This window comes from Labeo rohita, chromosome 14, assembly GCF_022985175.1.
Source record: "Labeo rohita strain BAU-BD-2019 chromosome 14, IGBB_LRoh.1.0, whole genome shotgun sequence".
Taxonomy (NCBI): Eukaryota; Metazoa; Chordata; class Actinopteri; order Cypriniformes; family Cyprinidae; genus Labeo; species Labeo rohita.
Genome location: NC_066882.1, coordinates 10,613,987 through 10,758,165, shown reverse-complemented (window position 1 = coordinate 10,758,165; position 144,179 = coordinate 10,613,987). Strand labels below are relative to the sequence as shown.

At 35.6% G+C, this 144,179-nt stretch overlaps 9 protein-coding genes across 11 annotated transcripts; 4 read left to right on the top strand and 5 right to left on the bottom strand.

Annotated features, from left to right (window-relative positions):
- The first annotated feature begins 31,564 nt into the window (after positions 1 to 31,564).
- On the top strand, positions 31,565 to 35,162 carry mrpl18 (mitochondrial ribosomal protein L18). Its single transcript, XM_051127099.1, has 4 exons — positions 31,565 to 31,817; positions 33,957 to 34,125; positions 34,256 to 34,490; positions 35,004 to 35,162. Exons 1-4 carry the CDS (start codon positions 31,721 to 31,723, stop codon positions 35,073 to 35,075), a joined length of 573 nt encoding a protein of 190 aa, XP_050983056.1. The 5' UTR covers positions 31,565 to 31,720; the 3' UTR covers positions 35,076 to 35,162.
- A 3,073-nt stretch (positions 35,163 to 38,235) lies between these two features.
- si:ch211-203d1.3 (protein phosphatase Slingshot homolog 3) lies at positions 38,236 to 56,464 on the bottom strand. Of its 2 annotated transcripts, XM_051127663.1 has the most exons (17): positions 56,299 to 56,464; positions 56,103 to 56,208; positions 53,927 to 54,030; positions 52,878 to 52,915; positions 52,590 to 52,773; positions 52,041 to 52,156; positions 50,574 to 50,642; positions 50,090 to 50,155; positions 49,522 to 49,798; positions 46,512 to 46,640; positions 46,376 to 46,422; positions 46,133 to 46,279; positions 45,392 to 45,592; positions 44,606 to 44,771; positions 44,407 to 44,502; positions 42,407 to 42,502; positions 38,236 to 39,424 (listed from the first exon to the last, which is right to left on the bottom strand). In XM_051127663.1, exons 3-17 carry the CDS (start codon positions 53,972 to 53,974, stop codon positions 39,281 to 39,283), a joined length of 1,824 nt encoding a protein of 607 aa, XP_050983620.1. In that variant the 5' UTR covers positions 53,975 to 54,030; positions 56,103 to 56,208; positions 56,299 to 56,464; the 3' UTR covers positions 38,236 to 39,280. The 2 variants fall into 2 exon arrangements, with proteins under 2 accessions (XP_050983620.1, XP_050983621.1); XM_051127664.1 differs by lacking the exon at positions 56,103 to 56,208 and having other exon boundaries at positions 56,299 to 56,463.
- A 2,528-nt stretch (positions 56,465 to 58,992) lies between these two features.
- srpx2 (sushi-repeat containing protein X-linked 2) lies at positions 58,993 to 66,196 on the top strand. The gene is made up of 10 exons (XM_051128020.1): positions 58,993 to 59,262; positions 62,291 to 62,371; positions 62,450 to 62,641; positions 62,761 to 62,937; positions 63,044 to 63,167; positions 63,257 to 63,378; positions 64,455 to 64,634; positions 64,727 to 64,860; positions 64,943 to 65,064; positions 65,842 to 66,196. Exons 1-10 carry the CDS (start codon positions 59,193 to 59,195, stop codon positions 66,020 to 66,022), a joined length of 1,383 nt encoding a protein of 460 aa, XP_050983977.1. The 5' UTR covers positions 58,993 to 59,192; the 3' UTR covers positions 66,023 to 66,196.
- sytl4 (synaptotagmin-like 4) lies at positions 66,152 to 78,207 on the bottom strand. The gene is made up of 17 exons (XM_051128019.1): positions 78,049 to 78,207; positions 76,428 to 76,565; positions 75,279 to 75,494; positions 75,009 to 75,118; positions 74,674 to 74,788; positions 74,047 to 74,184; positions 73,872 to 73,968; positions 73,675 to 73,771; positions 71,689 to 71,789; positions 71,492 to 71,584; positions 71,230 to 71,408; positions 70,958 to 71,048; positions 70,447 to 70,608; positions 68,119 to 68,221; positions 67,942 to 68,047; positions 67,641 to 67,852; positions 66,152 to 66,863 (listed from the first exon to the last, which is right to left on the bottom strand). The coding sequence occupies exons 2-17, from the start codon at positions 76,541 to 76,543 to the stop codon at positions 66,721 to 66,723; spliced, it is 2,079 nt and encodes a 692-aa protein (XP_050983976.1). The 5' UTR covers positions 76,544 to 76,565; positions 78,049 to 78,207; the 3' UTR covers positions 66,152 to 66,720.
- A 1,465-nt stretch (positions 78,208 to 79,672) lies between these two features.
- On the bottom strand, positions 79,673 to 83,102 carry trmt12 (tRNA methyltransferase 12 homolog). The gene is made up of 8 exons (XM_051127983.1): positions 83,051 to 83,102; positions 82,904 to 82,962; positions 82,028 to 82,196; positions 81,331 to 81,529; positions 80,995 to 81,145; positions 80,795 to 80,904; positions 80,537 to 80,694; positions 79,673 to 80,144 (listed from the first exon to the last, which is right to left on the bottom strand). Exons 1-8 carry the CDS (start codon positions 83,063 to 83,065, stop codon positions 79,746 to 79,748), a joined length of 1,260 nt encoding a protein of 419 aa, XP_050983940.1. The 5' UTR covers positions 83,066 to 83,102; the 3' UTR covers positions 79,673 to 79,745.
- A 219-nt stretch (positions 83,103 to 83,321) lies between these two features.
- rnaseh2c (ribonuclease H2, subunit C) lies at positions 83,322 to 85,008 on the top strand. Of its 2 annotated transcripts, none has more exons than XM_051127984.1 (5): positions 83,322 to 83,457; positions 84,125 to 84,278; positions 84,361 to 84,473; positions 84,551 to 84,670; positions 84,789 to 85,008. In XM_051127984.1, the coding sequence occupies exons 2-5, from the start codon at positions 84,125 to 84,127 to the stop codon at positions 84,810 to 84,812; spliced, it is 411 nt and encodes a 136-aa protein (XP_050983941.1). In that variant the 5' UTR covers positions 83,322 to 83,457; the 3' UTR covers positions 84,813 to 85,008. The 2 variants fall into 2 exon arrangements, with proteins under 2 accessions (XP_050983941.1, XP_050983942.1); XM_051127985.1 differs by lacking the exon at positions 83,322 to 83,457 and adding an exon at positions 83,472 to 83,632.
- Positions 84,981 to 89,123, bottom strand: zbtb3 (zinc finger and BTB domain containing 3). Its single transcript, XM_051127982.1, has 2 exons — positions 88,672 to 89,123; positions 84,981 to 88,558 (listed from the first exon to the last, which is right to left on the bottom strand). The coding sequence occupies exon 2, from the start codon at positions 88,543 to 88,545 to the stop codon at positions 86,887 to 86,889; it is 1,659 nt and encodes a 552-aa protein (XP_050983939.1). The 5' UTR covers positions 88,546 to 88,558; positions 88,672 to 89,123; the 3' UTR covers positions 84,981 to 86,886.
- Positions 89,124 to 91,273: 2,150 nt separating this feature from the next.
- On the top strand, positions 91,274 to 94,738 carry lsm11 (LSM11, U7 small nuclear RNA associated). The gene is made up of 4 exons (XM_051127635.1): positions 91,274 to 91,757; positions 91,878 to 92,017; positions 92,103 to 92,186; positions 93,239 to 94,738. The coding sequence occupies exons 1-4, from the start codon at positions 91,310 to 91,312 to the stop codon at positions 93,512 to 93,514; spliced, it is 948 nt and encodes a 315-aa protein (XP_050983592.1). The 5' UTR covers positions 91,274 to 91,309; the 3' UTR covers positions 93,515 to 94,738.
- A 977-nt stretch (positions 94,739 to 95,715) lies between these two features.
- Positions 95,716 to 115,367, bottom strand: clint1a (clathrin interactor 1a). The gene is made up of 12 exons (XM_051127634.1): positions 115,157 to 115,367; positions 110,208 to 110,312; positions 109,973 to 110,069; positions 109,778 to 109,886; positions 109,503 to 109,667; positions 107,172 to 107,358; positions 106,738 to 106,957; positions 106,273 to 106,357; positions 104,740 to 104,817; positions 102,871 to 103,148; positions 100,758 to 100,938; positions 95,716 to 97,428 (listed from the first exon to the last, which is right to left on the bottom strand). The coding sequence occupies exons 1-12, from the start codon at positions 115,195 to 115,197 to the stop codon at positions 97,079 to 97,081; spliced, it is 1,896 nt and encodes a 631-aa protein (XP_050983591.1). The 5' UTR covers positions 115,198 to 115,367; the 3' UTR covers positions 95,716 to 97,078.
- Between the last annotated feature and the right edge of the window lie 28,812 nt (positions 115,368 to 144,179).

Genomic DNA, 144,179 nt, shown 5'->3' with positions numbered 1-144,179 from the left:
CAATCTTTTTACGCCGTTTTAACGAGACTGGAACATGAGAGTGCCCAAACGGAAGTCAGAATCCTTCATGGCGGCACTCATCGGTTGCTCAGGAAAAAGGTGGATATTTACAAAAAAATGAATTTATATAGTGAAATCTGTTTTCACTGTGAAATGTTCTTATTGTATTTTTCCTTAGTAACTCACTTTCTGTTCGTGTTAAGCTTTGAAATCTTTCTGACAACATTTTAGGGAGTGACGAGTCTTTTCAATTTGCATTGTTCAAAAACACAAGTAGGCAAATGTGGCCGAAATCTGATTTTTTGTTTTTTTCCTCATCAGTGAATCTGTTTTCTCATGACAGTGTGAACAGCACAAACCACATGGAATCTGGTCTTTTCAGTTCCGATTTGTGCAACTTCCAAATGTGGCACTAAAATCCCATACAGGTCAGATATTTTGCAAAGCGAATTGTGAACAGTCATATCGGAATTCATGGGTCTTTTATGTCACTCTACATCAACATTCGTCATGATTTTGCGCTCATGAGAGATTTTACATACCCAAAGTTATCAAGACAGTTGCGAAAGTGGAGTCAGTGGAAGTACAGTGATGTATCAAAAGTCCAGTGACAACTCTATATAAAAGCAAAATAAACCCCATATCATAAAAGTTTCAAACTTCTGCTCTCTTCTGTCACATTCCTCCCTTTAAATTAACCATGGTTTTACTACAAATAAAACCAAAAACCATGGTAACCACAAATTAACCATGGTCTTGCTACACTAACCATAGTTTAACCATGGTGTTTGTTGTAAAACCATGGTTATACAAACGGTAATCAATGCGCCAAAAACCATGGTTACTACACTTTTACCATGGTTAATTTAATAAAGGCTGTCTTTATTTTTCATATTGCCTGTGCATAATTTTTCTGGGTTCTGTGGCAGATCACACGATAAATAAATACATAACTGCTTATTTTATGTCCTCCTTGTTTACTTCCGTATGACAGTGCACTGCACAGGTGTTGCCAAATCCACAGTTTTCCCGTGTGATTAGGCTACTTTTTCAATGTTGTCACAGGTTGTTTTTTTAACTCTGTGGGTTGAAATGACCCCACTAACACGACATTGACCACCCGGAATGCGATTGGGCTAGTTTTGAGAAGCAGATATTGTTGTGAAAACCTGGAAACCTGGTTCGTATTGTTCTTTTGCGCATACGGGCCAGGTCAGAACCATGATCTGTTTACATTTATATTGGCCATATTTAAAACAACAATGTGAACATCTAATAAAAAAAAAAATTAGATCTGAGCAAAAAACAGAATTGAGGACTAATCCTTATGGTAACACTTATATTGGCCGATCAAAATCAATATTTTAGCTCCGTTTTTACAGTTTTGTGCAGATTTTATTTCTTGGCATAAAATAATGTGAATAATGTGGTATGATGTGCCTGTATTACTTTTTTTTAAATTAATAAAAAGTGTTTTATTACAAGGCATACCTAAAAGTGATAGTACTGGAATTTACTCAATTTATTCCAAGTCAATTTATAAGCAGTAATTTTTCAAATGTAATGATTCTGAATTATTCATGCACAAATTAATACGCACAAGTATTTTTGCCAAAAATTTTGTTGATCTTTAAAAATATCATAACGCTGCTTATCAGTAAAAACTACTTACCTCCCACTTTATGTCTGGCAAGGTGATACTCTGAAAAAAAGCGGATGTGAGGGTGCCTGGTGCCTGATCTCACACATTCACACATTCTCTTCTCCATATGGCCCTCAGGCTCAGAGAGGTCAGCCTCACTCAATCCCCAAGATTCATGGGTAATCAGTCTAGAGGAAGTCCCTGTTGAGCTGAGCCCACTGGACGCTTACAACCCTCTGACACTGACAGATGCTGTTTCACACTTTACACCAATATGCATAATGCTGACCAGAGAGTATGTACTCTGCTTACCCTGCTGCTGTTTAATAAAAGTAACTTTCAGAAATAAATCGAAGAACTTGTGTGGTGAAGACACAAATCCTCAAAATGTATTCACTATACTTTATAGATCATGAAATTTTAAAGTTAGGAGACTCAGTAAATCTTGAAGAGTTTTGTCTTGAGGCTTGATTTAAATTTGAAGTCAGCATTTCTGACAGTTATTGAGACTCAGTGAAACCTTACAGCTAAATATACTTTCCTATTCATTCTTCACCTGTGATATATATACCGTTTGATCTATGCCCAGTCTATACAGGGATATTTGCCGTAAGTATTCATGGTCTAAAATACACATATAAACAAATGTTATGCCTTTCATCTAATGCTGTGAATAAGTAGCCTTAAAATAATATCACAAAAACACACACATAAATAAAAAGAGACCCTATGTGAACGTGTTAGACTGAGATGAATGAGATCTAATCATATTTATTATTCTTTCCAAGGAGGGACCTCCACTCAACCGCAACTTCCTCGATGGTGTTTTCACTCCAGGCCATCATTTAGATGGGATTGCCTCTGTCGTCTGTCCCATTGACACGACTGGTAAGGATTTTTTATTTACATGTGGTTCTAACTGTGATGGGAAAACAAGAGGTGGACAAAAAGTCTCTTAATTGCAAAAGGGAAGTAGGTTAAATCTGTCTCCACCTAACAAAGTATATAAACATTTGTGGCCAGTCAAAAATTATTTATTGGTACAATCCATGTCTTTCAATGGCCAAAAACACTGTATATTATTATTATTATTATTATTTGTAACGAAATAAACATATTTATTTTCCTATTTGATTTAGAAACAATTTTCACACAGAAATGATTAGTATTATTGTTGTTGTTGCTGTTGTATTAATAATAACAAATAAATAAACAAATGTATTTCTTTTCTTTTTCTATATACAGAAAAAAATTTGATTTTCACACAGAAATGGATTATTATTATTATATTAATGATGATGAATATTATTATTATAACTAAATAAATATATTTATTTCCTATTTGATGTAGAACCAATTTTCACACAGAAATTGGTTGTTATTATTATTATTATTAATATTATTATTATTATTATTATATTAATAATATCATTATTAATAATAATAATCAATAACTAACCAAATATATTTCTTTTCCTATTTGATGTAGAAACAATTTTCACACAGAAACTGATTATTATATTAATGATGATGATGATGATGACTATTATTATTATATAAATAACTAAATAAATATATTTATTATTTTACCTATATACTGAAAAGAACTTAATGTAGAAACAATTGTTCACACAAATTATATAATAAATAATAATGAATAACTAAAAATATTTATTTTCCTATATACTATATACTATTCCTATATATATATAATTTATGTAGAAACAATTTTCACATAGAAATTGATTATTATTATTATGATATAATAAATAACTAAAAGATTATATTTATTTTCCTATATATGGAAAAGAATTTGATGCAGAAACAATTTTCACACAGAAACTGATTATTATTATTATTATTATTATTATTATTATTATTATTATTATTACTGCAAGTAGAATTAAACATGAAATCTACAATGTTTAACCCAACCTTCTGAGTAGTTTAATTTAACTTATTTAACTTTAATTGCTATATTTCTTGCTTAAAATGAACCCAAAATAGGCTGGAAATTAGTCATATGTTCAATAAATAAACATTTATTAATATGTTGAAAAATAATAATTAATAATAAACATGTTTTAATTGCTTATTAATAAATGTTCACCTTATGATTATTGCTGATGCCTCCAGTAATTATGTGTCTGATTTAAAATTTACAACCTATTTCGGGTTCATTTTAAGCCATATAGTAATTTTTAAACAATAGTTGAGTTAAACAAAACTGCCCAGAAGTGTTGGGTTAAACATTTAACCCAACCGCTGGGTCAAAACCACCCATTTATATTTAACCCCGCATTTTTAGTGTAGAAGAAGAACACTGAAATAGGTTTTTCTTGTAAAACATACTAGACAGACAGATAGATGCGCTTAATGCTAAGCACTTACTGTTGACATGCATTATGATGTTAATCATATTTTGAGCTATTCCAGCTGCATACAAAGAACCCTACACAAGACATTTTATTGAACGCTTTTACTGACCTTGGACTGCGCTGTGAATCAGGTCTTTGTAACAACCGAGAAACATACAGGAAAGTATAGCTAAAGAAATCATGAGAAGGTGGAGCTGAAGCAGTATGTGCCTGGAAAATGTTCACTTTACAAAAAAAGCCTTCGTTATTGAGTTCGACTGCACACTTTTGGACATCGCTGTCAAATGAGTCAGTTTTGCAATTACTCATACTTGTATAAAGAACAATGTTTTCACCAGACCACCCAAATCCACAGAGGTCATTTTAGAAGCAGCCCAAATGATGAGAACATAGTCCCAGCCCTTCAGTTCTCCTTCCCTAAAAAACAATCAGTGAACACCTGAGAGAGAGAAACGGCGCTAGACGCCGAGTGACCTTGCGTCTTAACGTTCTGCAGTTTGACCCGAGCCGTCTTGCTTTCATGTATTAGTCTGCCGGTACCAGGCATTACAAACAGACCATCTCTTTGTTAGTCACACAGACCTAATGGCGCTGGAGAATGGTGCAGGCTTCCTCCATTTTCCCCTCGTTCCTTTTTGACCTTAGTGAAGAGAGGGTCACAAACCACATGTAAAGACTTCCATATTACAAGTCAGCAGTCCACAAAATGTGCCATTCACATCTAAACACCACTTTCCAGGCCCTATAATCCACATCAGTGATGTGGTTGTTCAGAGAAGCGAGAAAAAAGGGGAAGAGAGGAGAAGAAAAAACAACAGCTGGGGTCAGTTTACTCTTTAATGGTTGAAGGTTTACAAATTTAGGAAACCGCTGATGCCTAACACAGTGGAAGGATCTCATTTTGAAAAGGAGTAGTTTCCGCCCTTCTCCAAGCCAGCTCCTGGAAAGTTTTAACTAGACGTCCCTCTTCATTAGAAGACTTCCCTATGAATACACCATGTGCATTCAGCACCCATTGCCCCAGCTGGAGACTAATGTGAGGTAAATGTCTGTTTGTCTTGGCTTGGGGACCACGCAGCACATGGCATACATAGGGTGCCGCTCTGCTTTTATAACTCCCGTTGCTCTTTGTAAACTGCCGAAAAGGAAGCAAGGCTCTTGGTAAATCCCTTCGATCCTTCAGTGTTAAATAACACTATCAAAAATATTGTGAATATGACAGACAAATTATTGAAATTAGTTTGGTGTACAAGGCATATATTACGGCAAGATCAATTAACTCTTCATGCGTGTAATGAAGGACACTCAGGACATGGTCGTGCTCTGACAGAATCTGCTGACACGTTTTCTGTGCTGATTTTTGGTTATAAAAATCTGAGGGTAGCTACTGTACTCTGTAATAATCAAAAGCATCATTCAGTAGTATCTTATTACAAAAATATTTAATAAGAAAATAGAGTGAGGTGAATGTGTAGAACTTTGTGAATTACAGTAATCTGTGTAATCCGAGTCGAAAAACTCGCATCTCATTTTCTCCTCCAACTTCAAAATCTTCTGCATCGCTGCAGAAGTACCAACACAGTGTTTACAACCTGAACGTGCAAAGAAGATCAAATGTGCTTTACAAACAAAAAAAGGTAAAACAGCAATAGGACAATTTTGAAGTTGACCCGGATTTCACAAAATACGCATGTGCAAGGCAGAGCTAGACAAGGCAAGCATTTGAGGTTAAAAAGTATATAAATGTTTATTTTTTGTTTGAAAATGACCCATCGTTTCTTATTCCTCAGCTGGGATGGTTTAGAGCCCTTTGAAGCTGCATTTAAACTGCATTTTGGAAGTTCAAACTCACGGGCACCATAGAAGTCCACTATATGGAGAACATTCCTGAAATGTTTTCCTCAAAAAACACATTTTTGAAAGAAAGACATGAACATCAATGACATGAACATCTATTTGGTTCAGTATTCTGAATTGAAAAGAAAGAAAACACCTTAATATTGACTAAAGCGACTGTAAGCTTTTGAGATTTTTTTGTAAGGTTTTGGAGAGTATTGACTCTGCATTCTTCTAAAGGAATTATTAATTATTTGGATCAGAATTCTAAGTGAAGATCATAATAACGCTCTAGTAATGACTCCAAGATTACCAAACCCATCAGAAGGCATTACTATCCAGACCCTTAGAAAAACCTCAAAGGTTTACAATGACTTCTGTGCTTTTAGGGAGTTATCATGATCTTCACTTTAGAAAACTGATCCAAATAATTAGTAATTGGTAATTACTCATTTAGAAGATGTAGTAACACTTGAGCCATTACTATCCAATACTTTACAAATCCTTAAAAGCTTGCAGTAATTTCAGTCATTACTAGAGTTACAATTTTTTTCCCCTTTAGAATAATGATTCAATTAATTAGTGGTTCCTTCAGAAGGATTTGGTAATAGTTGAGTCATTACTAGTGGGACACCATGATCATCATTTTTTAAATAATTATACCTTTTTCATTATTCTTATTAATTAAAAACCTGTATATACACTGATCAGGCATAACATTATGACCACTGATGTGTGAAGTGAATAACACTAGTTATCTCTTAATCACAGCACGTGTTAGTGGATGGGATATATTAGGCAGCAAGTGCACATTTTGTCCTCAAAGTTGATGTGTTAGAAGCAGGAAAAATGGGCAAGCGGAAGGATTTGAGCGAGTTTGACAAAGGCCAAACTGTGATGGCTAGATGACTGGGTCTGAGCATCTCAAAACTGGAGCTCTTGTGAGCTGTTCCTGGTCTGCAGTGGCCAGTATCTATCAAAAGTGGTCCAAGAAAGGAATAGTGGAGAACCGGGGACAGAGTCATGGGGGTCTGAGGCTCACTGATGCATGTGGGGAGTGAAGGCTGGCCCGTGTGGTCCGATCCAACAGACAAGCTACTGTAGCTTAAATTGCTCAAGTTAATGCTGGTTCTTATGGAAAGGTGTCAGAATACACAGTGCATCGCACATCGCATTTGTTACTTATGGGGCTGCATAGCTGCAGACCAGTCAGTGTGCCCATGCTGACCCCTGTCCACTGACAAAAACGCCAACAGTGGGCATGTGAGAAATATAAGAAGAAGGTGGCCTGGTGTGATGAATCACATTTTCTTTTACGTCACCTCTGGATGGCCGGGTGTGTGTGTTGCTTACCCGGAGAACCAAGAGACCTTATGGAAAAAAGGCAAGCCAGGGGAGGTAGTGTGATGTTTTGGGCACTGTTCTGCTGAAAAACCTTGGGTCCTGCAATCCATGTGGATGTTACTTTGACACGTACCACCTATCTAAGCATTGTTGCAGACCATGAACACCCTTTCATGGAAATGGTATTCCCCTCTTTTAGGATAATGTGCCTGCTAAGTTTGAGGTGTTGACTTGGCCTCCAAATTCCCCAGATCTCAATCTAATTGAGCATCTGTAGGATGTGCTGAACCAACAAGTCCATGGAGGCCCCACCTCGCAACTTACAGGACTTAAAGGATCAGCTGCTAACATCTTGGTGCCAGATACTACAGCACACCTTCAGGGGTCTAGTGGAGTCCATGCCTTGACAGGTCAGGGCTGTTTTGGCAGCAAAAGGGGGACCAACACAATATAAGGAACGTGGTTATAATGTTATGCCTGATCGGTGTAGTAGTTCTTAGTAGTTCTCTGATCTACCACATTCGACTAAGCAATATTACTTACTAATTCAATAATTAGAGTTTCTTGTTAGTTAATACTAGGGATGTAACAATATTATCAATATCATGATATCGCCATAGCAAAACTGTCTTGATATTATCATGGTCACATGAAGGTATTTTGCTGTGCGTTTCAAAGCAAAGTGCGTACTTCGTTCAGGCGATCAGCTCGTGATCCGGTGTTTTCCGTGCCTCACAACAGATTGGTGATCCGGTGTTTTCCTTCAAAATAAAAGCTCTACTGCTGTTTCTGTCAAAATAAAAGCTTAAAAGTGCAGTATGCATTGCTGACAGCGAGCAGTTTAAAGGAGAAGTCCACTTCCAGAACAAAAATTCACAAATAATTTACTCACCCCCTTGTCATCCAAGATGTTCATGTCTTTCTGTCTTCAGTCGTGAAGAAATTATGTTTTTTGAGGAAAGCATTTCAGGATTTTTTTTTCCATATAATGGACTTCATTGGTGCCCTGATTTTGAACTTCTAAAATGTAGTTTAAATGCAGCTTCAAAGGGCTCTAAACGATCTGTCATTTTTTTTTTGGAAAATAAAAATGTGTATATTTTTTAAGCACAAAAGCTCATGTAGCACAGGCTCTGGAATTCGCGTTCACGTACTACTGAATCACGTCGAAAGGTCATGCGGAATATTGGTGGAACCACAGACCCAGTGTTTACAAAGCGAACGTGCAAAGACTAAGAAAGTGCAAGTAAGTCAAACGCTGTTTACAAACAAAAAGGTACAACGATGTCGGACGATTCTGTTTTCGATGAGTTTTTCAACATACTCATCCTTTCTGAGCCGGTGTACACAGACGATGAACTTAGACCTGATTCGTAGTAACATTAGTGATGGGAAGTTCAGATCATTTTACCGACTCGGACCTTTGAGTCTCGTTCAGCAAAACGAACAAATCTTTTTTCGAGTCATTTCATTCATTTTAGCAAAATTAGCATCATGTGACAGTCCCATGAGATGAATAAATGACTCAATGACTCAAAAAACCAGAAGACTTGAAATCTTCAATTAGGCTTTTTTCTGACTTAAGTTTTCTTAGTTGGGAACATGGATTAGAGCTCGTAATTTTGAACTCCCAAAGTGCATTCGATTGAATAATTTTATTTTAAAATGTATAAAATTTTATTTAATTTATTTTCTTTTTTTTTCAAAAATTTTTGATATTGTTACATCCCTAATAAATTAGAAATTCGGAGCTGTAAAAACAATTATACAAATTACATGAATTTTAAGGGCATTTAGGTGGCAAAAAGTACCATAAAAGAAAACCTAAGCAGCACAAAATTAAAATAGCCTCTCTTCTGTATTTAATATGTAATGTTCACAATGGACAAACTTTTCAATATGCAACATATAGCATACTGTCTGTCAGTTTATTTTATTTTATTTTATTTTTTATAATTTATTTATTTTGTTTATTTTCTGCACACTTAATTCTGTTACACATACTTTTTTTAAGCATCTGTTAAGACAAATTTTTCCTAGTGAAAGCTTTAAGATGTAATTCAAATTTCATGTTCACGTATTTGTTTATTTGTTGAGTGGCCATCTGGATAATGTACAATAAGCCGGTCAATATGGCAAATGAAGCCCCTACAGTACTGAGCGGTTTTATGTATCATTCCTTATTAAATCTTAATTTTTTCAGGTTATTCCTGAGAAAATTGGCCACATTAGCCATTCATTGTGATCTCAGTCATGGTTTTAGGTCAATGTACACCCAAAGCCCTCTCCCATCCTTCTCTCCCACTTTCTCTGTGGGAGTCTGAACAGGGTGGAACTTGCTTGACTTCACTCGGATGGCCTCTGTCCAAGGCAAACGGTCTAGATTCTCCAAGGCAGGGTGCTGCTCTGGGATGCCATTGACCTAAATCACTGGTCCGCTCCATGGTAAGAGGTTACAAAGCCTCACAATGCCTCTTTGAATTAGTTTGAACACTAGCGGAGTCTTTAGCTGATGTATACCTCCAAGCATTTGACAACCTCGCCTTCTTATAGTGCGTATTGAGGTTGTGTCCAATTTCACCGAGAACAAAAAGTATCTACATATAAACACAGTGTCTCAGAATTTCAAAGCATCTGTTAAGAGTATTTCTGAGTTCTTTGATGATAAATTGTAAGGCTTTGTAGTGAAAACTTTGATGGTTTCTAAAGATTGGATATTTGGAATAGTTTTTAAAAGTTCTTTGTAACATCAGATGCCTCTTTTCTCTGTGCTGTCTCACATAATACCTCTCAGCACACTTGATTCCACGCTCTTTTATTGCAAATCAAACTTCTTAGTCTACTCTCAACAGGCCTTTGAAGTCTGCCTTCCATTTGTAAGATCAAACAGCTCAATATAAAAGCATCACTGAATTACCATGTGGTAATGTTAAAAAAGTTATCTATGTGCATTACCTAACTTCCAGCAACACACACTGCGGTTATGGTATAATGGTCGCAGACATTCGAACGTGGTTTCTGCTGTAGGTTTAGTCCATGTTCAGCATTTCTGGCACGTATTAAAGCTGTCGGTCCAGCAGGGAGTTTGTAATCAATGCTAATAGGCTCTCTTTTGCCCATCTTGAGCTTCCCTTACCTAAATTCTTTCACTTTGTTTTAAAGAAGCCTCAGGTCGCCAGTATTATGACACAGCTCATAACTACTCAGCTAGAAACCCCATAACAGTATGGTATAAATAGTACCTTTGTTGGCTTTGAAACACGTGGTCCAGCAATACCTGGAGATCTGAAAAAGGACTTTTAGAAAAGAAATGGATTGCAAGCTCTACTCCACAGCAGGCCGACTCTCCACGCTGACCTTTCTTAAGATACCGAGAGTCATGTGGAAGTTAACAAAGTCCCCCAAGTCATGAAAAAGGTAATATCTCATGTCAGCTGCAGCCAGTCGGACAGCCTAATGGCAGACATTTATTCTGGGTGGGAAAATGGTCTCATTTCTGCCGGATTTATGTTGACTGCTGGGAGCAAGGCAAACTGTGCTGTTTTAATGCAAAGTCATATTGCATGAGTCTCAAGAATAAATAAGACAAATGGACTTGGGTGCGCAGTACACAATTGCTGGTCATTATGCGCCAAATTACATCATTTCATATGACACGGTCATAATGCAAATGAAAAATATGGATGTAGCAGCAGTGCAACACAAGCAGCATCAAAAAGATGACCTTGAGGATTGTGTTTTCCTTTTATGGTTTTCCATTTGGGAACCATGGGGGAAACAAAACATTTCCGCCCTCGTTCAAAAAAAAAAGGGAGTTTTGAAATGAATAGTTTGCAAAGACGTCAAATTTCCCCTGAATTCCCCAGACAAGCAAACAACACAAAATGGATGGTTTCTTTTTATCCTAGAATAATCAGCCACCTTAATTGTGCTCTTACAACCCAGCCTAAGATTTCCCCTTAGAAGAAGATGGAAAGCAGGGATATGGCAGGGATTGTGTGAGATCAGGCTGTTTCATGCTGTCAGTGTGAGACAAATGTGTCATTCCGGTGCTTATTCATGTTGATGTGAAATGGAGGTTTGATGATAGAGCTGATGGGGGAACTCTCAGAGGAGAGGTATAGTGTGCTGTGAAGACCCTGGTTTCCCCATAAAATGTAAGCTGAAAGCCAGATCAGATCCACGTGTGTCACTTTGATTCAGTTCTCATGACAATCAAAGCAGTATATCTTGTACAGGTCAGCCTGGTGCCTGTTGGCTCTGACGTTTAGCTGAAACAGTAAAGCAGCGCTCAGGAAATGTTACGAAGTTGTTAAGTCAATTAATTAAAATATGCATGCAAAAAAGATGATTTATTTAATATATTTGTTATGCATTTAATCTTTCTAATATATTTATAAGCATTTATTCCAAATAGAACATTTGTAACATTATAAATGTCTTTACTGTCATCTTTGATCAATTGAATGCGTCCTTAATGAATAAAAGTATTAATTTATTTCAAGGCAAAAAATCTTACCCCAAACTTTTAAATGTTAGTGTAAATAAAAATACAGAAAGCTTTATTTATTTAAACCTTTTAGCAGGGAAATGTTTGCTACAGGATGAATACAAAAGATTTTTACTTTAAAGGAGAAGTCCACTTCTAGAACAAAAATGTACAGATAATGTACTCACCCCCATTGTCATCCAAGATGTTCATGTCTTTCTTTCTTCAGTTCTAAAGAAATTATGTTTTTCGAGGAAAACATTTAAGCATTTTTCTCCATATAGTGGACTTCTATGGTGCCCAGAGTTTGAACTTCCAAAATGCAGTTTAAATGCGGCTTCAAACTATCCCAAATGCTGAGGAAGAAAGGTCTTATCTAGTGAAATGATTATTTTCATAAAATACAGATTATATACTTTTTAATGTCAAATGCTCGTCTAGTCTTGCTCTGCCTGAACTGTTTTTTTCCGGTTCATGACAGTTAGGGTCAAAAAATTCCCATCCCATGTTCTCCCTCAACTTCAAAATCATCCTATATTGTTGTTTTACCTTTTTTGTTAAGGGTGTTTGAGCTTCTTTGCATGTTCACTTTGCAAAGATGGTACTTCTGCAGCGTTGTAGGATGATTTTGAAATGATTTTTGAAGTTGAGGGGGAAAATACGATTGGAGTTTTTCGACATACCCTAACTGTCTTGAGTCAGAATACACAGAGTTCAGGCAGAGCAAGACAAGACAAGCGTTTGAGATTTAAATTATTTAAGTATTTAAATTGTATTTTTTAATGAAAATAACCGATCATTTCTCTAGATAAGACCCTTCTTTCTCAGCATTTGGGATCATTTGAAGCCGCATTTAAACTGCATTTTGGAAGTTCAAACTCTGGGCACTATAGCAGTCCATTATATAAAAAAACGTAATTTCTTTACGACTGAAAAATGAAAGACATTCACATCTTGGACGACAAGTAAATTATTTGTAAATTTTTGTTCTGGAAGTGGACTTCTCCTTCAACAATGTTATTGAGAATTATCACAACATAGCATGACTCTGCCCTTTGCTTGCAGCAATTAAAAAATAATCATACTCATTATCACTTTTTGATGGAATATGTTAATGTTTCACTTTGTATTAAAAATGATTCTGATGGCATTACTCCAGGGAGAAACACTGTGGTTTAATATAACACTTTTCTTCTTTTGTTTGGTCTGTATCATGGGGGAAAATGAGTGTGACCACATGCTAATGCTGTTCTTTTCTGACTGTAAAATGAATACACCACAAAAGCACAGTAGCCTTTATAACAAGTGCAGGCCAACCCCCAGGAGAAGAGTGAAGTGGAAGGCAAATATAAATTAGAGGATAGAGTTAAATAGCATGCAATGGGCTAAAAGAACATCTGCATCTCTGGCTAGCCACAGCATGCAGTGAGCTCAGATGGACCTTTTTATTCTTTGTTTGTTGCCCAACTGCAGAACTTGCTTTCAGGCTAACAGGTTTTCTACAGGTCTTGAGGTCATTTTCTTTTCCAGATGTTTACTTGTGATCATTTTCTGATTTTCATTCTTTTCTTCTCTCCTCAAACAGAGCGCACTTTTAAGACGCCCACAGCTGGCACGGATGGCCTATTTCCATTAGAGGTGCCAACCAGTCATGAGCGATGCCAGTGCTGAGGAAGATCAAAGTGGTGGCACTCCTAGGGCACGGGTCACCAGAGGAACAGACTGCTCACACTACAACAAGATGGGTGTGGGAATACTCTTGTGTGTGTGTGAGTGTGTGTTCATTCTCTTTGATTTTGATACAACCAGTTAACACTGTTCCCTGGTGATTTTCATTTAGATCAAAAGAATCTAGCCCAAACAAAACATCTGCTACAACATAGCAAAATAATTTTCCTTTCCCTCCTCTCAAGCTGGACATCCTAGGAGATCCACACACCCCACACCCAGCTAATCAGAGCTGCACTCTTTGTATTACTGCTGATTATTGTTTAAATAGCATACCCTTATAATTTGTCCTTTCTAAACAAAGTACAGTCAAAGAGAGACAGGAAACAATTGGACACACTAGCTGCATTTCTTTTACCCTTTAAATTACGCAAATTGAAAATATGCCTAATGGAAAAGCGTCAACTTTGCAAAAAAACTCCAGTATATCACAAAAATTGTTTACGCTTGCATGAGGTGGTTTTTTCATGCAATTCAAAAAGGAATATTTTGCAAAATGGCAATGGAAACTTCCATTGAAAGTGTTTTCCATGACAAAGATGGTATCAGTAACTCAGTATGTGTAGTTTTAATAATGTTAAAAATGTTTAATATTTATGAAGTAGGTTATGAACTTGTCCATTTTGTTGGGAGTGCAGTGTACTTCCGTGCTTCTGAATGCCTGTGATATTTCAGTGATTTGGTCATGTCGCACTATCAGTGTATTGGCGGTTTGTTTTGAATGTGCTGTAAAATGGGGACATTTCCAGGGACAGCTCCAGCTGGGGACAGGACACCAAAAACCGGGACTGTCCCTGGAAAACAGGAATGTCTGGTCACCCTAATATACACACACAAACAAAACTCTTTACGGCAACTCGTCAAAATAAAAGTCTTGTTAAACTTGAAGAAATTGTGACAGAAATACTACCTGATCTCATGACGAAAATGTACCTGTGAGCACTTTTTCACAAGATGCGAAATACATACCAGTAAATACATATCACTGCAGTTTCCAATAAAAATTAACACTAGAGGTGGTAAAACAGCAAGCACTTGTAATAATTTTCGTACACAGTATGATTACAGCTTCATATGTTTCTTGCGATTGCTTTTTTCCGTCACATTCGCTTTTGTTCATACTATCGGGTAGGTTTAGGTGTAGTGCAGATGGTACGTTATTTTAAAATGCATTTCTTCAGAGCCACTTCAGAGCTGTAACACGCTGCAGACGTGAGCAGTACAGGGGGTCGAAACACATGCTGAAGCCACGATCTACTCCGGCTGCCACGTCGGAGCTGTAACGCGCCGCAGACGTGTGCAGTGTGTGGTAAGAGATTTATTCATCGTACAATGTAGATAGCTTCACTTATAACGCAAGTGTTTTTTAAAATGCATAAACTTGCACTAATATAGGCTAGGCCGATCAGTGATGATGTTCTTTAATAATGTTAGGCTGCTTTTAACCTTATGCTGGAGCTGGTTTCGGGCAATGAAACTAAGTATGTAAAATAATTAAACAAATTAGCACGATTATATCATGTATTGGCGATCTCGCAGGCTGAGGATGGGACTCAACACTACTGTAGCATATTATTTACTCACCCTCCATACATCCTAGGTGTATATGACTTCCTTCTTTCAGACGAATGCAATCGGAGTTATACTAAAATTTATCCTGGCACTCCCAAGCTTTAGCATGGCATAGACAGGTGTTTCTCTTCATCAGTCTAAAACAAGTCCAATAATGTGCATCCATCTCACATGGCTCCGGGGGGTTAATAAAGGCCTCCTGTAGCGAATCGATGCATTTTTGTAAGAAAAATATCCATATTTAAAACATAAGAATCACTTTAATCTAGCTTGTGCTAACAGTTGTACACGGATCTTGCTTTTTTGACAAGGGCAGTATTGAAATATCATCTAAGCTGTTCGCCAATCGCAACACAGTGGGAGAGCTAACAAATCACAACACATTTTGTTTTCAGAAGGCGGGCCTTTATTAAACACGGAACTAATCAAGCCATATGTGCCAGGCTGGGAGAAATGTATTGTAATAATGTAAATTATGTAAAAATAATGCGTTTTTCGAACCACCAAACATGAAAGCATGTTCTAGTACACCCCCAAAACAAAATCAAGACTTTGTAAAAGAACATAATAGGACCCCTTTAACCATTAAAATGGAGTCTAGAAAAATAAAAACTGAAAAAATGTAATCTGGAAAAAACTTGATTTCATAGGGCCCTCATCTTGTATGTGAGTGCCATGCTTTTAAGAGTGTTCCATTTTCTGCACTGCATTTCACGTTTTTACAAGCCAAAATGCATTCTGTGTGAACAGTGCACTTATTAGCAGATTTTCTTAAACAGCAACGGTCTTGGTTTGTTGTTTTGGGCCTTTGCTCACCCCTGAAGCCATTTCATTTATTATTTTTCCATGGTGTATTTCTTTTCACAAACACGATCCAAAGCCATGTTCTATAGCTTTCCTCTGTGTTTAGTGTTTATGTTATGTTTCAGTCCACTGATGGCAGTAATGTTCCAGTACATGCATTCCCTGGAAAACAAACCCGTGACCTCGGCCATGCTTTGCCAACGGAGTTACAGAACTGCCCTTGTGTTATGTTAGCCTGCCCTTATGATATGATTAGTAACCCATTTACACACTTTATAAAGTAAGACAGATGACTTGCATGTTGTGTATAGCAGCAGGAAAATCTGACCACCCACTCATCACACTGCCTAGACAGGAGATTTGATCAAAGCTGTCATAACATTTGAGCTATGAGGGTGTGGCTGCCAAAACAGAGCAAATAAGACAGAAATGAAACTAATGGGATATAAAAAGGAAAGACAAAAAGGAGGAGAGTCGAAAAATAAGCAACCAAGCATGACAGAATCTCAGCTACGAGATGACGATATTGTTGCACTCCCATATGTTAGGCATTCGGTATAATGATTTGTGGTTACAAATGCTTATGTAGAGTGTCAGGTTCTATTTCAGTGCTCTTTTAAATGTTAACTGATTAAATCTGTGTTGCTCCGTCTATCGGCATATTAAAATTCTCTGTGTTCTGTTGATCTAACAATGCTGTGTTCTCAGAGTAGCCTAGAAAGGCACACCCACCCTCTTTTCTTTTCATGCCAACCTTCTACACAAGTCTGCTCCAAGATAGCGTTGCTGTGGAAATAAGGCATCCCTTGCAACATAGAGCCAAGGGCTTGCCATGAAAGAAGTTAGTTCTAGGCATGCAATGACATGACACACTCATTGCAACATAAGATGCGGCCAATATTGCAAGCTATCCGTGTGTTTGATTCTGTAATCTATCTAAATTATTCAGTAGCTCTGTTATATAATATTAGGCCTATGCTGTGTTTATGATCAAGCTGACTGAATAATGTAGCCTGCGGTAAGAGAATGAAACTGGAAAATGCAACATCTAATAATTTGCAGTCAAATAAATTGCAACACACAATGCTTACTTTTAATCATTTATAAGAAGGTTATTTGACAGCAATTATTTTGCTTTTCTCTTCAGTTTACCATGTCAGTGAGGAAGGAATAACTTGGCTGTTAAATCTTGATTACCCATAATTACCAACCCTGTATCATTAAATCCTCCTAATTATTTCTTTTCTTTTAAAAGGAACGTCCAAGGTACGATTAGAGTTTTGAGAAGGGAGTTATTCGCCTGTGGCTCTTGGCCGCTTTCCCTCTCTTCAACGCGAGATGAACGTTTCTGCTTCAAAGGCAGTGGTGAACCCAGTTTAAGCAAGGGGATGATTTCTTTTCAGCATTTTATGAGCTTCCATGGCTGACTCATTTTGAATGGCATTCTTGTCTTGTCCTTTAATACATGCATTAGTGCTCATAACTCAATACTAAAGGCTCAGAGTCTGTGCATCTATTAGCATGAATATTAGCTATCAGAGGGATAGATTTTTTATTTTGAAATGCATTCTTTTCACAGCGGCTTATGTTTTTATGGATTTATGGGACTTAATGTTGCCATCTGTTTTACTGTATTATGGATATGCCTTTTAATTCTGATGGATTGTTTGTGGTACCAATAGAAAATATAACAGTTTCCATAAACTGACTCACTATGAGTACATTAACTTTACAAATACAATTAGCTTACAATTAGCATTTAATGAGACTCGATGATGGAAGCTTAATTCGTAATTTGTCAGCTTTATAATTCTCTCTAGTCTTCTTGACCCCTCATTGGATCAACATTAGTAACCTCATCTGTCACAACTTAATCTAGTCTGGGCAGTTTGTCAAGTATGCACAGCCAAATTAATCTCTGTGAGAGAATAATCTGTCATCTTTTTTATAGTGCTGGTCAATTTGTGTGCGTATTTGGTCACGGATACTGTGGCTGGAACCCATTAGTTCCTGCAGGATTAGTTGCATATTTGAAATGAACTGCATAATTGAGTTAACTACAACCGTATATTATGTTAAAGTATCCACTGAGGAAAAAAGAAAATTACAATGAACGAAACAATCAGGCAAACAACAAGACAAGCACCACAACAACAGTCAAACAAATATGTAATTTTCAGTCTTGGGGGTAATGCATTACAAGCAATGTAATCTGATTACTTTTTTAAGTAGTTAGTAAAGAAATGCATTACATTTTAATTTACAAGAAAATTTCTGAGGTACTTTTGCAAGTAATGCAAGTTAGTTTTCCCATTTCTTGACTGATTGCTTTCCTGTCCTCATGTTGAGATCAACCTGACCTTGTGACAACAACGTACCTGTGGAAACTTTTTCACAAGACACGGAATACGTACTGCCATGTATGTTTCATAAAGTATTTGATGTGAAATGTCCACTGACCTGACAGTATGACCTACCTGACAGTATGAAAAAAGTGAATGTGACGTAAACATGCAATTGCATCCCATTTCGGCTTGTTTTTCAATTTCTCATCTTTCAGCTCTTGGTTTTTCACAGGATTCGTACACAAGGATTCCTCATCCTAAATCGAATTTCGTGCTGGATGAGCTACCGAGCAACCTTGTTACATCCGGCAAGTGAAACATATGGAGGTGTAATCATAACTGTTTATGAAAATGATTATAAGTGCTCACTGTTTTACAGCCTCTAGTGTTCATTTCAGTTGGAAACTGCAGTGATATGCACTTACTGGTACGTATTTTGCGTCTTGCGAAAAAGTTCCCATAGGTACGTTTTCGTCATAAGATCAGATACACTGTCTTGTCCTGTAAAAAAAAATGTCCAAATGACTGGCAGCTACGGCTTCCAAACAAAAAACATAAAATTAAAGTAAAATGATGTAACTTAACAACTTTGCAAGGAAAAATCTGTAAAATATCAAGGGGTTTTTTTTCAGTAAAACCTTTAATGAAAATTTCTGTGAAATTGTTTTACACTTTATTGATTAAGATATTTTAGTGTAATTTTACTGTTTTTGTTGGGCAGTTGTAGCTGCCAGTCATTTGACCGTTTTTTCACTTTTTTTTTTTTTTTTTTTTTTTACAGTGTTGGAGAAATTGTGTAATACAATATTGTAATAATTACTTTTAAAAGTAACTTTTTCCAACACTGGTAACTTTCAAAGGCTATGTTCATCTGTATGCATATTCAAAGCATTTGTGTCAAAACCTAAATGACTTGACATAATGCTGTGGGACAGTGGAGAACATTAGGAAATATCTGACTTCTGGATGTTGCAGAATCAGAATCTAGTATTCCATAACACCATAATGATGTGCAGCCAATCCTAAAAATCATTAGGCAATATCTGTAAATATCCTATCACAGCACAGGTGCAAATCATCCTGAAGATCAGGTAAAGTCATTTTGTGATGTATGTGTAATTTTATCCAGGGGCACCTAGACGGAGAGATGCTGCATATCTCTGCGTTGGCAATTATGGTGCACATTAATGAACCCTGGAATGGCAGACACAGAATGTCAGATAAGTCTCAGTCCAAGGTCAGTAATGAAAGCTGCTCTTCCCATTATTTTTGTCTTATTTCTTGAATAAGAGCCAGATGTCACAAGAGACTATGCTCTGAAAATAGTTCAGCATAGCACATTTTTATATTGGTATGATACAGGTTTTGACCTTGTTATTAGGCTTGGTGAATACGGAGCCTCTTAGAGGGAAATATTTTGAGGCGGGAGGAAAAAATGTTTAAATGCTTTCACATTTGCTCGCAAAACTTTTACGTCCCCCCGAGAAAAATACTTATCATAGATCTAAACCTGCTTTTAACCACGGGAAAAGGTGTGGTTGACACTTGTAATTTAGAAGCAGGGCTAGCAGCGCTTTTGCATTGTTAACCCTGCATTGAATTGTCAAACTTGTGCAGTGTGAAATGGTTCTTGACTAAATTCTTAGCAACCAACGGACAATCGAGTGCTACTGAGCCAATTCTAAAGTTTTCACTGGTCATGTAGATCACAGTGATGATTACCTACACAAACCACCCAAAAATGAAAATTCTGTCATTAAATACTTACCCTCATGTCGTTCTGGACCTGTAAGACCTTCACTCACCTTTGGAACACAAAAGATATTTTTGATGAAATCCGAGAGCTTTCTGACCCTGCATAGACAGCAACAGAACTAACATGTTCAAAGCCCAGAAAGGTAGTAAGAACATTATTACAATAGTCCATGTGACATCAGTGGTTCGCCGTACATTAAACAGTCTTCATAAACACGTCTTAGGGCTTCGACAGAGAGGATGACTTGCAATATTTGCCCAATTTTTTAAACCAGAATATACAAACGATGAACTAAGAGAGATGGATGTTCTATGTCAGAACGTGGGTCCTGTGGGTCCTGTATTCTCGTAGCTGCATAACATTACGGTTGAATTAACCACTGATGTCACATGGACTATTTTATCGATGTTCTTACTACCATTCTGGGCCTTGAATGTGCCAGTTGCATTGCTGTGTATGCAGGGTCATAAAGTTCTCGGATTTCATCAAAAATATCTTAATTTGTGTTCTGAAGATGAACAAAGGTCTTACAGGTTTGGTATTACATGATGGTAAGTAATTAATGACAGAATTTTCATTTTTGGGTGAACTATCTCTTTAATATCAGTAAAACTGGCTGCAGGGTGGATTTGTGCTGAAGGGGTTTTGAAAAAATACTCTGCACAATCGTTTCACCATTTGAGTGGAAAAATGTCAAATGGTGATGGAAAACAGGTGAACTGGAGTGAAGAAGAGACTGTTTTATTCTTACCTTTATAGTCCACTGAAAAGTCCATTCAGGAAAAAACACAGCTCAATTGCAGTATATAATTTGTGACCCTGGACACAAAACCAGTTGTAAGTGGCACAGGTATACAGTATTTGTAGTAATAGCCAACAATACATTGTATACATTGTATACATGTACAATTTGGACAACTTTAAAGATGATTTTCTCAGTATTTAGATTTTTTTTTTTTTTGCACCCTTAAATTCCAGATTTTCAAATCGTTGTATCCCGGCCAAATATTGTCCTATCCCAACAAACCATACATCAATGGAAAGCTTATGTATTCATATCTCAATTTCAAAAAATTGATCCTTATGACTGGTTTTATGGTCCAGGGCCACATATGAGATGTGCAGTTCTTGAGCCATTATGTAAGCAGATCGCATACTGTGCTTATCCAATCAGTGACTCGATATGCAAATAAGAACATTAACCTAGGGTTTAGGAATGCACAGTGTGAAACATCAGTTTATGAATACCCAGGATTAATTTTTAACCCAGGGTAAATTATGAGCAGTGTGAAACCTGAAGCAAGATAACCCAGGATTCCATTTACTCAGATTTAGAATAACTCAGCATTATCTATTTAATTGTGAAAACCCCTATACACTCCTAAAAATAAAAGTGCTTCATGATGGCACAGAAGAACCTTTTTTTGTCTAAATGGTTCCATAAAGAACCTTTAAAGGGGTCATTGGATGCAAAGTTCACTTTTACATGTTGTTTGAACATTAATGTGTGTTGGCAGCGTATGTACAAATCTACCCTATAATAATAAAAATCCATGTTTTTAATTAATCTGTAAAAATAATATCCCCTTTTTCAAATTGAGCCATTCTCAGATGCGGTATGGCCGCTCCCACGATAGTTGATTGACATGAGCGTCTGACCTCAGATCAGCTGTAACAGTCCGACCTCCATTGTTTCGATGCTGGAGCAGGGATGTAAGTTAGACAAGAATATCTCCACTTGAGCGATTGAGGTGTTGTGTTGCTGGATGTAATAATGAACATAGTGATCATCATTTACTCCCGACATCTGAGCCGCTGAGGATGCAGTGGATTAAGTTTGTTTGTGAAGGGAATGCGCTTCCCGATCTACATAAATGCGTCTATGTTCACGCAAATAATTTGTGATACAGCTTCACCTTTTTATTGAATCTCTGCAATCACCTTTCCTAATAACGTGCTAGTTAGCAAGTTTAGCGGCTAAACACGGCTAAATGCGGTTAAAGTAAACAGGCTCGTCACTCCACAGAGAGAAGAGAGGGGCGGGGCGAGCAGAGCTCATTAACATTTAAAGCAGCCTCAACCAGAACAGGGTGATTTTTGCAGAGCTGATTTTGACAAGGTAAAAAGGGTGTTGTTTTACACTACCATTGAGAATTTTTAACCAAAGTATATTATAGACTTTTCATTAAGACCCTAAAGAATCATATCAACTTGTGGAAAATGGGCATCCGATGACCCCTTTAACATCTGAAAGAACCTTTATAGTATAAAAAGGTAAGAAATAGATGGTTCTTTGACTAAAAGGTTCTTTGTGGAACCAAAAATGGTTCTTCTATTGCATCGCTGTGAAAAACCTTTTAAAAGCACCTTTATTTTCAAGAGTTGTGTGAACACAAGTTTCAACTGGTTTCAGAGTGGAGTTTGGAAAGCAGTGTTGAAAATCTGTCCAAATCTACCAATGCTTGTAAATTAATACAAATATAATCAGATTATGGAGAGAGTGACTTTGTATTTCATGACCATGTTAGCCGTGATCTTTTCTTCTTCAAAATCCTATTTAAATGCAAGTGCTTCCCTCGCACATTAATCAACCCGTGTTTAGTAACTGGAAAAAAGGATTTCAGAATGGATTGAATATATCTTTTGTTTGCCTGTGCCACTTCTGAATGGATTGACACTCCTGTCTATATTCCCCGGGCCCAGGAGAGATTGATCGGGCAGTCTGGATAATAGAGTTCTAAAATGAAAGGCTTTATTTCACTCTTCCTGCCAAAGGCATTTCTCAGTCTGGCAGGGCATCAGCTGTGCTTTACAGCCACTGGCTATTTCAGTAGCAGTATTGTTACACAACCTTAACCAGAGATACGCCTGCCCCCTTTATTTCAGAGGATATGGAGCCTAAGTAAGGCACCAGGCACAACACCATTTCTGGAAGCTACATTTTTTCGACTTTGTCGTTCATATCTGCAATATCCCTCTACGAATCTCTATGAACGTTTTGATCCAGTGACATCTAAAGAGCTGGTCTCTGTGCTAAATTTAGATTCTTTGTTTTAGGGAACATTGAGCTCTAAATGTTTTAATTTCACAAGCACTATTTTTGGCAGTGGATGCAGATGGTTTGCTGTTGGCTGGACCTCAGTAAAGGACGGTTAAGTGCAAAGATATTTACTAGGCCTCTCGGCACACTGTCAGATCTTACATTAACTCAGCTAAGATGCAATATACTCCTGGCAAGAACAACTTTTGATATGTTTGAAATGCCTTTAAATGGCCTCTTCTGACTTGTTTTTGAATTTTGCATTCTAAAGAACATTCAGCAACACTAACAACTATGTTTTGTATCCTAAACAGTTAATGCACTTTATCTGGTGAAATATGGTACAACATCTACATTCCTGGAAAGTATAAATTGATTTTTTCTTGTATTTAAATAACTTTTCATTCCCATTCTTTTCAACTTCAGTAGTTCACATTAAAGTAATAGTACAGCTATTTGAGTATGGCTATGTAGTCATCTCTACCCAGATGCATTATGAGGTAATTTTTCTCATTCATGTATATAATATATCACAGAAATCATTTTGGAGTCATTGTGCAGCCCTGTCTGTGAGAGCAATGTGCAGCCTTTATCAGTGACTGTTGGTAATAGTGGTAATAGTGGTTATTGGGAGGTAAATGTATTCTCTGTGCAGAGGCATGACAGTGATGAAGTATTGCTCTCCTCCCAGCTGGCTTGGCAGCATAGCTAACACCTGGATGATCAAACTCTTAACTGGGTCATCTCCACGGGGAGCAGCACAAGTGGCCACTTACCTCATTACAGCTCCCGCTCATTTTTAAGCCTTCATGTTCGTCTCTCTTTTCCCCCTCCACAACACTCGCAAATAACGGTTATGTTATGTTATGTTATGCCACTTTATATACCTTGAAAATAAAGATAAATATGTTTGACAGTCAGAGGCAGGTTGTAAAATAAAGGGGAAAAGATAAATGATAAGTTGTAAAAATGCTGAAATCAGCCTCATAAGAAACTACTTGAATGTTAGGTAACATTTGTAATGAACATAACAGATTCCAGCTTGTATTTGTTATGTAAGGTCAAAGTAATCTGTCTTGGAAAGTTTTTACCATGCTTTTAGTTTTGCTGCTTATCTAATGCCTCTTATGTGTAGATATGAAAAATATTAAAATCCATCATAAAAGTATTAATTTTTACAAATATGATAATCTAAACACAAACAATTGCAGTATTTAGTTTGGAAAATTTTATGTAAATTTATGTAAAGTGGATTACCATTTCCACAACAAACAGTTCTACCACTAAATTTTTTTTTTTTTGTTAGTATGTATTGACAGCTTAATTAACATGGAAACAACTGTTAAAGCAGTGTATATCATTTCCAGTCAAATGAATAATTTAATGATAATTTTGAGAAATTATGCAAAATGTGTTTTTTTTATATAAACTTATTTTATTGTTTATACACTACCAGTCAAAAGTTTTTGAATTGTAAGATTGTTTTTTTTAACATCACCAAGCCTGCATTTATTTGAAGTACAGCGAAAACAGCAATATTATGAAATATTTTTACTATTTAAAATGACTGCTTTTTATTTGAATATATTTTAAAATGTAATTTATTCCTGTGATTAAAGCTAAATTTTCATCATTACTCCAGTCTTCAGTGTCACATGATCCTTTTAATTATTTTAATATGCTGGTTTGCTGTTCAAGAAACATTTATTATTAGTAGTAGTAGTATTAGTATTAGTATTAGTATTATTAGTATTTAAAACATTATTATGTTTTAAACAATAATAATCATCATCATCATCATAATAATAATAATAATAATAATAATAAATGTTTTTGAGCAGCAAATCAGAATATTAGAATGATTTCTGAAGGATCATGTGACTGGAGTAATGATGCTAAAAAATTCAGCTTTGAAATCAAAGGAATAAATAATATTTTAAAATACATTCAAATAGAAAACAGTTATTTTAAATAGTAAAAATATTTCTGTTCAAAAACTTTTGACTGTTATTACACCTTATTAAAAATGTATTTTATATCAGTTAGTCACCAAGGCAACACTTCTCAATTTCATATAGTATAACTTGTAGTACTAAAAATAACTAAAACTTAAAATTGAATTAAAACGATATATCTCCTTTATAAAACAAATTACCAAAACACAACAAAATGACTAAAACTTTAGCTAAAATTAAAATGAAAAACAAAAATGAAAATATGACAAAAATAACATTGGAAAAGGCATTTGTTGGTTCTGAAGAATTAAATCATTAGAGAAATGCAAAGAAAACTGACAATATATGAAGACACATTCCTAAAATCCAAGCTTCAAATACAACATTTTTTAAATCTGTTTGTGATTATATAAAATTAATAAAATGCCCTCTAAAATGCTGGTGTGATGTTGTGTTTTATGCAAGCTGTGATGGTGGAAAATATGAAATCCCCATACTCTTCATACTATTATATACTATTGAGCTACCATACCTCAAACCAGAGTTAGTATGGGACATGCAAACAGAATCCGTTCCCTCTTTTAAAACTTGAGTTCTGGAGGTGGATCAAAGGCTCGCAGAGATGACGAGCGATGTGGAGCTTTTCTTTGTCCTCTCTTTTTCTCTCTCACTCTCTCTGCCTCTCCTTCTCTCAGGGGCTTTTGACAGTGGATGATAAATAATGGAAGTCATATGTAGCCTAGGGCTACACAGCACACAGCATCTGTGAAATCAAAACTCCCAGATCAAAAGATTAAAATGTGGAAACTAGTCATGGAAAACACACAAACATTCATGACAGAGTGAGCATATGTCTTCTCATGCTTCTTCACATGCGATTATCATAATCAGTCTGTGTATGCATTGACTATATTGTTGATTTACACTGTGCATTTTAATAGCCTATCCACTAAGACTGCAAATGTGATTGGCTAAGGCAATCTTATGCTTCAAAAGACAATTCTATTATCTTTAGATGCCATGAAAAACCGTTCATTCTTCCTTTCAGTGGCTTCTGAACTCCATAACAATAATGCAAAGCCAGTCTCCAATTTTTTTCTTGACCCCTGTGGCCATCCTATGTACTGCAACAGGAAGCAGTCTTTATCTTTATAAACACTATAGAGTGTTTTTATGATGTGTCATCAATCAGCCATATTGGTGGCACTGAACATAAACAATGCCACTGAACTGAACAAAATTTGCATATTTTGCAGATTATTGCTGCTGAAAATTGTAAATTATTGTCATGTTTTGGGCTGTACTAATCGGTCATACCGGGAAAAACATTTGGAGTACTACAGACTGCATAAGTTACAACAAACGAAGAAGAGTGCAAAAAACTGTCTGAGGAGCAAAATAATCTTGACAACATTCATGTTTGTTCTTATCATTTCCAGTCAGGTAGGTGAAAAATTAGTCTAATATCTTAATTAATACTGCTTGTGCGTATCTTTACCACCTATTAACTTTAGTTTATCAAAATATTGCCCCCTTTTCCTGCTTACTAAAGCCCAAAGTATATTTCACTGTTTACGTGTACACGAGGGACAGCGTACAGTACATTGACAAGCGGTTGTGAGCGAGAGGGAATGAGACTTGGTTTAAAAGATTTAAAAAATATTTTTTTATCAGTCCTAACTTAACTGGACATGGATGAAGCTTTCTAGAGAGTATTCGTCAACCGCCCACATTCCCGCACAACATCAAATGGAGTATACTTTGAATGGCTACGCCTTAAACTATACGCATATGCTAGCGTAAGCGTACAAAAACGAATATACTTTGGGCTTTAGTACTTCTCCATATGATTTAGCAGCTTCCACAATTTTTGTCGGTAGTTTACACAGCATAAATTAGCAGAACAACGTATTCAGTAGTACACCCTGGTGAAAAAAACAGCATATGCTGGTAGGTATGTTTTTATGCTGGGATGCTGGTTAGGTAGGTTTTGATGCTGGTTTAAGCTGGTCCTTTGCTGGTTCATGCTGGTCCTTGACCAGCAAAATGACCAGCAAAAACCAGCAAAGGACCAGCTTAAACCAGCATCAAAACCTACCTAACCAGCATCAAAACATACCTACCAGCATATGCTGGTTTTTTCACCAGGGCATTAACCATGCAATCCATGCTGTTGTTTACATCCTAGTATCACCAGTACGGCCACACATTCTGGTAGCCTAACTGACCAAATCGTGACACAAGTGCAAACCCTCTATTTGTAGGTTACACACAAAAACAAAAAAGTACCCAAGCTGTCACTGTCCCTACCTTTGTACCATATTTACCCCTAAAAGAGTGCATATTAGTACCTTAAAAGCTTAAGGACTTACACTGAAGTTTTGCCTACCAGCAAATCTGTCTGTGTCCAGTGCTGTACGGCTTGCATAAACGATGACAAAAGAAAATGAGCATGGCTAAAGTGCTTAAGTTGACATACTGTGTGTGAAATAATAAAATAATGTGTTAAAGTAATTGTGTGCTCCTATCATTATGTGGACAAAATCCCGTGAACTAGCTGTGGATGGCACCATGGCAAACTATGGCACCATGTCCTTTTTAAAACCATGTTCATAGGTTTAACGTTATACTATAGGCGCTAAAAATATGTTAGTTTGACTAGAAACACCAGAGATGGGAATGTATAGCACTGGTCCAGTCAGGCGAGACGTTCGCATTTAGGAAAAAATGGATTAGTATGTAAGTGGTACATTTTAGTACCTTTTGAAAAGGTACTGCTATAATGACAGCTTCTGTACATTTTTTTTTCTGAGAGTGTTATAAACTTATGACTTCCCAAAAAAACAGCATATGGTGGTTTTGATGCTGGGATGCTGGTTACGTAGGTTATGGTGCTGGTTTAAGCTGGTCCTTTGCTGGTTTATGCTGGTCCTTGACCAGCAACATGTCCAGCTAAGGACCAGCTTAAACCAGCATCAAAACCTAACCAGCATCCCAGCATCAAAACATACCTACCAGCATATGCTGTTTATGCTGTTATTTTTTTCACCAGGGTTTTTTAAAAGAACTTTAATACTTGGCTATAATAATAAAACTAATATTATCAAGCTTTGTCGAGTTAACAGTATCAATTTGACATGCGAAATATTAGTGAGAATTTTTATTTATTTAAAGTGGAGCAGTTAAGAGTATCGTATTTGATACAGGCTTATGGCTCATATGGCACTCACTTGAGGAAGTATGGAAAGAAAAAACACCTCAAGTTTATTCAGAGGCCCAAACTGAGCAAAACATACAGTTTTGTGCAGTTGCTGATATTTATAAATCATAAAATGATCAAAAGGTAAAATTAATTCTGCTAGTTTGTAATGTAAATCAATGAAATCTTCATAACAGTATAGCAGACTACTTATAATAGATAAACGTCAGCTGGCAGTCCCAGTAATATGTCCTAATCAGATATTTAAATATATGAATATACTATATTTAACTGATTAGTGTTTATGATCAAAGCTCTGCAGCCTTTTTTGGGGGCAAAACATAATCCAATGCAACACAATGATGATTAAGAGATATCTCAAAAGCCTGATGTGTCATATTTGTTACATATAAACATTAAGATGTATGTATATTCAAGTACACTCCCTATTTTTGAAAACACTTTTATTTTGAAGCAGCTTTCTCTTCTTAAGAGCTGAAATAGTGTGTGGGAAAATCACAGCCCTTTTCAAAAAGAATGAGAAAGAAATCCTTAAACAGGTGGTCAAACTCGAAGATACTCAGTGAGACATACTGCCACTCAGAGGACACTGGCAAAACTGTGCTTTGTTCATTTATTGATCGAGGGGCGTTGCTGGAATGTTCACAAGATTCAGCTGAATGGGATCTTTTTAAGGTTGTTATTGATCATTAAACACCTCTAGATTTCAAATCCACACTTTTGTGATAGAGCTTTATGATTACATTGAATGAACTGTTGCTGTGTATGTGTGCATGTGCATGCTAATGGATGAATATGCAGAAGTTAACCTCCATTTTTGAAAACATCATGTTGTTGAGGTGTAAGGAGAATATGAATCAGATTTTTCCTGAAGTGACACTGTGTTTTGTGTGTGTGTGTGTGTAGGTGTGTGCTCTGACATTTCAAACAGAGCTGAAGTGTGTGTGTGGTGATGTGGGAGGCTGTGTCACTTTTTTTTCCTCACCCACACCATCATCTACACAGTCAAACCATGTCTGGGTAACCATTGTGGAATCCCTGTTGCATAGCAACACATCTCCAACACATTCCAGACAAGTGTTACTTCTGTTTTGCAGCCAGCCTCATTCAAGTCTCTCCACAGTATTGCTCTTTCCTTCACCGTGAGCATGATGAAATGCTGAGCACTTTAACTAGAAAAAATTAACCTTGGTTCACCACAAAGTTCATTATAATGAACTATATTTTAAGCACACTGTTTGCATTTTCTGCAACTGTCAAGGTTTTAAATGACCTTCTTGTGAACAATAGTGTGCTATTTATCTCATTCTTCCATGTTACACTGACTGAAGTTGATTATGGTATGTAGAATATCAGTGTGAGAGAGCCAGCAAAGGCTCATCAAATGCAGTCACGATGAAGAAGAAAGTTGTTGAAGATGAGTGCTGAAATGTTTGAAACAATCAGAAGTTAATGTTTTTTTTTTTTTTTTTTTTTTTTTTCTGTTGCATCTTTGTGTAGAGACAGGGATGTGAGGGCGTTGTGAAAGTTAAAGTGTTGTTTCAAAGTAAACTAAGTTTGGAGTCAATATGATTTTAAAAGAAATGCAATAAATTCATCAAATATAACAGTAACAACTTTTACAATAATACAAAAAATCAATTTGAAATAAATGCTGTTTTTTAACATTCTATTGATCAAAGCATGTTATCAGGGTTTTAATTACAATATTAAAAAAACACTAGTTTTCACCATTTATAATAATAATAAATGTTACTTGAGCAGAAAATTGATGTCTGAAGATGCCGAAAATTCAGTTTTGCATCACAGGAATAAATTGCATTTCAAAATATATTTAAATAGAAAACTGATATTTTAAATTGTAATAATATTTAACAATGTTGTGTTTTTACAGCATGTTTTATTAAATAAATGCAGACTTCGTCAGCAAAAGAAACTATTCTAATCAACCCTAACTTTTGAATGACAGTGTTAAAGCACTTTTTAAGATTTATTTTGGACATTTTTGCCTTTTTACAGGACAAAGAGGGGGTTGGATCGGGAAAGGTCCTCAAGCTGGGATTCAAACTCGGGACGCCCATATTTGTCGGCATGCTATCGGCGCCGACTATAGCAATTTTAATATTTTAAATAACATAAATAATTTGTTTTGTGTCGCACTGCATTGTGTTTTGCTCAAAGGAACTTGAAAGAAAGGTTTTTCCTTAGTTCTGCACCAGCCTTGACATTTTTGTTTCTAATGAGTCCATTGATTTTCAGTTTTAGTTCTGTCAATATGAAGCAGTGGAGCAGGTAGCAGACAAGGTTTGTGCTTGTGTGAATGAGTAGCCTTCTGGATATGGATACGTATACACACATCACGTCCAAGTTATTGACCTGCAATGCTAGAATGTTTCATTCTATTATTTTATTTCCACTTGAGGCTCTTAACATTATTGGAGCAGTGAGAGTTATATATTATTTTGCTGTGAATGTACAGTCGTAAAGTAATTTGTCTTTGGTGGAGTCTGAAGGAGCTTGGATATTCCACCAGGTGGAATTTATGTAGGACAGGGAAATATCCTTTCATTAAAAAGAGGAGAGTGTCGGGTCATGATTTGCACACCTGCATGCCCCTCCCCAAAAGTAAGTTTTCTAATGGTCTGAAGGAGCATGTGGGTAAAGTGTTCAGTGTTAGTAGGTTTTAGCTCTTGCTGCGAGCAAGGATTTGGGTTACAGGAGCATGCTTGTTCAAATGGCAAGAGAACCATTTATTTTATCTAGGGGCACAGCCTCTTCACAGCATGCTAAAAGTGCAGCACAAACAAATTGGCCAAATTAAAATGGCAAGCCATGCAGAAAATCCCTTAATGTCCAGAGGTGAGCCCACCGCTGCCTGAAAATGTAGGAGTGTGCTATAATAAACTGTAGAGATTGAGAGAAAAATAGTTTCATTTGAACTATTGGATATGTTTTAAACAAACCTCACCAGCAGATGTAAAAGTATGCTTATTCTGACAGTTCACCACAAGTTATTTGTAATCGAAACTGAGTAAGCTATTTTGTCTTATTAAACGAGCATGTAAATGTAGGCCTGCTAAACCTTAATTTCAATTTCATACTATTATGTCAAAGACAAGCTTATTTAGCGTGCATATTTAATACTCGAAGCCAGTGTATACCATGTTATAACCATAATTCATGGCCAAAAATCCATAATGGCACTGTGACTAAGATTTCTTTTCTATAATGAAGTGTACTAGTGCCATCTTGTGTACAGCATGATAATATCCGATTACCCTACCATTTATTAATTGTGGTTTAAGGATCTTAAAGAATGTTTAATTAAATACTCTAAGTTTAAGTCAAGTATACATTAAGTTTTAGTTATTACAAATGTTATAAAACGTTATGTTTTTATTCTCCTTAAGCATTTCTAAGCGGAACCTATGTGAGCTCCAAACTTGTTCTCGGAAACACGGAACCGTTTTTGTGTGACATCAAAATGGCTGCGCACTAGAAAGCGGTCAAGTCGTTTTAATATTAAACGAAGGGTCATGCTGTCTTCGTTTGTACAGAAACAACAACTATAATTTGTTACTAGAATTAAAGGTATTTTGTAGAGTTGTCAAATGGCTTTGTTCAGCGATGTCTGCCGTAGCGTTCGCACGTTGTTCGGTCAATGTCAGAGATCCACGGCTGCAGCGGCGTGGATTCACATTCAGTCTTGTAAGTAACACAACTAGACCCTTCAACTATTTTCATTGTCTCTCTGCTGTATGTGTGTGTTAAATAAATTAATACGGACGACAAAAAGATTTTATGGCAGAAAATTTGTAGATACACAATCTGCTGTCTGAAAATGAGAGAAAAAATGTCGTTTTTTTCGTTCTTGACATACTGAATACAAACCTTTTTGGACCTCAAATAAAATAGCATCAAAATAAATCTACTGATTTAGTAAATCTGGAGGCAGATGGGGATTTTGATTCATCCCTGTGCCTCGAATCTCGAGTAAGTTAACCAAAAACTGATACTGGGACCGTGTTTCGTTTATTATATTTTTATTTGATAGAGTTTCACTAGCAAAACTGATCTATCATGAAAATTTAAAATTTTAAAATTGTCTTGTTTTCCTCAGTTTTATCAGCTGGATGACTTATGAATAGTTCATTTAATTAAAAGATTCGTTCGTTCATAGGTATTAGGAAATTTGACCTTTGTGCAAAGGAGTTTCAGTGGTCATCATTATCATTTATTTGATTGACATCGATATACACTACCAGTCAAAATATATATATCATTTTTATTCTTCTGCTCACCAATCCTGCATTTATTTGATACAAAATATAGCAAAAGCAGTAATGTTGTGAAATATTTTTGCCATTTGAAATAACTTTCTATTTGAACATTTTATAATGTAATTTATTTTTGTGATCAAAGCTAAATTTTCAGCATCATTACTTCAGTCTTCAGTGTCACATGATCCTTCAGAAATCATTCTAATATGTGACCATGGACCACAAAACCAGTCATAAGGGTCAATTTTTCAAAATTGAGATTTATCCATCATCTGAAAGCTGAACAAATAAGTTTTCCATTGATGTATGATTTGTTAGGATAGGACAATATTTGGTCGAGATACAACTATTTGAATATGGAATCTGAAGGTGCAAAAAAATCTAAATATTGAGAAAATTGCCTTTAAAGTTCTCCAAATGAAGTTTCTAATAATGCAAATTACTAATCAAAAATTAAGTTTTGATATAGACCATTTCGTCAGATGTAAACATACTGGTCCCGATACACTTCCTATTTCTTTTTTTTCTAACTTTACACAAACATCACAAAAAAATACAACCAACATAACATTTGACTGGATGAAAATGTTACATTAGCACCTTTAAGATGTATTTGTATATGTGAAATAAAATAAAAAATAAAAAACAAAAAAACAGGAAGTGCTTCTGAACCAGTGTTGTTTACATCTAACGAAATGGTCTATATTTACAGTAGGAATTTAGCAAAATATCTTCATGGAACATGATCTTTACTTAATTTCCTAATGATTTTTGGCATAAAAGTAAAATCAATCATTTTGACCCATACAATGTATTTTTGGCTATTGCTACAAATATACCCCAGCGATTTAAGACTGGTTTTGTGGTCCAGGGTCACATATGGTGATATGCATTTTTAGTATTATCAATATTTTTAAAAAAAAATTCAGGATTTTTTGATGAATAGAAAGATCCAAAGATCAGCATTTATCTGAAATTAAAAAAAAACATTATACACTGTACATCTATTTCAGATAAATTTCTAAATTTTCTATTCGTCAAGGAAACCTGAAAAAATTATACTCAGTTTTCAGCATAAAAAATTAATGTTTTTAAGCAGCAAATCAGAATATTAGAATGATTTCTGAAGGATCTTGTGACTAGAGTAATGATGCTAAAAAATCACAGAAATAAATTACATTTTAAAATATATTAAAATAGAAAACTGTTATTTTAAATAGTAAAAGTGTTTAAAATGTTACAGTTTTTGCTGTACTTTGGATCAAATAAATGCAGGCTTGGTAAGCAGAAGAGACTTCTTTAAAAAAAAAAAAAAAACATTAAAAATCTTACTGTTCAAGAACTGTGTATATATGTTTTTATTTTGCATTGAACAGCTCTTTTACAATTTTTCCCCCCACACATTCTCCACATAAGAGTATGTGTAAAATTAAACAGTCTGCACTTGAAATTAGAGACGTTCACAGATGTGGTAAGCAAATACAGCAGCGTTGCGTGGTTGAAACCTCTTAAGGGATCTGTAGATTAATTTCAAACACAGTGTTTATGATGTGTCTCTCCCCACCAGCTCGGAAATACAGTCAGACGGCACCTGAGCCAGAACCAGTGATTAGTGATAATGAAGCTATCAATAAAACATTTGTTAACCGAAACCCAAGAAACCTGGAACAGATGGCCCTGGCAGTGAAGGATCGAGGCTGGGCTACAGTGTGGCCCTCTAGACAATATTATCACAGGTTTGTGTGCATTTCAAGACCACAACTAGATGTGAATAATAAAACACATACAACGTTTTGCTGAACACAGCTCTAATATCAGCATCCAGCAGACAAACACTAAACTGCTTTTATACTGTTCCATCCTCAGGTTGGTGTTCAGGCGCACACAGCATCACATCACAGCTGAGGTGTACTCAAGTGATTCGATAGATCCTGTGCTGACCTGCTCCACGAAGGAGTGGGCTTTGAAGCGTGAGCTGGGCTCCACACGGTCTGTAGCAGCTTGCCGTGCCGTAGGTGAGGTGCTTGCTCAGAGGTGTCGTGAAGCAGGCATCACACGGATTGTTTATCGAGAGGTGCCATGGAAGTTTCGCTCGGAGTCTGTGAGTTTTTTTTTGTTTGTTTTTTATAAATTCTTTAAGTATTATACATTAAAGGGGTAGTTCACTCAAAAATGAAAATTGTCATTAATTACTCACCCTCATGTCATTCCAAAGTGTGAGACCTTCATTCATCTTCGGAACACAAATTAAAATATTTTTTTGTTAAGATCCAAAAGCTTTCTGACCCTGCAATGCAATTGACATGTTAAAGGCCCAGAAAGGTATGTTGTGAAGCTACGAGAATACTTTTTGTGCACAAAGAAAACGTATTCTTGTCACTTCATAACATTACGGTTGAACCATGGACTATTTTAATGATTTCCTTACCACCTTTCTGAGCTTTGAACGTGGTAGTTGCGTTGCTGTCTATGCAGGGTCAGAAAGTTTTCGGATTTCATCAAAAATATCTTGTGTTCGGAGGATGATTTTTGGGTGAACTATTCCTTTAATGGCCAGTTACTGGTGTAAATGTATAGACTAATTCTGTACTTTTTTTGTTTATCCCCACTGCAGAATCAGACATTCTGGACAGCCATGAAAGAGGGCGGCATCATGCTTAGTGAACCAAGGCGAAAATTCATTTAAGTTGCAGCAATTTTTTTTTTTTTTTATTAATAATACTGTTCTGAAATGTGGCTTTTGTCTGTAAATATAAATATTCTCACATTCAAATTGTGTATTCTTTGAGTCGGTAACAGAAGGATCCTCAACACATTACAGCAGTTTGATTATTGGGATATACATTTTTGGGTTGACGGGGACGAAATAATTCAGACTGAACTTCACTTTTATGTTGTTTGAACATTAATGTGTGTTGGCAGTGTATGTACAATCTACCCTATAATGATAAAAATCCATGCAGTGGTTTTTAATGAATCTGTAAAAACAATATCCCTTTTTTCAAATCGAGTCATTCTCAGATGCCTGTTGGTGCGCTCCCACAATAGTTGATTGACCTCAGACCCGCCTTACATCAGCTGTAACAGTCCGACCTCCATTGTTTAGATGCTGGAGCAGGGATGTAAATTAGACAATAGTATCTCAGATTGAGGGATTGAGGTGTTGTGTTGCTGGATGTAATAATGAACATAGTGGTCGTCATTTGCTCCCGACATCTGAGCCACTGAAGATGCAGTGGATTACGTTTGTTTGTGAAGGGAATGCACCTCCTGAACTACATAAATGCGTCTATGTTTGCGCAAATCATTCGTGATCCAGCTTCACCTACAGCAGAAGTGAGTATAAGGGGTTTTTTTATGAATCTCTGCAATCACCTTTACTAATAACGTGCTAGTTAGTAAGTTTCACAGCTAAAGTAAACAATCTCTCAGAGCAGCTCCTCACTGCACAGAGAGTAGAGAGGGCTGGGGCGAGCAGAGCTTACTAGCATTTAAAGGAACAATCCCTCAGAATGGGATGATTTTTGCAGAGCTCATTTTGACAAGGTAAAAAGGGTCTTGTTTTACACTACCATTGAGATTTTTAACCAAAGTTCATTACAGACTTTTCATTAAGACCCTAAGGAATAACATCAACTTGTGGAAAATGGGCATCCGATGACCCCTTTAAAAAAACATTTCCAATAATATGGCACTAGTTCATGTTAGTGGTTTACGCACAAGTTTGTATATATATACAGTCAAATAAAAAATTATTTAGACACCTGATATAATTTCTGATATATATATATATATATATATATTTTTTTTTTTTTTTACTAGTAGGTATGGAACACTAAAGTTCATTTATGTAACTGAGGATATCAAAATAAAACAAACTGATACATTATACCCAAAAATACCTCATACAGTGGACTACCAACGTTGTTTTGCTAAAATGTTTTGCTTAAGTGTTCTTTATTTAATTGTTAATGCGACCAGAGGTTTAGCTAGACTTTAACATTGTCCTCATTTTGACGGACAGGGTCGTAAAAATTCCGTCATAACCTATTACCCATCATTTTAATTTTCATATTTTAATTATAACAACATAATTATAATCTCATTTTAATGAATCAATATCAATTCTTGACTCTCGATTCTGTACTTAATCGATATGTTGTCTATGCTGAACATAGTGCGCCTTCCTTACTAAATAGCGATAGGCTAGGCTTTGTTACTTTTGATATGAAACAAAGTCAGATTTCAAATTCTGTCTATTTCATTAGGAAATTCAAGCAATAAATACCGTTTTGGTGCTCTTTAATGTGGCGTGATAGATCGTTGTAGCTTCTGTTTACTCGTTACGCGTCGCCTAGGAAACATTCATGACAGTTTGGTTTTTGTTCTGTATTCTGTGCTCTGCTGCTACACTGGAGCGCACTGGCCACCAACTGGACAGAGGCGGAATTACAGCTACAATCTGTCAAAGTGACGGACGGCTTTCAGATTTTTCCATTTGTGAAAAAAAAAAAAAAACAATTCCGTCAATGACGGAGAATTTTAGGTTAACGCGACCTCTTCTACAGACTGAACAAAATAAAACATTGCTTGGTAATTGGTTAACCTAAGTATTATCTAATTGTGTATTTAAAGTTAACAGCTGACTGCTGACAGCTATTCAACACAATTCATTTAAGAGACAGAAGGATGGCATTATCAAGATGAATTTGTTCTGATGCCATTTAACTGAGTTCCTGTCATTTTATTACCATTTTCTAAACTATAGCGAATAAACTTATAATGTGAGAAATGTTGAAGGTGTCTGAATAAATTTTGGTTTGACTATTATCTATAGTTTAACAGTAGCATTATTAAGAATAGGAATCTTACAACCTGAAACACTCAAAGTGATGCAAAACCAGTCAATGAGAGAGTTTCCACTAGATATTTCTCAAGCCCCCATTATAAATTCATTTTAATTTTTATAGCACAGACAACTTTGTATATCAAATTAAAAAGATACATGTTCAGATCAGTCATAAATAGAAAAAGCAACAGCAATCTTGACTTGATATTTAACGCCACCTGATACCAACATTAAAAATTCGAGTCACATCAGAAATGTTTCACTGTTGAAGTTGATAAGGCATGGCACATCATACATTAGGTGAGGAAAACTAGCCGTTTCAAAGGCTGTAGGTCATCATCTATCGCTAATACACATAATTTAAGACATTCTCGTGGAAAAACAAACTGCAAAACCAGTGGTGCCTCAATACTAGGAACATTCTACAACATAACTTTGGTTTCACAACATTGGCACTTTGTGCAATGACAGTATACACATTTCAACAAATGTTTTACAGCAGATTGTATATACTTTATACATACAGGACTCATGCTTCACAAGGACAGGCTTACATACAGTACAAACAGCATGCATACAGTCTGATACTTGAGACATCATGCAAAGACACATATCAACCACCCCTATAGCTAAGGACACACGTAATATGTAGGAGTTAGCCGTGTTAGTTTCAATTGCACGAACAGAAAACTAACAAATGTAGTTATTTTGGTCCACCTCTATTAACTAAAGGCACTGAACCATCATGCAGAATGATTGAAACAGCAGAGACGGTTAAATAACTGGCACATTTTTTTAGGAAAATACTCTGGTTTCTTCTCAGGGTTTGATTCCTGCATACTGTACAGATTAAAAACAAATATTAAACATCTGCTTAATTTAAAAAGACATGAAAATAGCTCCAAGTGTTAAAAACATATGATATAGCGAAGTAGCTACATCACTGTCTAAAAACTACACTACCATTCAAAAATTTGGAGTTAGTAAGATTGTGTCCTTGAATGGTCAGCAAGGCTGCATTTATTTGCTTAAAAACATATTTTTGCTAGAATCAAAGCTGAATTTTCAGCAGCTATTAATCCTAGTGTCACATTCTGATTTGGTGCTCAAAAATAACTCAAACAGTTGTGTTTACGGTAACTGTAAAACATTTTTCATAATAGAAAGTTTAAAAACAGCACTTATTTAAACTATAGATATTCTTAATGTTATAAATGCCACTTTTGATCACTTTAATGCATCCCTGCTGAATAAAAAGCACTCATTTCTTACTGACCCCAAAGTTTTTAATGTTAGTATACATGAAATAATAAAAAGTTGAAATCCTTGATTGCTTTCTCTACACTTTTTCACCTACTGATCTTCACTGAGGCAGCATAAAGCTTCACATTCATGGAGAGAAAACAGCTATAAAGTAGATTATTGCATAGGACTCCTAAAATGAGTGAATCACACTCTTATTTATTAGGAACGACATGAAACAATGCTATAGAGAGGAATCATCATGTTTATGTATAATGACATGAGAGATAGAGGAATACTCCACTCGCACTATAATACCATATTAAAATCTGTGAATGTAATTTTATGGCTCAGTATGACGGTGCAAAGCATACAGAGATTTCAAAAGGCACAACGTGACATTTTGAATGATAATGCTCTCAGGAAAACGGTTTCTTTATCAGTACTTGACAAGGGGTGGCTGAAAGAAACCAGCCATTTTAATTTTTTATTAAACAATCCACCTGAAACTTATCACAGTTTTTGAGTTTTGGGCTAGATGGATAGGTGAGGGGAAAATTAGTAAAATCTCCATTTATAGGTAACCTTGTGCTAAATATTTAATATAATGAAATCACCTAAATGAGTATTGATACAGCATCTATATGAATAAATTCCCTCATTCTGCAATGAACTTGGAATGATACAATCAGAAGGATAAGACTTGTGCAAGAGTGTCCTTTATATTATCATCACTACCTGTGTTCTTGCTCCTCACCTTTTCACGCATTTCTTAACACGGCCCGTTTTTTTAAAGTGCTTCAGAGACCAGCTCCATCCTGGTTTGGGTTCTGTGACTGTCTGCTGCTTGGTTCAGGAGAAACATCAACATGCGCTCTCTGATGAGTCAAGCCTCTTCTTCCGTGACTCCGCCTCCGTTGCGCAGGAGAAAGTCTCTGACTGATCTAAACAACAGGAATTCTTCAGTTAATGGCTTTGCCTCCTTTTCAGAGAAGATCATTAATATCAGAAAGGTGATTAGCACATCCTCAAGTTATGCAGAGGTTAGACAGATACGACCGCAATTTCAAAAAGAAGTCACTTTGTCTGTTTTTGAAGCAAAACTTTGGAAGAAATAGTATAGCACCTTAAATCCTCAACCTGCAACCTGCAAATCTTTTTTCAAAAGTGTGTTTAACTGTTTAGAAGCAGATCTCTTAGAAGTGGTGAACACCTCACTTCTTTCTGGGACTTTTCCAAACTCCCTGAAAACTGCAGTTGTTAAGCCCCTTCTGAAAAAGAGCAATCTTGATAACACCATTTTGAGCAACTATAGACCAATATCTAATCTTCCTTTTATAGGCAAGATTATTGAAAAGGTAGTTTTCAATCAGTTGAACAACTACTTAAACTCATATGGATACCTGGACAATTTTCAATCTGGTTTCCGACCGCATCACAGTACAGAGACGGCGCTCGTTAAGATAATAAATGATATTCGCCTAAATTCTGATTCAGTGCTGGTACTACTAGATCTTAGTGCTGCATTTGACACTGTCGATCATAACATTCTTCTAGAGAGACTGGAAAACTGGGTCGGGCTTTCTGGGATGGCTCTCAATTGGTTCAGGTCATACTTAGAAGGGAGAGGTTATTATGTGAGTATAGGAGAGCATAAGTCTAAGTGGACGTCCATGACATGTGGAGTCCCTCAAGGCTCAATTCTTGCGCCGCTCTTGTTTAACCTGTATATGCTCCCACTAAGTCAAATAATGAGAAAGAACCAAATTGACTATCACAGCTATGCTGATGATACCCAGATTTACCTAGCCTTAATCGCCAAATGACTACAGCCCCATTGATTCCCTCTGCCAATGCGTTGATGAAATTAACAGTTGGATGTGCCAGAACTTCCTTCAGTTAAACAAGGAGAAAACTGAAGTCATTGCATTCGGAAGCAAAGAGGAAGTTCTTAAGGTGAATGCATACCTTGATGCTAGGGGTCAAACAACTAAAAACCAAGTCAGGAATCTTGGTGTGATTCTGGAATCAGACCTTAGTTTCAGTAGTCATGTCAAAGCAGTAACTAAATCAGCATACTATCACCTCAAAAACATTGTAAAAATTAGATGTTTTGTTTCCAGTCAAGACTTGGAGAAACTTATTCATGCCTTTATCACAAGCAGGGTGGATTATTGTAATGGTCTCCTCACTGGCCTTCCCAAGAAAACCATTAGACAGCTGCAGCTCGTCCAGAACGCTGCTGCCAGGATTCTGACTAGAACCAGAAAATCTGAGCATATCACACCAGTCTTCAGGTCCCTACACTGGCTTGCTTTTAAAGTACTTTTACTCATTTATAAATCACTCAATGGCCTAGGACCTAAATACATTGCAGATATGCTCACTGAATATAAACCTAACAGACCACTCAGATCATTAGGATCGAGTCAGTTAGAAATACCAAGGGTTCACACAAAACAAGGGGAATCCGCTTTTAGCTATTATGCTGCCCACAGTTGGAACCAGCTTCCAGAAGAGATCAAATGTGCTAAAACATTAGCTACATTTAAATTTAGACTCAAAACTCATCTGTTTAGCTGTGCATTTACTGAATGAGCACTGTGCTTCGTCCGAACTGACTGCATTATGTATAATCATTTTCTGTTTTTAACTGTCTTAAATTTATTTTAAATCAATTTTTAAATCATTTTTAAATCATTATATCAATCAGTTTCTACATTCTACATTTTTTGTTTTATTGTTGTGATCATTGTTTTTATGATTCTTCTACTTCCTTTTTTGTGATTATTGTTTTTATTATTGTTTTTATGATTATTCTACTTCCTTTTATGTTAAAGCACTTTGAATTACCTCTGTGTATGAAATGTGCTATATAAATAAACTTGCCTTGCCTTGCCTAATGCTAGTTTGCATGTGTTTTGACTCGAGTTTTCATACATCTTTGTTAAAGGAGAAGTCCACTTCCAGAACAACAATTTACAAATAATTTACTCACCCCCTTGTCATCCACAATGTTCATGTCTTTCTTTCTTCAGTCGTAAAGAAATTATGTTTTTTGAGGAAAACATTTCAGCATATTTCTCCATATAATGGACTGCTATGGTGCTCCGATTTTGGACTTCCAAAGGGCAGTTTAAATGCGGCTTCAAACGATCCCAAATGCGGTTGCAAACAATCCCGGCCAAGGAAGAAGGGTCTTATCTAGCGAAACGATTGGTTATTTACATTTAAAAAAAAAAAATACAATTTAAATAACTTTTATTCTTAAACGCTCGTCTTGCCTTGCAGTCCTTGAACTCTGTGTATTCTGGCTTAAGACAGTTCGGGCATGTCGAAAAAATAAGACCGTATTTTCTCCCTCAACTTTAAAAATCATTTTAAAATCATCCTACATCATTGCAGAAGTTCTGACCCAGTCTTTGCAAAGGGAACATGCAAAAAAAGATCAAACACCCTTAACAAAAAAGGAAAAACAGCGATATAGGATGATATTGAAGTTGAGGGAGAACATGAGATGGGAGTTTTGTCATGAACAGGAACAAAAACAGTCCAGGCAGAGTAAGACAAGACGAGTGTTTGGCATTAAAAAGTATATAAATTGTATTATTTTTATTAAAATAACTGATCGTTATGCTAAATAAGACCCTTCTTCCTTGACTGGGATCGTTTATAACTGCATTTGGGATCGTTTGAAGCTGCATTTAAACTTCATTTTGGAAGTTCAAAATCGGGGCACCATATTACATGGAGAAAAATGCTGAAATGTTTTCCTCAAAAAACAATTTCTTTACGACTGAAGAAAGAAAGGCATGAACATCGTGGATGACAAGGGGGTGAGTACATTATTTGTAAATTGTTGTTCTGGAAGTGGACTTCTCCTTTAATCAGTTTTGTATTCCAACCAAGACTTTCTTTTTCCTCACCTCTTTATCCATCCCTCTGTCCTCGTCGTCAAGCTGAATAGACTGCATAAGAGAAAACAAATCCATCCTGCCACTTCTGCTGGGGCTAGATGACACCTAGGATTAAGTGTTGCAAACATTAAAAAAAGTGCTTCATGAAAACACAAACCATTATTTAAAAGGGAACCTGGGGTATTAAGACTTGTGTGGCTCAATATAACATCAATTATGACTCTTACCAAAATATGTAGTAGGAAACCCATTAAAAATGTACGTTCTTTAAAAAAAAAAAAAAAAAAAAAACACATGAATTTATATACATTTTGGACTACGGGTAGCGCCATTATTTTAATGACATGTAATGGTTGCACTCTGTGCGCTACTGGCTCTACCTGTTACCATTTTTAATGCAACACAACTCGAAAAATAAAATACTGATGACCACAGCTACTGAAAGAGCTCACAGGATGGCGATGGATGTAAGTGTAGGCTTAAGCCAAATGGTGTACTATCGATTTTTCCCAAGAGAAGTCTAAACACCCTAGGATTCTGAGTGAAATTCACGCTGAGAAACTCCTTCAGTGTCCGCGGTGTCACGACGAGCGTCAGCATGTCTACATCCTGCCAGGATGGCACATAGCATTTCTTGTCTCTGTAAGCTCTCTCAGTAGCTGTGGTCTACTAAAAGTCTCAAAAGCATCAGGGCTAAAGTGGGGAGAACAAAGACGCCCACAGGCTTCCTTCCTTTTTTCCCCTCGTCTTATCGCTAGGAAAGCAGTGAAGACTTGCATCGATTCTGTTGTTGCCCTATGACTGAAAAGTACAACCAAATGCCGCATAATGTGGCATCTTATCAGTATTTTATTTTCCGAGTTGTGTTGCGGTAAAAAAAGCAACAGGCAGTGCCAGTAGCCAGTAGCCCAATGTGGATTTTTAAAAATAATGTAAATCTTTCATGGTTTTTCTACTACATATTTCAGTAAGAGACAGAATTTACATTATATTAAGCCATACAAGTCTTAATACTCAGGGTTCTCTTTAAAACACAACCCTCAATCCTGAAAAAAAAAAAAAATTTGCTAATTATAATCACATAAGATCTTTCTCTCCATCCCTCTTTATATATATTATATATATATATATATATATATATATATATATACACACACACACACACACACACATATATATATATGTATTTTTACAGAAAACATCTGGGTTATGTTTGCATTTTCTTCTGCCACTAGCCATAATTCCAACCATGAAATAAAGACTAGGTATAAAATAATGCTTTCAAAATCATTCATACATGTGGAAATGGGCTGAGAACTGAACAAATAGTTGTAAAGTGGCATGTCCTTGTGGCAGTTAAAGGGATAGTTCACCCAAAAATGAAAAAGAAAGAAATTCATGTTGTTCCAAAACTGCAAGAGCTTTGTTCATCTTTGGAACACAAATTTAAGATATTTTTGATTAAATCTGAGAGCTTTCAGACCCTGCATAGACAGCAACGCAACTGAAACGTTTATGGCCCAGAAAGGTAGTAAAAACATTGATAAAATAGTCACTGATGTCACATGGACTGTTTTAAAGATGTCCTTACTACCTTTCTGGGCCTTGAATGTGATAGTTGCGTTGCTGTCTATGCAGTTTCAGAAAGCTCTCAAAATTTATCAGACATATCTTAATTTGTGTTCCGAAGATGAATGGTCTTACAGGTTTGGAACAACATGAAGGGGAATACTTAATGACAGAATTTTCATTTTTAGATGTACCATCTCTTTAATTCCAGACTTCTTCACCTTGTAAATGGTTGTCAAAAGCAAAAAAGTCACGATATACTGTGAGAAAGTGTATTTTTGGATCCAGCATCCTAGAAGTAGTGAGAAATGAGTACTGGATTTCATTCAGCATATATGATGCAGGGTGGTGTGATAGTAAAGAAAACCACAAACATCTGGAAGGCATTTTAAATAGTCCAGTGTAATGAATTTAACTTGTCGGCCTCTGAGTGCTCTAACCTTATCACTTTCTTGTACAGTAATAAGTGGGTTGGATGTGGCTATATCTGCCCCAGATGTGTCGGGAAAGCTCTCATCCAACCGTTCATCAAAAACCTGAGAATGACAGGGGCATAGAAATAAACACACTTTCTGTTACTTACTAATTTGGAAACTAAAGATAAGCATCAAAATCGAACGTTAAATGACACTGCCTTACATCGGTTTCCTCATCCTCATTACTGCTTCCCTCTCCTGGGCTCTCTGAGTCTTCCTCTTCTTCTTTCTGTTCTTGTTCACTCCCTGTAGCTGATTCGTTGTGGACAGATGGCTGACGGACTTCTGGCTTGGACTTCCTCCTCCAGAGGGCACTGTGGCGCTGTTTACTGCAATGTATGAAATGAAATTCAATACTGATTCAATCACTGTATCCTCACGTATTCTCACATAACCTAATACAATGAATGGTTTCAATTTATCAGATTTAAAACAGGTTATATAGCATTGATCCAATGTTGTGTAAAGATGTTTTAACTTTTGACAGCCTAAATAAACAATGAGTCAAGAAAAAGACTGCAGCTGACATTACTTCAATACATTTTGGCAAACGCACAAAATATGCTAAAGAAACCTCTGCATATTCAAATTTGTGTCTATCTTTGGCATCAGAGGAATAAATAATATATTTCTCAACATTACCGTTTTACTGTATTTTTGATCAAATAAATGCAGCCTTACTGAGCATAAAACTTCTTTTAAGATCCCTAACTTACAAAGCTGTGACTGTTTGAGATGAGAGCGAGTTTGTGTATCTGCACTATTCAGTTCCCTCATGTACACACACGGTTGAACAACAATAAACCAGGCTTGACTTGACTTGCCTGTACCTGAACATCTATTGAGATTCTACACAAGTGTGAAAAATGTCAGTATTTCTGTGCGAATGCTTGTTTGTGCGAGTATGATGACCGATTTCAGTACGGCACCATTATGAGAGTGCAGTCACCTGGCACTGAGAATGCCGCTGTACGTATGCAGTTGTTTGAGGAAACCTTCATTGGGCTGCACTATAGGCCGTCTTTCTCTCACGTGGTTGAGGGCATGGTCTAACGTCCAGCCCTGCTGCTTCATCAGGTAAGCAATTACTGTGGAGGCAGAGCGAGAGACGCCCATCTTACAATGCACCAGTATGGCCTGTCCACTCTTCCTGTATCATCATTAACACGAAACAACACATAATATATTAGAATGAGATAGAGCACAAAGATATACTCTAGTATTTTTCATTTTTAAAGGGATAGTTCACCCAAAAACGGAAATTCTGAAATTCTATCATTAATTACTCATCCTCATGTCGTTCCAAACCCATAAAACCTTTGTTCATCTTCGGAACACAAATTAAGATATTTTTGATAAAATCCAAAAGCTTTCTGACCCTGCGTAAACAGCAATGCAACTGACACATTCAAGGCCCAGAAAGGTAGTAAATACATTGATTAAATAGTTGTTTTGCTGTCTATTCAGGGTCAGAAAGCTCTTGGTTTTCATCAAAAATACGTTAATTTGTGTTCTGAAGATGAACAAAGGTCTTACGGGTTTGGAACGACATGAGGGTGAGAAATGAATGACAGAATTTTACAGTCTTTAACAGTCAGGGTAGGCAGACTGCAAACAAAAAATAAATACATGTCATCCATAAACCAAAATGAGGAAGATGAGTGTGTGTTTGTGTTGTTGTGTTGAGCACCTTGCTTCACTGATGAACATGTACGTGTTGTTCCAGTGTGAGAGTAGGTCGGTCGCCTCCACGTCGTACACTCTAATATTCATGTAGGTGAAGGATTCTGGGAAAAAGTTGTCAATCTCCATCGTAACATTCAGGATGTAGCCCACACTACCAAAAACAAAAATCATAATTTTTATCATTAATTAAAATATTAAAGTATTAAATTATCTTCATTTTAATCATAATTAAATTTAATCTGTATACTTGTTCTTCTGTAGTTCTTCAAAGTTGGCAGCATTCCATTCGGAACCCTTTGGGGGAAAAAAGGACAAATAAATAACCTGTTTTTCAACAGTATAGCAGACAAGACAAAAAAAACAAAACAAATGTCAACACTCACCAAGAAAAGGTAGTCCAAGATTCTGGAAGGTTTGTCCATCTGTGCCATTGTGACCATCATCTCATTGTCAATATACTCCTTGTAGTCCTTCATGTCTATGCCTATTCTGGTCTCCAGGGATGTTCGCACCTACAAACACACAAAAAGATTGACTTTAGCTCACATGTTTGGTGCTAGAAACTCCAAAATCATGGGGTTGAGATACAAATCACATTAAATGCAAGTCACATGATATATAATGCTTACAAACATCAAATCAAGCTTTTCACTAAATGATTGCCTGAATGCTGGTGATGTTCATACCACAAAGATTCCCTGGATAAGACAACAAGCCCAGGCACATTAACCTTGAGGAAGTTCTAGAGAAAGAGAATCTTTAAAAGGTGTGTCTTCAGGCTTGTACTACCGTTCAAAGATCAATCAATTTTGCTGATTGTTTGTTTGAAAGAAATTAAAACTTTCACTCAGCAAGGACATGGTTTATTATATAAATGTTATTATTTTATTAGAGTGACAGTAAAGACATTTAGATTTTTGCAAAAGATTTCCATTTCAAACAAATGTTGTTCTTTGGAATTTCCTAGAATACTGAAAAATGCTTCCAAATCAGCATATTAAAATCATTTCTAAATTATAATTGTGACACTGAAGACTAGAGTAATGGCTGCTAAAAATTCAGCCCGGAATAAAATTACCTTTTAATATTTTTCATTATATTTTACAATAAAAAAAAAAAATTAAAACATAATACCAGTCCCATGAACAGTAGTGTGCTTTGAACAACTTTCACACAGATCACTTTATGAAAATAAGCTGCAAAAAAATGCAATTCAGAATGTTTATAACGTCACTATTTTACCAAGGTCTCTCTTCATTTATTACAGTTGACTGTGTGCCACATTTCATTGTGAAAGGTTTTACAACCTGTTGCAATGCAATACTGACTTTGCAAAGTGGCTGTTATGGAAGGATGGACAGCAAAACCACAACTGTTGCATACATATGCAAAAAGATTACCCAATCACACTATATTGTAAAAAAAAAAAAAAAATACAGTTAAAAACTTGGCACAATGTACAGTATTAATGAAGGAGTTTTCCGTATCGATTTTTACAGGGTTTTTTACCTGTAATTTGAAATTTGGACTCCATTGCATTGTGTAATACAGTTAAAATGTCAGTAAAATGTCAGTAAAATTAATGGACAATCTCCTGGGAAAAAACGATCCGTTTTAATTTTTTTATTTTATTATTAACTTTTTATGTTATTTAGTAGGCTGTCAGTTTCACGTTAACTTAATTAGTTATGAAAACACAATGCAATTAAAATATTTTAACGCACTGGCCCCACCCCCTCTACATCATCTTACAGTATATTTCATACAGTTGACTGCTGACAAATATGATGCAGGACAACAACTCCATAAATGCAGGTATGCCCTAAAATTCAAGATATTGGGGCAAAAATGCCACTGTATGTGTCTTGTTTCATAGTCAAATTTATATATATTACATATCACACAGGCAGCAAGAGCAATACTATATGACACAAGTGCTGATTTTGTCCTGATCTATCACAAGCTTAAATGTGATTTTATACAACAGTGCAGTAAATAAGAAGTTGACATTGTGTTATATTTTAAACACAATATGTGTTTTTGCTCAATTTTGCAGAAAACATATTACCTTTAAAACCACAGCAGAATTGTTGCGTGTCTCCGACCAAAACACACAGCGGTGTTTAGTTTCTAAATGAATTTGTGTTTTGAATGAATTCGTTGAATCAATGATTCAAAGGCACATTCATAAGAAGTGCCTGAATTCCTGAATGAATCTGCCATTTGAACAAATCAATGATAAATGACTCAAAAAGACATTTACCGCCACCTGCTGGCAGATTTAGTTTCTAGTTTCTTTTAGTTTCTGGGTTATCAATGACTTTCATTGTATGAACTAAAAAAAATACTGGGATGTTTCTCAAATTATCTTCTTTCATGTTCCATAGTTTATGTTACGCCGTTGCAGCCTCAATGTTTATGTGCAATAAATTCAATGTTGAATCAAACAAAATATTTCTTTCTAAAGCTACAATTTGTAATGTCTACATGATATTTTCTCATTTAACACAAAAATCTCTTTAAATAATCTTTTGTGGGTTTTTCCAGTCAAATTTAATTTGCAATTAATTTGATTAACTAATCGAAACATGAAGTAATTAATAAGATTAAAATTTTAAATCAACTGACAGCCCTTTTACATCATCAACTGATATGATTCTTGAAAAGCCGCATTTAGCACGTTTAGCCACGAAACTTGCTAACTAGCACGTTATTAGGAAAAGTGATTGCAGAGATTCATAAAAAAAAACCTTATACTCACTTCTGCTGTAGGTGAAGCTGGATCACAAATGATTTGCGTGAACATAGACACATTTATGTAGATCAGGAGGTGCATTCCCTTCACAAACAAACGTAATCCACTGCATCTTCAGCGGCTCAGAAGTCGGGAGTAAATGACAACCACTATGTTCATTATTACATCCAGCAACACAACGCCTCAATCAGAGATATTCTTGTCTAACTTGCATCCCTGATTCGGCATCGAAACAATGGAGGTCGGACTGTTACAGCTGATCTGAGGTAAGACGCTCATGCCAATCAACTATCGTGGGTGCAGCCTCTGTCGGTGTGACAGGCATCTGAGAATGGCTTGACTTGAAAAAGGGGATATTATTTTTACAGATTAATTAAAAACCACTGCATGGATTTTTATCATTATAGGGTAGATTTGTACATACACTGCCAACACACATTAATGTTCAAACAACATGTAAAAGTGAACTTTGCATCCGATGACCCCTTTAAGTAATAATGAAATTGTGTTTTCAAACATATGCCTTTTGTTATATTACCTACACTCAAAAATTTCATGTGGAACTTCCATGTTATCCATCAGGAACTGAGTGGTCTATAAGTGAGCAGAGGGGAGAGCTTGGTGACATTTCATTTTACCTGTTTTGAGGTAATGTTTTCCAAGTCCTCAGTCGTCATGATGTCTCGTAGCTGGGCTTTGATCTCCCTCTCCACTGACTCCCGATTCGAGGATGAACGTCCTGCGGTGTATTTTCTGACTGACTCCAGACCAGTCATGGCCGCCCATTCATTAAGGCAGTGCTGGTCAGATTCCACATTCTCTCTGTAATGTTGTGCCCACTCCAGCCCACAACCAGGTATGACAGCCCCACGTACAGCCCGTTCACAGCAGCCATGCAGCGCCTGCAGCACTGACCTTGTGCAAAGTAAGAGTGACAATCAAAAGAGTGCTGTGAACAAGCAATCAGCAATCAGCAAACCACAAACACATTTACAAGTCACAGGCTTCATACAAATGTCTAACAGTGTACATATGATGACTGACTAGAAGGATGTGAAAAAAGTCAGTTCTAAGCAATGTCAGAAATAGCTTTATAACTGAAAACATAGATTTGAGTGTGTGTTGGCTGCAAGAACAAAGTCACAAAGTCGTTGAAGGTTGAGGAAACTCGTTGTTTCCTCAGCATTTCCTGCTTTAAAAGCTTACCACATCGTCTGAATGGACACAGGCTTAAAGATTCGTGTCACTTCTGCAGATGTCACACTGAAACCTCTGTAAGAGAACGAGCGAAAACAAAATGTCAGAAAAGCAGAACTGTGGGGTTGAGGCTTTAACAGTGTATAAAGTTTTGCAGAGCTGTGCAGATAAACTATAAAGTGCAAGCTTTTCCATTCAAACCGAGCACAGTTCTATTTTAGGTTAAACGTTATTTACATTTTTCACATCAGTTTAGTAATATTTAGTTGAGTGCTGACTGTTTTCTAACTTTCTAAACAAGCAAAGCCTTCATACTTGAGTTCCCTTCAATCTAGAAACTGCATTAAAAGCTCATGCGAAAGCTGACTTTTATGATAAGATAATGATATCAAGATAAACACACACTTTTGCCATTTTTTGCTTTCCCTGCTATTATTATCATATGTTTGCACCTTATTAGTTGACTTCTGGTCAGAATGACTCATGTTCTTACCCATCTCCATCTAGGTAAACCTGTGTGTCACTCCATACCGGCAAGACTAGTCCAATAGTACACTCATCACTGAGAAAGAAAAAAAACAAAAAAAAAAAAAAAAAAAAAGAGACAGAAAATGAGTGAGAGATGTTTCTAGACAAGCTTACTGAAGTACAATGCAATTTTATATAAAAATCTGCTAAAAGCTTATATTTCAAGAGATGGGAAGTTCACCCCAAATTAAGACAAAAAAGTAAATTCGTGTGTAAAATAAATCTCCAGTCTCCACACACAACTCAATGGCTACCAACATTATTCAAAATAAGTTCTTTTATGTTTCACGGAAGAAATTAAGTAATGCAGGTTTAGAATGACATGAGAGTAGGTATGAGGACAGAAATGTCATTTTTGGTTGAACTATTCTTTAAAACTGCAACTAAACATGATCACCATGTTTGTAAAATATCTGCACATTCCATTTCCAAAACAGTAGAACGTTAAAAATAAAAACGGTCTCCTTGACTCGGTTGTTTGTGAACTTATGTTATCAAATATGCAAAAGAATTTAGGCTGTAAAACTATTGGCAAACAAATATTTTCCAGGTACAGTCAAACCAAAAATGATTCAGACACCAGATTTTAAATTATAATATGTGACCCTGGACCACAAAACCAGTCATAAGGGTCAACTTTTCCAAATATCAAAATATTGACCTTTAAAGTTATCCAATTAAAAGTTCTTAACATTGCATATTACTAATCAAAAATTAAGTTTTGATATATTTACAGTAGGAATTTTACAAAATATCTTCATGGAACATGATCTTTACTTTATATCCTAATGATTTTTGGCATAAAACAAAAATCAATAATTTTGACCCAAATAATGTATTTTTGGCTATTGCTACCAATATACCCCAGCGACTTAAGACTGGTTTTATGGTCCAGGGTCACATATCTCACATATTAAGTAAACTGTGACATATTATACCCAAAAATCCTTCATACAGTGGACTACCAATAAAATTGATCAATTTTTGGGACCAAAAACTTGATCTGACACTTTGACCTGACCATGTTTTGTTACATACCTTTTTATTACAGTTATCTGGCATTATCATTTGTTCTGATACAATTTAACTCTTGAGTTCTTGTCATGGTCTTTAATACCATTTTCTAAACTATAGCAAATAAACTGTGATAATGTCACACATTTTGAAGGTGTCTGATTTTGGTTTGACTAATTCATTTGTAATTATCAAGATGATTTGTCCTGACTCAGTTAACTCTGAGATCCTGTCATATTTTACTACCATTTTCTAAACTATAGCAAATAAACTGTAACAAGTGAGAAATGTTGAAGGTGTTTAAATAAACTTTGGTTTGACTGTGTCACACATACAACTGAACATTTCTGGATTTATCTTTAATGAAATAAAAGCTGCTTATGATGACTTAATAATCTAGTTTATAAAGACATGCTACCTGTTTGAGCCTGGGAAGTCCATGCCAAGTAGCAGACTCTCATGTTTTTCGTTAAGCGTGCTGACTATAAGCAAATATCTGACTCTGACTGGGCTCACAGACTCCAAACGCACAGCCTGAGACAGGGAGAAAGAGAAATTCAGGTACAATGTAAATGAATCAGACACAGAGACCTTTTCCGTTATTATAATTCAAGCACAGCAACCATGCATGTTGTTCCACAATCTTAGCAAACTGTATTGTGTGCAACTGTATTCTTAAAGTCAAAGCAAAGCTACTCATTTCTGCATAGCAGAAGATGGAACAAACTAAAGTGCCTTCAGAAACCACATTGCAGAACATGTGACGTTGCATATGCATAACACGGTGTCTAACATACACAGGCAGTATTAAGTACAAACACTTCCATAAATCAGTCTCAAACAGACAATAAATAATGTAAATGCATGGGGTGCTTTCACATCCTTTAATTTCCACATGCATCCTTTCTACGCACATCCGAGCATAGAAAGGCAGCGTAGCAAAACGAGTGCGTTGAGAAATCCTAACCAGTTTGACGGTGTCCTCCGGTCGCAGTAAAGAAATCATTGCATGCAAATGTCTGCGCTGAGTGTCAGAGGGTCGGCCTCCTTGCCTAGGACCTGGCAGAGAGGGTATGGTTTCTTCATGTAATCCCACCCTCTCTTCCTCTTCCACCAGGAGCACTGCCCCCTTAACCAGGGCGAAACTTTCTCTGGCAAGCGGAAATAAAAAATTAATCAGTTACGCATTTCTGGAGGAAACACTATATACACTAAAATACGCACGCATGATTAAAGTTGTATCACAAGCAATCACCTTTTCTGAAGTCGTCCTCTTCTTGGAATAGGCTCATCCTTGAAAATAAAATTAAGTTGATTATAATAGATTGAATAGACGTTATAATTCCAGAATGGCGATGTTAAAAATGGGTGATGCACACCAGTATATTCTGCTTGACTCCTCTGGATCATCTGACTAAGTAAGTGCTATTTGCCAAAAACTTGCACCTGGAGAGGGTTTTTAGCTTTTTTCCCCTTACTCATAACTCACTCTGAGATGAGTGACTGGGTTAAAAAAAGCTGAAAAATTGAAACCCAGAAAAACAATGACAAGGCGTTTTGGCAAAATTGCCAACTGTACTGCGGTCACAGTATGATAAGACACTGAGGAAGCTCATACTGAGGATGATAGAGAAGTGAGAAACAAATAGAGTGAGAGACTAAGACATAGAGAAGGACACCAAAGAGGCTGTTATCAGTGCTTCTATGGAATGAAAGAGGAGACAGTAACATTACCTGTTATGTGACTGACGTGTCCAGACAGAGACGAGAAGAAAAAGAAGAGAGGGGGTGGAGAGGAGGGGTAATGAGGTTTTAGGTTAAAGCTCTGGTGAGACTTTACTCAAAAAAGTCTGAACATAATGCTTTATTGAAGATACATACGGGATACGGGTGAAAAAGGAATCTTGTGTTATATAATAAATATAAAGCCTGCCAAACAACCGATAGAGACAGAGAACGATTACTTGACGTTCTCCAATACCTCTTGAGAACAGCAATAAAAGTTATCAGGCATTTTGGCGCTTTCCTCACATAATCCTGAGGCTTTTTTTGGAACAGCTAAAAATGGATTCTCATATTCAGATTCACAGCAAAAGCATTTGGAGCACTACCAAGAAGACATTCCTACTAATTATACATAAACTTGTGTACAGAAAAAGGTGTAGAGTAACTGGACACACATAGAGGGAGTGGGAGTAGGGTGAAAAGAATGTGTGGAGAACTGCAACTGACACACAAAACGTTCAGAGTTTCTTCTGTGGCATTTTAGAAATGGATATTTTCAGCAGGCGCAATAAAACTCACCGGTGTCGTGGAAATAGATGGCGTTCTGTGCAAGGTCAGCAAAGCCATTCCACAGCCGGTTATCCTGCTTTCACACCGGCAGACGAGTCAGAGCAGCTCAACAGCTAGAAAAGTCGAGCAGAAAAGAAAAACACATATGACACAAACTGATGAATGGTAATACATCTGAAAACGCAGTACTAAAGAAAGATATTTATAGTGAAACTAGACTGAATTACTACAGAGCAGCCTCTGAAACTGTTAGCAACATCCACACATACATTTCAGCCACTTGTACGCCCTTTGCACAAAAAAACCACGTCATAAGCAGCACGGGTATATTTGTAGCAATAGCTAAAAATGCACTGTATGGGTCAAAATTATTTATTTTTCTTAATGCCAAAAATAATGAGGATATCACGTAAAGATCATGTTCCATGAAGATATATTATACATTTTCTACTGTAAATATATCAAAAACAATATGCATTGCTAATAACTTATTATGGACAACTTTAAAGGCGATTTTCTCAATATTTTGATTTTTTTGCACCCTCAGTTTCCTGATTTTCAAAAAGTTGTATTTTTCATCAAAGCTTATTTTTCAGCTTTCCGATAATATACAAACTGACGCTTATGACTGATTGTGTGTTCCAGAGTCAAAAATAGGGTACAAAACAGGGCCTGAAATGTATTTATTTTTCAAAAATGAAGCAATTTTATTTTAAAGAGGTAAGAGAAAGAAGATGCTTAACATTCAGAAAGTGTTTATCATCAGCCTCAAGAGGTCAAATAAAATTTTATGTGAGATGTTTTATTTTCCATTCATTCTCTGCCACAAAAAGAAACTACACTACAACTACTGTGCATGTTCTGAAAATTTTGACTTTTCTTGGAAGAAAATGTAGAACACAATGTGGGACACAGCTAAATATATGTGGTATTATATATATATATATATATATATATATATATATATATATATATATATATATATATATATATAATATATATATATATATATATATATAACTTAAAAACAGTATTTAATCATGTGCTAAACATATATATATATATATATATATATATATATATATATATGTGTGTGTGCGTGTATGTGTGTATATGTGTGTGTACTTGTTTTTGCTGCATTGTGGGGACCAAATGTCCCCACAAGGATAGTAAAACCTGAAATTTTTGACATTGTCCCCACAATGTTAAAAAATTATTAAAAATAGTAAATTATGTTTATGTGAGAGTGTAACGATGCAAACATGTTTTCTGTGAGGGCTAGGTTTAGGGTTAGGGTTGGGTTAGGGGATAGACAATATTGTTTGGTATAAAATCTATAGAAGTCTATGGAAAGTCCCCACAAGTCACAAAAACAAATGTGTGTGTGTGTGTGTGTATATATACATATAAATAATATTTATATATATATATATATATATATATATATATATCTCATGTCAATATCAACACATATTTTTCAACATTTTAATACTAATAAATCAATACTAATTTAAATTTAAGGTTTGTAATGTTTACTAAAAATGAATTCAATGCCATTATTACGACACTGTAGTATGATTTTATTTAATCATTTCAGATCTAAGGTCAGAAGCTCAGGACCTCTGAAGTGGGAACTAAATATCATTTTAAGAAAGGATACAAATATTTAAAAACAAAACAAACAAAAAGCAGAATAGTGCATCAAGTATCCATTAGGTGGCAAAACAAGAGAAACAAATTCAATTGGTGCTTTTAATGATTTAAAAGTTAAGTAACGCCAGTGTGTATCGTACTATTGTAACGTGCCATAAATTCCCAGCACATAACTAAATCACGTAACGCAGCAGATAACCGAAATTAAACAGTCAAATGGTTCTGCGGTCTAAGATGGAGACATGCCGTGCATTTCTTCGCCATATCCATGACACACCATAATAAAACGCGCAAACGATCCCACATTCTTCGAAATGTCACCAGATATCAATATATGTGCTCGACGTGTTAAAAATGTGGATGAGGCTGTAATTGTGGCATAGTAAGGCGGCTGCGCACGTCATGTTGATACAGTACAACATCTCAGCTCAAGCATTTGCTGTTTTACACCACAAACTTGCAATCTATGCATGTTACATCTTTCAGTTTCATTGTTGGCTTGAAAAATGTCTCGATTAAATTTGCCACATACCTTATATCCTGCTAATATATCTGTAGGGTGATGTTTTACGCTTATGTAGCTCCAACACAGCTGTGTTTTAACCAACAACAGAGTCGAGGCTTGTCATTTCCAGTTCCTTAAGAAAAGCAAAGGAGGGCGGACTGAACATGGAGAGAGAGATAGAGAGATAGAGAGAGAGAGAGAGAGAGAGAGAGAGAGAGTTTACCTGATGCGCTGAAACGCTGTGAAATTAAAAGGATTCCCTCCTAACTGAGTCTTCCTCGAAAAATCGCGTTAGTTATTTTGATCCTATGACCACAACTTTTGCACTGGTCCAAAATACATTTAAAGGGGAAGGCAGACTACTATATCATGAAACCAGGAAGACTTATTCTCGGCCGAGAAAAGTAAATGTGCCCTTAAATGGAAGAGGCGGATCGGGAGTAATTCGTCTATTAAAGCGACAGAGACATGCTATTTAGTTCATCGAAGGAGAAGTAACGTAATGCCTTATATAAAAAGCCAGTGCACTTTTTATAAACGTATCAACTGCTTCAGCCTTCATTTACTAAATAAAAACAAATCAAATTTAAACAATGCTTAAGTCAAACAGAACAGGACCAATTCAATAAACAGCAATTAAAATCTGTCAATCTGAAATACAAAAATGTTAATCTGAAGAACAAAGCTAAAGATAGGAAATTGAAGTTCAGATAATTATTGTCCTACCAACAAAAGAAAGTTACTTTTTTATTTTTGTTGTGCTATCTAGAAAATTTGTCACATTGTACAGGAATGTAGCATTCCTGCAATGAAATTGCAACGTTGTGGAATGTAAATGCTGGAACAGCAACATTAAGTGTTTACATAATAATTTTGTGTTCACACTTCACACAACTATAATTTCTGATGTGGCAAAGTAATTCACAGCTTCATAGTGGGGAAGTCTTTAATATTTTGTACAACAGTTACATCCAGTCCTTAAACTTGTTTTCTGCCTTATTGGACTTATTTTTTATAGGTTGCATAGTTACACCAGTGACTACACCACCTAGTGTACAAATATTCAAAGTGTACTCTTATCAAATTGAACATCAGCCTTTACAAACAGTGACACATTTCTCACAACGAATGACGATTAAGCACTGAACTCACTTTTGTAAGGCACATTTGTAATATATATTGTATATATACACTACCAGTCAAAAGTTTTTGAACAGTAAGATTTTTTTTTAAAGTTCATCAAGCCTGAATTTATTTGATCCAAAGAACAGTAAAAAACAGTAAAATTCTGAATTATTTTTACTATTTAAAATCATTTTTTCTATTCAAATATATTTTAAAATGTAATTTATTCCTGTGATTTCAAAGCTGTATTTTTAGCATCATTATTCCAATCATATGATCCTTCAGAAATCATTCTAATATTCTGATTTGTTACTCAAAAAATATGTATTATTATTATTATGCTATAAGCAGCTATAAAATAGCTAAAACTATAATTTTGTCATGTTTATTTGATGAATAGAAAGTTCAGAAGAACAGTATGTATCTGCAATAGAAATCTTTTGTAACATAAATGTCTTCATCATCACTTTTAAACTATTTAAAGCATCATTGCTAAATAAAAGTATTAATTTCTATAATTTCTCCTTTTATTTCAGATAAAAGAATCCTGAAAAAATGTACTCAGCTGTTTTAAATATTAATAATAATAATAATAATAATAAATGTTTCTTGAACAGCAAATCAGCATATTAGAATGATTTTTTGAAGGATCATGTGACACTGAAGACTGGAGTAATGATGCTGAAAATTTAGCTTTGATCACAGGAATAAATTACTTTTTAAAATATATTCAAATAGAAAACAGTTATTTTAAATAGTAAAAATATTTCATAATTTTACTGTTTTTGCTGTACGTTGAATCAAATAAATGCAGGCTTGGTGAGCAGAAGAAACTTGTTAAAAAACAAAAAAACCAAACAAACAAACAAACAAAAAAAAAACATTAAAAATCATATTGTCCAAAAATGACTTATGACTGGTTTTGTGTTCCACAGTCACAAAAAGGGTACAAAACAGGGCCTGAAATGTATTTATCTTTTAAAAATGAAGCAATTTTATTTTAAAAAGGTAAGAGAAAGGAGATGCTTAATTCAGAAAGTGTTTATCATCAACCTCAAGAGGTCAAATAAAATTTTATGCGAGAGGTTTTATTTTCCATTCATTCTCTGTCACAAAAAGAAACTACACTACAACTACTGTGCATCTTCTGAAAATAAAAATACAATTATTTGCCATTTTGACTTTTCTTGGAAAAAAATGTAGAACACAATGTGGGACACAGCTAAATATATGTGGTATTATATATATATATATATACACACACACACACACACACACACACACACACATATATATATATATATATATATATATATATATATATATATATATATCATGAAAACATGAAAATTTAGCTTTGATCACAGGAATAAATTACTTTTTAAAATATATTCAAATAGAAAACAGTTATTTTAAATAGTAAAAATATTTCATAATTTTACTGTTTTTGCTGTACGTTGAATCAAATAAATGCAAGCTTGGTGAGCAGAAGAAACTTGTTAAAAAAAAAAAAAAAAAAAAAAAAAAAAAAATCATATTGTCCAAAAAAAAAAAATTCAAATAATTTATTCATTCTGGATTTATCAAATGAGTGATTAGGTGGTTGCTGCCAGTTAGACTGCAGTAATAAATATGTTTTGAAATGTATTCAGTTCATTAAACTTAAAAATTGAAACTTTAAAAGTTCATTTATGGACTATTGACCTCATACCTTTAGTCAGCTTCAAGAAAACGATCATGGAATAGCAGTGCCACCATCCGTCCAAGCGCTTATTACACATAATAGCTTCAAGACCGACTAGTGGAAGAAATTTGTGCTGAGATACTGTAGAGACGCCAGTCGTTTGAAGGCTGCGTGGGATTCACTGCTTGGGACTGAACTCTGTCAGGAATTAGTTATCCGAAAGACTACTTTGGAAATAGCAGAATATATCTTTAATAAACATCTGCTTTTAACATTTATAGTCACATTTCCGCCTGACATCCAATGCAATGATCAGATTTATTATTCTTTTTGTTGAGCTGTGCATCATTTATCAGACTCTGGGTGAAAACACTGAGGGTAAGAAATTTTTTACATTCTCTTTCTTTATGCAACTGTAATCTTCACTGGACTGAACTGTAAAGTACATTATGTCTACCGCTCAGCTGTGATTTTGTTTACCTTTGCACTTAAGTTACGGACTATGAAATGGAGATTTTATTGTACATTTTAGGAACGAATTGAATATAAAGACAGTAGTATACAGGCTGACAAACTGACAGACTAAGTAACTTTTAAACATTATTTGTTAATTTTGTGTTTTAGTCGTGCTCATTTTCCCTCCACCTACTGTTTCTCAAAGCCCCTTTGTCATTCAGTTGCGCACTGGTTTGTCTAAATGATTCAGACTCCAGGGGAACAAACCCACGTACATTTGGCCAATGAGCAGTTTTTACAGACATAAACAGTTTGTTTCATCCATTAAGCATTTAATGTAGCTGGAAACATACTATTAACAAGTTCACTATTTGATGTATAATGTCCAAACTGTCTAAACAGTTATTATAACCCAGTGACCCAGTAATGACTAAGTGTGAGCTCACCATCTGTGTCAGAGCCCTAATTTGAACTATTAAGTGGAAAACTTTACCTGTGTCATCTTTGGAGCAATTCTTCCGCCGTGGGAGCCAAACAAGCAAACAAGAAAGAAGTATCTTGTCATGCATATGCTATGCAAGTGAATTGAATATCTGAAACAAATGGCTGTTCATAGGAGCTTGCATATTTACAAATTTTATTAAATTAAAAAAAATGTGGCTTGGCTTTCTGCACAGTTCCAAGTAGTTTGTGAAAATAAGAACCAAACAGTTTCTGAAAATGAGAACATTTTCCCCCACACAAATTGGAAAGTTTTCCTGTTGAGGAGAGCTACATAATGTTTTCCAGGTAGTGTAAAGCAATGTGGGTATTGACAAATGTTGAGTCACTGTCTTGGTATGTTACAACTCTTTAGACTGTAGACAGCTGCAGTCAGTCTCTGTGAGAATGAATTCTACTTATATATTTAAATCAGTGTATTTAAAATCTAGCCATCTGTCCATGGCGTTTCCTTGCCTAAAACCAAGACTCTGGGATGAGCTCCAGCATCCCCCGACCCTACATAGGACAAACGGTTTGTATATTGGATGGTTTTTTAAAATGAGATCCCTCTAGGCCTGGCAACAACTTCTTTCCGTATCATTGGTGAAGATTCTGGTTTTCTTTTGCTCAGACATGTCTCAGTTTTATACAGCTTGGAATAGTGAGTTTTGTTGTTTAAACCCAACTATAAACACAAAGTTACTAAAACTTAAACTGCACTTAAAATGAAAACTCAGAATATACAGTTGAAGTCAAAAGTTTACATACGCCTTGCAGAATCTGCAAAATGTTAATTATTTTACCGAAATAAGGGGAATCGTACAAAATGCATGTTATTTTTTTGTTTAGTACTAACCTGAATAAGATATTAAACATAAAATATGTCTACATATCATCCAAAAGAAAATAATAGTTGAATTTATAAAAATTACCCTGTTCAAAGATTCTTAATACTGTGTTGTTCCCTAAATGATTAACAGCTGTTTGTTTTTTTTCATGAGTTCTTGAGTCCCTGGCAGCTATTCTTCAGAAAAATCAATTTTTGTATTTGAACCCTTTCCAACAATGACTGTATGATTTTGAGATCCATCTTTTCACAATGAGGACAACTGAGGGACTCATATGCAACTATTACAGAATGTTAAAACACTCACTGATGTTTCAGAAGGAAACACGATGCATTAAGAGCCGGGGGTGAAAACTTTTGCATAGAATGAAAATGTGTACAGATTTCTTATTTTGTCTACCTATCACACTTTGCCCTTCAGAAGCTACAGAAGATGCTTACATGTTTCCCAGAAGACAAAGCAAGTTAAATTGACCCTGATCCTCAAATTCAAAAAAATTTCACCTTTCTCTTAATGCATCGTTTCCTTCTGAAACATTAGTGAGTGTTTCAACGTTCTGTAGTTGTTGCACATAAGTCCTTCCGTTGTCCTCACTATGAAAAGATGGATCTCAAAATCATATAGTCATTGTTGGAAAGGGTTCAAATACACAAAAATGCTGAAAAACCTATTTGTGGGACCTGAAGGATTGTTTTGAAGAACAGTGGTCAGTTTACTCATGAACAACTATGACTAAACCAAAAAAAAAACCAAAAAAAAAACCAAAAAAACACAGCTGTGGATCATTCAAGTAACAACAGTATTAACTCAAGTGTATGTAAACTTTTGAACAGGGTCGTTTTTATAAATTCAACTATTATTTTCTTTTGGACTATCTGTAAATGTCTTTTATGTGAAATATCTTATTCAGCTCAGGTAAATGAAAAAATAATGTGCATTTTATATGATCCCTCTTATTTTGGTAAAATAATTAACATTTTGCAGATTCTGGTGTATGAAAACTTTTGACTTAAACTGTATTAAGAGATTCTAGTATATGAATAGTACTCAACACTGAGCTGCTCCATTGAATTTCTTTCATAGAAACTCCTCCTGATGAGACAGTCTTAAAAATATTTTCAAAGATCCTAATCCAGTAAACATGGACTTTGAAACCCTGACTTGGCTGGATCTTCAGTTTTCTGTGTGCAGAGAGCAACACCTTCTGCCAAATGTGATTCTGGCACTGTTTAAAACAAAACTGTCCTAGATTTCGTCTGACATTGATGCATACAGTACAGTATTAAAGTTTTGATGTGTCCCTTTAGCAATCTTCTAAGTACATGGAAAAGCTGATGTTATAAACTGAAAAGTTCCCCCAATGAGAAAAGATATTTATGTATGTGAAACCGGAAAAACGTGTGTGAAAGGAAAGAATGATGATGATGGTGGTTGTGCTGCTTGGAAACAAAAACAGGGGTGGTTGGGGATATTTTTCTCTCCTGCCGAGGCTGCAGGATACTAATGATGCAGCTGATTTGCTGCTATGATGTGTCCGCCAATATTTTGACTCCGCCAAGATGACTATTTAAAAATAAAAAAAATCAAAGCTTCAGATTTCGTTTTGTTTGCTCTTTTAGGCTCAGCGTCTTCTTACCATGACACCAATGAAGTCGTGCATGAGGAAGAGACTTACTACACCCCTCAGTTGGACTACAAACGTAAATATGCTCACAAATTATACAATATGACTAACTGCGAAATGCAACAGTTACTAACAGTTAACATTTTGCCATCAGATCCACAGTGGTGCCATGCACTTAAGTTGACCAATGGGGAAGTGTCCTGTACTTCTCCTCGAGGCGGGTACCACCGGGGCTCTCTTGGAACTCGCTGTTTGCTTTCCTGTGATCGTGGATATAAACGGCTGGGGCAGTCATCTGTGCAGTGCATGCCCAACCGCCGCTGGTCTGGATCTGCTGTCTGTCGAAGTAAGTGTACTTAAAAGGTGTTATAGTAATTATGTCATAGACATTACCTCTTTGATTCAGAAAGAGTACAGCATCCGTCCTTACTTGAACCATGTGTTTTTATTTTGTCTGAATCTCAGAGATACGTTGCCGTGTTCTGCCTCTGATTGACAACGGTATGTACAGTTGCACCCGTGGTTTTGTGGTAGACTCCAGGTGTGACTACACCTGCTATGAAGGCTATCAGATTGAGGGAGATCGCTATCGGATGTGCCAGGAAGAGGGAACATGGAGTGGCACAGAACCAACGTGTACAGGTACATTTGAAAACCCATCCAGTCTAATGCATTAATTGATAGATTGCAGTTTTTACAAATCAGAGAGAAGATGTTGTAACATTTAATAAAAATTGCATTGTTTCAGATTATGACCCCCCCAAACTGAAATGTCCTTTGTCCAGAGTGAAGATAGCAGAACCAGGAAAACTAACTGTCATGGTTTCATGGGAGCGTCCTGTTGCTAAAGATACTGCTGACAGAGCACTACGGTACGTTCAGCACATTTTATTAAAGCCATCCAACTTCTTTGGTGTCAAAGAGGCAACCTGAAAACTGGATTTGTGTCATCTTTTTTTAGGGTCTTACGAAGTGGACCAGAGTCTGGATCCGATTTTCCTGAAGGAATACATACAATTCGATATAAAGTCTCTGATCAGGCTCGCAACACAGCCACATGCAAATTTACAGTGCAAGTTGAAGGTAAAGCCAATTTAAAATTTTGATTTGGTTCTAAAATGACGAGAATAAAGTCGAAATGTTTCGAGAATAATGTCTGAACGTTTTGAGAATAAAGTTGAAATTACGAGAATAAAGTCGAAATGCTTTGAGAATAAAGTCAAAATGTTTCGAGAATAAAGTCAAAATGTTTCAATAATAAAGTCGAAATGTTTTGAGGATAAAGTCAGAATGTTTTGAGAATAAAGTTGAAATGTTTCAATAATAAAGTCGAAATGTTTCGAAAATAAAGTCGAAGGCCCAGGTCAGTGGGCCAATCAATTTCAACTTTATTTTCATAATTTCAACTTTTTTGTCCAAATATTTTGACTTTATTCTCTAAATATTTTGACTTTTTTTTAATCAAAATATCTTCCTTTGTGTTCCAGAGAAGAAATAAAGCCAATAATAATTACAGAATTGTAATTTTTGGGTGAACTATCCCTTTAATTATAAATAATAATATTATTAGAATATGACTTAAATACATAGTTCACCCCAAAAATTCTGTCATTAATTATTACCCTCATGTTGTTCCAAACCTGTAAGATCTTTCATCTTTGGCGCACAAATTAAGATATTTTTGATGAAATTCTAGACCTTTCTGACCCTGCATAGACAGCAATGCAACTGACACGTTCAAGGCCCAGAACGTAGTGAGGACATTGTTAAAATAGTCCATGTGACATCAGTGGTTCAACCTTAATTTTTTATTAAACTACGAAAATACTTTTTGTGCGCAACTGATGTCACATTGACTATTTTAACAATGTATCCTTACTACCTTTCTGGACCTTGAACGTGTCAGTTGCGTTGATGTCTATGCAGGGTCAGAAAGCTCTAGGATTTCATCAAAAATATCTTAATTTGTGTTCTGAAGATGAGCGAAGGTCTTACGGCTTTGGAACGACATGAGGGTAAGTAATTGACAGGGTTTTTTATTTTTGGGTGAACTATCCATTTACAGTTTTAATTTACATCTCTGGATCCAGTCAGCTGCACTTCCGTTTTACTATACATTGGCATAAATGCCTTAAACTAATGTGTTTTTTTTTCCTCAGTGAGACGATGTCCAAAGCTAAAGCCGCCTGTGCATGGCTATCTGATATGCTCATCAGATGGCAATAATTTTGGGGCTGTATGTGAATATCATTGTGATTCTGGCTTTGAAAGGTCAGGTTTTGCAACACGCGTTTGTCAGCTCAACCGCCACTGGTCTGATGAAGCCGCTCAGTGTGTATGTAAGTATGTGGTTATGTGTATTTTTAATTTAAACACATAAATTCTAATGTTTTCTCAAATTGTTGTGTAAAACATTTGCCTTTTCTTTTAGCAATGGCCATTAAAACAGACGTCAGGTCAGCTGGTGCTCTGCTTGACCAGTTTTATGAAAAGAGAAGGCTTCTTGTTGTGTCTACTCCAGATAACGCTAACCAGAAGTACAGGCTTCAGAATATCATGCTACAGGTAATAGATACTTCTTTGACTTAATGCAAACATAATCTTAAGAAAGGAGTGTCTATATGACTGTTTGAATGTTCTGACACAGAAAGCGGAGTGTGGTCTGGATCTGCGGCATGTGACAGTGATCGAGCTCTTAGGAACTCCACCTCGTGCAGTGGGCCGGATCAAAGAACAGCGACTAGAGCCTGAAGTCATAGAGGGTCTTAGGTAACATACTAATTACCTACAGTAGTGTTTACATGTTAAATACAGTGTGTTTAACTGTTGTATTTAAAGGCTTACTTGGAAGTCATATTACAAACAAACACTCAAAGTCAACATGAAATTAACCGTATTTACTTTTTTAACATCCTGCAAGTTCCCAATTAATAAATTCAAGTCTTATTCTAAGCTTTCTCATTAAATATCAAGTAACATGGAATGAAACTAGATTCAGTGCTGACTTTAAAGGGATAGTTCACCCAAATGAAAATGTTGTCATTAATTGCTCTCATATCGTTCCAAATCCGTAAGACCTTCGCTCATCTTTGCAACACAAATTGCTTTTTGACCCTGGATAGACAACAATGCAACCACCACGTTCAAGGCCCAGAAAGGTAACTTCAGTAACAGAAAGGACATCAGATTTCATCAAAAATATCTTAATTTGTGTTCTGAAGATGAACAAAAGTCTTACGGATTTGGAACAGTATGAATGTGAGTGACAAATGACGAAACAATTCAATTCAGTGACAAATTTTCATTTTTGGGTGAACTACCCCTTTAAGTTCCAGAAGAGACACACTGACCAGTCTATTTTCTATTCAAGACCAGGCCTTATTTTAATAAAAGCCACATGACATACTTGGACAAAACGCTTTTGCAACAACAGGGACTCTACATTGAAGGAAAATGTTTTGCCGATTCTCTCCACAATGCATGTTTGTTTCTAATCTAAATGTGGTTAATTATTGATTGCATGTGTTTTTTGTTTGTATGTAACAGACAGGCACTGCATATATCTACAGCGTATTTCACTATGGTGCTGCTGGATGAGTATGGTGTGGATCGGGAGCGCTTTGTTAACCCCACCACCTCTGATGAGCTCTACACATATGCAGAGGAGTATCTCCTCACAGAGGAGGAGTTAGAAAGACTGGAGATGAACAGGAATTTCTGTGACTGATCAACTCAAGATATGTTATAGGTGGGATTTTTCTTTACAGCGACAGAGTGTGTCAATTATTTTAAACGACTTATTGCAGGTATTATTCAGAGAGAATCACAGCTGGAAATGTGATTTAGTCTGGAACGGGTTTTAATCTGCAAGTAAAAAAAAAAAGCCAGGTGGGGGTTCCCAAGATAAACATATTCTGAAGAAAAATAATTTTAACTATCTATAACTGAGTGCACAGCACACATTGTGGATTCTTAAAAATATTTAATATTTATTAAAAGCTGGTATTTTCATGTAGCTCCTAAAAAGAAGGTGCTCACAATGAAGTAAATCAGCAGTATGACATTAAAATACATTGTTTAAACCAAATATCAAGTTTACATTTAAAACCAAAGTGTTATTCAAGCTAAAATATTTACTGTCTCCAATTTTAAGAACAATCAAATAATGTTGTATTTGAAAAAAATCTGTTTAGCTGCAACATTTATAGAAAATAAATAAAATTAACACATACATGCTGCACATTTCCACGTCATTATTTGTGAACTGCCTTAAATGTTTAAAAATATAAAAGATGCTTTAACCTAAAAAGTCTTTAAAATATTACTGCACATATTCCACAGCTGCAACAGCAACACAACACAAATGTTGTGGAATGTGTAACCCCTTGTCCTCATAATAGCTTTGGGGGGTGTTGCACAATGTCCTTACTTGCCCTTTCCCATGGATGAGCGCAGTGGAAGAGTGCCCTCTGCCCAAGAGTCGGGGTACTGCATCATCTTCTTCCACAGCAAGATCTCCTCCCCCGTGGAGTCTGCCACCCACTCTTCCTTGCCGTCCTTGATAGTCACTGTGCAAACATCAGTTCAGACATTTATTCCTTTAAGTTCCAAAAGATTTCAATTTCAAATGCTGTTTTTTCATATTTCTATTCATGAAAAATGTATCATGGTTTCCACAAAAAAATAATAAAGGGATAGTTCACCCAAAAATGAAAATTCTGTTATTAATTACTCAACCTCATGTCGTTCCAAACCAGTAAGACCTTTGTTCATCTTCAGAACACAAGTTAAGATATTTTTGATGAAATCCGAGAGCTTTATGACCCTACATAGACAGCAACAAAACTGACACGTTCGAGACCCAAAACGGTAGTAAGGACATTGTTAAAACAGTCTTTGTGACATTCATGGCTCCTGCGTTAGCAGCACCACATGCATGCATCATGGTACTCTCCTGAACATGCATCAAAAACTGACAGAGGAAAAGAAATTGTTGAATAAAGTAGTTATTTTTGTATTCTTCATGCACAAAAATTGATCTTGTAGCTTCATAACATTACAGTTGAACCACTGATGTCACAGGGACTATTTTATCAATGTCCTTACTACCTTTCTGGCCCTTGAATATGTCACTTGCGTTGCTGTCTATGCAGGGTCAGAAAGCTCTTAGGTTTAATAAATAATACTTAAGTTGTGTTTCGAAGATGAACGAAGGTCTTACAGGTTTGGAACGACATGAAGGTGAGTAATTAATGACAGAATTTTCATTTTTGGGTGAACGGTCCCTTTAAAGGCTTCTGAATTGATTTCAACTCAAAGGAATATGTAGCAGACGATGCTCTTGCCTCCTCCCAAGCTGAGGCGAATTCCTCCCAGAAAGTCGTTGCTAGACAGGGTCTCTCTGTCCCAGACAGTGAGCTCTAGACATACATCCTTCAGCTGCTGCAGACTAAGATCGTTGTACACAAATGTATGGTTGTAGTTTGGGTTCTTCGTCTTTTTCACTACTGGAGTCTTCTTCTTTGAGGAAGACTTGTTCTTTGATGGCAGCAGATAACTGAAGGAAAGAGTTATTAGTAGAAATAAACACAACACAACACTGGCTTTTAAAACAAAACAGATGTAATGAAACCGATGTTTACAAACCCTTTCACAAAGGAATCACATGCACCTCCAGCTTTCATGGCGGTCAGATTTTTGGCCTCTTTGATTAACACGTGCAGCTCAGCACCATTGGGTTTGGTCTTTTTTCCTTCAGTAGAGAAGAGAGACATAATTTACTATGTAAATATGTTACAGGTATGTTAGCTGTTTTCCCCTCACCTTTTCCATTAAAGTCCTCTGTTTTATTTGCTGTGACATACTTCAGTGAAATCACCAGCTCTCCTTTGTACTGATCGAATGGAGATGCTGGCTGGACAGCTCCCTAGGGGAAGAAAAAAAACTGTAAAGGTTGTACTAAACAAAACTACAACTTGGTTACAGTGATTGATTGTGATGCTGTAGCAAACAACAGGGTTCGTACAGATACTGTAAAATGAGATTCCAGGACTCTGCAAGCACCTTTTTTTTTCAAGGACAGCGATCTTACTTATCAAACTTTCTCTTTTAAATTCTTAATGAGATAAATAGATAAATAAAAATATACTAACAAAAAAAAATGGCAAGTCCATGCAAAGTAGGCTATGCAATGTCAACTTAAGAACAAAAAGAAAATAGATCTGCAAACCCCCTCCGAAGTCCTGTCTGAAACAATTGATTCATGCTCTGAAGTTCTGATCTGATTAGCAAATCCGCTCCAAAGTTTCGATCTGAATCAAATGATTCGCCAAATGATTCAAAAACCCGCTCCAAAGTTCCAATCTAAATCAAATGACTCACAATCTGTGAAGTTCCGATCTAAATTAATGATTTGCAACACGCAAAGTTCTGATCTAAGTCATATGATTTGCGAACCTGCTCCGAAGTCTTGATCTAAATCAAATGATTCATAAAACACGATTTGATGTCCTGATCTGAATCAAATGATTCGCGAAATGATTCATGAAACCACTCCAAAGTTCTGATCTAAATCAATGCTTTGCTATACACAAAGTTCTAATCTAAGTCATATGATTCACTATCTTGCTCTGAAGTCTCAATCTAAAGCAAATGATTCATGATACACGATTTGAAGTCCTGATCTGAATTAAATGATTCACGTTCTGTGCTCCGATGTTCCGATCTGAATCAAAAGATTTGCGAATTGATTCACGAACCCACTCCAAAGTTTTGATCTAAATCAAATGACTCACAATCTGCGAAGTTCCGAACTAAACCAATGATTCGTGATACATAAAGTTCTAATCTAAGTCATATGATTTGCAAATCTACTCCGAAGTCTCGATCTAAATCAAATGATTCATGATACACGATTTGAAGTCCTGATCTGAATCAAAAGAGTTGCGAACCCACTCCGAAGTTTCGATCTGAATCAAATGATTTGTGAAATGATTCACGAACCCGCTCCAAAGTTCTGATCTAAATCAAATGACTCACAATCTGCGAAGTTCCGATCTAAATCATGATACACAAACTTATAATCTAAGTCATATCATTCGCAAACCCAACTCCTAAGTCTCAATCTAAATTTAATGATTCATGATACACGATTTGAAGCCCTGATCTGAATCAAATGATTCGCAATCCGTGCTCTTAAGTTCCCATCTGAATCAAAAGATTCATGTTCCACACTCCAAAGTTTAGATCTGAATCAAATAATTTGTGAAATGATTCACGAACCTGCTACAAAGCTCAGATCTAAATCAAATTACTTGCGATCTGCAAAGTTTCGATCTAAATCAGTGATTCGCAATACACAAAGTTCTAATCTAAGTTATATGATTTGCGAATCCACTCCAAAGTCTCGATCTACATGATTCATGATACACGATTTGAAGTCCTGATCTGAATCAAATGATTTGCGAACCCAATCCGAAGTTCCGATCTAAATCATATAATTCGCAAAACGTGAATTTCTGATCTAAGTCATACAATTTGCGAACCCGTTCCGATGTCCCGATCTAAATCAAATGATTCGTGATTCACAATTTGAAGTCCTGATCTGAATCAAATGATTCGCAATCTAATTGGAGTGCTTCAAAACAGTGAATCAATTTGCGACACAGTGGTTAAACAGATTCTGAGATTCAAAAAGCTCTGTTTCACCAATCACTTTACATGCTTTTTAAAATCATTACCAGCGATGTCGAAAATGAATGGCTCTTTTAATTTGATCAGGTTTTTGCTAGTGAATCGCTTGAAATGAATGTTTAACGTCACAAGTTTGAATCAATTACAGCGGTTCCAGCGTAAATGACTCACTCAGTTGACTCGGTTCATCGGTTCCTCTATCCGCATCTTCAGCCATGTTTACACGACACTGCCAGTACTACTACCGGTTTAGCTCGTTTTATGACATTAACTGATATAAGCGAAAAAGTATGATGTTTTTTGAATTGTTGAATTTTGCATGAAAATAAATATGCTTATTGAAAAGATAAACACTTATTTTATAGATACATCATCTTTCAATAAATACTTTTCAAGTAACTCTTCTACTTCAAGCACTTTAAGCACCTTGTATGAACCTTGATCAAAACAAGCATATACCTTTCCTCTAAGAGCCATACACTCTTGATGTGCAGAGTCGATATCATGGCTATCCATTGGTACCTCCACTTCACCGAGAAATGCATTGCGGCCAAAACGGTCGTAGTGCCAAACTGAGAGTTGTAGTGTTCGAGTCATCAGCTGGGTGCGGCTGATGGAATACTAAAGCAAGCAAGCACAAGACAGGTTGTCACTATGAAACAGAGTTTGGCCAGTTTATTTACTCTGTTTGTGTGCACTCTGCATGGTGTTTGCTCTAGATTAAAATGGGGCAGGTATATGAACTAATATTTGTCTGACTGTGACTCGGTGATAACAGTGTACTTATCTTCTCCGTCAATACCAAGCCCATTCGAAACCTGATGTTAGTGTGCAGTATTTTAATTACCTGCCATTAAAGCACAGCATATAGACTCAGGTGTTGCTGCTATTACTGGCTGGTATCAGTTTCTGATAGTATATGTTGTTCTAAACCATGAAAAATTTGGGAATCATTTTATTGAAACTATACCTTCAGTGTTTCCTTAAAACTAGGGTTGATGCTATGTTTGATTGAGGTTTTCTTCTTGCTCTTGTCTGGGAGGAGGTAGGCCTTGACATATCTGTGGAAAGGAATCAACCAATGGGGTTAGTTTAGCAGTGATTTTCTCTCTGTAATGGGGAAACCCAGTGGTATGATTCATGGTGGAAAATTATTATTCTTGGAAGACATTCAAGAACTAAGACCCTCTCAGGAAATTGCATGGAAATCACATAGCATATGCTGTGTGGAGGCCTACTTACGGGTTGCACTTCTTTTTTGCTGCATCAGCATAAGCCAGCCCTCTACACTCCTGGACCACAATATACAGGCTCTGGCTGGGCTCATCATAGCTGAGAGAGAAGTAAATATCTCCACTCACTTCCACACGGTCATAGTCTCCTGCTTCACTGTACACACTCATGGTACTACCAAGAGTGGCCTGTGGAATAAAAAAAAAAGCTGTCTAGCATATTCAAGTGTCTAGTATTTGATTTTATTTAGTTTGTGAATAAAATGGGTTACCCTCGAGCCTCCCAGACTTCCCAAGCTATCACCAAATTTCTGCCTGTGTATATTCACCAAGTTATCAATATCTTCCTCCTCCTCATCATCATCCTGATGAAACAAGTCAGACATGCCAATCAGGTCACTTCAGATTGCAGATGTGAATTATACAGTGCAAATGTATTTAAAACAGAATTTGCTTGAAATTAACTCACAGCATTAAGGCCAGGAACTGACTGGCTTCTATCTCCCATAGAGGGTGCAGCACTTTCTGTTCCTTCTTCACGCAAATCAAGCGTGGAGGCTGGTTTAATATCTATGACAAAACAGTGTCTGCATATTTAAAACCCAGAGTAAAATAAACAAATAAAATACAGCTGCAAGCAGCGATTAAGCACATATGAAAAAAACATTAGAATGTTATTTAGCAAGCCTGTAACTACCTAAACCAACAATTAAAAAAACATTTTTTGGCAAATCCTGGTAATTCACCATAGAAAAAATGTTTTTTAACATTTATGACTGTTATAGCGCCACCTGTGGTCTGATCTCCCTAAAACTTTGCATGCTCATTTAGAATCACTTGTCGTATGTGCTCATCAGGTTTCGTGAAGTTTTGAGTTTTATTTAGGCTTTAGCGTATATTTGGACAGACCCCTGTTCTAAATGACCCCGTTATGGCTTCCCAAAACGGGAAAATTTCAACAATTATTGACCTAGAGAGTCCAGAGAATTGTACTACAGTGTTTTTTTTTCCCAGATTGAGCGAAAAGTGGGCAAAAGTTCACAAAAATAAGCTTTTTACATTTTCTCAATCATTTAACAAACGGTTTGATTGACAGTAGTGGTTCTAGAGGCAAAGTTGTTCAGAAAGAGGAGGTCTATCGTATGATACAAATATCATGTGTATGTGTGAAAAACGACGCAATATACAATCGTTTACGGCTTTGAAAAATGCGATGTTGCTCCCCAGTGGCCAATTTCTTTCAAATTTCTCATAGAACTTTAGAGTTTCGTTACGATCAACCTCTGGTAACCTTGTCTAATAGGTGCTCAAAGTTCATCAGCCTATGCGCCCATGTTTTTTGAGATACGCAAATATCCTAATAGCAACTTGTGGCACTTTGGACCAGGACAGTGTGCACCGTGCATGTATTTGTGGTCATTTTTATGTTTTTCCCCCTCTTATGGTGCCACCAAGTGGCCAAGCTCTGTGACTTTTTTTCCATGTGACTTCAAATTTAGCTTTTACATACACGTTGAGTTTGGCAAAGATATCTCATTACGATCAAAAGTTATAGCTGTTTTAGTAAAGGCAGTCCTTTCCCTTTCAAACGTTTTGGCATCCTTTCGCAACGGAGAGTCGAAAGGTTTTTTTTTTTGATAATTATTGATATTCACTCTCCAGAGAATCTTCCTGCACTGGTATGGTTCCAATTGGGCGAAAAACCTAGGGCCAATTCATAAAAGTAGGTTTTTCAAAAAATGCAGAATATCCAAAAAGTTGTCAGCGATTTTGTACTTTTGATTGCTGTAGTGCCCCAATAAGGCCAATTGGGGCGAGCCTTGGTGACGTTGTAGACGGTGTGAGTACTACCATCCTTCCAAATTACAGATCTCTACGACTTACGGTTTGGTCTACCCGATCACTTTTACATGGAGATTGCTGATCCTTGGCCATTCTAACAATTACACGCTTGAACCCCTAATAAATAAATAAATAAAATAAATTTACACTTGTGTTTGGGGTCAAAAGATTTTGTCATGTTTTTATTAAAGAGTGTCTTAGGCTCACCAAGAATGCATTAATCAAATGATAATATTACATTTAAACTAACCATTTTCTATTTGAATACATTTTAAGATGTAATTTATTCCTGTGATGGCAAAGCTAAATTTTTCCTCAGTGTCCAATCCTCAGTGTCACCTTCAGAAATCATTCAAACATGCTGATTTGGTATTTAGAAAGATGTATTATTATTAGCAATTGTGAAAAAGGTTTTGCTCCTTATTATTTTTGTAGAAAACCATTATAAATTTTCTGAGAATGATTTGAAAAATAGAAAGAACAGCATAATTTTTACTTCAAATTACTTCACTGTCAGTTCGTATCAACTTAATGTTTCTTTGCTGGATAAAAGTATTAAATACTTTTAAAACATGCTGATCACAGACTTTTAAGCAGTAGCATATACTAATACCTGATAGTTTGTGCACTCTTCTGACACTTTTCTTGAAAAGTCCATCCACGTCACGCAAGGAGTCAGAGCAGGCATTCATGTGGTGAATTAATGAGGCCTTAATTTAGTGGAAATTCAAGATAATAGGTGACACATGAACAGAACTGGGACAGGGAAAGCATATGGCCAAACAGGGTAAGCTATAAATAAACACTTACTGTCTCAGTGGTAGATGGACTGTCACTATTAGTGGGGACCATTAGGGTGGACATCGCAGAGCCTGCTGGACTACTCTTGTCTGTCGGTTCGTCTTTTCTAGATGCAAATCAGAGGCTTACATTACACTGCTACATCACAAGTCATGGATTTCTGCATCTCAGACTCAGATCTTACCTTTGCGTTATGGGGGTACTGTGGGATGATTCAGTCTCAGCACGACTGCTGCCGCTCAGACTGGCTTTTTCTATTGATTCTGTGTCGCTACGTTGTTGCTCTTGCACATTAAATGCCTCATAAGTCTCAAGAGATGAGCTGAAAGAATTGGACAGGATAAAGTATAGAATGCTAGATAAATATGCCATCCTAATAAATCATTAAAACATCTAAACCATACTGGCATTGCATAGCTGGAGAAATAGTACACTCAAAAATGCAAATTTACTTTTACCCATCCTAACATCATTATAAACCTACATGCTTTTTTCCTGTGGAACACAACAATGATAAGATCTCAAACAAACAGGTTGGACATTATGTACATTATGAAATGTATTTGTTTTTGTGTCTCGTAACCAAATGTCATTAAGTCAAAAATGCATGCAAAAAGGCTGTGGAGACTGTGAATAATCTCTAAAATGTGTGGGTGGTTTGCAGTCAAAATGACAGTATATAGGTTACAATAATACAAGGGGTTAATACAGTAAATATTTAAATTAAATAGTAAATATTAAAATGATAAAGAACATCACAATATTTGCTCAGTAGAAACATAAGACTACATAAGTGCTAATGATGACACACCTCTTATTTGCTAGTGCGATGTCTTTTAGTCTTGGCCTGGGGATAGGTACGGTTTGGCTGGAATTCAGCTCCGCTCTGTTTAACAGCATTTCCCCAGTTGTCTCATGCTTTTTACCTACAACAGAAAGATGTCATTTTTAAAATGGGGAAGTGAGTTTGTATAATGATTAATCTCAAAACACTACCAGCCATTTTAGCAAACAGGAGGATTATTCCTATGTCCTCTCCTCGTTGTGTACACACAAAGAAAATCTACATTCCACCCTTTATAAAAACAAAACGTTCAAGTTCACACTGCAGTATCAGACTGTCTGGCATCTGTTTCCTGTACTCACCCAAAGGCCTTTTCCTGAGGGAAACTCGGACTAAGTCATGTCCAGGAACTGTGGAGTAGCGGTTAACCCTCTCGTCAAAGAACCAGTCTCCGGTGCTCATCTTCAGATCTCTGAGAGAAAAAAAAACAAAGTTGAGTTTCTGTTGAACATTAACCTTTTCCATTAAGCAAGGGCCTCATTTTCCAGTCTAATGTGTCTCTTAATAATAAGGGTTCTAAGTGTACTGAGGCCAACGAGAGGGATGCTGGGAGTCATGGGGTGCACACTCACATCTCTTTGGCGCATACTGTGCACATCCAAGATCCATTGGGTCGAGCAGATTGACAATTTCTGCAAACCTGATGTTTGCATACTCTGCACTGGCTACCGTTGCGGGTCAGAAGGCCCATAGGCTCTTGGCAGCGGCCACAGCTGCGCTCACTGTATTTCCCACTGCTACGTTTCGCACCCTTTCTTCTGATATCCAGCAACTCAGCTTTCAGCTTCCTAAGAGTACAAAAAATAGCATTTATTTATTCTCCATAATTTTTGCAGGGTACAAAATAGAGTATAAAGGCTTTTTTGCACAAAGGACGATAACTATAAGGATAACTTAATCGTTCTAATTTTTTGAGAATGGGGAAGTCCACACCACAGCTATAACGATAACGACACAGAAGAGTCATTTTTATAACTAGTTGTTCCAGCTGATAAACAATAAAAACATTGATGGCCAATCAGAATCTAATAATATAGTTCTTGTTATAGGTACACTACCAGTCAACAGTTTTTAATTTTTTTTTTAAAGAAGTCTCTTCTGATCACAGCAAAAACAGTAAAATTTTGAAATATTTTTACTATTTAAATAAATGGTTTTCTATTTGAATGTATTTTCAAATGTATTTTATTCTTATGCTTTCAAAGCTAAATTTTTTAGCATCATTACTCCAGTCACATGATCCTTCAGAAATCATTCTAGTATTCTGATTTGCTGCTCAAAAACATTTAGCATTATTATTATTATGTTGAAAACAGCTGAGCAGAATTTACGCAGGTTTCTTTGATGAATAGAAAGTTCAGAAGAACAGCATTTATAACATTATAAATGTCTTTATCATCACTTTTGATCAATTTAAAGCATCCTTGCTAATTAAAAGTATTCATTTCTATCATTCCTTTCCCCCCCAAAAACAAAAATTATACTGACTCCAAGCTTTTGAATGGCATAATAGTATAATGTTACAAAAGCTTTTATTTCAGATAAATACTGATCTTTGGATCTTCCTATTCATCAAAGAATCCTGAAAAAAATATATACTTAACTATTTTAAATATTGATAATAATAATAAAAAAAATGTTTCTTGAACAGCAAATCAGCATATTAAAATGATTTCTGAAGAATCATGCGACACTAAAGACTGGTGTAATGTGACACTCACTTCACGCGGAGGTCCTCCAAGCGCCGCAGCTCCTCATCCCGCCGAAGGACTTCTAGAATGAATTCTTGCTCAGACTCAGTCAGGAAGGACACGTTTATCTCCATGTTCTGCACCATCCTTGAGAGTCAAGCCCTGCTTCTAAGGAATAAAAAAACAAATGTCTCTGGATGCATTAAGTCAACAAATTATATTCAGTGTTAACACAAATGCGAATTACAGAAACGTGTAGAACCACATACAACCGCTTACCGAGTAACATACCAGTGACAATACAGAAGCTTACTCAACCAAAAAGAGGTCATTTGCCTTTCAGAGATGAGACTAATGTATAATGAGAGTGTTACACAAATAAAGGAAGTCCTGCTGTTTGTAAAAAGGGTAGAGACCTGGAGACAGGGCAGAACTGACAAATACAGGGAGTGACCTTTCACAGTTCCTCCATGTAGTGTCTGTCAGTGTCAGTATGTCACAGGCTCCTCAACACCTCCCTGCAGGAGCTGAGTAATTAGACAACACAAGGACACCCTGTGACATGCAGCTCCACATGCAAATTAGTTGGTTACCAATAGCTCGCAATGTCAATATCGCTGCAGGGAAGTAGAGCTATTCACATCCAGGCATCTACCACATAAATCAAGTATATTAGCATTAGTAAATCATTTAATAAATCAAGCCAAGCAAAGACAGACAGTTTGCAAAAATATAGGTGACGGCTTCTCATCATGTTCTTACTGAAAGGACAAAAATAATGTTCTGACCGGAGAGCATGAGAACCTTGTTTTGATTTGTCGCTGGTAAAATTATGGACAGCAAATCAATAAAATTTATGTTGTTTGAGAATAACTAAAGGCCAACAGAGCCTGGGAAAAGGGGCCAAGCACCGGAATGTCATTAAGAAAAGAGGAAAACAACATGCAGTCAGCATATCACAAGAGTTACCGCCCTTTATGGACACACAACCATGGGTGGAGGTCTTTAGCAAACCTTTGAAAACCTTTTTTATTTTTTTAAATTAACCATTTATGATTATTATTTCTTGGTAGCAACCAAGAGCCTTGTAAAAGTCCCTTGAGTCCAACTGGTAGCAAATGTGTGAGAAAAGAAAAAAGAACATACATATCCAATAACCTTCAATTAAGACTGGTTTGGTCTATCCAAAACAAATGGACCTTCATAACAAAAGTGTTCCTCATTCTTTGAATGTTTGAGGAAAATAGAAAGGATTAAAGTGAGAAGCACAATGAATGGACTTTCTGATATAGATATGAAGAATTTGGACAACAAACAATGACATTAAATTCACTTCATTAAATTATCCAACATTATCTATAAAAAGAGTCTATTTAACAGTAAAGTAATAGTTAACGCAGAGGAAATAACAGTTAGCGTACAGGAAAATAAAGCACGAATGTAAGCAGACTTTAAGATCTTAAAATAAAAGTGACTATATCGAGGCATAATAACAACAAGTGGGAAACTCTCTACTCGTTGTGTCTCATAACGAAGCATTGTTCAACATAGACATAAACAGTGTTAGTACAGTTTGTCGTTTACAAAATAACGTTAGATCCCTAACATGTCAAACAAAATCTCTTCAAATGTGCTTCAAATGTTCGCTTACCAATAGCGCAGGATTTTCCCACACTCTTTCTCTCGTTCCCTTCTCTCTGCGAGCTCACTGACTTCCAGCCCTGCCAAATAAACGTCGTCCCGGAACAAACGGAAACTTTTCAGTCACCGCAGCTCTGCGCGTCAGAGACGCTGGATCACCGTGCAACAGGTGCGCGTCCACGATGCGCGCAGACGTCAGCGTTTCCTCCTTCGAATGGAGGTCATTGGGCAGAAATCACATATTGCTTTTGGTCCAGTATTTTAAGATTTAAACTGATGTGAAGCTTGGAGAACATCTTAAAATTTTGCCAATAACAAAATAAAAGACGTTTATAATGTGTAGAATTTCTTTTTTGAAACGTACTGGAACCTTTTAAGCGCTGTAGTAATGACAAAGAAACTTTTATATATATGCAAAGCTGTTTTGGGTTTTAAAAATGAAGAAAAACGAATAGTTCCGGCAAAATGCATGTTACTGTTTATTTAGTACTGACTTGAATAATATATTTCACATAAAATAATAGCTGAATTTATAAAAATAACCCCGTTCAAGTTTACATACGCTTGATTCTTAACACAGTGTTGTTACCTGAATGATCCACAGATTTTTTTTCTTTTCTTTCTTTTTTTTTTTTTTTAGTGACAGTTCTTCATGAGTCCCTTGTTTGTCCTGAACAGTTAAACTGCCTGGTGTTCTTCATAAAAATCCTTCAGGTCACACAGTTTTTTTTTTTGTTTTTTCAGGATTTTTGTGTATTTGAACCCCTTGATTTGGACAACTGGGGGACTCATATGCAACTATTACAGAAGGTTCAAACGCTGAGTGATGCTTTAGAACAAAAATTATGCATTAAGAGCCAGGGGTGTAACTTTTGAACAGAATGAGGATGTATACATTTTTTCTTATTTTTGCCTTCTTATTTTGCCTTTTATTTAGTACTACCCTTCAGAAGCTACAGAAGATGCTTACATGTTTCCCAGAAGTCAAGGCAAGATAAACTTACCCTGATCTTCAAATTAAAAAAGCTCTTAATGCATCATGTTTCCTTCTGAAGCATCAGTGAGTGTTTGAACCTTCTGTAATAGCTGCATATGAGTCCTTCAGTTGTCCTCTGTGTGAAAAGATGGATCTCAAAATCATGCAGTCATTGTTGGAAAGGGTTAAAAATGCACAAAAATGCTGAAAAACCAAAGAATTTGTGATACCTGAAGGATTTTTTTTTTCTGAAGAACAGCAGTTTAACTGTTCAGGACAAACAAGGGACTCATAAACAACTATAACCAAAAAAAAAAAAAAAAAAACATTGTGGATCATTCAAGTAACCACAGATTATTAAGAATCAAGTGTACGTAAACTTGAACTGGGTTATTTTTATAAATTCAACTATTATATTTACTTGTGGACTATATGTAAACATCTTTTATGTTAAATATCTTATTCAGGTCAGTACTAAATTAAAAAACAACATGCATTTTGTATGATCCCTATTATTGCAAGGTGTATATTAACTTTTGACCTTAACTGTATATGTGTTCAGTGTTCATAAGTGAACAGTAACCAACACCACAGACAGATTTTTAAAAACAAACCACTATTATAATTTTGCATCTCAAACACACACACAAAGCAAAAATTCAGCAATTAAAGCTTTAATCATAGACTCAAATTAAAATTAAAACAACTTTATACATGACTGAATGTGTTTATCAGAGAGGTTTACACTCCAAGTCTAGAACTATATGACTGATATGTGGTGCGTATGTCTTCACATGCTCTATGTGCTTGATATTTGTCCTCCATTTGCTTCCAGTGATATCTGACAAGAGTGTACAGATGCGTCTGGCTGTGTCTGAAGCCCAGGCAGTCCATACTTGCATATCTCTCTGGATCCTTGGAGAAGATTCTTCCATAGAAGAGCCTTTTTCAACATCTATTGCAGATGAATGTTCAGGTGGTTCATGGTGCAAAGGTGTGGTGACATTTTGATGAATATGCAGCATTCCACCAGTGTCTCTCTTTAGCAGATGACATGCCACTGGCCATCCCTCCTCCGAACTTGGTATCAGGCCCAAATTCACTCGATCGGCAAGATCACGTAATGGAAGCTAAAAAGGATGTCCAAAAGTATATTAATTCAACTGACCAGATGTGCAAAAAGCCAAAATGACATAAGTGTTCATGATTAAAACAAGAACCTTACTTAAATACATAACTTCAATTTTGTTAAATTTCTCAGAAAACAAGACTTGATATCTTCATTTTGCATCTCAAGTAAATGCTTCTTGATTTGAAGATATTTAGATATTTGAATTGGTAAAAAAAAAAAAAAAATCTAAGGACTTAACAAATGTAAGATTTTCTACTCTGATTTATGGCTATTTTTTAAGGTCTTAACTCACAACAATTTTTTTTTTTTCTGAAATTTTAGTAAGTAACGTGATGTGAATATATGTTAATCAGCACTTTTGTATTTCAGTGTACAAGCTGTTATCCTGACCTGTCTGTTGTCTCCTTGATGGACAGTGCAGCGGTCTGACACACCGTTGATCTGCAGGTTTCTCTGTAGAGCTTTTACAGCATCTGGGTTCCATTCACATGCATGCACATGAGAAGCCTTAGCATGTACCAGATATGGAAGAGTGAAGTAACCAATCCCTGGACAATGGGGCAAAATTCGATCAAACATCTTGAGTGATTAAAAATTAATCATTCACATTCCAACCCATTCCAATAGTACACACTGCATTGCTTTTACCTGCGTATAAATCAACCACAGTCTCTCCACTGCAGTCAAAGGAGGCTATTCTGAGCTTCTCTGTGATATTCCCAGAAGAGAACATGCACTTGGTGACATCAAACTCATACCTGAAATTTCAGTCAGACAGATTAATTCATTTAATATTTGTTTAATATATTAAGTTCTTTATTTCCCAAATAACATGATATATAAATTACCTAATGTGGTTATCAATGTGTGTTACATAGCTGCTGTCTCCTAAAAGCATTGTCACTATAGGTGTGCGATAACCATCCTGGGAGATTTTTTTAATTTGTGCTAAACGTTTCACTCCCAGTGTCTGGGCAACTGCAGTCCAGAACTCAGATCCTAAAACACATAAAAAGTAAGAACATGCTTGAAAATGTTTATCAAGTAAGCAATGTAAAATATTATGAGATATGAGTTACTATGAGATGTTATTCTAGGATAAATTAAACGTTGAGGATATACAATTGAATTATTTTACATACAAAATCTGACCTAGTCAGGGTCTCAGATTCATTATTACCCACCTATTTCTTTCCATATAGCATTAGAGAAGCAGCCTTCGCTAAACAGGACAAGATCTCCATGGCACTGCCATCGGCTAGGAATGTCTCTCTCCAGATCCTCATTCCATTTCTCTCGTTTAGAAATCAACAAGGACTGTGCAGTCTCTATAAGCCTCTTATGAAAAGACTGAACTTTTTCCTTCTTTGATAATGAGGGAGCCTAAAATAAAAGCAGATCTACTGATGTTCATATGTAGAGTGAATTGGGTGCAAAGCATATACAGTATGTGACCCTGGACCACAAAACCAGTCGTAAGTAGCATGGGTATATTTGTAGCAATAGCCAACAACACATTGTATAGGTCAAAATTATCGATTTTTATTTTATGCCAAAAATAATTAGGATATTAAGTAAAGATCATGTTCCATGAAGATATTTTGTAAATTTCCTACGGTAAATATATAAAAACTTGATTTTTGATTAGTAATATGCATTGCTAAGAACTTAATTTGGACAACTTTAAAGACGATTTTCTCAGTACTTTTTTTTTTTTTTACACCCTCAGATTCCAGATTTTCAAATAGTTGTATCTCGGCCAAATATTGCCCTATCCTAACAAACCAAACATCAATGGAAAGCTTATGTATTCAGATGATACATTAACCATATGACTAGTTTTGTGGTCCAGGGTCACATATCTTTAATAATTGTGCTCACCTGGATATCAACAATTTCACAAAAGCTGTCTTGTGCGACATGTTTTGTTAGTGCCACTAGATCAAGTTGTGCCAAAACAGATGCTATGACTGGAAGGGTCACAGTCCCATCTGAGTGTTTCTGTGCAGTGTACTTGCGGTCCAGAACGCCTTGTGACTGTAGGTATTTTCTAAAAAACACACCAGCACGTTTTTAAATACAAAACATGCGAACCATTCAAGTTAACTAGTTTCAACATGACAGCAACTCACTTTCTTACTCTTATTCTTTCTATTATTCTTACACTTATTTACCCACATCCTTGCTGGAAAAAACAGCTTAACCTAGCCTAAGCTGATTAGCTGGTCTTAGCTGGTTTAAAGTTTAAGTAGCTGGTCTCCCAGCCTGGCTATGCTGATCAAGCTGGTTTAAGTTGGTTTTAGCTGGTTGTTCCAGCTGGCCTGCTGACCAGCTATGACCAGTTGGTCAGTTATTAAATAAGTTTTTATTGATTGTTAATGATTTATAATTAGTATCTCTTTATGTTAATACTGAGATGTTCCATGAAACATCCCTGCTGAAAAAAACAGCTAAAACCAGCCTAAGCTGATTGGCTTTTTTTTGTTTTTGTTTGTTTTTTTCAGCAGGGGTGTTTCACGGAACATCATTAACACTCAAACTCTATTTACAGTATTAACTGACCAACTAACACTTTTTAAGAAATGAATTTGGTGTGATATATTTTTGATAGCAAATGCAAAAGGAATATTTGTTTAGATTTTCAAACAATGAGAACCTGATATCAACAGATTTCTTATTTAAATTAAACTTATTAAATTTACACAAAGGAAATTATGCCACAGAGATTCAGAGAGCAACTATTTGTAGTTATCCTACCTGTACAGCTGTGCGTGACGCTGCGGCACTTTTAAACACGGAATTACAACCATTTTCCACTGGAGACGTTTTAAAAATAGTGTAAATATATTAATTATATAAACAAACTAATATGGGGGGTCCATCAAAACCTTATTTGAACCTTACAGGAATAATGGACATAAACCAGACACCATCGCTTGCGAGTAATATCGTTCCTAGAGAGTTTCGAGTTCCTAGTAGGAATATTATCAGTGTTACACTTGTAGAGCGAGTGGAAATAGGAAATAATGCGTTGTGAGCTTATAAAAAATATAACAGACGTTATTATAAAGCCCTGTCATCTGTTAATTGTTGTAATTATAAAAAATACCGCTAATAATAACAATAAATTAAAAATACAGTCTTTTTTCGAGTCATCATCCGACGACACCATCGAAACAGTAGATGGCAGAATGTTTTGGATTTTACCGCGAAAAACATCCACGTGGCAGCGAAGAAATACAGAGCGTCCAATCACAGTAAACGCGGCTGACCCACGTGACACTTTATAAACAGTACTGAAAACAAGCAAGGTAAGATATCTGCACATTGCTCATTCTCTAAGTCTTTTTGGTCAAGAGTTACCACATTAATATCTTTCTGTTGTAACAAAATGATAGAAATGACAGAACCTTTAATTTTTTTGGTCTGACTTTCATTCTAAAGACAGTAATCTTGTCCATACTGTATTATTGCTTTGTCTTCTGGGTAAATTTCACCTTCATAAAGCCATTGTAAACTTAACTTTAGATTGTTTTCATCTGATTTAAAGTCTATTGAACTCAAAGGCTTCTAAAACTTTTTAAATCCTTGAGTCAGTTGTACAACATCTTTGATTTTTTTTTTTTTTTTTTTTTTTTTTTTTTTTTGATGTCCGTATGCCCCGTGTTACATCTTCATTATTGTAATATTTGAATTTGCAATAAAAAAAAAAAAAAAAAAAAAAAAAGATATCTGCACAAGTTATAGATATAAATAGCTTTTTCTACGATCTTATAGCGTTATATAAACTGGAAAATATTCTGAGTAACGTTAGTTTATTGTAGGAGGCATATCTAAGCTCACAACTCTATTATTATATGGTCAAAATAGTAATTGTAACCTTATAGTGGGGCATGTTGTCACAATAGCTGGTTATGTATTAATGAAATAACAATGCTGGCAATTGTCACATGTGCTTTGCACTCTTTGTTTTACTAGATGTCAGAAAACAGTTGTGTGACAGCTATCCGGCTTGATTCCCTCAAGCAAGCTGACAAACCACAGATCCACTTGTTACCTTGTGAAATCGAGCATGATGGACCTGCTGGAGTCTTCAAGTTCTTTAATCCCACTGTAAAGGAACGCAAACACGGTTAGTCAAATATAAGTACACACCTTTACAATGAAACAAGCTGAAAGGCTCCACCCGATAAAGATAAGACTGTGTTCTGCAGAAACGTCAGTGTCATTCAGAGGTCGGGGGCTGAAGGGTCAGGAATTGCATTGCCCAAAAGGATACACAGGAGTAGTGCTAAAAGAGGTCCAGAAGCCTGCATCTGATCAAGAGGTACCTGCACTTATCCACTTGTATGAATTTCTACATGTACTTTTTAGCACACTAATTCTTAAACGTCTTGTTTTTAGGACAGAGTAGTTAAAGTTTCTTCAGTGTTCCATCATTTCACATACTGGAATTTGGAGACGCCTCCCACATCTGATGATGGAGTTGTGATGGCGATGACATGGCCTCAGATAGCAGAGGCAGTGAGCATCTTTTGATACGCATTTATCACTTTCCATCTTTATAATCTGCTTTACTAAAAACGTTTCTCTCAATACACTTGAAGTATTAATTAACTTGTATATCAACCTCTTTCTGCAGATGCATGGACCAGTGGATGACTGAGAATGGACATTGTTTTATTGTGGAGATCTGCTTCTCAAGTACATTGTTACAGTTAAACAAATGTGAAAATAACTCTTTGTCGGAAGACAGAATAAGTAACTTAAAGTGTTGTGGTAACAACCACCATTTTTATCAAACACATGTTCAAGAATCACAATGCAATATGACTAACTATTAAAAGTCTTGTTTTATTGTTCTCCCTTGTGCAGACTTTTAATTCAGACATATATTTGGCCATTATTTAACAGTATATTAGGTTTTGATCTGACGTACATTACCATTCAAACATCTGGGGTGTGTACATTTTTGAAAGAAGGCTCTTATGTTCACTGAGGCTGCATTTTTTTAATTAAAAATACAGTAAGACAAAATGTAAAATAACTGTTTATTTGAATATATTTTAAAATGTAATTATTTCTGTGATGGCAAACCTAAATTCAGGAGTCATTACTCCAGTCTTCAGTGTCACATGATTCTTCAGATATCAGGATGTTAAAATATCTTTAATATAATGCTGATATGCTCAAGAAACTATTATCAAAAATATTAAAAACAGCTGTGCTCTTTAATATTTTTTTGGAAACCGTGATATGTTTTTTCAGAATTCTTTGATGAATAGAAAGCTTTTATTTGCAACATAATCTTTTGTTATTTTCTAAATGTTTTTACTTTGACTTTTGATCAATTTATTGCGTCCTTTCTGAATAAAAGTACTAATTTAAAATTTTAAAAAATCTTACTGACCCCAAACTTTTGAACAATAGTGTAGTTCTCTAAATATTTCACAACAAATAATTGAACCGATCTCAAAAGCACTGAAAGCTGGTGTGTAATTTATAGCACCTACACTACCAGTCATAAGTTTTTGAACAGTAAGATTTTTAATTTTTTAATAAGTCTCTTTTGCTCACCAAGCCTGCATTTACTTGATCCAAAGTGCAGTAAAAGCAGTAAAACTGTAAAATATTTTTACTATTTAAAATAGCTGCTTTCTATTTAAATATATTTAAAAATGTAATTTATTCCTGTGATCAAAGCTAAATTTTCAGCATCATTACTCCAGTCTTCAGTGTCACATGATCCTTCAAAAAAGTCATTCTAATATGCTGATTTGCTGTTCAAAAAATATTTATTATTTCTATTAATATTTAAAAAAGTTAAGTACATTTTTTCAGCATTCTTTGATGAATAGGACAATTTTTGGGATGAAACTATAGAACTATAGTATTTTTTAGAATACTTTTATTTAGCAAGGATGCTTTAAATAGATTAAAAATGATGCTTAATGTTTTTTGAGCAGCAAATCATAATATTAGAATGATTTCTGGAGGACCATGTGACTGAAGTAATGATGCTAAAAATTAAGCTTTGAAATCACATGAATAAATTACATTTTTAAATATACTGAAATAGAAAATTATTTTAAAGCGCAACGATATTACTGTACTTTGGATCAAATAAAGGCAGGCTTAGTGAGCAGAAGAAACGTCTTAAAAAAACTTAAAAAATGTTCAAAAACTTTTGACTGGTAGTATATTTAAAAGTCTCAACATCTTTCACGCTCACAAAAATGCACAAACACAAACACAGCAAAATTCGTCATTGTAGTGATATAGTCATTTATCTGCTCTAATGGATCTTAATGCTCATTTCTTGATATAACAGCTACAATATTCCATAAGAGACATAAACATGACATTTTAAACTGTAAAACGCCAGCATGAATGTGATTAGGTACCTATTAAATGGTTGTTGTAATATACCAGGCTGGCGTGCTCGAACCACACCAATTCAAATTGACTTACACTGCCTATCTTTATATAAAAACAATATCTTTTAGCAATGAATATTAAAACCGGGTTGTGCAACATTACAAATATGAATCAACACCAAAAACCTTTTTTCAATACCATTGGTTCTGTTTGTAAATGGCACAGCAGCAGTCACATTTGCCATTTTGAGGCATGAGCCACAAAATATAGATGTGGCAAGATTTTGTGATATTTGTAAAAGCCTTCTGCAGTATTTCATACTTTTAAAGGACCTGTATAAAGGATTAAGCCATAAATGAGGGCTACGTCTGGGGAGGTTGAGGAGGTGGTGGTGACGGTGGAGGGTCTGACTCAACTCTGCTGCGTTTAACTGGTAAGCCGTGATCGTGTGCCTTTCTGATGTGCCTGTACAAGTCTCCCGACTGCGTGTAACTGCGGTAACAGTAGCTGCACTCATAAGGTCGCTCCCTAGTATGCACAATGGCATGTCTCCTCAGGGTATAAGCACAGGAAAAAGTCTTCCCGCAAGTGTTACAAGTTGGCACGTCCTCGACGTAACTCCCAAGTGAGTCATGAAATTCCTCAAGGTACATGGCCTGCTGCTCCGGCTGCGAATTGGCTGGAAAAAGTGCTGAAGAAAAGCTGGTGGTTTCTGCTGTGGAAGTATTAGGACCTTGCGGTGAGGGAGGGAAAGAAAGAGGTTCTTGATGTGGAAGATGAATTAGCGGGTGTGCAGGTATAAACTGAGTATCAGTCAGCTCCTCAACATCATGGTTACTATCATCATAATCATCGGCGTGATCTAAATCTGCATTTCTACTCGGGTCGTCGTCCATTACCACCGTCTCATCTACATCATCAGACTCCTCATCCGAAATCACAATAGCCTCCACTTTAACTTTAAAGCGGTCTTCGTTTTCCTCCCTTGATTTTGTTTTTTTACGCTTATTTTGCGTGCTTCTTGCATTGTGCAATGCATTCTCATGTCTGCTTTCATTCTGGATCTGATTGTTTTGTGAAGCGTTTTGTGAAGTTCCTGGATTTCCAGTACCTTTATTCTGGAATTGAGGTTTAAGTGTTTGTGCCTGTATGAAAACGCTAGGTTCATGTTCTTGAGCAGCACTAGCGTTGTCCACACTGCTCAAAGCAACTGTGGTGGCTACAACAGGTTCTGTCGTACTACATGGACTTGAAAGTGCAGACTCGAGGCTAGCAGACCGTACCGATACTCTTGTCTTGTCAAGCCTAGGTGAAGAACGATGCGTGGACGGACCTGAACAAGAATTACTTATTGCTGGTTGCGAGTCCATTCCTGGTTGCGTCGTATCCGCCATTTCTGAACTCTCCACACTGTGTGTGAGAAGATTAGCCATCCCTGCTTGTGTTTCACTCTTTGTATCGATATAAACCGACATCTGTTGGCTCGACTGTGGACAATGTGCTACTCCTCCATCTCTTTCTGTTTCTACACCAGGTGCATCTTCTCCACCCAAGCCATCAAGCTCTCCAGGTTTAGCTGAGTCGTTTGCTCCAACTTCTACTCTTGTACTATCCGCCTCAGCCAGTCCTCGACCCTGCAGACGTCTTTTGCAAACTCGTACCACGTCGTTCATATGTAGGAAGCTGGCTGCGGCAAGGACGTCCTCTGGAGGAGGGTGAGGCGCTAATCGCAAAACCCCTTCGTACATGAAATCAAGGAGGAGTCCGAAGGCTTGAGGGGTCACGATATCTCCATTAATTGTAACTGTGTCTCTTTGTGGTCCTCCGTTGATTGTGCTGGTGTTCCCCATTGACTGATCAGAGTAAAACATATGGAAGAATGGGGAGAAAGAGGCCAATACGGCACGGTGGGCTCCGAAACGAGTCGGGCCGACCTGCACCGTGCAGTCACATAGGAAACCTTGAAGACGCTGAGAGCGCAAGCTGGACAGGAGCTGCTGACTGTGTCCTGGAAACTCCATTTCTAATGAAAACCTAGTAAAACAAAACAGTGGTGTACTGTTAATAAATATAGTGTATATATTAATAAATGATCTTTAATTCATAATACTAGAACGTAGCTCTTGTTAAGATGATATGTTTCTTACAGGAATGTCCAGAGTGCTGACAAAGTCTCCACGTCCACTTTAAGATCAGCTGTTTTGTCGTAGCATCATGTTTGTTTTATATCCACAGACATTCTCTTCACATCAACAGTTGTTCACGTATCCACACCAGTAATTTATATACTTGACTCTTGAAGGAATACTAACGGATCCCTCATTTTCTGGTATTCTTCACACAGCATTTTCCTATTATGGGTTATTGCAACACAGCACCGTAACTTAAATCGAAAGCTGAGCCACACATCTTTAAAACATCCTTCTAGCCTAGAGGACAGCATTTGGTATACTGATTCTCTATTGTGTGATTTTATAAAAACAACGTGTACGCGATACGGTAATGTTTTCTTTTAGAACAATACATCGCGAACACATACTTCTACGTGTAGTACGTTCAGTTTGTATGTGTGAGTGTGCTCTGCCACCTACTGACGGGGAGGAGAACGAATGCGGAAGCGGTAACAGACCAGCTTTATTCGCCAACAAGTGTGCACAAACACACAAAAAGTGCGTTACTGTGAAAATATAATTTTTGGATATTTAAAGTATGATCATCATGTTTGAAATTAAGGCTGATTATTTTATTAGTCAGATATCATATTCATAGGTGTAAGTTTTCAAATAAAAACCTCTTTTCATAATCTTTCAAGAAATTGTATTTGAATAGTAACTATTGTACTATTGTGGCTGTTTTTTGGTTATTTTATTTATTTTCTTTTAGTTGATGTATTTTTATCTGTTTTTTTTTTTCTTGCTTCCCTTTCATTGTATATGTTGTTGTCAAAGCATAATAAAAAAAGAAAAGAAAAAAGAAAAGAAATTTGTTGTAGTTTCCAAAAGCTTTGGGTACACACATACATAGACTAGAAATAAGATTTAAATAAGTAGAATTAAAAATATTATTCAGAAATTAAAAATACACAATAATAATACAAATAATTAAATCATAATATTTATAACAATATTTTTATTTATAATTATATTGTTTATAATTTATCTATTCAGCAATCTGTTTATTTAAGAGATAATAAAGAAAAATAATGTATGTGGATAATATTCGTCCTTGACAAAAACAATACAACAGGAGGGTAAAAATCACAAATAGTTACTTACAAATCAGTGTTATTTTGGTATAATTGAGTTTAGTTTTTGTTTTTATGTTTTTTTTTTGTGTGTTTATGTTTTTATTATTTTTATTTGTAGTAATTTTGTTATTTTTTTATTTTTAATAATTTTTAATAAACTTAAATTTCTTTTTAATTAATGCCAAAGTACCAAATATATAAGTACAGAACATATCAAAATTACGCACAAAGAAGTGACATTACAAGCTAATCACTATTTATATAATTTATAACCAAAAATTATTCAGACACCAGATATAATTTTTGATATATCTGTGGATATATACTAGTGGGTGCAGGTCACCATAGTTCATTTATGTAAGTGAGGATAGCAAAATAAAGTAAAATGTGATGTATATGCAAAAAATTCTTCATACAGTGGACTAACAGTAAAATTGAGAAAAAAAATTGGGACCAAAAATTATTTAGACACTTGACCCAACCTTGTTTTGCTTAAGTGTTTTTTGCTAATGTGACCTTTTTACACCACTGACAGGACAAAATTAAGCATTTCTTGTATTAATAGTCGTGTAAATATTGTCATACTAACAGTTTTTAGTTGATTGAAATCCATTACATACCTTTTTATCAAAGTGTTCTGACACTGTCAAGATGAATTTGTTCAACACAGTTTTCTTGTCATATTTTATTACCATTTTCAAACAATAGCGAATAAACTGTGATAATGTGAGAAATGTTGAAGGTGTCTAATAAATTTTGGTTTGACTATATATAATAAATAAATAACAAAATAATAATAATAATGATAATAATAATAATCATATTATTAATAATAATAAAGATTAAATAAAAGATTAAATTTTGGTTTGACTATATATAATAAATAACAAAATAATAATAATAATAATAATAATAATAAAGATTAAATAAAAGATAAAATTTTGGTTTGACTATATATAATAAATAAATAACATAATAATAATAATAATAATAATAATAATAAAATAAAGATTAAATAAAAGATTACATTTTGGTTTGACTATATATATAATAAATAAATAACAAAATAACAATAATAATAATAATAATAATAATAAAGATTAAATAAAAGATTACATTTTGGTTTGACTATATATAATAAATAAATAACATAATAATAATAATAATAATAATAATAATAATAATAAAGATTAAATAAAAGATTAAATTTTGGTTTGACTATATATAATAAATAAATAACAAAATAATAATAATAATAATAACAATAATAATAAAGATTAAATAAAAGATTAAATTTTGGTTTGACTATATATAATAAATAAATAACAAAATAATAATAATAATAATAATAATAATAATAATAATAATAATAATAATAATAATAAAGATTAAATAAATAAACTGTTTTAAAAGCTATAAGAGTAATAATGTACTAGTATATTTGACAGGAAAACTTTACGTCATCGATGGTTTTCATCGTCGGCTTCACACAGAAAAGTTACCCATGATTCCCCGCACAGTCTGCGGCTCATTCAAAAATGGAGGAGGGTGAGAGACAGTCAGAAAGTGAGCGCTGTTCAGCACCTTCCCAAACTTCTGACCAACAAACCACAACCGAGACCTCCAGTCAAAAAAGAGAAACTGACGAAGATGATATCGAAACTAAGCTGGACATCAGTTCGGATAAGTTTGACCCTCTGCTCGTTTTGTATTCCCCACAGGTGCAACTGCCTTACCCCAATATCAAGTGCTTTAATAACATCGCCGAATATGAGAGCTTCCTGAAAGGCGGCCGAGGTCGAGCGAAACCCGAAAATGTCGAGAAAAGACTCAGAAAAGCACAGAAGGGTAAAGCAGACCCGGAGAGGATAGAAAGGCTGAAGAGACTCATGGTGAACAACCCGGTTGAGGAGGGAGAGGGAAGCGGAGTCAAACGGCCCCCTCGACAGCGAAAAACGGCTAAAAATGTGCTTACCAGAATGCCACGTATGTTTCTCTCTTTACTGTCTAGGTCACAAGACGATGATAAACACATACCTGTTGATTCACAACAAAAAAAATGCTTTCTATGTAGTTAGCTCACCAGGCTCTGTCTCTTTTTTGCAGTGCACACGGGCAGTCCATTAGGACAGCTAAACAGATGTGTTCAGGAGAAAATCAGAGTCAAAGTTCACATCCGGACCTTTAAAGGACTCCGGGGAGTGTGTTCTGGCTTTGTGGTGGCATTTGATAAGTTTTGGAACCTGGTAAGTATTAAATAATATTATTTTAACTACTAATAATCATTAATAAATTAAACATTTTTCTCTTTTTTCCTGCTTTTCCTGACAGGCAATGGTGGATGTAGACGAAACCTACAGGGAGCCACTTTTGGGACAAGCGCTCTATCACGAGAAAGCGCTTACTGTCACAAGGGTGATGCATTTGAAATATTTGAACATACACTACCAGTCAAAAGTTTTTGAACAGTGAGATTTTTAATGTTTTTACGGAAGTCTCTTCTGCTCATAGAGCCTGCATTTATTTTTTTTATCCAAAGTACAGCAAAAAACTTAAAATTTAGAAATATTTTATTTGAATATATTTTAAAATGTATGTATTTAATGTATTTATTTCTATGATTTCAAAGCTGATTTTTTTAGGATAATTTCATAGTCACATGATCCTTCAGAAATCATTCTAATATTCTGATTTGCTGCTTATTATTATTATTATTATTATTATTATTATGTTGAAAACAGCTGAGTAGGAATTTTTGATGAATAGAAGGTTTAGAAGAACAGCATTTATCTAAAATAAAAATCTTTTGTAACATTATAAATGTCTTTATCATTACGTTTGATCAATTTGAAGCATCTTTGCTAAATAAAAGTATTAATTTCTATCATCAAAAAAATTATACTGACTCCAAGCTTTTTAATGGTATAGTGTATAATGTTACAAAAGCTTTTTATTTCAGATAAATGCTGATATTTGGATCTTTTTATTCATCAAAGAATCCTGAAACAATTTACTCAACTGTTTTAAATATTGATAACAATAATAATAAAAAAAATGTTTCTTGAACAGCAAATCAGCATATTAGAATGATTTCTGAAGAATCGTGTGACACTGAAGACTGGAGTAATGATGCTGAAAATATAGTTTTGATCACAGGAATAAATTACTTAAAAAAAAATATTCAAATAGAAAATAGTTATTTTAAATAGTAAAAATATTTTATAATTCTGTATTTTGCATCAAATAAATGCAGGCTTGGTGAGCAGAAGAGAATTCTTTAAAAAACTTTAAAAATCTTACTGTTCAAAAACTTTTGACTGGTAGTGTACATCTAAATATTCAGAACAACTAGTAGTTATTAATCCTTAATCGCATCTAGTATTGATTAAGACATATTAAATAGGAAAATATTAAAAAAATTTGTGCTTTATACTAAAAAACCTAATTTAATTAATTTTCTATTACAGCTATTCGAAAAACTAAAAGTTCAAGAGACTGTGGCCCTCAGTGAGGTTGAGAGGAAGTCAGAGCTACAAAGTAGTTCATCTCATCTCAGGAGAACCGATCCCAAACATACCCAGGAGAGATCTGAATCTTCCGAGAAAGAGAAGACTACATTAAAAGTGACACAAAAATCTGAAACCAAGCCTAAAGTGGAGTATGGAAGAGTGCACACACGTCATGTCAATCAGCTTTTTATACGAGGAGAAAACATTCTTCTTGTGAACATACAGCAGGACTAAATCCCAAGATAACTACCCAGATGAAATATTAACTTACTTTCTATGGAGATCAACCAGAAAGGTTTTGTTAAATGAGTGTATCATATTGATATGTATATCAACAGCTAAAAAAAAAATATGTTAAAAGCTGAGTAAACTTAACTATTTTTTTGTGGTTGGTCGTTGTGTTTAAGTTAAAGGGATAGTTCACCCAAAAATGATAATTCTGTTATTATTTACTTAACCTCATGTCATTCCAAATCCGTAGGACCTTTGTTCTTCTTCAGAACACAAATTAAGATATTTTTAAATTTCGTAGCTGCTTAACTTTATGATTGAACCACTAATTCACAAGGACTATTTTGTTGAGGTTCTTGGGAACTTTCTGGGCTATGAACGTGATGGTACCTTTGCTGCAGGGTCAGCTTTTGGATTTCATTAAAACTATCTTAATTTGTTTTCCAAAGATGAGCAAAGGTCTAATGAGTTTGGAAAGACATGAGGGTGAGTAATTAATGACACAATTTTCATTTTTGGGTGAACTATCCCTTTAAGGTCACGTACTCTGTTTGTGTTTGCTTTGTATGACCACTAGGGGGAAGTAAGACACTGATACACTGTAAGCATTAAACAATGCACATTTAGTCTTATTTTGTTACATTTTATAAACTATCAAGGGAAAAATAGCAATATATTTACCAAGTTTTTGCCGATATTCCCTTCAACTGTCAACCCCACTAAAACGGCCAGCCAATACATACTCTTATTTTCCTGTCAAACTGAATTTTCTATTAGACGTTTACCTCTTTCAGTGCAAAAAAAAAAATGCAGTTGGGTCTCCATGGATTTCAAAAAACAGCATAAATGGGTTAATTGAGCTTTTTGAGGCTGGAAATTGCATGTAGCACTCAAGGCTTTTTGTCTTGACGTGTTTGAGTGTTATTTTTCCCTCACTGCATATATTAGCCATATACACATTACTTTCGTGATGAAGAATATTTATATAAAAACACTTTCTCTTCAGAGAAGTGTCTTCCATGTGATTTACTCAATCGTATGTCCATAACCACCTTATTTTTCCGTAAGAGTGGACGCAGCCATTTGTAAACTTCATGGGACTGGCTTCCGGTCTCATCCTCGTCCAGCAGGGTTGCCAAGTCCGGTTTTCCCGCGGAATTGAACTACTTTAACACTGTTGCCGCGGGTTTAAGCGACCCTAAAACGTGATATTTATCCCCTGGAATCCCTGCCAAAAAACGTGTATTTACCCGCGGAACGTGATTTTTAACAGGGGAAACGCTAGTTTTGGGGTAGTTTTGAGTATCAGTTGGGTGGGTTTTGTTGTTAAACCTGGCAACCCTGTCATCCAGCTGTTTTTAGCTGTACAAAACAGCTGGTTTTGCTCCTTGATATTGCAAAATGGTGTCCATATTATTTGAATCTATTATCTTAATTATGAACACACTGGTTTGTAATGCGAACAGTTTTACCGTTTACTGCACGTTGTTATTCTTCTAGTTAACTCCTTATAACAGCTACTGAACCGGAAGTCTCGCTCATAAGCTTACTTCAGCGTTTAAAATTAAGGTGAATACAATACTATTAACCCATTCCTACTATTGTTGTATGAAGATGTTCTGTCATGGTTACAGATATTTATGGTTTAAACAAAAATTACATAACCTAGTAAAGAATTAATTAAACGACGAATCTTAACCTAGTAAAGAATTAGTTTGTTTTCCCAGCATAATAATATAGACTACCTATTAGAAAACTTGAACTGTAAATAGTCTTTCACAGCTTTGCCTAGTAATGAAAATCTCAGCATCCTACCACTATTTATTTATGAGGGAAGGTTGTACATTTTGTTGCATATTCATAAAATCATTATTTGGCATCGGCTACGGACACGTTAGGATATAGCATCATGTACTGAATTTATTTAAAAAATTATACAAAATAGACATCAGAACCGTGGCCAGTTCCCTTCTATTTTATTAAGCTCAAGTTTCCCAAGATGACTTATTAATTTTACGCCAATTAAAAAGTTCACTGGCAAAGGATCCAGTGAAAATGGGACATGTGGCTGTACTGCTTTCATCCTATTAATGCATGCAAAGTTAACGTTTGGAGTCAGGTCCTTAGAGAGCCCTAAGAACAGACTATTTTTAAGACACGAGATTGATTAGAGAAGATAAAAACAACAAGCTTCACAATGAAAATGGAAATCAAATTTTTATTGTCATTCATAAAAGATCATAAGTACAATCAAGTCATTGTATGAAACAGAAAACATTAAACATTCTCAGTGGAAGATTTTGCTTTTTTGTTGCTTGCTGCAGATTTGCATAAACATATAGTGTTTCCTGTAACACTCCCCAACCCCTAACCACTCAATAGTTGAGATCCTACAGAACTTAACAGACCTGACTACATAAACCTAAACCAACCCTTCGGGAAAAAAAAGAAACAAGGAAGAATTTGGTCATTTTGCTTGTAAAAAGCCTCAGAATGGAAGAGAGGGGCTTGGTTAGCTTTAGCGGACACTGTGGACAGAAACAGATGATCTTGACAATACAGTGATGGTCCTTTTGGATACAGCATCCAGCTCTTTGCTACCAGATCTTACAAACACACAGCCTCAACTTACACTCAGCATAAGCAGAACTGCATAAAATATGAACCCATTTCAGGTTCAATTATATATAAAATCCTTTTAGTCACCCAAACTCTTCCTTATAATTTAACCACGCAAAAACATAAATGTGCACATATGTACTAGATATATATCTTCTTTAACAGTACCTTTAATAAATACTGTACTTTTCATTTCATCCTAAGAGTTTTAGTTTTTTATTTATTTTTTTTTTTAGAAAAAAAGGCAAGGGACTGATAGGCACCATGTGTTTTAAAGACAGATTCTGCATTTTCATAAAGATGCAAAAAAGATCAGGTCTTCATTGAAAAAGTACACTTTAACTATTTAAGGCCACAAGGGTTATGATTTGGAATTGATGTCTGAGTACTTCATTTCTCTTCAGAAAATGGTTATTTGACTAAAAATCAAATACAAAATGGCAAGTGATCAGAAACGTTACTCCATACAAAAATCCTCACCATCATAATTCATTAATCTTGCAACTCAATAACTTATTGTCTGCGCGCAAAAATATTTACAGGTTATCATCTTAAGGCGGAGTGAAGAAAAGGTCAGAACTGATCATTAGGATTTTTCTACAGCATTAGGAACCCAATACTTCCTGGGTTTAATTAAGAAGTTAAGAAGTCAACCGGAGTCATTCGCGATCATCACATTCCTTAAAGCGATATCCCGACGCAATGTAAACGTGGGACGTGCGTGTGCAATGACTGAAATGATTCTGAGCACAAACCAGCCACCCTCCATAGGGCTCCTTGGTACAGCTGATCAGAAGAACATTGAAAATAATATAATCATCCAGTTTGAAAAAAACATTTCCTGCGTGGCTTTATTTGACATCTTTCAAGTAGTCTTTGTCTTCTAGCTCTTCATAGCGTCTTCATGGTCATATCTAAAGAAGGACTGTTCACTTAATACTCTGCAGTTCATTTCCCAAAGTTGGCAAAATCTGCAAAGGCATCTTGTTTAGGCTGTCCCATGGCAGGGTTCATGCCCATGACCGGCATTCCCGTACCCATGCCCATGTTTCCTGGCATCCCCATTTGAGCTGTAGACATGCCCATGTTCATATTCATTCCCATCATGCCTTGATTGACTGGCATCCCTCCCATGTTTGGCATGGGCATGGTGCTACCTGTCATGCCAGGCTGCATGCCCATGTTCATTCCTCCCATCATGGTGTTGGTGGGCGGTCTGACCATTGCAGGAGCCGCCTGCATGCCCAGGTTCATTCCAGCAAAGCCCTGAGTCATCATATTCACAGGAGTCTGACCTCCTATTGCAAGATAAACAGACAGGGAAAAAATGAAAATAAAGGCTCAATTCTTTTGTTTTTGCTGTATAAAATGTCAAACTGATTAAATGTGTTATACTGCTAATAATAAATATATATACACACACTTTTGAACAGTAGTGTAACGATTTTAAAAGTATTAATTATTTGAGAAAATAATATAAATTAAATGAAAAGGCACTAAAAAGGTTTCAAACTCTAATAGTAATAATCTTGATTTTAGTCAAATTTCATAAACATAGAGTCACAAAGTGTAATAAGAACATTGTCATGTTTTTTCTGAATCTAGTTTTCATTTACGTCATCATACTTTTGTGTTATATTATTATACCTCTGCATTTATATTTTCATTTGTCATATATATTTTTTAATTTGTTAGTTGAGTTAGTTACTCATTTTCTCTGTTTCTCATACAGGGTTCATACAGATACTGTAAAATAAAATTTCAGGACTTTAAGGACTTTTCAAGCACTCCTTTTTTGATTTTTAAGGACTTCAATCAAGGATCCCAGTTATATATATGATATTTTCTACTGTTTAAGAAAAAAAAAAAAAGAAGAAAAAAAAGAAAAAAAGATGCATGAAACCGCTCCGAAGTCCTGATCTGAATCAAATGATTTGCAATCCATGTTGCGAAGTCTCGTTCTGAATAATGAATCACAAACCATCATTTCAGATCAGGACTCGGAGCGTGAATCTCGAATTTAATGATTCAAGAACCCGCTCCCGATCTGAAACAAATGATTCAAAGTACACAAAGTTCCGATTTAAATTAATTGATTTGCGAACCCGCTCTGAAGTCCTGATCTAAATCAAATGATTTGCAATCTGTGCTTCGAATAATGAATCGCAAACCATCATTTCAGATCAGGACTCAGAGCGTGAATCACGAATCATTAAATTCGCTGAATAATTTAAGAACCTGCTCCAAAGTCCTGATCTGAAACAAATGATTCACGATACACAAAGTTCCGATTTAAATGAATTGATTCACAAACCCGCTCTGAAGTCCTGATCTAAATCAAATGATTTGCGATACGCGACTTGAGGTTCCGATCTAAATCAATTATTTGAGATACACAAAGTGCCAATCTAAATCAAATGATTTGTGAACCTGGTCTGAAGTCTTGATCTAAATCAAATGATTCACGATACGCAACTTGAGGTTCCGATCTAAATCAATTGATTCGTGATGCACAAAATTCCAATCTGAATCAATACGTGAAGCACAAAGTTCCAATGTAAAGCAAATGATTCACGATACACAATTAGAAGTCCCAATCTAAGTCAACCTGCTCTAAATCAGACGATTCGCGATACGCGATTTGAAAGCCCGATCTGAATCAAATGATTTGTGATCATTCACTCCAAAACCGTAACTCATGTTGCAATGGTTTTTAAATGGTTGATAAAATCATTACAAGCAATGTCGAAATTCGAAAATGAATGGCTCTTTTAATTTAATCTGGTTTTTACTAGTGAATAGCTTGAAATGAAAAGAAGTCACGAGTCAATCGGAGCAGTTCCAGCTTAAATGACTCACTCAACTGATTTGGTTCATATGTTCCTCTTTTTGCATCTTCAGCCATGTTTACACAACACTGTCAGTACTACTGCTGGTTTAGCTCAATAGTTTTATGACATGGGATAAAACTAAAAGTATGATTTTTTTAAAATTGCGCGAAAGGATGTGTGCTTAATAAAACAAATTAAACACTTACTTCATAGACATAGTGTCTTTCAATAATTCAAGCACCTTTTAAGTACCTCTGTAGGAATACTGCTATTTTCATTTGTTTTTATAACTGTACTATGGTTTGATGTTTTCTACTATTTGATGTTTTCTACTATTTATTTCTACTATTAAGCTCTGTTTCACCCATCACTATGTGCTTTTTAAAATCATTACAAGCAATGGTGAAAATCAAAAATGAATGGCTCTTTCAATTTTATCTGGTTTCTGTTACTGAATCACTTGAAATGAACAACTGAAGTCATGAGTTTGAATCAATTGGAGCGGCTCCAGCGTAAATTACTCAATTAGTTTGGTTCATCTGTAGCTCGTTTTGTGTCTTCAGCCATGTTTACACAACATTGTTAGTACTTCTACTGTCTTAGCTCGCTAGTTTTCTGACATTAACTAAAATAAGCGAAAAATGTATGATGTTTTTTACATTTTTTTGTATGATGTATTGTGAATTTTGCGTGAATAGATATGTGACCCTGGACCACAAAACCAAAGTAGCATGGGTACATTTGTAGCAATAGCCAAAAATACATTGTATGGGTCAAAATCATCGATTTTCCTTTTATGCCAAAAAATATTTGGATATTAAGATAAAGTCCATGCCCCATGAAAATATTTAGTACATTTCTTATCTTAAATATATCAAAACATAATTTTTGATTAGTAATTTGCATTGCTAAGAACTTCATTTAGACAACTTTAAAGGCAATTTTCTAAATAATTGGGGGGGTTTTGCACCCAGATTTTCAAACAGTTGTATCTCAGCCAAATATTGTCTTATCCTAACAAACCATGCATCAATGAAAAGCTTATTTATTTATATATATATTTATTGTGCTAATTGAAAAAGAATTAAACACTTATTTCAAAAAGTCAAATTCAAGTATTTCAAGCATTTTAAGCACATTGTACGAACCCTGCTCATACAGATTTGTTTTAATTCTTTTGAGCTCATTTCATTTTTTGAACTTCAGGTTCAGTCATGTCCCAGACACTCTTTAGGGGCTTTCACACCAGACGAACCTTTTCATAGTTCCTAGAACTACTGGCAGAACTACCTGCTTTTTAGCGTGTTCAGGAACTTGTTTGGGGAAACTAAATTAGCTCCTATTTCAAAGTAGGGTCTAAAAAAGTTCTACAGGAACTACCAGTGACTTAAGTGTATGCTGATTGGTCAAACGAATGCGAAACACCGGCGACCTGGCATTTTTAAAAAGCCATGTTAAAATATTTACGATAACAGCATCTTTTCTCAGCCTTGATGTTATGTAAATTGTCATAAGAGATTTAGTCAGATTTTCACGCTTTTTGAATCATGTAAATTGCGCGTTTACATTCCATCTCCGTTATCACGAAATCTATGACACACAACAAAACGGTTGTTGACATTTGTAAATGCAGCGCACAAAAACTTTGCTGTTGGCCACTTCAGCGTTCCAGCTGCTGGTGCAAATGCAACCAGGAAAATGGCCTGAGGGGGAAATTGGTTCTGTATGAACCACCATGCTAGCTAGTTCTATAACTACGCGCTGCGAAAGCCCCTTTTATCAGCATCTATGCTTACCTTGCTGCATCATGTTGAGTGTGGGCTGAGAAGGTTTGGGTGGGTGCATGCCAGGGCCAAGGTAGTCCAGGCTTATGTTTACATTAGAGTTGGACCAGGTGGAAGGCAAAGCGGCTTTGGGATTGGGCTTCTGGGCCATCGGTTGCTGGGGCATCAGTGGGTTCCCCATTGACTGAAGTGGCTGCAAAGACAAAGAAAATCAAATCAGTTTAGGAACAAAATCTAATCAACAAAATCTTAGTACCCATCTAATCAAAAACAATGTTTTCTCTGATTATGTTAAGATGATACTGCTCTGCTGCAGTTCAAGCATGATAATTAAAATTCTCCAATGACCATGAATGTTTGCCAATGGCAGAATGACACAAGTCAGAGAAGATGAAAGACAGTATTAATACTCCAGAACATTACGCTGCGGTCTTTCAGGGTTATCAAGACTCTTAAGTTAAACAAGACAGAAATGCTGGTTGAGAGGCATTGTCTTCTCCTAAAATTATTTCAGCATGCGAAAATGCATCTCGAGTCCCTCTAATTATACCATCGGGGGGGCTGCTTTTTTCTTTAGCCAAACAAAACTTGCCATTTTAAAGTAGGTCAGGCTTTTAGCATGCAAATATTATCTTTGTGCAAGGCTTTTGTTTCAATTTAATGGTTTTCTGACTTAAACTTGTTCCTCCTCATTCTGCCATTCTCTGTGATGGGCGTCCCAAGGGGACCGGGGTTGATGGGTAATGAGGAGGGGGTGGGTGGAAATTGTGCCGATGCTGCGTGTTAACCCTCGCTCGTTTCGCTTTCATGTTGCCTGCTCTCTAAACCGCTGGCTCTGAACCTCGGCCAGAATTGTCTTTTCTTGCGTAAATAGTGTTTAGTGTGCAGTTCCACTTAGATGAGCTGCATTAAGTACTCCACAGATGGGGGATCTGAATGAAAACCACATTATCTATGTGCAACTCTACATGACTTGGTTTCATCTTTATTCTTTATTGTGCTGTAAACAGAATGTTGAGGGACGCCAATACACAAAAGTCTATTATAGGTGTAGTACCTAATGAAATGCATAGGCACTCGTTTGAATGTATTTATGTAGCTAAAACTACGTAAATACAATGGCACAGTAAAAAAAATTTCATAATCAAAAGTTTTGTGGCATTTATTTGTCACGATTGTGGGTCTTTGTTGTAAGTGCTGCCATTTTTGTACTCTTATGTCTCTTATGTTCAACAAGGCTGCATTTATTTAAACAAAAATTGTGAAAACAGTAACAATTTTGGTATATGAAGGCGAGACACTTCCAAGTGTCAAAACCAAGTTTTCTAAAATGTTAGGTTTAAATATGCAAATGATACATTATTTTATGATATATGCGCTAATTCGCATACATGTACAGACTAGAACAAAAATCTAAACACTGGATGAAGTCAGTTTCTTGTTAATTAAATTTTTTTGACATATTAGAGTCAAATGTTCTCACAGAGGGAATTCTGGGTATCTCATTTTGTCACGGCATATTTCAGAAAATACTGAACTGACAAAACAATATATTTTTGCACTGTTTTTGGGGGAATAAAATTCATAAAATCATTCTATTATGTTGATTTGGTGCTTAACAAACATTAATATCAGTGTTGAAACAGCTGTGCTGCTTAATATTTAAGAAGAGTCCTTTTTTTCAGGATTCTTTGATAAAGTTCAAAAGAATATTATTTATTTGAAACATTTTTTAGATTATAAAAGTTTACGATCACTTTTAATCAATTTAATGCATCCTTGCAAAATAAATTAATTAAATATTAACTATTAATTTCTTTCAAAAAAGGGAATGACAGTGTATAATTTTTCTCTTCTCAGAAAATGAACAAAAATACTGATGACTCATCCCTAATGCAAGGGTAAAATATAATGTTGTATCCAATAAAATTCTCCAAGGATGAGAACATAACACCTGCGAGCCAATGGCAAGTAGAAAAACAGCTATTAAAAGGTAAGTATTTTTTAATAGGTAATCAGAATGGGAAGGAAAACACCATTTCATGGGGCCTTGATCGATAAAAACATGACAATATAATATCATAGATATTAGAAATATATAGGAGATACATTGAGCAGCAGGCACCTGTGATTTGGATGCTGACATGCCAATGGTCTGAGAGGTGGTCATGGAGAAGTTCATGCTTTGGGAGGTGTTGAAGTTAGCGGTCTGAGAGGAACCCATTAGGTCAAAGAGGTCGGAAGAGGGTGCTGTGGATGCAGGGGCAGGAGCAGGGGCCGCCTGCAGACCTGAAAAAAGGTCTATTCCTGCAGGGTTAACTGGCTGAGCTGCAGGGACGGCTGGCTGGGCTGTAGGAAAAGCATTCCAATCACCAAAGTCTCCATTCCCACTAGACACTGGGGCTGAGGAAAGACAAATGGCACATGGAGAAGCACAAACATTATAGAGCGCACAGGGAACACAGGAGGAAGTTGTAATAGTTATGAAGCTTTTGATCAAAAGGCATATTTGTGCTTTTACTACACAAATCATGCTTCATGTCAGGCTTTATCATCTAGCAGAAGATGTGCATTTGCATGCAAATGAGCAATACAAAAATCTAAAGAAACGCAAGAGAACCAGCGATGAAACTATCAGGGCACTGAAGATGCATGAACATCAAAAAGAATCTCAGACTCTCCGTCACTTCAGCTCAGTCCCAGAAATGCAGAGGGTGACGTGTCACACCCAACAAGAGCTGAAATGTGTCTGTGCTCATTAGCTTTTAGCACAGCAGCCCACCATATGGCTGCCCCCTCCTCTCACTATTTAAGAGCTTTCTGCTTGGAGTATTTCATAAACAGCCAGCTGAGGATGGCAAACTCCAGTCCAGCAGAAAAAACAAACAGCCTTCTGTTATATTCCCAGAACTATATTTAAATAACCATATAAAAACACACACATATCACCACTTTGTGTCTTTCAAGTTGCACTCCCTTAAGGCTTTTATTTTAACATGTGAGTTTAATTAGAAAAAAAATACACAGACTTTTGGCCAAAGCAAACAAGGCTTTTTATTCTTGGAGTTGCATATCTTTAAAAGAACATAAGTTACAGTATATTAGGGATAATAATAGGGTAGTGATGGTTGACTAATCGATTATTACAACAAATGTATCTAGATTTTTTGGTTGCTAGTTCTGATATTATTGGTGGTGGTGATTTCAATATTGTACTAACAGCATGCGGTTCTAACAGATTGCACAGTAAAACCTTCTCAGAGTAATTGTGTGTTTAAATTCTTCCCATTTAAAGCACTTACATTTTTTTCCCTTTTTCCTAAGTGCTAACTGCCTTGAGAAACATGTCTGATTGGAGTCATATGAACTCAAAACCTACCTAATTATATAGGGCTTTCTTAATACCAATTAACTGAGTCAGTTTTGAAAACACACAACTGTTCAGAACTTTGGGGTAGTTAAGGTTTTATAAATGGTTTTGAAAGAAGTCTCTTTTGCTCACCAATGATTCATTTATTTGATCAAAAACACAGTAAAGTGTCATTACTTATTTAAAATACTTATTTAACCTATTTTCTATTTAAAATTTCTTTTTTTTTTAATTTCTTTTTTTTAATGTAATTTATTCCAGCAAAGCTGAATTTTCAGCATCTTTACTCCAGTCTTCAGTGTCACATGATCCTTTAGAAAATATTCTAATATGCTAATTTGGTGCTAAAGAGAGATTTATTAATGTGAATGTTGAAAACAGTTGTGGTGCTTAATATTTTTGTGGAAACCATGATGTATTTATTTAAAATAAAAATGTTTTGTAACAATGTAAAAGTCTTCAATGTGTCCTTGCTAAATTAAAGTAAAATTTCTTTTTAAAAAATTTACTGACTCCAAACTTTTGAACAGAAGTATGTATTGTAGAAAGTAGAAGTAAAAATAATCAAGAGTTTCATGGTGTATTTTTGACTTCATGGTGTGTTAGGAGGTTATATAAACATACCAGCTGATGATGGAAGACTGGCTGCAGCTGCAGCAGAAGAGAAATCAGCAAAACCTCCAATCAGGTCAGAGCCTGAGCCTAGAACAAAAGAGAGAGATTCAATTATGACATTCTAGATTTGTGAAACATATCAGTCTCCTTCTAATTGTCCTACGGAAAAGACAAAAATGGCGAACACAGAAATAAGAAACATCTGTTGGAGTCTGTAAGGGGCACACACACAACACAGACTCCGGTCACGTTACATTCCAGCAGCCTGTGGCTGGAGCTATCTGGAGGAGGACAGATGCAGCTGTTTGCCTGGTGGAGGAGGGAGCAGGACAGTGAGGAGAAGGATCTATGCATCTGCTCAGCACTACACACCCACCAGGGACCGCTTTGACATCTGGCCCCGGTGACTAAATGCTTCAGCAGGCAGCAGGAGCGCAGGAGTGTGCATATGCTAAACTTCACTGTGTGCCCTCCCATTTAGTAGGATACGTCCACACCACCAAACTAATGGCATAGTGCTTCCTTTTTGTTTGTCCTGAACAGTTAAACTACAGGTCCCACAAATTCTTTGGTTTTTCAGCATTTTTGTGTATTTGAACCCTTTCCAACAATGAATGTATGATTTTGAGATCCATCTTTTCACACTGAGAACAACCGAGGGACTCATATGCAACTATTACAGAAGGTTCAAACGCTCACTGATGCTCCAGAAGGAAAAACGATGCATTACGAGCCAGGAGGTGTAAACTTTGAACAGAATAAAGATGTGTACCTAAATATCATATTTTTTCATTTAGTATTGCCTTTCAGAAGCTAGAGAAGATACTTACACTGTTCCCAGAAGACAAAATAAGTTAAATTTACCCTGATCTTCAAATGAATTTTTTTTTTACCCTCTGGCTTTTAATGCATTGTGTTTCCTTCTGAAGCATCAGTGAGCATTTGAACCACCTGTAATAGTTGCATATGAGTCCCTCAGTTGTCCTCAGTGTGAAAAGATTGATCTCAAAATCAAACAGTCGTTGTTGGAAAGGGTTCAAATACACAAAAATGCTGACAAACCAAAGAATTTGTGGGACCTGTAGTTTAACAAGTGAACTAATCGACTAGACCAGGGGCGCCCAATCTCGGTCCTAGAGAGCTGGTGTACTGCAGAGTTTAGCTCCAACCCCAGTCAGACACACCTGAACCAGCTAATCAAGCTCTTACTAGGCATACTAGAAACTTCCCGGCAGGTGTGTTGAGGCAAATTGGAGCTAAACTCTGCAGGACACCAGCCCTCCAGGACCAGCTTTGGGCACCCCTGGACTAGACAGTGCTACCCTCCTTCCTTCGGGACGAACCCTTCAATATTATTTCTCCTAAGCATCCTAATGTGAACTGTTCTTGCATGTTCAGTTGTTTAAGTAGTGCTGAACCACAAATCAAATACATACACATTTTAAAAAAGGCATTCTATAATATCTTGAATATTTTCCTCTGCCAAAACTGAAGATCCACCATGATATTCTTCACTTAGAGGATGCATGTTACTACTGTTACCTTGGGAAGCTGGTTGAGCAGGTGCAGGTTCTGCTGAGAACAAGTCCACCAGACCAGAACTGGGCTGGCTCACTGCTGGTTTGGCCTATGGCAAAAAGAACAAACTGAAAACACTCTTACCAGCTACCACAAGATGTCAGTGTAGAGTCTATGTTATGTTATTTGAATACCTTTGTGACCCTGGACCACAAAACCAGTCATAAGGGTCTATTTTACTACATTGAGACTTCTGAATAAATAAGCTTTCCATTGATGTATGGTGTGTTAGGATAGGACAATATTTGGCCTACAACTGGCCTTACAACTGGTTTTGTGGTCCAGGGTCACAATAAAGATTTAATTTCACACTATTTATTAGTAAATCTCTTCTTAAAGTTGCATTATCAATGAGTCCAAATGCTAGAGAGGTTCAATTAAACAGGAAAACAGGAACTAGTGCTGGTAGCTACATTTTCTTTTATCTACCTGGCTTGTGTTTGCGTTGGTGGCTTTATCGCCAGTGTAATGCGCAGCTGCTCCCAGGTCTATCGTTTTGGAGGGAACGCCTCCTCTCTTACGAGTGGCAGTGGTCTCTGTGGCCTGGACGATCTGGACGCTTTTGGTTGTCACTGTCTCTTCATCATCTTTAAATTCTGATCTCCCCGACTGCCCATTTCGTGCTCCCCGACGGTCCTCATCTCCTTCACTATACAGAGAAGACAAAGCATAAGCTTGAGCAAGATCACAACAAATCAAAATGCTTGCTTTGAGAATAAAACACCATCAGCGCATGACACAACTGTCAACAATTTGTTCATATAATTAGTTATAACATTTATGCATTTATGCTATACGATGTGCAGAATATGAGTTTCCAGGTGATCTGAGACGGGAGAGTAAGATGGCCTGGGGGTCCTGACCTGAATCTGTCAGGCGAGTCGTCCCGGTCGTCTTTTTTGCGGAACATGTTGATGGTGTCGTCAATGGTGCTTCCGATCTTATCGCTGATCTCTCCCAGTTTCTCACTGAAAGGGAAAGCCCCCTTGCTTTTGTCCCAGTCTTCATCCCATTTCGACCGCGACTCTTTAAAATCAAACCTGTCCTCCGCTGCAGAATGCATAAACAGTACAGGAAATGTGTTATGATATATACACATACAATCCACCTTATTTTTCCCGTAAGAGCATGTGTAGACATTCATAAATATTATGTGTCTGGCTTCCAGTCTCATTCGCGTTCAGTTATTTTTTGCTGTACAAAACAGCTTGTTTTGCTGTTTGATATTGCAAACTGGTGTGTCTTACTATATTATTTTAATGTATTATCTTAATTATGAACACAATGGTTTGTAGTGCAAACCAGATTTACCGTTTACTGCACTTGAACCAGAAGTCTAACACATTACCAGACAACAGCTTACTTCCACATTGAAGTATAAGGTGAATACAGTCAAACTTCATTTAGAACTTAAGTATGGGAATATAAGGAATAATAGGGTGAATCCCACAAATATGTGGGTAATCAAAATCAGAGAAAAAAAATAAACACTACCAGTCAAAAGTTTATGAACAGTAAGATTTTTTAATGCTTTTGTGAAGAAGTTTCTCTGCACACGAAGTCTGCATTTATTTGATCCAAAGTACAACGAAAACAGTATAATTTTTAAAATATTTACTTTAAAAAAAAAAACTGTCTTCTGTTGAATACATTTTAAAATGTAATTTATTACTGTGATTTTAAAGCTGAATTTTTTATCATCATTACTCCAGTCACATGATCCTTCAGAAATCATTCTAATATTCTGATTTGCAGTTAAAAAAAAAAAAAATTTATTATTATTATGATGTTGAAAACAGTTGAGTAGACTTTTATCAGGTGTCTTTAATGAAAGAAAAGTTCAAAAGAAATTTTTGTAACATTATTAATATCTTTATCATCACTTTCAATCAATTTAAAGCATCCTTGCTAAAAAAGTATTAATTTCTACAATTTCTTCCCCCGCCAAAAAAACCTCCAAGCTTTTGGATCTTTCTATTTATCAAAGAATCCTGAAAAAAAAGTACTCAAATGTTTTAAATATTGATAATAATAAAAAATGTTTCTTTAACTGCTAGCTTTGATCACAAGAATAAATTACATTAAATTACAATTACATTTTAAAATATATTCAAATAGAAAGCGGTTATTTTAAACATTAAAAAATATCTCACAATATTAGTGCTTTTGCAGTACTTTGGATCAAATAAATGCAGCTTGGTGACCAGAAGAGACTTCTTTAAAAATCATTAAAAAAAACTTTTGACTGGTTATTTTGACTGGTTTTGCATGAAGAAAATGAAGCTCATTGATATATTTTCAATACACATCTTTAACCCAATTTTAAATACTGTCATGCAGTTGGATGTTTTTCTTCTAAAATTGTTCGTAATTTTCATTATTCTTAATGGTTACTCTCATTAGAATTTAATTACTTAATTATCATAAATTAAAGGCAGTACAATAAATATTACCATAAAGTAATAATAAACACTACATTTAATTAATATACCAGTTTCTTTCTTTGTTGATTATATTTTTTATAATGGTGTGCTTAATTGTGGAGAAAATAATTCAAAAACTGGTACTAGAAAGAGGCTTAATGTTTTTATGCAAAATATAATTTCTTCTTTCGGGGGGTGGGGTGAAATATGACCCAGGGTGAGATTCACCCACTAATTTGATGTCAATGCAAAGGGAAGTGAAATAAGACTATGATGCTTCCTTTCGGGTATATTCCTAAGAACTGTGATTGGGCTGTGGTTACATTACTGAATACATTTACAAGCCACCATCTCAAAAACACAACAAAAGACATATATATCAAGTTTCATTAAACTTAAGAGCTAAACGACTGTCAAACAAAACATGATACAAGTTAAATCAGAAACAGCCATTATAAATAACACACTGCATTTTTCCTTCCCAATCAAGGACATTGAAAACATAATTTATGCTGTCATGTGAAAGAGCAGCTATGCTGGGTATCAAAATAAATCTACAATACAGTTCACTCATCTGGCAATGCAAACCCTCCAGGGACAACAACAACAGGGGAGAAGAGACAGAGGACCTCCTTGTTTTCAGAGAGTCCCGATTAGATATATTCCTTATGATAAATGTGTTTTTTGTGTGATGTAAAAAAAGCCTTGCAAACCTTGATAAATATGACAGTGAGAAAGGTGTGTGTGTGTGTGTGCAAGTTAGCGACTTACAGTATCTGAAGCCCGACATGCTGTCAGAGGACACGCCTATATACTTGTCCCTGTTTTTCTTGGCCTTCTTCCTCTCCTCTCTCAATCTGTCATCATCCTGAACAAACTCTATCAGCTCCTTCACCTTCTGACGCACATTGACACCCTGGTCCTTGCCATTCTCATCTGAAACAAAGCACGTTCATCCATCACTGATCAATATCTAAAAGACATCAAATAGTGTACATGACAAATGGATAATTACATAAGCTTTTGCTTTTGTGCAGTTCACTCACCTACATGATGATAGCTCTCAATTGAACGCAAGTCATACAGGTGTTCTCTTGCACTTGTGACAACCCGTTCAGATCCATTTCTGATCAGGTACGCCAGCAGCAGTAAAGACTGTGGTAGAGATGACAGTCAAGTTCATGACAGATTACACCAAAACAAGTCCATTTCAGCCCTGTACAGTCATCAGTGAAACACACCTTGTAAACTCTCCTCCAGTTTTTCTTATTGTCTTTCAGCATTCTAGTCCACAGCATGTTCATTACCTCTGGAAACTGCTCGTACATGAACGTGGCCCTGAAACGAAACAGAAAATAAGCTAATCTTAAGAGACTCTCCACAGTGGAAGTAAGTGTGACTCGACAAATACAGACATAAGATAAGGTTCAGAGAAAGGAAAGACACAAATCAAACATCAAAATCCCCTCCACTTGCCTGGCGATCTCGCCCATTAACTGTCCAGACGGTCCCCATGGGTCGTCATTGGTGGCTTCTCGAACTTTAGACTCAGTTTCTGTGTAGTTCATCACTACATTGGTTCTGTAAGAATGAGATTAGGCACAACATTAAGTCAAACATCCTTTATTTAGAAAGATTATAAGATAAAAACATATCAACAGGAAAAAGAGACCTTTAGCAAAGATTAAACACATAAAAGATAAAACATGTAAATTACTAATAAAAACATAATTCATATTATTTAGTTGTAAAATTAATTGAAATAAGAGACAGAGCAGACAGTAGTAAATCCTTTGTGCTTCATGGGGTGATACTTGTTATGAGCACTGTAAACAGAGGTCCATAATGACCATATTAATTAAAATAAGGCAACTGGTCAACATGTTTGCATAAGTGACATTTTTAGGAAGTGACACGGTTGTTCAAAAGTTTGGGATCAGTAAGACTGGTAATGTTTTTTAAAGAATTCTCTTATGCTCATTAAGGCTGCATTCACTTGATCAAAAATGCAGAAAAAAACAGTAATATTGTAAAATATTATTACAGTTTAAAATAGTGGTTTTCTATTTTAATATGTTTTAAAAATATAATTTATTCCTGTGATGTAAAGCTAAATTTTCATCAGCCATTACTCCAGTCTTCAGTGTCACATGATCCTTCAGAAATCATTCTAATATGTTGATTTGTTACTTTTATTATTAATGTTGGAAACAGTTGTGATGCTTAATATGTTTTTGAAACCTGTGATTCTTTTTTCAGGATTCTTTCATAAATAACAAGTTAAAAAGAACAGCATGTATTCAAAATAGGAATCTTTTCCAACAATAAAAGTCTTTGCTATCATTGTTTTATCAATTCAACACATCCTTGGTGAATAAAAGTATTAATTTCTTAAAAAGAAAAAAAAAAATAAATAAATAAAAATCTACTGACCACAAACTTTTAAATGGTAGTTTATAATGTTTAAAAAGATATCTATTTTAAATAAATGCTGTTCATTTTCACTTATTTATTTATTAAGGAACCACGACAAAAAATATCACAGGTTCCTACATATAAATCAGCATATTAGAATGATTTCTGAAAGATCACGTGACACTAAAGACTGGAGTAACGACGCTGAAAATTCAGCATGGCATAACAGGAATAAATTGAATCTTAAAATATATTCACCTAGAAATAAGTTATTTTACATTGAAATAATATTTCACAATATTACATTTTTTCTGCATTTTTGATCATATAAATGCAGCCTTGAAGAGCGTAAGAAACTTAAAAAAAAATATTAATTATCTTACAGATCCCAGATTAAATAGCAGAATATGTTGATGTGAAGTTTGTTTGTCTGTGAAACTGAACTAAAGACCATTTGTAAAATAAAATTCCTTATAGGCCCCAATTTTTCACATTATTTTTGACAGTGATCCTGCGCTATTTCATTCATCAAAAGCATACAGGGAGCAAAAAAAGCATAATAACAGTATCAAAAATGTAATCCATATGACTTCATTCCACATGCTACATTCCAAATCATCTGAAGCCATATGAAATTAGATATAGTCATACAAATTTTGGCCTGTTTCAAGTCTCAATTATTCTCGTGCTTATTTAAACTTTGTGTATGACAACTGTTCGCAAAACACACAAGAGCATGAACATTATGCAAATTATCTCCTTTGGTATTTCAAGGCGGAAAATCATATGAGTTTCAAACATAATAAAGGTGAGTAAATAATGAGAGAACAGAAGAGAATCTGACTATGCTGTGTGGGTTATTTATTAACAGTGTTTATAAATATATTAAAAAAAATCACTTCCTATTTAAACTATATATTAAGCATTTATTTGTGCATCATGAGTGAGTAAGTAACCATTTTAAAAATCCCCCAAGGTTGCATCACTGGTGCCAGTGAAATCTCTATTTTTATTCCCTATTAAAATGATAAATGCTAGAACAGTCATTCAATTAATGACTAAAATGGTCATAAATCTTAGACCCCACCTTCATTTGAATACCGGACGGAGATAAGCAGCAAAGCAGGGCCAAAAGCTTTATTATGTGAAACCAGTTTAGCACTAGAGGGACACAACCAGAGTGACACAAAGAGTGGCTATACAAGACACACAAGATCTCAGTATATGGGTGGAGTGTAAGACAGCCTCGCCGAGAATAGAGGGTGGATCAAATAAAAGCACCCTATGGAGTCTTTCCTACTTCTAAAAAACACTATTTGGCTGTTTAGAAAGTGTCTAGTGTCTCAGTTTACAGCCTATTGGGAAAAAAATACCTGGGTATTGTCTTTCTCAATTGGAAGTGTAAGCTGAAATGAGTAAAAATAAATAAAAGCAAAAAAAGAAGTCAACAAAAAACTTCCTACATCCTTGTTTCCTCATTTAAGAATTAATTTCTTATAGACAATGACAGAAACATAATTTCAAAAAGATGTACAAAACCCACCAAACTAACAGATACATAACTAGCATAACTTGAGGTGATAAAAGAGGTCAGGACATCCGTTTGCTTATGCTTGCAGTGTGTAATTGTTTCCTTTTTTCTGAGTAATCTGACATAAACAAGAGCATTTCCAACACTTCTGGTCAACCGCATTAACTGGTTTCACAGCTTCAGGATAATGCGGGCTGCTTTGATTTTTATTTAAGGCTCTGATGCAATTCTTTTCACAGTTACATGACACCTGTGGCTGGGTGATACTACCATCTACTACAACAAATACTATAATACTAAAGTCCTCCTGTGGCATCTCATGACTTTCACACCATTTAGGAACAGGCTCATTGCTTTACCAGCATGAAGCTAAATTCCCCACACTTCATCAGTCCACCCATGGATACAATTGGCAAGCAGTCTGCAAAAGGCCATACTGTTGCAGATGGCAGACTTTAGAGGCAACTTTCTTCACCTTGACACATTATTATCAAACCTGCTTGAAAAAAAAACAGGAAATGACAATTTTTTTTTTCTTTTTTTTGCAGGTCATGATGACTGAGAGCTGTCTAGAATAGATGGTATTGATTATTTCTCCAGAATTTTTTTTAGTGGTGGCTAGACCCCTTAACATCCAATAGAATACACTATGTGTACTTTATATCATCACACAGCATAGTTCACATCTGAAGAAGAGCATGTAAATGAAACAGTTTCAGGGGTGTACCCACTTATTAGGCAACACCCAAAGGTTTGAGCAATCTCATATTTGTGAATTAAAGCTTTCAGTAACAGCTTTTCCATACTGTCAGAAAAGGGCAAGATAGCAATGGATAAAAAAAACAAAACAAAAAACCTAAGGTTCAGAGTTCCACAATAACCTATTTAATGATCACTATACTGTCAATGTTGCCAAGTCTGCAGTTTTCCCACGGAATTGGGCTACTTTAACACTGTTGCCACGGGTTATTTTTTATGTCTATGGCTTGAAGCGACCACAAAAAATTGATATTTATCTCCAGGAATGCAAATTTTACCAAGGAACGCACCAAAACCTGCGTATTTTACCCCCCGGAAATCAGGGGACCCAGTTCGAAATGCAACTCGGCTAGTTTTCAGTGGGTTTTGTTGTGAAAACCTGGCAACCCTGTGTACTGTATGTTATCATTCTTGTAGCTAAAATCATTCTCACCACGTTTCTGTGTTTAATAAGACATCTACAGTTTTTAAAAAATTGAAACAGAAGTGTAGTCTGTGACTATGACCTACAGTTTATTTTAAGATTTTTAAGATTTGTCCTTGGCACTTCTAAAGAAAAACATCATTCTGAATTGCTGTGTTTTCCCTGCTGAACAACCTTGTAAACTATTCATGAAGACAGTAGTTGACAGTGTGCATGACAGACAGCACAGTCGGAAAAGGGTTTAACCCTTAAATGGATTCTGAGATAGTGAATGGGCCCAATTTCTAAAAAAAATATTAAAAGGGGGACCCAGGAATTACTTTAATCAAGAGACTTTGTATAAAAACCTAGAATCGTTAGTGAATCATTATGTATATGCAAACATGACAGCATATGCCATACTGGGCTTAAACAGTGTAAGCACATAAGGCCAGTGACTGAATGTTTATAATTTAAATATTATTGGAAGATGTTTAAGAAAAAGTAACATAAAGACACTAATTTGAACAAAAATATAACATTGCATTATTTTGATTTTGTGTTTGAACATAACAAAAAAAAAAATTCCTGGGGTATTATGTTCTCGTCCTGTAAAGGGTTAAAACACAAGTTTCAGTCTAACAGCAGCAGTTTCCATGAAACTCAAAGGCTCAATTATAGAAGCTACGTAATCATCTTTACACGTAAAGCCTTTGCTAATATGATTACAACCAGAAAGTCTAAACAGTTAATCAGCAATTGTCATCATACAAATATGTACAATGAGTCGTTTTTCATTTCAGGCTAGCTGATTAGCTTGAACACTGCCTGACAATAGCTGTCAAACATGAAAAAGTTGTTGCCACTCCAGTGCCAAGTAAAGCAAGTGCTCTTACTTTATTTTTAAACAATTTTCTCATTCATAAAGTCTCACAATCAACACGTTAGCCTGTCGTGAAAAGCACTTTTAAACACGAGCTCTGTTTTGACAGCCAACACAAGTTTAGCAACTGTCATAAAATTAGCCACTGAGTGAACAGTAAGGAAGTTTGAGGATAACGTTCGTCTCGTAAACAAAATTAATTCACTTTAACGAGTGAAAGCGTCTGATTATGTATCGTAACCGACAAGAAAACGAAAGCTGCTAAATACACTGGCGAAATGTTACTTTTAAGGGACAACAAAGCTGTAGTTAGCTACTGTGCTAGCTCCTGTCTCGAGAGTGCGATGTGACGTCAATGAGTGCGTACGTGTCTCATTTTCAACAGGTATGAGAGAGGACACCGAAATACTTTCGAAAACATTCACAATACTCACGCTTTATCAACCAGCTCCCTCACTTTCCACATATTCAACATCTTGGCTGTGTTCTTGGGGCTTTCGGTCGCGAAAACAGGTGTTCCAGCCCTTGAAATCCGCTGGTCGTGCCAGTCGAGCTGTCACGAAAGCCAAAGCATGAACTCTAAAGTTACGGCGCTTCAGGCAGCGGTGGTGGAGGAGCGTAGGCCAGACAGGTTACTACGGAAATGCGCTGTCACTTACGGAAATTTCGTAGGCTGCTTCAGCAGAACACTACATCCTTGATGAGGATGTGACATAATAAGCCACATTAGCATAACCTCCCAGAAGTGGTTAGTGAATGAGGATAAAATTAACGCGTGGGTTTGTTTAAAATGATAGTGAGAATGAATAAATCAATCAATAAATTATACATATTTTTAGAATTAAATTGAGATTCTAATTAATTCAGTTTCAGTTGACTTACCAAGTACAATTACAGTTTTAATGTGAATTTAAAGAGATAGAATTAAAAGAAGCAAGTTGTCACTGTTTTACATGTAATAAATTAATCAATTATAAATGAAAGTACAAATTAATATTAATCAACATTTTTTTCTGTTGGGTTGGGTTACATTTTTCTGGTCTCTGGACTGTATTACTTTTCACTCAGTTTTGCTGAAAAGCCTATATCGTGTCTTCAGTTAGCTGTATATTTTTTTTCTGATGACAGATGATACAGAATATTGACTATACCTAATAATGAACATATAAATCCTATTTAATAAATAATAATAAAAATAACCTAAATATTTCTTATGAAAATACCTAAAATATTCTACACTATCAAAAGTTTTTGAACAGTAAGATTTTTAATGTTTTTTTTTTTTAAAGAAGTCTCTTCTGCTCACTAAGCCTACATTCATTTGATCCAAAGTACAGCAAATGCAGTAATATTGTGAAATATTTTTTACTATTTAAAGTAACTGCTTTCGATTTGAAAATATTTTTAAATGTAATTTATTCCTGTGATAAAAGCTTTATTTTTAGCATCATTACTCCAGTATTCAGTCACATGATCCCTCAGAAATCATTCTAATATGCCGATTTGCTGTTCAAGAAACATTTTTATTATTATTGCTATCACTATTTAAAACAGTTTAGTACATATTTCTCAGGATTCCTTGATTAATAGAAAGATCCAAAAATCAGCATTTAACTGAAAGCTTTTGTAACATTATACACTATACCATTTAAAAGCTTGGAGTCAGTATAATTTTTTGTTTTTTGGGGGAAATTATAGAAATTAATACTTTTATTTCGCAAGGATGCTTTAAATCGATTAAAAGTGATCATAAAGACATTTATAATGTTACAAAAGGTTCTTCTGGACTTGAAAAAAAGATAGATCAGCTGTTTTCAACATAATAATAATAATAATAAATGTTTTTTTGAGCAGCAAATCAGAATATTAAAATGATTTCTGAAGGATCAGAAGTCACAGGAATAAACTATATTTTAAAATATATTTAAATAGAAAACCGTTCTTTTAAATAGTAAAAATATTTGAGAAATTTACTGGTTTTGCTGTACTTTGTATCAAATAAATGCAGGTTTGGTGAGCAGAAGAAATTTCTTTAAAAAACATTAAAAATCATACTGTTCAAAAACTTTTGACTGGTAGTGTAAAGTTTATTCAGACAAGTCGGCCACTGCCGAGTTTTATCAGTCACATCTCCCTAAGACAAGTATGAGACATTAACATGGTAGAAAGGAGTACGTTTCTGGGTGTCAGCTTCAATAGGTAGTCCATTTCTCAGGAGCTGAGATGCCAAGACTTTGTGTGTTCTGGTAGATGGGCCATCTTAGTGACGGGTGAAAATGGAGGCCCTTCCACAAATGACAGCCCCCTGGGATAGAGGAGAGCCTCTCATGGAAAACAAGCATTAGGAGCATCTTGCACACTTTAACAAAATAAATAAATAAATGGGGGGAAAAAAACAATGAAGAAACTGACAAAAAGGACCTATTTTACAAAAACACAGCATGACAAGAGACAGCACTTAACGTCCCCAAATGCACTACACCCATGGGATCTGCTTCAATTACTGTTGCAAGTTCAATGAAGAAAACCATAGACAGTCTGACTGTGAAGATCGAGTCTATGAAGAAAACGCACTCAGAACCAAATCCATCAGAAAACATTTCATCTGGACGCTAACATGCGTCTTACCTAGTTTTTATTAAACAACAAAATTAGTACCTATAGAAAAAAATATAGACTTACCTTGAGCAATGATTTGAGTTTTGACCAACCATAATATAGCTTGATAATTTTACTAGTGCTGGGCACAGATTAATCGCGATTAATCACATCCAAAATAAAAGTCTTTGTGTACATAGCATATGTATGTGTACTGTGTATATTTATTATGCATATATAAATCACACACATGCATGTATATATTTAAGAAAAATATCTTATGTTTATGTTTTTTTGTTAGGATAGGACAATATTTGGCCGAGATACAACTATTTAAAAATCAGGAATCTGAGGGTGCAAAAAAATAAAAATACTGAGAAAATCACCTTTAAAGCTCTTCAAATAATGTTCTTAATGTATATTACTAATCAAAAATTAAGTTTTCATACATTTACAGTAGGAATTTTACAAAATATCTTAATGGAACATGATCTTTACTTAATTCCCTAATGATTTTTTGCCATAAAAGAAAAATCAATAATTTTGACCCCAGCGACTTAAGACTGGTTTTGTGGTCCAGGGTCACATATATACATGTTACATATTCATTGTTGAACATATGTGTTTATGCATGAATGTGTGCAGTCATCTATAATTTTTAAAAACAGATTTGACAATGAGTAATTGTCAATTTGTCAGAAAAAAAAACTGTAAAAGTATTAGTTTTCAACTGTAAACTATATTACTGAGAAATGTCAGGAGTGCATAGATATGCTGTGGTTGTCTTGATTTTATTTTGGCTTTAGATATAAGCAGAGTGATACTAATGAAATGAAAATAAATGAAACAGCTCAAAATGTGGAAATGTAAATTCCACGGACTTCAAAGTGAAATCTGCAAGGGAGATCTTGGCTGTAAATGTACAAAGGCCTCATTGTTTAAAATGGTCCATGAAATAAAGTGGAATATTTTTAGTCTTCCGTGCTGTGATTTTTGATTTTATGCCCCAAAATAAACACTCAGATATGAATTTTGTTCTGATAAAACAATGTCTAATTTTTTGCCAAAAATAAATGATTGGAACAAAATAGCATTGATAATAACATTTGATGATTATCCAAAACATTCAGTAGGGGGCACTATCACACCACATAAATAATTTCCTCTCTTTTCTCTCTTATCATAATATGTAAGGCCTTAATCATACTTCAGTCAGTATGTTTCCGTTTGTTATCATTATAAACACCCTGAACTGTGGTGGTGCAATAATAGTTGGTGAATAGGTGCAATAATAGCCTATTTGTAATTATAGATAATAATATATAATTACCAGAGAGTTTGCAGAGCTTGGCAAGACACTCTACCGAACTGTATTTAGATGAGGTTTTACAGCACCATATAAACCACACTGTTTTAACAGAGCTTCATATCTGCATTATGAGCTCTGTCTCAACTTCATCTTATAATTACTGTCCCAAAACTGCCTCACAGCACACACACACATACACAAACACAGTGCATCCTGGTGGAAAAGCACAAGTGACCTGTCATGCAGAGAGAGGTCAGATGATGGATGACGTGTGGGTGGTTCTATCGCTTGGGAAAAAGACCCAGGGGCTGACTGTGGCCTGTGCAAGGTCCAACAATAACATCCTTAAATAAAACAGCATGAAAAGAGTCCCATATCCCATAGCCAGTCCAGAGCAGGACTAAGCAACGGGTACAAAATGGAGCAAGAGCTGTAAAATTAGAGCAAATGCCACAAACAATGAACATTGTTTTGTAATGGCATTGTAAAAGGGGAAAAACCCAACTATGCTGAGTTTCTGCAGATTGGAAACATGTGTGGCGAATAAAATAAATAAATAAAAATGTCAGATTTCCCACTCCCACTCTGAAATGATGTGCTGACCACATTTTCATGGGAAACGCTGCAGCATAAACTGCTGAAATTAACTGGTGATCATTGTCCCATGGTCTTCTTTTATTAAAGACAGTTTTCACTGGCCTCTTGAGGCGGCAGCGTACGCTGATTATCAACAACGTTTTGTTTAACAAATCTAACTGGAGTTATAAAATGCCCTGTGTGTCAAAAATACGCACTTTTGCAGTAAAATCATTTGGGATAAATAACTGAAAAAAAAAACAGTAGAATGCCTAAAACGTCCCTGGAGGGACATTTTAAGCATCATATTTAATTGGGTCATTCTTCATTATTACAGTAAACAAACACGTACTGATTATTGTAAATTGTTTATAATGTCTTACATATACAGGACAAAGTCCTGGCACAGAATGAGTTAAAATCCACTCAGTGCTTTAGTCCAATTCCCAACATGTTCCTGTCATTTTTGTGCCCCTGACACATTGTGTTCTGAAGCAGAAAGCATCTGCTCTTTTATGGGCAAATTCAATTAGTAATTAAGCTGAATAAAAAAGAGGAGTCAACATCTGGAGCCGTTACATGTTAATGTGATAAACTGGAAAAAGGTAAGACAGGAGAATATGGCGGCGTAAAATGTTCAAGGACGTTGGGCTCGGAGATGCTTCCTCACATGTTAAGTTTATTCAGCTGTAGAGAAAGGGTTAAATGGGAGATGTCATGTTTACAAAGACCCCGGAGAAGAATGCACTTTGAAAGACAACTTAAATAATACTCTTTTTATGAAAACTGGTGTATGGGGTTTGGATGCGAAATCACTTTCATTCTCACACCCCCAGACGCCCCCATTCACTAAAACAAAAAAACAACAGACTGTGGTGTTGTTGGCGTGGAGAGAAGGAAAGATTCCATAGTAGAAAAACTGAGGGGAATTGAGATAAGACAAGCAAACAAGACCCAGCTGTGGAAAGGTACCGTTGGCAAGACTCCAGAGACGATGGGGAGGGTTTCATCTACACCCACAGCCATTACTTAATTAGTCCATAAGGTGAAATTACACCTATCCAACAATGAATACATAATCTCTCTCATCCTTGAGCATTAAACAAATGAATTGCAGAACAAAAGGGAAACAGTCCACAAATAAGAACTCCACCTTCAGCTTTGTGGCAAGCACAGAGTTAAAAACACAAAAGAAAAGTGTGAATGATGTCACTTGAATCTTGTTGGTTTCTCATAAACGGCAGGGTTTTATTGAGCCAGAGAAATAAAGATAGTCAGTTGCAGTTAGGAAATACGGGTTCACTGAGCAAGGTTTACTGGAGGCGCTGTGCCAGACTACAATTAGACATGTTCTCTGCACGGAAAATATTTAAAAGTGAGTGCAAAGTACATGGGGGGCTTTATTCATGAATAGATTATGTTTATTTAGTATGAATTCGCATATAAAAAGTGTTGTTGGAAAGCTTCATTAATTCTGAATCGTATCCACTTTCCTCATTGTTGGCACTGTTAAATGAGGCCTTCAATTTGTAATGCAGCTGCTAATAAGTATATAAAACAGAACTTGGAGTAATTGTCTGCACTGACCCCTCTGAATCTGATAAATGTGACCCTGGACCACAAAACCAGTATTGCAATAGGCAAAAATACATTGTATGGGTCAAAATGATCGATTTTTCTTTTATGCCAAAAATCATTAGGATATTAAAGAACAAAAAATTTCAGATAATGTACTCACCCCCTTGTCATCCAAGATGTTCATGTCTTTCTTTCTTCAGTCGTAAGGAAATTATGTTTTTTGAGGAAAACATTTCAGGATTTTCTCTATACAATGAACTGCTATGATGCCCCGAGTTTGAACTTCCAAAATGCAGTTTAAATGCGGCTTTATACTATCCATACGGTTGTAAACGATCCCAGCTGAGGAAGAAGGGTCTTATCTAGGGAAACGATCGGTTATTTTCATTAAAAAAATACAATTTAAATACTTTTTAATCTCAAATGCTCGTCTTGTCTTGCTATTCCTGAACTCTGTGTATTCTGGCTCAAGACAGTTAGGGTGTGTCGAAAAACTCCAATGGTGTTTTTTCCCTCAACTTCAAAAATCATTTCAAAATCATCCTACATCACTGCAGAAGTACCGACCCAGTCTTCGCAAAGTGAACATGCAAAGAAGATCAAACACCCTTAACAAAAAAGTTAAAACAGCGCTATAGGACGATTTTGAAGTTGAGGGAGAACATGAGAGTTCAGGCAGAGCAAGACTAGACAAGCATTTGACATTAAAAAGTATATAAATTGTATTATTTTTATGAAAATAAACAATCGTTTCGCTATAGACCCTTCTTCCTAGGTTGGGATCATTTACAACCGAAGCGGACTTCTCCTTTAAGTAAAGATCATGTTCCATTAAGATGTTTTGTAAATTTCCTACCATAAATATCTCAAAACTTAATTTTTGATTAGTGATATGCATTGCTAAGAACTTTATATGCATTCTTAAAATTTCCTCAGTATTTCGATTTTTTTTTTTGCACCCTCAGATTCCAGATTTTCAAATAGATGTATCTCGGCCGAATATTGTCCTAATAAACCATACATCAATCAAAAGCTCATTTATTCAGCTTTCAGCTAATGTATATAATGTATCTCAGTTTCAAAAATGGACCCTTATGACTAGTTTTGTGGTCCAGGGTCACAAATATGAGGTGAAACATGTCCACATTATGTTTGTCCTACATCTATACATGTATTTTCATAAGAAGGGCAAATTTAGCAGTGGATTGAATTTACATAATCACATAGAATGAGTAAATTTGACCTACAGTAAGTCAAAGTCTCACACCACGCATTGAAATCGATCAATACGGTGCATTTTCCCTCCCTCTCCAACTTTTCTTTCTCCGCTATCAGCAGATCCCTTCATTGGTCTTCATTTGCCCCCGCAAACTTATGAAAATGCTCCGAGATGATTAACACAGACTTAATGACCTGCAAAAACAACAGCAGCTCGTGAGTTTCTTCAATTTGCTGTTGCCCACCTCCCTCCCCCATATAAGGGAACAATATACCCCTGCCTTGCTCTCATAAGGATTCATTACCCTGCTCTGAGATTTCCAGGCCAGGCGAGGGAAGCGTTATTTCCCCTGTGTTGGCTCTCACATTGGCAGGGCCATTACTCTTAACACTCCTGCAAAGGGGCTAATGGGGCAGCTTTACTGACAGAGAAGAGGAAGGGGAGGAAGAGAGGGAGGGGGTAGGTGGGTGAGAAGGGGCTGAGATGATATGGTAATCAGAGAGGGAAGGGATTTGGGAATTCCGAGTGCATGGAAGAAGTGGGAACGAGAAGTAAAAATGTAATTTGTTGAACTTGGGCCAAAATTACAAAGCTTTGAAAAATGAGATAATGAGGCAAAGTATCGTTCCATTTATGCTCGTGATTATAAAAAAACATTAATTTGGTGTAATGTCGTTCTGTAATGCGGATACTCATTTAGTCTTTGTAATGACAATGTTAAATGTGGAAGGTGCTAAAAGGTGAATGAGAAAGCAGTGTATGATTACATCAGTGTAACACTGCTCCTGTTGTAGGCAGACCCTCTCACTTTCAAAACGAGACATTAAGGTTATTTTAACCATGCTACAGTGAGCTGCCCCTGCCAGTATCTAAAACGCACTGCTATTACCGGCCCAACCAGAGAGCAGGGCAATTACAGGGGCAATTAAACTCAAACATAGAGATGTAAGATTGGTGGGGACCCCCAAGCGCTGCAAGCATCCAGGGGTCAACATTCTGCCTAGGTCAAACTACTTATGTAAACATGAATGTGGGTTTTAGAGGGAAAAAAATGGATCTTGTTTAGAAATGGAACAATATAAACAAATCTTATAAGATAAAGAGATTCAACATGTGATGCAGAATTGTCATTCAAAGCCAAATAAATGTATTACATGTGCTTGAAAGCATACACACAGAATAGTGTTATACCTGGTGGTTTATTAAAATAAATAGCCTATTCATATGAAAAATAACTCACAATTTAACTTGCAACTGGCGTTGTGGTCTAATTCTTAAGCTTAATGCTGTTTTTGTTTATTCTTAACAGACTATCAGGCTGTGTTTTAATAGCTATGTTTCCATCACCCTGTTTTTATGTGTATTTTGAAGTATTGCATCAGAAACGAGTGATAGAAACACCATAATTCAAAATTCCAAAAAAAAAAATCAAAAACAAAAGTTATTATGCCTGTTTAAGTTGGTTTTTGAATTTTGTGAAAAAGTGTTAATGCGAATATTGAAAGACAGAAACTCATTTTGCAAATAAATTCCTTTACGTGCACCAAAAATGTCATGAGACTTTGCACTATGGGATGGGACAACTTGAATAACCAGCGGACCAATCTCATTGCAGCATCTGAAATGTTGTTATGGTCATTCTGAAATGCCTGAGCAAAGTCTGTCGTCAAAGTATTTCTGTATAATTGCCTCCCACTACTGACTTACAAGACTGTGTTCTCAAACAGCTGGCATCCGCCTCTGAAAGCAGTGACGCATTTATTGTGTCTCTCTGAGTCACAAGTTATTTATTAAATATGAAAAGATTTATATTCAGTGGCTTCTCCTACTTTTCTCATACTCATACTCATACTCTTAGTGATATTTAGTGCTAGTTTATCAGGAAGTGACAGTTTTGTTCTCTTTGACTCGTTGGATAAAAACGGTGCTTATCAGCAAATGTTTTATGCAATATTACACTTCTGTGCATAAGTTAAATTCACAACTTTGGATGGAAACCCAGCTAGTGATTAGCATTTTTTTTTTCTGCAGATTACACGTAGTAGGTGGCAGCAAGTGGTTTTATTAAAGGGATAGTTTACCCAAAAATGAAAATTAGCCCATTATTTACTCACCCTCCAGGTATCCTAGGTTTATATGACTTCCTTCTTTAAGACGAATCCAGTCAGAGTTATATTAAAAATTATCCTGGCACTTTCAAGCTTTAGAATGGCAATAAGTGGGTGTTTCTTTTCATCAGTGCAAAACAAGTCCAATAAAGTGTATCCATCCATAATAAAAAAGTGTCTCACATGGCTCCCAGGGGTGAATAAATGCCTCCTGTAGCGATTCAATGCGTTTTTCTAAGAAAAATATCCATATCTAAAATGTAATAATCACTTTATTTTAGTACATGGAGGCCGCTCTGGGTGGATGACGTAATATGTTGGCGTTGTGCATGAGTCTCATGAAAAACCTTTGTTTGTTTACAGGAGCAAAGGAAGCAAAGTTTCTTGACTTTAGCAAAGAAAAGCCAGTCTCCTCTTGGTTTATATCAAAATCCTCTGACTTTTTTCTTTACAAATCCCTGTTTTGAACTTCATGTTCGTAATTTATGACGCTTGTTTTGGTTTGGTTTCTCCATGATGCGTTCGCTACTTCTGTGTACAACCAGTTGGCGCAAGCTAGATTAAAGTGATTATTACATTTTAGATATGGATATTTTTCTTAGAAAAACGCATCGATTCGCTACAGGAGGTGTTTATTCATCCCCTGGAGCCGTGTGAGGAACGTTTTATTATGGATTGATGCACTTAATTGGACTTGTTTTGGACTGATGAAGAGAAACACCTGCCTACTGCCATTCTAAAACTTGGAAACACCAGGATAATTTTTAATATAACTCCGATTGGATTCGTCTGAAAGAAGGAAGTCATATACAGCTAGGGTTCTTTTTCATTTTTGGCTGAACTATCCCTTTAATGAGCTATTGAATCATTCACTCAACCCTGTTTCATTAAGTAACAAAACAAGTGATTATGTCTTCAGTCAATGAATCACAAAATCATACAAAAACTTAATTCATTCCAGAATGAAACACTGCTGTTTGCATTAGTTTTAATGTGACTTTGTCTAGAACAATTTTATATTAATATGTGAGAAAATGTAATGCCTATTTTATTCGAAAAGAACTTTTGATGTTTGGTGTTTGCATATGTTCTTTTTGAGTTTGTTGAAAATATTATAGGACCAATTCATTTTAAATATAATTTTCATTTCAAATGTATTGTTACAATAAAACTGGAATGTTATTAAGGTTAAAGGCCTTTGGATCAATTATTATGTACATTAATTACAAAGTATAAAGCACCTCAGAGCATGTAAACTAGTACGTGGATAACAAGAAAACCACTCTTTGTGTACTAAAGTGATGGTGTAATGTTATAAGCTCACAAAAACTGCAGACAATTTGATTTCAAACTTAGATGTTTAAGATCATCCTTCAAAAGTCTTCTGTCCCTTTAATGTAAAATCTGTGTCTGGGAAAAAAGGCGATAGACTAATATTGTTAAAGTCCTCTGGTCCCATGGTGCGTAATGTCATCGTCTCCCACAATGCATTGCTTAGCACGGTGCCCTTGACTTCCCCCAGTCCACAGTCTCAGCCAATCAGCCACCTTCTCCAGGGACCAAACCTCATTAACTGCTTACAGAAAGATATTCTCTATTTAATTGCTCCTCTTAATAGACCCGAGTAGCATGGAGGAGTGACAGCTGTATACATACATGCACACACACTCACAAAAATGCCACAAATCCAGACACGTACAAATTCTTCAAGAAAGAACTCATATTCATATAGTATGCATCGTATACAGTAGACAGAGAAGTGTGACCCAAGGGTGTGGACCCTAACTGTAGTCCATAATCCTAAATTCACAGGCACCATTTGGCAGTCGTTCCGTTAATCCCATCCCGCCTGATTTGCAGGAAAAGATACAGGGGAGATGTGGGAAATAAGTTACAGCTCTCATCACGTCTGCCTTTGGGACAACAGCTTACAGAAAGCTGTCATTTGGGAAACCGGGCTGTAATTGCTTTTTGTGTATTAAAGAGAAGTGTCAGGGCCAAAGACAGAAAGGGCTCGCTTGTGTTCCACAAGAGACCCCATCCCATGAATGCATTCATCCTATGCCTTTCGTTAAGAAGATCCTTGCGCATTTCCCATTTTCCAAACAAAAGAGGAATTAAGGGCCTATTGGCAAGGTGGCAAACAGGGGGAGTCTTTGTGGAGGGACACATGGGACAGGAGAGCAGCATTGTCTCTCTGCACTCATTGTTTTTCTGTAGTCACAATGAAGCTGTGAGTCAGTCTGGCAGTCAAAGCCAAGGTCAGACCTGAGGAGAGGCAGGGGCTCTAGAGGCACAGCGATGTTAAACGCCCTCATTTTAACCACACTGTACTCCCTCTCTCAAGCACAGATGGGTGGTGACACGCAGCGAGAGCGAAGAAACGTAAAGCTGTCCCGGGTGGAAGGTAAAAGGTTTGTAATTATGTATGTCGCATAACAACATATCATGATCCCATGGAGTATAAAGGTATACGCAGAGGTCTAGGCCTTTGTGTCTGCAAATAAATTTTCACTCTCATTTGCTGGTTGATTCACATTTTGCTTTAAAATAAAACATATTTAATACAAGTGCATTAAAATATGCATTTTAAGACAAGATTCAAGAGTTGGAATATAAAATAGTTCTTACATTACAAAAAACAATTATATTTTATATTATATTTTGTTTAGGTATTTTGTCTTTTTTTTCATCATTAACATATCGACTATGGATGCATTTTTTTAAAATATAAAAAGTCTTCATTAGTAAATAGTTATTTTCTTGTTTTAAGAACAAATCTAACTCTTGTCAGTGAAGTTTATTCTTAAAACAGGAAAAATAAATAAAAAATAGTTGTGAATTAGGTAAGAACAATAAACAGTCTTATTTTTATGTCACATTTAAATGTTTTAAGTAAATTCATCTTGTTGAAATTATGTTGAGATATTCTTATAGAGAAAAGACAGAAAATGATTAAAAAATATATTTATTCTTGCACTTTAGCATTAGCCTCAGAGATATATACTTAAAATGTGACATTTTTATATGAATATATGGTATATTACTGGACTTTTCTTTAATACAGCCTTTTCAATATTTTCTTTCATTTGTTTCATTAAACCATACAGCACACACTCCTACATTTATCTCCAAATTGTGCAGTTGTTTACTTCTATACCTCCACTTTTTCCACTTACAGTAAGATGGAAAACAATGTGAACATCAATAAAGAAACAAATGAAAACATGCACACTGCTGATGGTGGTCTTTGTGCCGATTTCACATATAGAAGCAATTAAGACTACTGGAATGAAAGAAACTTATATTATCATTAAAGACAAAACCTCAGGCCAAAAGTGTTGCTTAGAATATTTGGTTTTCAATCATCAGAGCAATCTTTAACAGATCCACTACAATGTAATCTGCAGATTTTAAAAGATAATACAAATTCACTCTGCACCAAAGCTGGTAAATTGATTGATTTCAGTTAGGAAGAGGTGAATAAACATTGTATTTGCAGGGACACAATATAATGTGAGGGGCAGAAGAAATTAACCTCATATTTAATCATTGTCACACCAGACAGAACAACAATAGAAAATGACAGAACTCTCTCCCATGATGCTGCACAGTATGACTGGAAAGATGCTTGTGACAGGTTGCTGTAATCTTGGGAGATTATCCAGCATAGTGGTAATTAGTACAAAACCCATCACAAACAATTACATGAACGCATTTTGCATCAACAAACCAGTAACGTTGTGATCCATGGGAAATTCAATCATGTCATTTTTCTTCCAGGCATTTTTATCACTTAACAGCAGTTGAAAAGACGTTTGAGACATCCACGCCTGAATGACCACTGAACGTGAATATTTATGATATGACTGAATTATATTTTATTGTTTTAGGAAACCCCAAAGACTTTATACCCAAACAATTGTTCTTTTTGGAGGGAAAACTGCAGGTGCTGCCACATGAAACATCATTCAAAGAGAAATAAATATTCAGCAAAGAACACACTACACTGAACAAAAGTGACAGTAAGGACAGTTACAATGTTACAAAAGATTTAAAATAAATGCTGTTCTGCTAAACTTTCATAAAAGAATCTTGAAAAAAATCACAGTTTTCATGGAAATGTTAAGCAGCACAGCTGGAAATGTTAAGAAATGTTTCTTAAGCACCAAATCAGCATGTTAGAATGATTTCTGAAGGATCACGTGACACTGAAAGCTGGAGTAATTGTGCTGAAAAATCAGGTTTGCCATCATAGGAATAAACTGCATTTTAAAATATATTAAAATAGTTCTTTTAAATTGTGCTAATATTTCACAATATTACAGTTTTACTGTATTTTTGTTTAAATGAATGCAATCATTTTTAGATTTTTTTTTTTTTCAAAAACATTAAAGTCTGTGTAAAGGCAATTCAGAGAACTGTTTCTAATACATTAGAAATGTTAGAAATGTATTGCTGGAAACATGTTACAAATAGACCGTTAAACAGTTTTTGGAAAATCATGTCTCGATGACGCACTGGAGCCACTGAGCAAGGCCCCTCCCTTGCACTATAATAACTAGATCATATTAGCCTAGCATTACGTTTGGACATGTAAGCAGTGACATGTGACGTCAGACTTAACAAGCAAATATGTAAGCCGTCCGCCATACTGGAATGTCCGTGAACACTCGAGAGCAAGTTGCCAATGCATCACTGCAACTAGTTGTATGAATATCATTATCTTCAGTAGACTTAAGATGTTTTTCCTAAACTAACACGATACAACAAGACGAAGTTGTTAAGGCTAACAAGGCATTTAAAAGGTACTTTAGTTTAAAAACTTGTAAAACTGAGTTAATACATATTAAAAAACACAAACCAACACATTCTTACCTGTTAAAGGTTAGCATGTTTCTTCAGGGATTTTTACAACCATCAGGGTGTAGGATTGTGACATCCTTAAATATTCATTGATTATTATGGTGATTGACATTAATTTGACCGTTGCAAGATGGCGGACGCCTCTATTTGACGGGAGTGGTGGAATGAGGTATTTATTTATGGTTTTAGCATCAGTGGTTTGCCTACATAATTGCAAGTTACTGTCATTATCATTAGTTACTACAGCCTAGAGTTTGGCTGGTTAATAAAATTTTTCTGTGGTGTGACAAACTCAGAATACATATTTAACATTGCTTCACAATTACTTTAATCTTACTGACTTTTGAACGCTAGTGTATGTAAACCAATTCGGTGATTGCAAACAGTGATTATGTTTTTTTGTGGGCGGAGCCTATCTGGTGGCAGAAAATTTTCCAGTTTTCAAGTGGCAGTCTATGGAAACCATGGAACAAAAGAATAAAAAGGGTAAATTTGAGTTAATATTTAAACATTCTTACTTTATTCTAGCAATTCCAAGAATATATCTCACAACTCTGATAAGAAAAATCAACTTGTCATTCTGTCTTTTGAGTTTATATCCCACACTTCTGCCATTTTTCCCCTCAGAATGAACAAACTAGCTATTGTTGAGTTAAATTGAGTTATAAAGTCCAAAATACGAGAAACATTTGAGAAAAAAAGTCAGAATTGTGAGATAAAATAGGCAAATGTAAAATGTTATAGGTTTAAATAGTATTTCATGCTGTAACTGGGATATGTTCCCAATGAAATGCATATGTGAATATTATATATAATATAATATTCACATATCCATAACTGATATGGATATCAAAGATCAGTCAACATCCATTGCTAACTGTGTCAAAGCCTTTGTTGTGGCACTAATGGAGAGATTCAGAACGTGAGGAAGAGGTGGTGACCTGCCATGCATGCATGTCTGAAAGCACGCTGAATACAGCCCCACAAGCTGCTCCATATCTATTTACATAATTTACCCACTGCACCCATATGCTAGCAGGACAAACGCCATTGTTCCAGTGAGGGCCGTCTGAACACTCCTTCTGTGTTCCAGTCTTTGGAGAACACACAGGGAGAGGCTGCCCAGTCATGATTAGCTATTCTGCTACTCCTCCCAAACAGCAGCCCAGCTAATGCTGTTTTTGTCCATCTGTATTACTTAGGAGGAACTGGCCCCTAAATGCCACTGATAAGTATACAAGTGCAAAATCGGATCAGCAGCTCTCTTTCTCTCCCTCCCGCACACATACACACTCTAACTCTCTTTCTTTCTCTCCTTTATGTCCTTAACGGGACTCAAGGCCTCTAAACAAGTGTCGTCCCTGGTGGCAGTTGGTGGCAAAGAGCTCAGTGGTTGTCAGCGCTCAAAGAAGGGTGACTGGGACAGGCTCCAGCCCCCGAGAGTGAATGAATTCCCACTGTTTCACAAAGCAGCACAGATTAGCGCTGTTGAAGAGGGAACACTTCTATAGAAGGACCAAAGTATACAGCCAAGATGGCTTAGATAAGTGAGGGTAATGTATATGATTAAATCAGAATCTGAAAGGCCCACACAAGCTCAGATGTCCAAAACTGGACAACATGCAAGGCACTACATAGTTATCACTGCCTCTATTTTGTTCTTAATTGTACATTAGGGATATTTAAAAATCTGAATTATTTTCCTCTGAAACAAACAAACAAACTGGATGAATAAATGATTTATTTATCTATTTATTTAAATGTATTAGTTCAAAAAATACAAAAAAATAAAAGATGCTTTAAAGATGAGTATTTATGTTTTATATATAATCTATAAATACATTATTGTTTTATATTATATAAATTAAAATAAATGAATCAATATGAAATAAATTAGAGATAATGTTTCAAAGAATAAAAAAAAGATGTTTAACAGTAAGGTTTATTTATTATTTATTTATGGATAATTGCTTAAAATATATTAAATACAATCATTTAATACATTTTTAATAATAAATTCTGTTTGCATTATTTTATTTTATATATACATTATGAACAAAGTAATATATTACATTATACATTCATATTTTTAAATAAACTAATTATGTATTAGAAGGGTATCACATAAAGATGTGAACAGCGAGCACTGTTTGTATGTTTATAATGTTTTAGGTTATACCAAAGAATAATATTATTAAATTATTTTTTAATTTACAATAATTTAAGATAATGTAAATTATATAACAAATACTTTAAAATTATATTATTTTATTATATAACTTAAATTTTAAATGATCATAAAATAATTAAAATAATTAAAATTAATTTAAAATTTTAAATAAATAATCAGTGTTGGGAAGGTTATTCTGGAACTGTAACAGGTTACAGATTACAAGTTACCCTATTTAAAATGTAACAAATAGTGTACATATTTCAGTTACTTTATTAAAGTAATATAACTGATTACATTTGATTACTTTTTGATTATTTTTCTAAATTTTAATTTTAATTTTTTTCAAACTGGCAGTCATTTTTAAATATTTTTAAACATTTAAAGCAGGCAGGGTTAACCTTATAGTATGCAACACTGATTCTGTCAGACTTTCAAAACCCTTCATCTCTTGACATAAGAATATAATAATTTAATTTTAAAGCACAGTCATCACAAAATCAGACTTTAGCAACTCTTTTAACTTTATGATTGTTATAAGGTTAAATACAGATTTAAAATCATAACAAGATGTAGTTTAATAGCTATGATACTGTTTTTAAAATCTTGCAAATCTATTGCAGAACTATGGCAAAAAAAACAAAACAAACAAACAGTTAATTTAGCATATAAAGCACATACACAAACCCCAATAGGAAATAAAACAATTATCAAATAAACACGTGCCCTATTCTGTGAAGAAATGTGTGAGAAATCAATCAAATCTGTATGTGTGTGAAAACACTCAGATGTAACCCTCTTTGTATTTGTTAACATTTTCGTAAGTGACTGTAATTTAATGACATATTTTTTTCTCAGTAACTGGAACAGATTACACTTACATTTATTCTGTAATTAAATTTCGTGATTCCGTTTCATGTAACTAGTTACTCCCCAACATTTTAAATAATGCTTATCGTCCACTATCTTTTATTTTGCTATGACCCTTGGATGACATGATCACATCAAGCCAAAAGAGGGCAGCATGGAGCTACTAGGAAACGTATCCTGTATTGACGCCGTCTGTCATTGTATGATCAGTACAGCGCTTGAGTAAAATTGTGCTATAGTTCATCAATGGATTTTACTACACACACTACAGTGAATTGCGAATGCACCTGACACTTGACAGCTTACTGCAACAAAAACGTTCATGTAAATTGCTAATAATCAACAACACGAATAAGTAAACGAAAGGCCTAAATAAAGAAACAATGTTGATGAATGTTCTAACGCATATTGCAACATTTTATGCCTATAATTTTGTAAAACGATCTTTCAGATCAACTCTAAATGGAAATCATTTCAGATCACCTTTAAAAGAGTAGATCAACATTTGCAAGACAATATGTAGTTGATTTATATTCTACATTATATACACTGTTTACACAGCATCCAAAATAGATTATGCACATTTTTGGGTTTAATATTATTCTCCCATAACGGCCAATAAAAATATTTTACAAGTGTATTGGCAATAAACAATATTCCTATCATTGCATTTCCATTATTTTCCACTAAACTAACTTAAGCAGAGATTTTATTACAAACAAGCACCGAAATAAACCAAAACAAATGATCATTTATGTATCATTTGAGAAAAAATATTTGTGTTACCACAATAATGTGACTTACAGATCTAAAATATGTTGTTATTCAAATGGAGACATAAATCTACTCCTGATGTTTTGATCAGCACTTTAATAAAAACAAGAAAATATTTGGTGCAGTGACAAAGAATCCTCTGTCAGCATCTTTAGTTATGGCACGTCCGGGCTGAGGGCATGTGAGGCACATGATGGGGCAGGGGCTCCTGCAGATGACAGATCAGTTGAGATGTAAACATTATTCTGGAGACATTTATGGACCGCGCTGTGTGGCAGTCGGCATTGTTTATGTTCTCCCTCCGTAGCGAACAGAGAAGTCATATTTGACTTGCGTGCAGCACAACATCATACAATTTTAATGACTCTTAAGTATCACATTTTCCTCCCCATTCTTCTTGAAACGAAACGGCTTTATATGCATCAGCGGCACTTGTTGGTTTGTGGTGACATTTTTATAATTCCAGCCAGGGCTCTGCTATTTATTTACGTGCAATGGACCTTTTTTAGTTGAAAAATGGCGCAATCATGCCACGGCATAATCGCTGGCATTTCAGAACGCTGACAGATTTTAAGTGCCCGTGTGCCACCGGAGCACCGCTGCAGTGCAAATTGTGGTTTGTTTGCTGTCGGTGCATCCTCACAATTAGAAAAATGCAAAAAATGGTGCATTCGGAGGTTAAATTGTCCACATTTTCTTTCTAGGTTATGCAACACTCTCAAAAAAAGGTGTCACTGGGGCAGTACCTTTTTTTTTTCTACCCCTAATAGTGCATATTTGTATCTTAAAGTGCAAAACACAGATCTCCAATCAACATACAGACACCACAGAAGCCAAAACCGGTGAAAACTCCCTCTTAAAGTGCTGTATTTCTCTCACATGAGTGGAGGTTAACAGGGTTAACAGGTTCAGGTGCCTTGCTACAGTGCAGGTACAGTTTTGGCACCGTTATGGACTCGTGTTTTTCAGTTGAGTCAGCCAGCGAGGGATAAGGATGGGACAAATGCCCCTTTAAAAATAGCAGGGGGCAGCTGGTGCGTGCAGTCTTTCAGCAGACCCCTCCCGGGCCAGGACGTGGAGGCTGGTACATTAACTCTGGTCCTGTACGGCCTCTTCTCAGCTTTGGGTGAACACTTTAAAGGTTAATGTGGACCCCAAGGTTTCACCCAGCCATCTTCCATTACGGCTCTGCAACAGTATGGGTTACAAAATTGCTCCCAGTTGACAAGGAGGAGTGCTTGTGTACCCTCGGTGAGACATGGAAATCATTTACGCCCATTAGCTCCCTGCCCCAACATGTTGTAGCGAGCCAGAACAGCGCTCATAATGTATTAATGCTTACTAATTCATTTGATATGCCCTTACAAGTCTGTCCCTGAAGCCCACCTGCATTTACTTGTGTGGTAACAATGCATATAAGCATGTTGTGTGGGGTAAAGTATTAAAATTGTTTTGAATAGCCTATAATATGTATGTTACAATGTAAGTTTCACAATAAAATTAAATATGTGTTTACATATAATTACATTTCATGTATGTATGTATATATATATATATATATATATATATATATATGTATGTTTTATGTACAATAAAAATAATAATATTACAATATTATTTTTTAATATTAAAATTTTTGAAGACTCTTTATATTTTAATAGTACAGTTTAAGTATTAATAATAGCATTAATAGAATCTAATAGTAAAATGAAATATGCAAATAATATATATATATATATATATATATTATATATTATATATATATATTATATATTATATATATATATATATGAATTAAATATATACATTTATTTTTATAAATTATTATTCAATTTTTTAGCATATAATACATTACAGAGTAAGTATATTACCCAAGAGATCAAAGAAATGTGCCATTTTAGACATTAAATAATAAAATCTATAATTTTAAATAGCTATATTTATAACATAATATTAAAAATGTACTTTATTGTAACAATTTATTTTATTTTTATAAGAGTCTATAATAAAATACATTGATTTAAATATATTTTTATTATTTTTATTAGTAGTAGTATTATTTAGCTTATTTTCTTCAACAAAATTAATTAACTATGCACATTTTATAGTCACCTCAAACACCTTAATTCACACACTAACTTTCCTGCGCTGATGTGATAGGACAGTTTCTATGCAGGCAGAAATTAAGCCAGCCCTAATGCCCCTATCAGGCTAATTGAGACATATTTGCTCAACAGTTGTGTGTTCTCATGCTGCCAGCAGATGTCCCCTGGTACAGGGTTTCACCATGTTTGACAGGTTGGCTATTCACCTGTCAGTCAGAGCAGAATTTAGCCGTGCTCCCCCTTCATTTGTGCCCTCACGGTGAGCCGGCTATCAAGAATCACTCGTTTTAAAACTTTGTTTGGAGTAGTCGGACCACATGTGTCTCTGCGCCACTGACAAACTATGTGCAAGTGGTGACTGAGCCATCATGACAAAGACATTACCCAAAAGCCCCCATACTTTAGATCTGGCAGCCAATGTCATCATGACGTGTTTCAAAGCAGCTGTCTCTCCTATTCCACTGCGATAGCTAAAAAGTGGAAAAAGAAAAACACGCCGAACAAAGCCGGCACACTGGAATTGAGTTTAAATCATCATGCAGAAAACTGAAACACATTTGTTAGTTTCTCAGCGCTTGTTGTTAGGATGGCGAAAATCTTTAAAAGTTATATTTTCAGCCTGGTCTGCCTCAGTGGTCGTCAATGTCAAAATAATTGAGATAGCCAATCAAATCAAAGTAGGTGGGGCATGCAAAGCATCAGTTCAAAACAGAAATGAGGTAAGATGGAAGTTGCAAATCATTTAAAGGGCACCTATTACGCAAAATTCACTTTTACATGTTGTTTGAACATACAGTTGCTTGCAAAAGTTTGGGAACCCCTTGCAGAATCTGGAAAATGTGAATAATCTTAACAAAATTACACTGATGCTTCAGAAGGAAACACGACGCATTAAGAGCCGGGGGGGTGAAAACTTTTTGAGTTTCCAGTGTGTGTACACAACCACCCTATAATGATAAAAATCCACCAGATCCTTTGAATCTGCATAAATCGTGAGCAGTGTCTCAGAGCAAGTTGCTCACAGAATCTGTAAAATCTGACATCACATTTTACAAGCCCCACCCACAACTGTTGAGGGACACTGCCATATTAGCCAAAACCCAACCCTGAGTGAGCCACACACAATCCGCCAAGTTTATCTTTACGCTAGAGCATTTAAAAGCAGCATTCAAGTAAGAAATGTCTTCTTATTAAAGCTATAGACATTATTCAGTCCACAGCATTGAGTGATTTTCTGCTTTTATTTTATTGTTTGGGCCATATTAAGTGTAGACGACAGTAGGTACTGTATATTATGCTGTAATAATATAAACGTGCGGTTTCTTTCCCAGCTGATTAACTTCATAGACATAACTGTGTTTTTGTAACTTATGCATGTTATTAACAAACTTGTGTGTGAAAAAGAACTTAGTTTAGTACTCACATACCATGTGACAGCCACTTTCTGTGTATATAGGAAACCCTATATCAGACGTTTAAACTAATATGGTTTTAAAACACGAGTTCAGCGTGATAGACATGATAATCAATACCTAGCAGATGTTTTTTAGCAGAGTATCTGAGGTATGCACTGTAAAGGCACAACCCTATTCTGGAAAAGGGGATGGGAAGCAGCAGCTCATTTGCATTTAAAGAGACATGCACGAAAATTGTGTTTCTTCTTCCACTCAAAATAGGCATTTTTAAAATGATATAATAAATGATCTGTGGGGAAGTTTAGCTGAAACTTTACAGACACATTCTGGGGACACCTGAGACTTATATTACATATTGTAAAAAAGGACATAATAGGTGCCCTTTAATATTAGTCAGCTGTTTTACAATAGAAATATGGCCATTTTGAGAGAGAGAGAGAGAGAGAGAGAGAGAGAGAGAGAGGGATGAAAGTTGCGTGTACACTGCCCTCCAAAAGTTTGGAAACACCCTAGAAAAGTGGGGTTTTGGACAATATTGGCATGAACCCTTTTTAATTTGTGATAATTTTGTACTGATAAGGGACAATACAAACTACAAAAACATATTTTATTACATTTAACAGTCTATACATAGAAAAAAACTTACATTTTCGATTCATCAAAATGTCCACCATTAGCAGCTATTACAGCTCTGCATAATCTGGGCCTAAATTCATTGTATTCTAAACTTCACAACAATCAGTTGTTGAAGCTATTAAGGTGTGCTGACCCAAAAATCTTTTAAAAACCTGGGCCAAGTTTAAACCAGTAACCAGGCATCACAGCTGGCAAAGGGGCATGTCTGACTTTGACATGTATATATTGCCATTATTATGTAATCAAAATGAAAATTATTATTGCTGGTCTTCAATGATAATGTCAAGTTACTTTAATGTATTTGCACCAAAATATGATAAGGATTTATGCTGATATCGTCCAAAACCACACTTTGCCAGGGGCGTTTCCAAACTTTTGGAGGGCAGTGTATGATTGAATCTCTCTATACAAACAATGAAGCTGTGAGTTTAGTTACTTAAAAACAGCGATTTTACCTTCTTGTTGCTGAGAAATATAATGTAAATATTCAGTATCAAAGCTATTCCTTCATTAGCAATCGCTCCAGTGTCCTCGTTTCGCTTCCACAACTTTCAGCCCCACCCTGCTTCATACTACAGTGATGTTAATACAACTTTAATATATTAGCTCATCCATGAACATGATTTCTTGCCAAGTCCCATTGGATTGCATCGGCTGTGGGGATGAAGATGACAACTCCCATAATTCCCCTCAACCATGGCATCATCAAACTACACCTTTATTTCTTTGTTAGTTTTGAACATGCACCCTCTAGTGGCGAAAATGTACATTTTGTGCTTTTGATATAGAACAGTGATTCAAGACATGCTTACGGCCATGGACATTACTACATACAAGATTTCTCTCTCTCCATTTTGTGCATGTGCCAGTTATGATTCTACAAGGTAAATGTGCTAGACTTGTTTACAGGAGATCTTAAATTTAATTTTAAACTAACATATTTTGGAACACAGTAAATAACAAGAATAGACTTTACAATAAAACATCAGTTAACCAATTAAAAAATGTTGGCAGTTTTAAAGATGCGCAAAAATCAGAACTGAATTGAAATTTAAACAGCATTCTAAATTCAGTTTTCAATTCATGAGGTAGCAAGATAGAGAATTGCAATTTACTTAAAGTAAAATAAAATGATCAAAAATGAGACCTAAAGTAATTATAACTCATTTTTAACTGGAAAAGCAAAGCTTGTCAAGACCATCTTTGAAAGTTAAAAGCTTTAGAGAATGATGGATGGATAGATTTATTCATTCATGATTTTGAAAATTTTTTTTTTTTAAATAGTAATACTTCATTTTCCAGAATGCATTACTTCTGTTGATTTTTTTTAATTGCAAGCCAGTAAATTCTTCTTTTTGTCATTCACATTCATCTTCCTGTGGGATGTGGCCAATTCAATTCAAAATTACACTCATTCCTCTGAATATTGCACAACCTTGGCTAGTTTACCTTCTCTGCGCCTGGTTTGCTACGTGGATGCACATTTGATGAAATCGCATGAGAATAATACGGTAAGCTCCTGGTATGAATCTCTCAATATATGTTTGTCTCTGTTGGCAGAGAGTTGGGGTCATGTGGGCATTTATGTAACTCTACCTGACAGTGCTGCTACAGTGATGTATTGTTAAGGTGAGGCCCATACTATAATGTGGTGACAGGGCCAGTAGTGGATTTTACAACATCTCAGGCAAGAGCTTCCTGTAAAAACAAAGCTCTTAAGCAGCCAATTTATGGTCCCTTCGCAATCTGGAGTAATGCCTATTTCTCTTGTTACCGAGGCAGTGAGCCTCTGGCACACGGTGCGTTGCGTTTGAATGGTAGAAACGTACATGACTTCATTGTGCGGTGATACAGTGAGGCGCCCGTGGCAGAACAGCAACACAGCGAGAGCAGAAGAAGATCTCAATTCCGTCCTATGGCATGAATAATGCCGCTGAATGGAAGAGCCAGATGTTTATTTAATGGAGGGCCTCGCAAAACCCACCAGAGTGCTTCTATTATTCTAAAGCCCTTAACTCTGGGCCCTTCAATACGGTTTAAACAGTTTAAACATTCATCAAACTGCAATCAGCATTCTGAAGAGGCAGATGAAACAGCGACAGATGAAATTAGACACAATGTCTTTCATTATAACACTGTGGATGTATTCTGTAAAACAAAGTGGATGTATGATGAACTGAAACGAATACAAAGCGAGAAAATGCCCCAGTTGAATTCCTTCCATTAAAGTCGAATCCGTCTTTCGCTCCTCTTCTCTGTTTCTCGCCCCCTCCTCCTTTTAGTCCTCTCTGTCTTTGTTTCTACTAAGCCTTTGTTTCCAAATCTCTCATTCCCCGTGTTTGATTTGCAGCTACTAGGGCCGTGATTGCTGTAAATTGGGACTTTTTTGGGAAACAAAGCAGTTTAAATGACCTGACAAAGTTCATTCTGGTGCCCCCACATCATTCACTCCCTTTCGATTCCGTCAGCCAGCTTCTCATTTATGTGGGGCGTTCAGACGGTGTTTTCATTGGCCGGGCGTTCGGCCAGTGCCACAGGAGTTATGGACAGGTGTCACAAGCAACTTCTGTCTCTCCTGCCTTTCCTGTTTTCCCAAGGGGCAGCAGGATTCTGCAGACTAGACACTGAACAGAGGTTAACTGCAGTGACCTTAGAGAGCACAACAACCTGCATCTTACAGAGTTGGACCTTAGGGACCTGTGGGAGTTTTCTGTGCGTCTGGTATTGAAGTCGTCTGGCCGTGGGACTGGAGTGATTTAGACTATTAGATGGTACTGATCACAATATGCTTAAGGCACAATTGTAAACACATTAAACTCATTTTGAACTTTAGTCAGTCAGTAACTGGTCTGCGTGTGATAGTTCAACACAACCAGGTAAAGACAATCTTTCTGCTTGTTTATTTCTGGTCTCGGAGCATTATTAGCACACTTTATCTCTCTCTCTCACACACACGCACACACACACACACACACACACACACAAGGATGCTTCAAAATCTACAAAACAGTATTTAGTTCTAGTTTTATTTATGGTTATTCCAGTTCAATAAAATGTTCCTGAGAGTCTCCAAAGAAAGGTTTTTACATATTTGTTTTATACATTTTGTTTACAACAAATATATATGTGTCTCTCGCTGTGTTAATGTCATATTATAATTTTTTTTTTCTTTTTTTTTCAAATATGAATTTCAAATATTAAAATTTAATACTTAATAATATTTATTAATATTAAATTTTTAAACTTAAAATTATTTATCTATTCAATGTAGAGATGTCTGTGTGTGTTATTAAAGTTTTATTTTTCTACTTTCATATTATAAAAAAAAATTTCAATTTTGAAAATGTTATATTTAAATTTTTATCTATTCAGATAGTTTAGTCAAGTGTTTAGGGTTAGGGTTAGCGTTGCATACGTGTGCGTTATTAAAATCGTTTTTTTATCATTTCATATTATTAAAATATTATTTTTTTAATTTTTTGTATAAATAAATTTTAACTATTCAGTGGGTATATATATTATATGTGTGTATAATTTCATATAAAAATATTAATATAACAGTTTTCAAATTTGCATTTAAATATTTATCTATTTAATGGACACACACACACATTGAACAGAATTATTTAAATAAAGATTTTATGTTTATATATTCAATGTGTGTGCTTGTGTGTATAAGTATAATAAATTTGACAGTGTACAAGTGCACAATATGTAACAGATTATAATTTTTTTAACATCTTTATTTAGTTTAACACCCCTCCCCACACATACACCGCAATTCCAATAAAGTTACAAGAAAGAGAGAGGAAAACAGGAAACAGATGTGAGAGAGCAAAAAAAGGAATGAACATGTTAATCACTTAAAGGAGGAGATAAAACAGCCCTGACACACATCACATCCTGATAAGGCAGTTGTATGATTGTGTGTTGCATAAGTACAAATCAACCCCAGTTTTACACATGCTCCCTGGGTAGAGGTGATGTCGCGAGTATGTGATTGGCACTAAAAAAACGTGGTTGTGGCAGTGCATGTCTTGTTCTCCTGACAGGCAGAGCACTGTTTGCACGGCCGGGGGTGAGTCTCAGATGCACGGCCCGACAGAGAGAGAATCCCACCATTTTCTGATAATGATGTGCCGTGCTTCCTCAGCTGTCTGTGCCTGCTCTCTAAATGTTTTTTTTTTTTTTTTTATGACAGATAAGCTCAGGGAACTAAAAGGCTGTTTAAAGCTGTCAGGACCTGACAACCATTACCCACTCATTTACATGTCTTAAAGCATCCCACTCGCAACTCCGAAAGCACCTAGTTCAGGCTTTAATGAACTACACCTTTCCCTCCCTTTCCCCTTATTTGCTACTTTCTCAGTGCTTGGTAACAAGAGATCATGTCTACGAGGGATGAGCAAAATACAGAATTTATGAAGTGAAATGGTGACATTTCAGGGGGAATTTAAATTAATAGGCCACACCCCACAGAAAGTTAGAACTAGAATGCACAGAAGGTAAATTGAACTTCAGGTGATTAAACAGTCACACAACAGAAAACTTTCATTCAAGTCTGTATAATGTAATAAAATATAATAAATTCTGAACGTGCACATTTCATTATTAATATATACAATAAATTTAGTACTTTTTATTAACGTGAATATGGTTAATTCATGCTGAAAAACGAACCTGAAAACCACACAGCAGTTTCTCTTCTCTTGTTTTCTCATTAGCTACTAGTGTGAGCAAAAGAGTTGGAGCGAAATATAGATTTTAAGAAAGAAATATTTTACAGAACCATCAATTTTTAAAAGTCCAATACTGTGTTCTACAATAATATTGACTTCTCACTTTGATAAAATATTCACTGCTGAAATCTGTAGTAATAGACCATAGAGTCTAATGAGGCAATCCTCCATAATGCATCATGCATTGACACACGTCTTTTTGACTATAGTTGAGGGCATTAGGATCCTGTTCACACCAAGGAAGATAACTAACGATAACTATGAAGTTTTAAAAATCATTTTAATTATAGGAGAATAGGAAAGTCCAAACCACAACTATAGCAATAATGAGAGAGAGGGAAGGGAGGCAGAGGAGAATATTTTACCTTCTCAAAACATTGGACGAGAAAAAAATTCACAAAAAAAAAAAAAACTACAAAAAAAAAAAAAACGCATTAACTTTAAAAAGTGTATAACTTACTTGTTTTTCTAACGAAACATTGTCCAAGACCGACACCAGCAGGTAAAGCTCCCCTGAGCTTACTTAGTTTTAGTCGTGATGTGATTGGATATGACTGGTTATGTTACGCTGTGATTGGTTCATGCAATAAATCCCGCCTCTTGTGTTGTGCGTGTTCCGCGTTCGCGAATCAGTCTGAATGAAGCTAATGGTAAGACTAATTTAAAAAAGTAAACAACTCACACACTTAGATAACCGATTTGTTACGTCAAAATTAGAATTAAAATGGCTTGAAAACATAAACTGCGGGAATTTTTAGTGAGTAATCAGCTTGGTAAAATTGAAAAGTAAATTGCCTTGTCTGTGACCAATATTTATCAAGCTTTGATGACTGATGATCCGAAAAATTTAAAAACAGTTAAAAGTTAAATATGAAAAAAAAAATAGCTGAACATAAGTTCACAAAAAAATATCTATTGTTTAAATTGTTACTGCCTTGAGTTATTATTTTGGAATAAATGTAAAATTCTTAAAAACACTAATTTGATGAGATTTTTACTTGGCTTTAATAAAAAAGAATATTGATTACACTGTTACTGTAAAAATATAAAAGTTTTTTTTCTTTTTCTAATAGTGTAGGCCTAAGTAATGAATTATATATATAATTGAGGACTCCTGATTTCAGAATATCACCACACACCATTGAAACAATATCATTGGATTCATTTACAGAAAGATTTTGTCATAACAGATAAACAATAAACACTGGCAGCCAAATATAATCCACTAGCTGGTTAAAAGCTTACAGCAACTGCAAATACCTTGTTTTTTACCTTGTAATATCAGTTTTAAAATCATTTTGATGGTACACTGACCTCTAATAAGTAAAACGGCTTCTGATTCTGTCCCATGCTTCCCCTTAAACATCTGTTCTATGTGTATGTAAGTTTGGTGAGAGTGTATGAAATTCTGACTGCAAAAAGGCTGGATTTAAATTTCACGACAGTGACATATGTGACCCTGGACCACAAAACCAGTCATAAGGGTCAATTTTATGAAATGAATATTTATACATCATCTGAAACTGAATAAATAAGCTTTCCATTGATGTATGGTTTGTTAGGATAGAACAATATTTGGAAATCTGGAACTAAGGGTGCAAAAAAGTAAAAAATAAAAAAATAAAAATACTGACAAAATCACCTTTAAAGTTGACCAAATGAAGTTCTTAGCAATGCATATTATTAATCAAAAATTAAGTTTTGATATATTTACAGTAGGAAATTTACAAAATACCTTCATGAAACATGATCTTTACTTTTCTACTTTTCTAACACATTTTAGTCTCCATTATTGGTCTATTTGAGCTGCAAGACTGAAGATGAAGAAGCTTGTGAAAAGTTTTCTTGCCAAAGTCACCCCACTTCTGCAGCATGTTCAGGTCTGACATAAAAAACACTTGCCCTGTCTGTGTGACGGATGATTGGATATAATCGGAAAAATATAACAGGGTGCACAAAACACCTTGACTATACCATATATAAAGTAGTTATATCTGGCCAGTGCACCACAGACATTTTTGAAGTGTCATTACTGAGTTTGTTGCATAAATTCCTTTTGTGTTGAGATCTCTCTACTTTTCTCACTATAATCGCTCTTAGTCTAATATTGGATCAAATTTCCCTCCTCTCTGACCTTCAGCCTCCTCATGTTCTCCATCCTTTCTCCAGCAATGCAGCCCACCCCTTGTTGCTCGTGTTTCCATCTTGACAGGTCCGTGGTGTTACTCAGAGGGTTGTGCCTCCTGCCCGAAGCCCTCTATCTCCTCACAGAAGCAGCTGTTTTTACACAACTGTATCATCCTCCGGGGCTCCGGTGGGACTCCATGCAGCATCGTTAATCACAGCACCTCGTGCCTTCCTGGAGCTGAACCTCTTCTGCGGCACCATCCATCATAAAAAAGCAGAGTATGTGCTTTGGCTTTTCAGAAATAAATTGAGACACTACAAGAAAAAAAAAAAGCAATTAAGGAAGGTGTTTGGCCTATCATTCACA

Excerpts from the sequence above, each read along its gene's own strand:
- trmt12 (XM_051127983.1), bottom strand. Across the intron at positions 82,197-82,903 it reads CGTCACGCACAGCTGTACAG|AAAATACCTACAGTCACAAG; the intron begins GTAGGATAACTA and ends TGTGTTTTTTAG. Across the intron at positions 81,146-81,330 it reads TGCTATATGGAAAGAAATAG|GATCTGAGTTCTGGACTGCA; the intron begins GTGGGTAATAAT and ends TATGTGTTTTAG.
- sytl4 (XM_051128019.1), bottom strand. The coding sequence starts at position 76,543 with ATGGTGCAGAACATGGAGATAAACGTGTCCTTCCTGACTGAGTCTGAG. Across the intron at positions 73,772-73,871 it reads GTCCATCTACCACTGAGACA|GCCTCATTAATTCACCACAT; the intron begins GTAAGTGTTTAT and ends CACTAAATTAAG. Across the intron at positions 71,049-71,229 it reads GCAAAAAAGAAGTGCAACCC|ATATGTCAAGGCCTACCTCC; the intron begins GTAAGTAGGCCT and ends TCCTTTCCACAG.
- si:ch211-203d1.3 (XM_051127663.1), bottom strand. The coding sequence starts at position 53,974 with ATGGCTTTGCTGACCTTGCACAGAACGCCATCTATTTCCACGACACCG. Across the intron at positions 52,157-52,589 it reads CGGAGGACACCGTCAAACTG|GCTGTGCGTTTGGAGTCTGT; the intron begins GTTAGGATTTCT and ends TCCCTGTCTCAG. Across the intron at positions 46,280-46,375 it reads GAAGAACTACAGAAGAACAA|TGTGGGCTACATCCTGAATG; the intron begins GTATACAGATTA and ends TGTTTTTGGTAG.
- clint1a (XM_051127634.1), bottom strand. The coding sequence starts at position 115,197 with ATGTTGAATATGTGGAAAGTGAGGGAGCTGGTTGATAAAGC. Across the intron at positions 104,818-106,272 it reads TGCTCAACCAGCTTCCCAAG|GCTCAGGCTCTGACCTGATT; the intron begins GTAACAGTAGTA and ends CTTTTGTTCTAG. Across the intron at positions 103,149-104,739 it reads CAGTCTTCCATCATCAGCTG|CCCCAGTGTCTAGTGGGAAT; the intron begins GTATGTTTATAT and ends GTCTTTCCTCAG.
- lsm11 (XM_051127635.1), top strand. The coding sequence starts at position 91,310 with ATGGAGGAGGGTGAGAGACAGTCAGAAAGTGAGCGCTGTTCAGCACCT. Across the intron at positions 91,758-91,877 it reads TGTGCTTACCAGAATGCCAC|TGCACACGGGCAGTCCATTA; the intron begins GTATGTTTCTCT and ends TCTTTTTTGCAG. Across the intron at positions 92,018-92,102 it reads TTGATAAGTTTTGGAACCTG|GCAATGGTGGATGTAGACGA; the intron begins GTAAGTATTAAA and ends TTTTCCTGACAG.
- zbtb3 (XM_051127982.1), bottom strand. The coding sequence starts at position 88,545 with ATGGAGTTTCCAGGACACAGTCAGCAGCTCCTGTCCAGCTTGCGCTCT.
- srpx2 (XM_051128020.1), top strand. The coding sequence starts at position 59,193 with ATGATCAGATTTATTATTCTTTTTGTTGAGCTGTGCATCATTTATCAG. Across the intron at positions 64,861-64,942 it reads TTCAGAATATCATGCTACAG|AAAGCGGAGTGTGGTCTGGA; the intron begins GTAATAGATACT and ends GTTCTGACACAG. Across the intron at positions 65,065-65,841 it reads GAAGTCATAGAGGGTCTTAG|ACAGGCACTGCATATATCTA; the intron begins GTAACATACTAA and ends TGTATGTAACAG.
- mrpl18 (XM_051127099.1), top strand. The coding sequence starts at position 31,721 with ATGGCTTTGTTCAGCGATGTCTGCCGTAGCGTTCGCACGTTGTTCGGT. Across the intron at positions 31,818-33,956 it reads GTGGATTCACATTCAGTCTT|CTCGGAAATACAGTCAGACG; the intron begins GTAAGTAACACA and ends TCTCCCCACCAG. Across the intron at positions 34,491-35,003 it reads GGAAGTTTCGCTCGGAGTCT|AATCAGACATTCTGGACAGC; the intron begins GTGAGTTTTTTT and ends TCCCCACTGCAG.
- rnaseh2c (XM_051127984.1), top strand. The coding sequence starts at position 84,125 with ATGTCAGAAAACAGTTGTGTGACAGCTATCCGGCTTGATTCCCTCAAG. Across the intron at positions 84,279-84,360 it reads TGTAAAGGAACGCAAACACG|AAACGTCAGTGTCATTCAGA; the intron begins GTTAGTCAAATA and ends TGTGTTCTGCAG. Across the intron at positions 84,671-84,788 it reads GGCCTCAGATAGCAGAGGCA|ATGCATGGACCAGTGGATGA; the intron begins GTGAGCATCTTT and ends CTCTTTCTGCAG.